This window comes from Monodon monoceros, unplaced genomic scaffold, assembly GCF_005190385.1.
Source record: "Monodon monoceros isolate NGI ecotype Baffin Bay Population unplaced genomic scaffold, NGI_Narwhal_1 Super_Scaffold_18, whole genome shotgun sequence".
Classification (NCBI taxonomy): Eukaryota; Metazoa; Chordata; class Mammalia; order Artiodactyla; family Monodontidae; genus Monodon; species Monodon monoceros.
Genome location: NW_021703774.1, coordinates 18,581,981 through 18,726,159, shown reverse-complemented (window position 1 = coordinate 18,726,159; position 144,179 = coordinate 18,581,981). Strand labels below are relative to the sequence as shown.

Genomic DNA, 144,179 nt, shown 5'->3' with positions numbered 1-144,179 from the left:
GATAAGGCCAGGGGTCTGGAGTGGGTCCTAGGCTTGCTGGCCTCAGCATCTACACAGGAGCAACACTCTCTCTCCCTAACGGGTTCCATGTGACAACCGGCTTCCCATAATGGATGATGGGCCTGTAAGAGGCCTGTGGCTTTGCCCCAGCTCAGTGTCAAATAGACCCGGATGATCAGATTTGTCCACCATGTCTATTTGTTCTAAACTCTCCTGAAATCACTTTTTACCAACTCCGAACATTTCGTGGTTTCCAGGGGAGGGGGCATGGGTGTCTTCGGAGAGAGAGTTGACGCTTCAAGATTTCAAAACAAGAGAAAAACATTGAGTGGTCCATCCCAGTAGCAACATGGAGACAAAATAGATGTGCTATATTCCAGTTGCAGTGTGATGGGGAAACTGCCTTTCATCTCACCCCAGCTTGGGGTGGGGTAAGAGTTCAACTGGACACCTGTAGCGGCCCAATTGCAAAGGAAGATCGTGTGTGTGTGTGTGTGTGTGTGTGTGTGTGTGTGTGTACACACCAATGGGGGGCAGATGGTGTGCGGTTTAGCAGATCCTTCACTGGCCAAATGGGAGCCAGGAACTCCAAGTTCTGGTTTGGGCTCCTCCTCAACCTTGGACAAGGGAGGGGACCTTGAAAAGATCACCATCCTGCCCTGCAAATGTTTCAGCAGCTTTAAAGCTATCTCAGCCTCAGGCTTCCAGACCTAACTCCTGTGACCTGTCTATTCCGTCTACCCTTTTCTCTAGACACTACACACCTGCTGCGTCCCCCTACTCCATCCCCAAGCAAGGGGCAGTTTGCACTGGAATTGCCTCTCTAGTACCAGCTGTCGCTAGGCTGACCCTGTCCCGCACCGTCTTCTCCACCCAACTCTGCTTAAGCTGGAGCTGCGGAAGGGTGGTGTGCACACTCCTCGCGTCCTGACTCCAGCTGGGGGAGCCATCTGCCCGACAGGCCTGACAGATTCTATGACCGACTGAGCTCTCAGGCCACACTCAGCGTTGCGATCGCCGGATCAGTGGTGGTTAGCGAGGCCTATGGAGACCTCTGAACTGTTGGAACCCTTAAGCCCCAGCGCCGATCTCTGCAGCAAGGTGGCTCTGAGGTTGCAGCATGTCCCCCCGAAATTCTAGTCCCCCACCTCCAGCTGCTGGGACCTGCAGTGTCCCGGGGCTAAGGTCCGGGTCGGAGATTCCAGACCCTAACGACCGCATCGCCCCAGCAAGCCAAGCGGCCTTTACAAACCATAGTAAACATTTTATTTACAAGTCTGTGGCATCCTAAGTGCATCGTCTTTCCGCCACGACCCCTAATGCGGGGAGGACTGTTTACTCCAACGCTTCACAGTGCGAGCTGCTTGTATCCAGGCAAAAGTGCTCGGCGGGCGCTGGGAGCCTGGCGAGAGGCACTCCGACTCCCCTCGGCTCTGGGCGGGGTGGGCTGCACCGGCCGGGACAGCGATGCGCAAGCTGGGACTCCCGCCGCCACTGGAAAGTAGGCACAGAATCCAGCCCACACTGGAAGGCTGGGAGCCTGCACGCAGGGCCCCGCGTCTCCTCCAACCTCGTCCAGTCTAGAGGCCGCCGAGCGGCGCCGGGGCGGGCTCGGGGCTTTTGGGGGCGCTGCCAAGGGCTGGCTGGAGCGCAGGGAGCAGCTCCGAGGCGCCGCTGCCGCTGCTGTGGCCGCCGGAGCTCCCGGCGCCGCCGGTGCTGCCGCTACTGAGGACGCCGAAGTTAAAACCGCCGCCGCCGCCGCCGCCGCCGCCGCCGCCGCCGCCGCTGCCGCTCCCGCCACTGCCTCCGCTGCTGGCGGCGAGGAGGGCGCCGGCGGCCGAGGCCTTGATGACCGTCGTTTGGTGCAGAGACCGCTCGGCCCCTTCAGTCCGCTCCGTGTCGCTGGGGGCCATGTCCAGAGACTCGGAGTCGCTACTCTCGCTCTCAGCCTCGCCCTCCGAGCGGCTGGGGCTCAGCTCCGGCTCGCCGTCGCCAGCCGGGGCTCCGCCCGACGGTTTCTCGCCAGCCTCCTTGTCTTTGTCCTTCTGGGCCTGGGCCTCCTTGGAGTGTCGCCACTTCATCCGCCGATTCTGGAACCACACCTTCACCTGCGCCGCGCCGCACCGGGAGACAAGTAGGGACACGGAGGTGAGACGCAGGCTCGCTCCTGTTGGACTTGCGCGCACCCCGGGGCACTCCCAAAGGCGGGAAAGCGTCGCCAGTCGTCCCCAGCACCTCTACCACAGGCCAGGTACTGTGCTAGAAGGGACCGAGGGACCGAGAGGCAGCCCAGGGAAACCACGAGGATCACCAGAGATCCTCGCCTAGGGAAGCAACTAGGACTGTTTCTCAAAATGTGGCCCTCCGACCGCTAGCCTGGAGTGACCTGGATGCCTGTTGGAAAGGCAGATCCCTGCACGTTGCCCTCAAACTAGGGAGGATCAATGCTCTAAGTCGATGCTTCTTGACCCCACTTGAGCCAGGAACCCCCCTCCCACGAATCTGATTACAATTATGGACCCCTGACCCAGAAAAATTCACATATACCCAAGATTTTGCACACAGTTTCAAGGGTTTGGTGACCCAATGTTAAGAATCCCTGCTAAGTTGGGCCCCTCCTCTACTGCCACTACCCAAGGCAAGTCCCTACAAAAACAATTCTTTTTAAGGAGCAACCGTGGAAAACAAAGGGGGAAGGGGGTTCAAAGAGTTAATCCCAGTGGGGTGGGGCACCAATGGACCTTCTATAAGAGAGCATTTCCTTGGCATGTGTGTATTCAGAAGCTGATAAGGACCCTGCCCCTGCCCGGGATAGACGAATCCTTCTGTGGGCTCAGAGAGCACTGGAATTAAACCTGCGCAAAGTGGAGGAAGGGGGTAGGGATGGGGCGGAGAATCTATATAAATATACAATCCCCTGGGGGTCCCAATGTGTTCACACAAGTTCCAGCTTCCCTTTTAAAAATAACATCCACAGCTGGTGGAAAACGGCTGGACTCTTCCAGTGTGTGTGCTGGGGAGGGGAGTTGTGTGATGGAGGACAGAAGCACCCAGGGAGCAAGGGCCATTGTGGTGAGGTGTTCGAGAACGGTGACTCTTATATTTTCAAAACTTAAAAAAAAAAAAAAAAAACAGGCCTTGAACTTGAGAAAAGAAAACATATTGAATTCAGGCACAATAGATTTGCTATTTGAAGATTTGTCTTGGAAAAAAGAAGAAACTCAACTAGGCAGAGCCTGGTGAAATGCTCTTGGGCGTTCTAAGAAAATCTCTTTTTCTTTCTCTTCCTCACTTCCCCCTCCCATTATGCCGTTAGAAAATCGGACTGACTGTGGCTGCTCCAAGTGGACTTCTTGCCCTACTGGGGCTAAGAAATTCCGTTTGAAATAATGTTTTCACTTCCTCACAACTGGGGATTTCACAATCCAGCAGCAGCAGCAGGAGGATGAGGGAGGGAGGACAGGAGGGGGGAAGAAACAACAACAATCTCTTGACTTTGGAGTTTTATCTCTTCTGAAATAAACTGCCTCCTACAGCAAATTGTGCTACAGTCGAGTATATAATTATTATCTCCTGCTGCCTCTTTGCCTTCTCGGCAACATGCTTTCGCTTGTTGGCCAAAATAAAGACGCAGCGCTTGTTGACAAACCTCTTTGGGGATGGGCTATTCTTTCTGTCCTTCTCCCCCACCCCCTTCCTCTCTCCTATCTCAAATTGAGAAGTCCACCTAGTCTCCTGAAATTCGAGATCTAGTGTTTCCACTGCAAAAGGAGAGTTGGCCGGCGGAGGGGGCCTTGGGGCTAGGCCGCAAGCTGCTGCCCGTCAAGGGGGCTGTGCGTCGGGGCCAGAGCTGGCTTACCTGGGCATCGGTGAGACCCAGCATCGCGGCCAGCTGCTTTCGGTCTGGCTTGGTCACGTACTTCTGAATCTCAAACCTTTTCTCCAGACCTTTCCTCTGCAGGTTGGAGAAGACCGCCCGTGACCACGAGCGCTTTCTCTTGTACGTCTGCGGCATGGTGTCCTTCGTGAGCACAGCGTAGGGACCTGCCACCATGCGGGTGCAAGAGAGAGACAGGAGGACCCAGTTTGTGCCCTATCCGCGGCCTGCATGCCTGGGGCTCACTGTGATGCTTAAACTTGTTTTACGTTAACAGTCGGCTCTGAAAGCCCTTCACGCAGACACAGAATGGCCTCTCTAAGAAGGAAATGTACGGCTCTTAAGACCATAGGCCGAAGGCCTAACGCGAGTCTGGAGTGGAGAAGCCCGGCGTTTCACCGATTAATTCCAAAGTAAAGACATAAACCGAATGCATGGCCATCAGGCATGCTAAGAGCAGGCGAAAATGCACCTCGGCCTAAAGGATCTAAAGATGACAGCCTCGATTCTCCACTGTGTGTGTGTGTGTGTGTGTGTGTGTGTGTGTGTGTACTCGCATCCATGCCCATCCGTGAAGACGGAACCTTCCGGCAAATGTTTAAGATCATTCCAAAATGAGTGTATGTTAATAACACCACCACTTGCTGCATTTTCAAAGCACCCTCTCGGGAGAAAAGACTAGGGAACCCCCCCCGGCCCACCCGCTCCCGCACACTTTCTTCCCTCCCCAGGCTCCCCACCCCTTAACCCCGGGAGCCGAACGAAGAGTGAGCTAGCTCACTGAGAAATCTTTCGGTTTCTCTCCGGACGTGGTAGCCTCCCGCATCAACTCCGGGATTGCTACACCTCGGTGGCCACGTGATACTCCAGTCCTAAGTGTTTTGGCAGTCGACCTGCCCGTTAGGCCGTCGATCAGGAGGGTTTCCATACCTGGAAAGGTGTCTTGAAACTGATGCTGAACTGAATTTCTCGGGTTCGAGCTTAAGGGACTCAGGATGGCAGAAGCCTCGTTAATGGGATCTAGAGACGCAAAGAACTGGCCGGTGGAGGGCTGCAGAGCGGGGAGGTGCATCCCCGCGGGCCGCCCGCCGGTTAGCAGCGATGTGAGATCTGGGGACGAGGGAAAAGAAGAGCTGTTACCCCTCTGGCAAAGCCACACTCACACTCTCTGGGACTTGTTCGTCTCCTCCCCCACCCCTCCGTTCCGTTTTCCTGAAGGGAAGTGGTGAGAGACCTCTGTCTCCGCGCCGCCGGGATGCCTCTCTCCCGACAGTGGCCCAGGGGCACTGCACGAACTGTTCCTGTGTGTCCCACAGGTCCACGTCCACGCATACAGCTAGGAAGGACTTCAGGTAAAGAGGCCTAAACGAAGTCACTTTCAGGTGCCTTCCAAGAATTCCACAGACCTAAACTGTCCCTCCAAAGGATCCCTCACCCTGTTCTCTTGGGAGTTTAGAGTCAATATTGTTCATCTATATTCCTTGGGTGGAATTTCACTAGAAAGCAGACAAATGGACGGGAAAGTGTTCCCCAAAAGGGCTTTTCCTGCCAAATAATGTAGTTCTCTTTGTAGATACGTGATTAAAGAGACAGAGAGATGATAGTCATTTTAGCAAATATTATTTACACCAACGTTTTTATGGATACTGATTCTGTGGCATGTGTTTTTAAAGCATCTCTGGATTCTTCTTCCTCTTTTTTTTTTTTAAATGTAGAGCAGGTGAGTTTTAAACCTAATGTTTCAGTCTCCTTACAACTCATTTTCTTCTCCCTCATTTTACCGATTTGTCCTTAATTGTGAAAACACTCAAAGGAATCCCAAATGGCCCAAGGATCGGGGAGTGCGTCAGTGCCCTGTTCAGAGGCCTGCAGCCTCTCGCCCAAGACCTACCTCTCAGTGTGTTGCCTTCCTTGACTTTTGGGTCAAATTCTGCAGACAAAATGCGGTCAATTCCAAATTTGAGGTCCTTACTGGAGGGGGCCGGGGCGGAAGCGCTATGGTGGGGATTCGGGACCAGCCGCGACCCGGAGGCTGGGGGCTGCAAGCTTCCAGCCCGGGGTGGAGGCGGAGGCTGCTGCTGCTGCGGTTGCTGCTGCTGCGGTGGCTGTTGTGGGTGATGGTGGTGGTAGGCGGCTGAGAGCGGGGACAGACGCGGAGGGAAGCCAGCCGGGACTTCGGAGGGCGCCACCACCGGGGTGGGTCGAAGCGGGGATCTGGTGGCTGCTTGGAAAGAGGCGTGCGGGTGAGCCGATCCCAAGTGTGCGGTGAGGGCAGCGGCCGAGGCCCCCGCCAGACCCTCCGGAGCCGCCCCCGTCTCCCCAACGCCGGCGTGCAGGATGTCCGCGATGCAGAAGGAGGGTTTCTTGACGGCAGCGGGGTCCAGGGGGAAGGAGCAGCCGCCCGGGCCGGCGGAGGAACAGTAGGCGGCCGACCAGAGGCTGAAGTTGGACGCGTAGAAGGGAGCCAGCCCGGCGGCGAACATTCTGGCGGGGTGCACGGAGCTGCCGCCGCGGCCTGGCCGGGCCCGGTGGGTGGGGAGGGGCGCGGGGAGGGGCGCGCTAAGTCCAGGAGGAGGCGGCAGCCCAGCCGGGGACGATCCGCTTACTCTTCTCCGTCCGAACTGAAGGGAGGCCAGGGAGCCCTAGCGCCACCGAGGGAGGAGGCGAGGGCCGGATCCCGGCCACTCACGGCCTCTGCCCCTGGCCTCACTTTAAAGGCGGCGCGGCGCCCGCGCTCCCCGCGGGCTGTAGGCGAGCGAGGGGTGCTGGAGCCGCTAGGCGGGCGGGGGCCGCGGCTCCACAAACGCCAGGGAAGCCGGGGAGACAGGCGCCGGGCACCGAAAGAAACACTCAAACAGCTAAGCCTTAACAGCTAAATTTAAAACAATAACAATAATAGTCCGTTAGTTTAAAAAGAAAAAAAAGTAATAAGAAGAAAAAAAAAAAACTCCTCTCTAAAAACTCCCAAAGTTTTGGCAGGAGCTTTCGAGTCAGACCCAGGGTAGGACCTCGATCCGACCGCTCATTGGCCATCCTGGTGACCAATGGGAGTGGGAAGTGGAGGGGAACTGGGAAAGAGGGCGTGGCCCGCCCCTTCGGCCACGCCCCGGCCACGCCAATCTGTTTGCTGCTGGCGCGTGGGCTGTGCTTGGTCGGGCGCGTCCTTCTCCAAAGGGTAGGGGGCTTCGAACAGCTGCTCCAGGGAGTTCTAACTCCCACTAACTTCTGCAGCTCCGAACCGGCACCAGGCGTGGAGAGTTGGTCACAGCGCTCCTGGAGCTCTCGCCTAGGGAAGCTGGTGCTCCCGCAGATTATAGCGGGTGCAAGGCCCGCCTTCTGGAACTCTGGCGGCGCCCTAGGTTTCCCTCCTGTTTACATCACTCGGGCCAGATTTTTCTCCAGTCGGCCTTTATCCCGAGAGTCGGTGTCTTCTACAAAGCTCCGTCCTTCGTGGGTCCCCGCCCCCACGCTGCCCTGCTCTGCTCTCGCAAGGGAATGCGGCGGCACTGGGTCCGCTTCCCTGCCTCGGAGATCCTCAGGGAAGAGAGGAGGGGCGGTCGCAAATTAGCTGTATTCCGAGCTGCCACACACTGACAACTTGAACCAGTAACTTTTCAAACAAAATAAGATGGATGTCTCCGAACGTCTCTCTTGGACGCAGCCAACCTGAGCCTCGGAGACAACAAAACAAGCAGCCGTCCGAAACCTGGGAGAGCGGCACGCGCGTCCCCTCCTTTAATGCACCTTGTAGGAAATGTCACCCTCCCTTCTCCGCCACATCCCCGATCACGTGGGGTCCATTGTTTTGCAAGGGCCCACAAGAGTAGATTTCCTTGGGGTTAAATACTACTTTCAATGCTGTGACTATTTCTCCAGGGAACCCCCTGGGCCTGGTCGCAGGAGAAGCTTCAGTGGTGACCGACCGCTTCACTTCGGACTTCGGGTCTTCAGAGCGCATAGTGGGTGTAGTGCGGGGTTTTCTGCAACACCAACATCTCTATTTTAAGAATTCGTTCTCTTTTAAATTATAGTCAGAGTGGATTTCCCCACCCCTCTCCCATACAAACCACAGGCCACCCAGATGAGCTCTTCTTGCACATTTTCAGGAAGAAAATAAAATAATAATAATGAAACAGAGAAATCTTTTGTTTTCGATTGTCCTAATAAGCATCTTCTAACAGAACAGCATCTTCTGTGGCGTTTTCCTCCCCAGACTTTCAATATAGTTGCAATAAAGTTTCTGTGGCTTTTTTTTTTTCTTCCCCACTTCAGTATTTACAGGGCTTGCCGAAGAAACCCAGGAAGGCAACTGAATTTGCCATGCCTATCTCGAGTTCAGGATTTGGGCTAATGAATTTGGTTTCTAGCCTCTGGTCGCAGATGCTGTCATTTTAAGCTTTTGACTTTGTCCTGGAAAGTATCAATCACTAATCAATCATTTCTAACCAGCCAGCACTGAGAACAACCGCCGCCCCCCTGCCCCCCCACCAGCTTCTGTCTGTCTCTGTCTCTCCCTCCCTCTTTTACTAAGGGGGTTTCTTGCCCTGCTCCGTGCAGCCGCGACAGAGGTGTTATGTCCAGAGATGGAAAAGAGGGGGGTGATCTGCTGAGGTGAAGGGCACCTGGGGTGAGAGAAATGCAGGACGACCAGTCCTTCTGTTTCTAGCCAGAGGCCAAGGGGTAGACAAGCATAATGCCACTCGAGGTGCTGGACCCTCCTTGAAAGGCTCCAGTGCAGGCTTTGCAGGAAAAGGCTGAGGATTCTGGGGAGACTCCTGTGGGAGGGCGCGACCTCAGTATAACTTCACTGCCCTCAGGGTAAAACACTAGCGCGAGTGTGGTAAGGGTGGCCTTAAGCCCTCTCTTTCTCTCTTTTCCGGTGTCACTTCCAATTCCGCTGCAAACATTGAAACCGCGGCCTAAGCACAAACTCACAGTTCGAAAAGAGGCGCTAATATTTAGGCCTCACCCCCGGCAGCCGGCCGGCAAATAAGACGCGACCCTCGGGAGTGGGTGCAGGGTAAAGGCTAGGCGGAACGCGGGCTCTCCGGGTTTCCAGCGGCATCTACTACCCGCCTCTGCAGCACTTCAAGGCCCCAGAGAAGGAGGCAGGAAGGGTGAGGACGAGGCCCGAAGGCGAGTTTTCCCCCGCAGACTCTTAGCCCCGCCTCCCGCTCCTTTCTCCCGGCAAAACCCGCGGCTTGATTGTAAATTGCAACTTGCCCCGTGCGCCCTTGTGCTCTCCCAGACTCTCGGCTTCATTGCAACCGCATCAGCGCCACCCAGACCCATCCGGAGCTCCCGGAGGGAAACGCGAAAAAGGAAACCTTTGGAACGACCTCCTGCCCACCCTCCACACTCCTTCCCAGGCCCGGGCTTCGGCTCTGCGGGCCCCTCTCCCTCTTTTGAGTCCGCAGAATCCCCTCCTCCTCCTTACTCCCCCCACCACCCCTCAGAACCAAGAAAGCAGCAGGAAACCCTGGACTCGCCGGAGTTCAGGTCATCTCCTGTTTTTTGATGGGCTCAAACTCGGACTAAATGAGCGGATGTGCCTGCAAGATTGGTCTCAAAATAGAAGCGCCCTTAGTATTTTAGGATACTGCAGAAATCCTTATTTCTTCCGGAGAAAAACTCTATAATGACTCCTAGCACTTCCCCTTTCAATATTTGTACAACTTTATCTCCACCGACAAGTTGCTCGGTGACGCAAATCCGCCCTTGTGTATTACAACTACCAAAATAAATGCGCGGAAATCAATTCCCTTCTAGCAATGAAAATATAAATATACAGCTGCGACTTTCCCCTTTAATCTTTACTTTCCGAGCGGCTCCGGGCTGTGGCGAAATGAACTGGTCCAGAGCAATTGAGACGGGGCGGGGGGTTGGGGGGGAGATGGGGGGAGGCCCTGGGGGCAGAGGCGAGGGCTCCGGGGGCCTGGTAGCCGCGGATTCCGGGTTCCAGCAGGAGTGAAGACGGCCTGACTAAGCCGAATTAACTTGAGCTTAAATGTGGCTGCACCGTCCTTTGAGGAAGCTCAGATGAAAAGCCGACTTTGTCTGAGGTTGTATAGCTGCACGGGCAAATTACAGTTGACAATAGAGCAACAGAGGTAGTCGTTTATACTGAAAGGTTAAACAGCTTTGGGTGGGGGGGCGCACTAGATGGGGAGATACCATAATAGCAGGGGTTTCAGATCAATTCTGATGGCTGTCTTTAATGTTTACACCCTCCCCTTCTAAATCAGAGGTTTATGCGTTGAAGGGAGAGATGGGTCTCATTACCCTTAGGTTGTCCTGTCTTCTGAGTCTCCATCCTTAAATCACCAATGCTTGGGAGCACAGATACACACCAAATGAGCATAAAAGCTCAAGGAGAGTGAATGTTGAGCTTTGCTTATTACATAACATAACTCTTCAAGGGCTTAACCTGTCCAGATGTGCTTTCTGCTTTTGGACTCTGGAAAAAATAATGTACAAGGTACACCCCCCCAACACACACCTTTAATTTCAAATATTCATTCAAACAAAGAAAGAGATGAAAATAATTAAATATTCACGGTCAGAACGAGAAGGAAACAGCTCACCTAGCTATCAGGATATGAGAGGTTTGCGGCAATGTAGGAATCTGAGTATATTCTGCCTGTCATTCTGCCAGCTGAAGATTTACAGACCCATGGGTCCAGTGCTCGCATTTAGCAGTCGGTGCGGGCCTTCTCTTCCTTGTGACGCTAGATACTAGTTTAGGACTCTAGAGGAACACACAAACACACACACACAAACACACCTTGGATTATTCTAAGTAGGCCACAACTCCCTTTTCCTGGAGACCTTAGTTATTCCAGAAGTAAATATAGTTCCAGAGTTTTTTGAAGATAGTTAGACTTTGATAGGGGGAAGGAAAGGTGAATAACAATGTGGTAGGACCGCAAGGTCCATAGTCCCTTGATTTATTGCTTTTCCTTTTCTCATTTCCCAGGTGAAGCAGACTTACAGGTGGCCATCTCTTTATGTGGCCATAGCCCTGCCCTTGACCTCTTGCCAACAGATCTGGCTTCAGAGCTGCAGACAGCTTTTCGGGTCTGATCCCATTTGCCCTTTTTCCTCACAGTTTCTCACATATTTCTTTTTCCCCATTAATAGGATATACCACTTCACATACATGTACCTTCTCTCTCCCTCTTCCTGTCTTACACACACACACACACACACACACACAAATATGTGTGCACACACCCATCACTGGGGATCTTAGAGACTAGGGAGAAGGGCAGGACAGGCGGTTTGGGGTTTGCTCCTGTTGCAAAAAGCTATATCTCTGTCTCTCCAAGTCTGCTCTCCACACCTAGCCAAGAAAGACCTCAGACCTCATAGAACCCATTTCCACACGGCACACTGTAACACAGACTCACACATATTTGCAGTGAAATCATGACCTCATAAGAATAAAATATGAGAGACCATCTTTAACATGGAAGAGATTTAGTACTTCATTCAACAAGTTTCTATTCGGTCGCTGGAACCAGTTCTCACTCCCTCTCCATGTATTAGTCACGTATTAGCACATTAGCTGGATGTGCTGCCTGAGTTATTGAATCTGAATAGCTGGGGTTTTATTTCTAGTGAGTGAGTTGAACGTTAAGGTAGGAGAAGCAGGTGTAGGTGAAAATCATATATTCCAAACAACTCTGGTGTTGCCAGAGAGAGAAGAAAGGCACTCTCAAAACAATATTTATCTAAACAAACAAAGCCTTCCTTTCCTTTGAGACAAGTTCCCCAAGTTAGAGCACAGGTTCTAAGAACAGGAGAGGGATTCAGACCCAGACTAAGAGGCAGGAACGGGAAGGAATTCTCTGAAGGGAGAAGATCCTCAATCCAAGGTAGATCGAGCCAGAGGGTTGCCCCCATCTCAGTGATTCCAATCTGCCCACCTGCACCCCTCCAGAATTGGGACAGCTCTGGATTTAACAGCAGAATCCTGCCAGCCCCCTTTCAGCTCCCCAGGCCCCTGCATCTCCTCATTCCTAATAAGCCTGCTTAGTACCAAAAGTTGGTTCTCTGCTGACACCTGCTGGGCCATCTCTACATCGCTTTCTGGCAGCACCCATCGTGTGCCAGCGATGTTGCTGTGATGAAAGTTGACTCTTCTTTTTGCGAAAACGCAGGTTTCTAAAATTGGCTTGGACCAGCAGCTGTTTCCTTCCATATTGCCGACAATATGAAAAGATCTTGTATTATGTGTTTGAAGTCACCAGACAGGGTGAGGGAAGCTGTCATCCTTCAGTACTAAAACCTTACATTTCACAGATCTCAAGGCCAACTTCACATTTATTATCTTACTTATTCTGTAAAATAATCTATTGTAAAGATGAAGGGGAGGTATTATTGCCCGATGTGAGTTTAAGAAGTTGATCCTCAGAGAGGTTAAGTGGCTTGTCTGAGGTTACATAGTTAGAAAATGGTGTTGCAGGGGGCAGAGACTACATTTTCTGACTCACCAGCTATGCCACTCAGTCAATTTTTTTAGGAGAAACAGTTTATTCAGAGGGAAAACTCTCTGCCCCCCAATCAGAATGTGCATTTGTTACAGGCAAGGGGCTGGGGAGTAGAATTGTGTCTAACCCAGAGATTGTCATAGGAACACTGTTAAACAAGGACAGACTGGCGATCACATCACTAATTTGTGATTAGAGGTATTAGGGAAACCCTGGGTTCTCAATATTTCCCTTCCCTCTGCTCGAGGTAGCTGAAATTCTACTCCTGCAGAATTCCTTCTTTGGAGATGAGACATCATACTATGAATTCATGTATCTGATCCTTTTCATTGTGCATATACCTGAGGGCAAGGAGGGGTTTTTTTTGTTTTGTTTTGTTTGTTTGTTTTTTTGCGGTACGCAGGCCTCTCACTGTTGTGGCCTCTCCCGTTGTTTTGACCAGGAGAAGACAGAAGGAGATTCTGAGCATGAAGCAGCCAAGGGCACACGCCTTTGTGGGGCAGAGAGAGAAGTGTGAGAGCACTGGGCATGGTCTCCTTGCAGGGAGCTTAAGAGGAAGATTGCAGGATGGCATTTTAGCGTTTTTCTAGGGTCTGTCCTCTGTCCACAAGTTCTCTAAATAATGAGAGGGGAGCAAAGATGGGTACTCCAAACCCTGGCACTGTGGCATTTATTTTCCCCCATCAGCACCAAATAGTTTTATAAGATTTCAATGCTCAACTGAAATACACAAAAAAAAATAGCCTTTCACTTTTGAAGCTCATAGTTATACAGTAGTATAACTGTATTATAGTTATTTCGTGTAGGCACAGTGGTTCTTTTGTCTGAGCCTTAGGTATTAAAAAATGACCATAGGGGCTTCCCTGGTGGCGCAGTGGTTAAGAACCCGCCTGCCAATGCAGGGGACATGAGTTCGAGCCCTGGCCAGGGAAGATCCCACATGCCACGGAGCAACTAAGCCCGTGCGCCACAACTACTGAGCCCACGTGCCTTAGAGCCCGTGAGCCACAACTGCTGAAGCCCACGCGCCTAAAGCCTGTGCTTCGCAACAAGAGAAGGCACCGCAATGAGAAGCCCGCGCACCACACCGAAGAGTAGCCCCCACTTGCTGCAACTAGAGAAAGCCGCGAACAGCAACGAAGAAACCAAGCAGCCAAAAACAAATAAATAAAATAAATAAATTTATTTTTTTTTTAAAAAGACCATAATACTTGTCTTCATGGGTCTCAAAAGAGAATCAGAATCGTGAAGAAGTAGAAAGGCAAGCCTGAGGTCACCAAGACCTCAGTGGGACAGGGATCTTTCTGCTAACCAGTGCCCACCCAGCTCAGTCCGGTTACAGAAACTTTATTCCCGAGATAGAGATGGGGATAGCCTAAAGTAAAGCAGGGGTGATGGGTGTAGATGGGAGGTAGAGGGAAAGAATTCAAGATGCTTAGGAGGTAGAATGGACAGGATATTCAGTGACTTCATTTAAACAGTCCCTGTTAAGAGCACATACTGTATTAGAACATGGATATAACCACATTCAATCACAAATTTGTAGATGGAGTGCTTGATGGTAATTTAACACTCAGCTTTATGGTTTGTTTTCTCTTGTGCGGTTGCTTCCTTCTTTGGGAGATGCTAACAAAATGTTCATGATTCTTCCAAGTGATCGGTTGTGTTTGAGTTTTGAACTCAGGGCTCATTTTTGTGTTTGTTTGTAATTAGGTTCACATAAATAAGCTGGTAGGTTCAAAATAGAAATATTTACAAAAACTCAATTTGGTGATTTGGGATGGCCATGAGCCTGTTGAAGAAGGCAAGATTTGAAACATAATAGTACTTCAATACCCTCACTTTGTAGAAAATAAAACACAATTAGGGTACATTTAATCTTCAGGGGGTTTATCTTATTTGTCATTTAGTGGTTAGCCTTAACAGTGCTTTACCAGTAGAATGAGAAATCCCACCACTCAGAATGTATGAGGCCTCCTGGTGATGGAGAAGAAAACCATCATCGCAGAACCAACTGCCATTTTAGAGCATTAGCTCTTCCCTTCAGTCCCTTAATGGTCCTCACTGGGTTGTTTGTTCATTGTGTTTTTCAGAATCCACAAAGGAAAGAAGTTTTATTTCAAGAATACCAACATTTCAGATGCTCACTCCTATCACTAAATGGGAAACCATGTGAGCAGAAAATGAACACAAAGATGAAGCTGGCCCACACAGGTGACTCTTCCTTCCCCACATGGAAGAAGGTGGATGGTTGACAATTCTCCACCTAATTCAGGCCCAACCTCTCAGAAGAAGTTGATTTGGCATTGAGCTCATGTGAATGATTCCCTGACTTCTCCATGTATATGGAGCACCTACTCAAACTCTCTACTTGTTTGACTCATTTATACCTCACACTGAACATGTCCCAAACTGAGCTCATCATTTACTTCCACAAACTGTTTCTCCGCTGGGGTTCTTGGTAAAGGCACCACTGCCTTGCTGTTTTGTTTTGTTTTGTTTTGTTTTGTTTTTTAAGCCCAAATCTGATCATCATCCTGGACTTTTTCTTTCACTATCCACATCTAATCAGCCTTCCAACTCTCAAGGATATCAAAAATCCTTCCACTTTTCTCTGTATCCTGGCCCCCACCTCAGTCCAGACCACCATCCATCCTCCCCTGAAATATTATGGCCCCTCCTAATGGGCCCCCCTGCAACCATGCTTGTCCCCCTCCAATCTGTTCTCTATTCTGGAAACCAAGAGACCTACTAACAAGTCATTTTTAATCATATCTCTCCTCTATCCAAAGTCCAACACTGGCTTCCCACAACCCTTAGCATGCAGTCTCTAGCACATCACCTACAATGCTGTGCATGATTACGGCCCTGGGCACTGGTCCAGCCCCATGTGGCTCCACCGTCTTCACTCTCTGGATGGAGCTGAGTCAGCTTTCTCTAGATTCTGTGAGCACACCGTGCCTTGTCTGCTATGGGGCCTTTGCAGGACCTTTTCCTGGCTAGCCCTCTGTGCAGCCAACTCATTTCTCTTTCAGCTGTCAGTTTAAAGGACATTTCTTCAAGGAAGCCTCCCCTGATTTCCCAGCCAAGTCAGGTCTGCCCCTCTTTGCTCCAGCCTGTAGTTATAGGTACCTCTTGGAAGTGGTCCTCATCACATTTGTAACCATTTGTTTCCTATCTGTCCTCTGTCTCTCCTATGAGGACAGGGCCTATGTTTCTATATCTGGCAAAATGCCCAATACATATTAGGTGTTCAAGAAACATTTGGGGACAAATTCATGGTTGAAATAATGAGTTGGCTCCTTGATTTCATATCTAGGCTGATTCATCTTAGACTCTCCCACCTACTGCTACCCACATATTCTCTTACCTATCTTCCCTTCCTAAATCAATAGACAGAGAAGTGGGGAACAATGCTCTCTTCACTCCTTTTACTTGTAACTTGACAATTTCCTTTGTTCTTACCACTGAATGGGGCTGTTGATGTAGTGGGAGAACCTGTTTCCTTACACATGGGTCTTCCTCTTACCCAAGACATCTGGCTTTATATAGCAGTATCAATAGATAGCAGAAATGTGGAAGACAACAGGTTGAGTCTCCTTCTCTCTTTGCAGTCAGTATCATGGAAAATTGAAGGTTATGAAAAGTTTTCAGTAGTACAGGAAAGTGCTATACATGTTAAAATATTTTCATTAGCAGTATAAGCTGAACTATATTTATACATGTATATGCATAGAGAAAAGATTAGGAAGATATCAGAGTGGACATCTCTTATCTTTTCTATCAACCTAGCACGCTTCCTTTTGGAAACTACCCACCTTTTTCCTGAGAGCTTGGGTTGTAAATCATGGGACCCTGCACAGGACAAGTATGTCACAGCAGACATGTGACAAGCTTATGAGAGTAGGACTGGAGTGGGACCAATCAGATTCCTTCTTCAAGATGGATAGAGCCAGTGAAAAAGAGGATCTCTCCCTTTCCCTGGATTTACCAGTTCTGAGGAAAATATATGTCTGGATCGTGCCATCAAGAGGAGAAAACCTATCCAAGAAACAAGCCAAGAACTGAGAGAGGGAGGGAGGCTTGATGTCAACATGTGACATTCTGTATGCTACTGGGTGGGGCTGATAGCCTCCCTTTGCAAACTTCACTATTGTGCTATTTATTTCCAGGGCTTTGTTGCTCCTGTTGAAAATCGTGGGCTTTCATTTAATTTTTCCTTCATTGCTCATTGCTTTTGATTTGCATAACATTCCGTAATGTGCATGTATGGTAATATATCATCCCTGTATTGATGGGCATTTACTAGGTTTCCAGTTTTTATTCCACTATGATCAATACCAGTTCTGCAAAAAAGCACTATTGTGTGTTGGTCCTTATATACTAGTTACTCTGCTTCTTTTAAAAAAAATGATTCCCAAAAGTAAGGCTGCTGTGTTAAAGGGGACATAAATATATAATTATATTTTAATTAATTATTAATAATTAATTAAAACTATTATATATTTAAATCTGCATATATATCTGTATATATATATTAAGTAGATGTTGTCAGATGGCTTTCTAAAATAGCTGTACCAATTCACATTTTCACCATTAGTTACAACATTACCCTTCTTCCCCATAGCCCTGACAGCAATAGATGTTACCGGTCCTTTTCATTTCTGCCAATGTAATGGATATAAATTGATATCTCATTATTATTTCAATTAACATTTCCCCGATTTCTCATGAGGGTGCCCAATTTTCCCACAGTAGATGTTCACAGACTTCAATTTCTGCAGCTCTAATTGGTAAAAACACAAGAACTCTTCAAGCACCCCCTGTTTTTGACATCCCATTGTCAAGAGGAATCCCAACTCCATGAGCCCTCCACACTAACCTTAACCCACTTTCTCTCTCCAGCACTCAATGTACACACTTCCTTGTCTCCCACCTTTGGTATCAGGCTGCCCATGATCAGAATTCAGTGAGGGCAAAAGACAGTGTCCAATTCACAAGTGAAATGAAATCCCTCAGTTTATATTCAGGTGTCTGTGCATTACTAAAAAGGAATCACCCTGAATACTGAAAATATTTGACCAACTAGGTATGGTTTGGAAACAGGCCTAGGAAGGCATTCATCCAAACCATCTGACCCTTTACTCGCGCCCTCAATCTTAACATCCAGGTCACCTTTTTCCACTGCAACTTGAAAGTGGAGTCTATTTTGGTTGCCAGCAAAGCCCCAACTCCAGCTCGATGACCCTCTGGCTCTGAGAACGCCTCTCAGCTTCAAATGTTTCCTCCTCTCTCTAGCATCTCCCTCTCCTCTCTCCACCCTGCCCTTCTCTCCCCAGCAGCCACATGTGTTGGAGAATTCCACAGGAAAGGTGCAATCTGAGGTGCTCAAGGAGCAGAAGCCCAAGAAGCCTGGGAGTGGATTTTAAGAGGCTTCCTTGCAGGAGCCCAGAAGCAAGCATCCCAGACGGCAGCGAGCCTCAGACCTCGATGCAGGCACAGCATGGACCGTTACCCCAATATGCGGGGAGGTAAAAAAGGTTTCAGCTACCCTCTCCCTTCCTTTGCCCTTCTCTCTCCTCCTCCATAACCTGTGTAGTTTAATTATCAAAGTCATGGAGAATCTTCTGAAATTTCTCTTAAAATGTTCCAAACCTATTGCCAACCTCCCTGGGTCAGGGTCTGCTTGCTTCATGCCTAGGTATACACAAATAGTGAGTGCTAGGGCCCAGCACTGTGCTAAGCCCTTATAGACATTATCTCACTTGATTCTGAAAATAAGCCCAGTAAGGAGCTGTCATTAGTATTTCCATTCTACTTGGGAAAACAGAGTTTTAAATGGCTTAGTAACTTGCCTAAGGTCACAGTTAGTAAGTGGTGCACACTGGATTTGAACTTTTTTTTTTTCGCCACTAGGGCCCATTCTCATCTCTTCTTTGGCCTTTCTTTCTTCTTGTTCTTTCTATAGATAATGAGCCATAAATTTCTCTCACAGGCACCATTGCCTCTTGAACAGTAGCTCCCTGCTCAAGAATCCTTTCCAGCCTTTTGTCGCTGAAATCCTTCATCTCCATTGACTCAGCCAGATTCCGTTCACCGAATCAACTCTGCTCTCCTCTGCTCCACTCTCTCCCACATGATCTGGCCCTCTGATTTCACCTCCTTTCATTCTCCCTCATTAAATGTGGTTCAGCCTCACAGCCCTTTCTGTCCCTACAACATGCTAAGCTCAGTGACTTTGCATTTGCTATTCCATCTGCTTAGGACACTCTTCCCTGAGCTTTGCATGACTTGTCTATTTTGTGTTATTCAGAGCTCAACTCAACTGTTATCTTGTAAAAGAGGTCATCCCTGAAGCCCACTTGTTACTATCACACTGTCTTATCTTCTTTTCTTTGGAGCATTCATAAACAGCTGGAACTGTTATTTGTTTTTCACACATGTTTATTGTCTATCTATCCCCACTCACCTGTAAACTCCATAAGAACAAGTCTTTATCTACAGGGTCACCACTGCTTCTTCTATAAATGCACCAGGCGTGTAGTAAGTGTTCAATAACTGTTTGTTGGTTGACTGATAACCAGAATACATCTTAGTGTCTCGATCATTCTAGCATCCCCACTGAAATAGTTTCATCCTCCCAAATCTACATCCACTATTTCTTTCACAATTCGAACAAAGCTCACTTATGCTATGAAGATCATCTTGATTAGTCCCTCCCAGTGATACCTATTCAATGTCTCTTTTCTAAAAAACTACAGGAGGGCTTCCCTGGTGTCGCAGTGGTTGAGAGCCCGCCTGCCGATGCAGGGGACACGGGTTCGTGCCCCGGTCCGGGAGGATCCCACATGCCGCGGAGCGGCTGGGCCCGTGAGCCATGGCCGCTGAGCCTGCGCGTCCGGAGCCTGTGCTCCACAACGGGAGAGGCCACAACAGTGAGAGGCCCGCGTACCGCAAAAAAAGAAAAAAAAATCTACAGGAGCTCTGATTCCATGCTCACTGCTTTCTCTTGTGTCACTTTTCAGATGCCATTCCGTATGTGCCATTGTTTGTCTTATACATCCTATTTCTTAGGGGTGCTCTTTCTCCAAATATTCCAAGAAGATGAGACATATTAGGTAGTTTAAAAGGAAAATAGAGGTTTGTAGTTATCAAAAGAGTTTATCCATAGCTTTGAATTCTCAAACCTGTGATGTGTTAGTTTTCTATACTACATGACAAATTCCCACCAATTTATTGTTTTAAAACAAAACACCTCTTATTAGGCTAACCTGGTTCTCAAAACCACTATTTTAATTTGATCTTTCATAGAATTGACATTTTCACATGATTTTCAGTTTTCTTTATCTAAACTGTCTTTTCTTAATCTTCATTCATTTCTTTCTGATGAAACTTTAATGTCTTTCTAATTGGCAGTTGTGAACTTTTATATATTGAAGATGCGTTATGACTTTTTGTCATAGTTCCTTTATCCCAGTTTTGTGGCTTGCCTTGATTTGCTTTATCCCTGTGCCTTAACCTCCATGAGAACTTGGGGCCTTGCTGTACAGGCCTAGATGTCAAAGTGTGCGTGTCCTCCTTATAGCCATTGCTATGCTCCCTACACTTAGGGGACAACCCCCTCACTCCTTGTCAGACTTGTCCAGTGACGCCAGATTTCTTGTGCTGCCACCTATAATCTGAGGTTATGGCTTCTGCATATAGCAATAGCCTGTTGTGTCTACTTGCAGACCTAGCTTCCCTGGCAGCTGAGACTTGACTCTGCTTAGTTTTAGTTTCAGCTATTCTCAGTTAACCCCCTCAAGGCTGAGCTGAACATGTCAAAAATGTTAAAAGAGGGGAGGGGATAGTGACCCTTAATCTATCCCCAGCCAAAAATCTATGGCCAGTCCTTTGATGAGCAGGGTTTGGTGGTCACAACTCATTACAGGTTGCTTTGAAATATATGTTTAGTTCAATTGTTTAGCAAATTTGATTGTAATGTTATTCTTGTGTTTATTGAATTATTTTAAGTAATTCTTTTTAATGCTCTCAATATGTGCTTCACTATGAGGGCTGTTTGCTTCTTTGAAGTAGGAATGTCTCAACACTTTGTTAATGTAGACATTATCTAATAACCACAGAAAAATGTAGGTGTTTATAGAACTATCATAGGAAACAATGTAACTTCACTTCTATGAACAGATACTGTAAAAGGGGAAATATGTCTCAGACATATTGACATGTGGAGTTTGACATAGCAAACTCTACACTTAACAATTGTACATAACCCCAATGGAAGATGGGAAGAAACCAACATGGGTATATGGGGAGGAGGGATGCTCTTCAATAGGCTTCAGTTTTTAAAACATCATGTACCAAAGCTTGAAGTTACCAACATCAAGACCAAAAGAGTGGTAGGAACCTCTACGTGTATTTGCCAAATGGCTAGAGACCGTGGTGAAGTTAGACTTCTAACTTACATGATCGTTTAAAAAAAAAAAAAGACTTCTAAATCTATGTCTGAAAAGGATGAGAAAGCACCTGGCTTCAGTGAAAATCATGTGATATCAGCTGATAACAAAGAGAAATCAGAATTATTCAACTCATTTTATTTGTCTTCTACAGGGAGAATGGCTTTCAAATTGCAAGTAATTTTTAATAGTCAATGTAAAGTTGGTGTTCCAATATAGTATACAGTATACTCTTCTATTATCTCTTCTTCCTTGGAGGGACTGAAAAAGAGCAGTTACCTTAAATTAGTTCAGTTCTTGAGCTCAGAGTCACAATATCCCAAAGTGCTAAAAAGCATTCAAATATGATATTAGATTAATTGTTAACTATATCTTTGGGAATTTGTGAGGAGTGGGAGAGGTACCAAAACCTAGAGGCAAAAACTAGGCCAAATTTTAAAGGATTTTTAAACTTTAAACTGGTAAAGATGATGATGTTCTCTAGTTCTGGGTTGGAATATCCAGTTGATAATTTGTCTGATTTTAAAAAACGTATAGGATTCCACTGAAGCAATATGGATTTTTTAAAAGAACAAATCATGTCAAACTAATAGCTTTTTTTCCCTTAAAAGTTACTAAGTTGATAGAATAATTCATTCATTTCATTCACAAATATTTATTAAGCCAGGTTTTACATACCAGGAACTCTTCTATGCAACCTAGCAGAAGAAAACGGATGAGTCCTTGCTTTAAAGAAGTTTGCATTTTAGTGGTGAGGCAGGCAAAAAGTGAATAGATATGTCATATGTTAATGGTGATAAATGCTGTGGAGAAAAATAAAGCTGGATAAGGGGTTAAACATAAGAGGAATAATACTGGAAAACTGCATTTTGATATAAGCAAAACATTCAACAGTGGCTGCATAGTATATTTTAGGACAAGAAGGTGAAATGTGGATTAATGATGTGATGCTAGCCGATTGAATTTTTCAACCAAGCCTGACACACAGTTGTTGACAGAAAGACAGGGTGGTTGAAGAATATGCTTCAGACTGTTTCTGGTCCAGTCCTGATCAACGCTGGCATCTATGATTTGGATGGAGATGTAGAAAGCACCTTAAGATGCAGTGCAGCAAAGCTAGGAAGAACAACTGGACAAAACCAATAGAAAACCAAAAAAGGGCAAAATAATCATAAAAGACCTCTGAAAATTCACTCCTTTATAAAAACAATAAGAATACTGGCAAAAGTGGTCAAAATAAAAATTTTCAGAACTCTAGAAATTAACCAAAACCTTGCCACACTTTGAGAAATATTTACAGTATTTGAGAAAAATGGCTGAATCGTTTTAATAACAGTGTGCTTTGTGGCACTTTGGCTTGCCCCATTTTGACCCCCCTCTCCCCAGTTATGCAGTAGCCGTGAAAACCAATAATTTCACAATCATAGTACAATGAAAGCCAGCAGCCTAGCAGCCATTAGACTAAGTTGAATAATTTTGGATTTCCCCCAAAATCCCATCCCCAGAGAAATGTCGCTATTTGACCTCTCTGGCAGTTCACTGGAAACCTCCACTCACAGGGCTGACCTTTTTTTCTAATATTTGCTCTTTTTAAAAAAATTATATAAGTTTTAGGTATAAGGCATCATAGATCTTCATCTGTGTATACTACAGAGTGATCACCACTCAAAGTCTAGTTAACATCTATCACCATACGGTTGACCCCTTTCACCCATTTTGCCCACCCCGCCAACCCCCTTCCCCTCTGGTAACCACTAATCTGTTCTCTGTATCTATGAGTTTGTTTTTGTTTTATTTCATTTGTTCATTGGTTTTGTGGGGTTTATTTTTAGATTCCACATATAAGTGAAATCATATGGTATTCGTCTTTCTCCATCTGACTTACTTCACATAACATAATAACCTCAAGGTCTATCTATGTAGTCATAAATGGCAGGATTTCATTCTTTTTTATGGCTGAATAGAATTCTATTGTGTATATATATAATATGTATATATTTTGTATAGATAGATAGATCACATCTTCTTTATCCATTTGTCTGTTGATGGATATTTAGGTTGTTTCCATATCCTAGTTATTGTAAATAATGTTGCAATGAACATAGGAGTGCAGATATCTTTTTGAATTAGTGTTTTTGTATTCTTCAGATAAATACCCAAAAGTGGAATACCTGGGTCATATGGTAATACAATTCTTAATTTTTTGAGGAATCTTCATACTGTTTTTCAATGTGGTTGCACTAATTTACAGTCTCATCAATAGTGTACAAGGGTTCCCTTTTCTCCACATCCTTGCCAACATTTGTTATTTGCGGACTTTTTGATGATAGCCATTCTGACAGGTGTGAAGTAATACCTCACTGGGTTTTTATTTGCATTTCTCTAATAATTAGTGATGTTGAAAATATTTTCATGAGCCTGTTGGCCATTTGTATGGGGTTTTTTTGAAAAATGTCTACTGAGATCCTCTGCCCATTTTTTAAATTGGGTTGTTTGTTTTGTTCCTGAGTTGTATGAGTTCTTTAGATATTTTAGCTATTAATGCCTTACCAGATATATGATTTGCAAATATCTTCTCACATTCAAACCTTTTCAATTTGAAGATGGTTTCCTTTGCTGTGCAGAAACATTTTAGTTTGATGTAACCCCATTTGTTTATTTTTGGTTTGGTTTTCCTTGTCTTTGGAGTCAGATCCACAAAAAACATCACTAAGACTAATGTCAATGAGGTTACCACCTATGTTTTCTTCTAGGAATTTTATAGTTTCAGGTATTACATTCAAGTCTTTAATTCAATTGTAGTTAACCTTTTATGTGTGTGTAAGATGGTTGTCTAGTGTCATTCTTTTGCATATGGCAATCCAGTTTTCCCAACACCATTTATCAAAGAGACTGTCCTTTCTCCATTGTATGTTCTTTGCCCCTTTGCCATAGATTAATTGTCCTATGTGTCAACTACCATAGAGTCTTGATACTATAGCTTATAGTCTGAAGTTTGGTAGTGTGATACCTCCAGCTTTGTTCTTCTTTCTCAAGATTGTTGTGGCTATTTGAGCTCTTCTTTTGTTCCATACAAATTTTAGAATTATTTGTTTAATTAGTGAGAAATATGCCATTGGCATTTTGATAGGAATTGCATTAAGTCTGTAGATTGCTTGGGACAGTATGAAATTTTAACAATGTTAATTCTTCCAATCCATGAGCATGGTATATCTTTCCATTTGTTTATATCTTCCTCAATTTCTTTTATCAGTATCTTACAGTTTTCAGTATGCATGTCTTTCACCTCCTTGGTTAAGTTTATTCCTAGGTATTTTCTTTATCCAATAGTAAATGGTATTTTTACTTTCTCTTTCTGATAGTTCTTTATTAGTGTAAGAAATGCCACTGATTTCTGTATATTAATTTTTTATCCTGCAACTTAACTGAATTCATTTATTAGTTCTAAAGGTTTTTGGTAGAGAGACCTTCTACATGAAATATCATGTTATCTGCAAATAGTGACAGCTTTACTTTTTCCTTTCTTATTTGGATGAATTTATTTTTCTTGCATAATTGCTGTGGCTTGGACTTCTAATAGTACATGTTGAATTAAAATGGTGAGAGTGGGCATCCTTGTCTTGTTCCTGAAAATCTTTAAGCTTTTGCCATTGAATATGATGTTAGCTGTGGGGTCGTCATATGTGGCTTTTATTATGTTGAGGTACAATCCCTCTATACCCACTTCATTGAGAGTTTTTATAATAAATAGGTGTTGGATTTTGTCAGTTTTTTCTGTATCTATTGAAATGATATACAACTTTTATCCATCATTTTGTTAATGTGGTGTATCATGTTTGTAGAGTTGTGGATGTTGAACCATTCTTGCATCCCTGGAATAAGTCCCACTTGAGTGTGGTGTATGACCCTTTTAATGGATTGTTGGATTCAGTTTGCTAATTTTTTTGAGGATTTTTACATGTTCATCAAGGATATTGGCCTGTAGTTTTCTTTTTGTCATGTCCTTGTCTGTTTTTTATCAGAGTAATGCTGACTTAAAACAAGTTTGGAAGGTTTCCATCCTCTTCAGTTTTTTGGAAGAGTTTGATAAGATAGATATTAAATCTTTTTTGAATGCCTTGTAGAATTTGCAACTGAAGCTATCTAAGCCTGGGCTTTTGTTTGTTGGCAGCTTTTTGATATATTCCAATCTCATTATTAGTAATTAGTCTATCCAGATTTTCTATTTCTTAATGATTCAGTCTTTGAAGATTATATGTTTCCAGAAATTTATCCATTTCTTCTAGGTTGTCCAATTTGTTGGCATACAATTGTTTGTACTAGTCTCTTATGATCCTTTGTATTTCTGTGGATTCAGTTGTAATTTCCCCTCTTTCATTTCTGATATTATTTATTTGAGCCCTCTCTGTTTTTTCTTTTTAGTATAGCTAATGGCTTGTCAATTTTGTTTATTTCTTCAAAGAACCAACTCTTAGTTTCATTGATCTTTTCTATTTTTTTAACCTCTTTGTCATGGATTTTTTACTCTGATCTTTATTATTTCCTTCCTTCTACTAATTTTGGGCTTTGAGTGTTTTTTCTAGTTCCCCTAGGTGTAAAGTTACATTGTTTATTGGGGAGTTTTCTTCTTTCTTGAGGTATGCCTGTTTGCTATGAACTTTCCTCTCAGAACAACTTTTGTTTCATTCCATACATTTTGGTATATCATAATTCTGTTTTCATTTGCCTCTGATTTCTCCTTTGGTTTCTTTGATGATCCATTGCTTATTCAGTAGCATGTTGTTTAATCTCCATGTTTTTGTGAGCTTTCCCTGTTTCTCCTTGTGATTGATTTCTATTCATACCATTGTGGTTGGAGAAGATGTTTGGTGTGATTTCAATCTTGAATTTATTGAGACTTGTTTTGTGACCTAACATGTGATCTATCCTGGAAAATGTTCCATATGCACTTGAAAAGAATGTGTATTCTGCCATTTTTTTGGATGGAATATTCTACATATACCTCTTAAGTCCATTTGGTTAATGTGACTGATCCACCATCTTTATTATACATTTACCTTATCAAGTGAAATGTTAATTTTTTATGTTTTCTTATTATTAATTAGTGCTACTTCTCTTCAGCTTAAGGAAGTCCCTTTAATATTTCTTGTAGGGTCAGTTTGGTGTTGGTAAACTCCTTTAGCTTTTGCTTATCTGGGAAACTCTCAGTTGCTCCTTGAATTCTGAATAATAATCTTGCTGGGTAGAGAACTATTGGTTAGAAGTTTTTTCCTTCCAGCACTTTGAATATGTCATGCCTCTCCCTTCTGGCCTGTAAGTTTTCTGCTGAAAAATCTGCTGTCACTGTATGGGGTCTCCCTTGTATGTAATCGCTTGTTTTTCTCTTACTGCTTTTAGGTTTCTCTCTTCATCCTTAACTTTTACCATTCCAATTATAATGTGTCTTGGTGTGTGTCTCTTTGGGTTCATCTTATTCAGAAGGCCAGAAGCCAGTAGGATGGCATATTTATCATGTAGAAAGAAAAAGATTACCAACTAACAACTCTATGTCAAGCAAACATATCCTTTAAAATTAAGATATTTCTATATAAATAAAATGTGAGAGAATAATTGCTAGCAGCCATGCCCTACAAAAAGTACTAATGGAGGTCCTTCAGACTAAAATAAAAGACATTTTTTTCATGTATATTGAAAATATACATCGAAAAAATAAAGAGCACTGGTAAAGGCAACTACATAAATAAATATAAAAGAGAGTATAGGTGTAATTTTGGTTTGTAACTTTTTACTCCTATCTTATTTAAAAGATAACTGCATAAAGCAATAATTAGAAAGCTATGTTGCAGGGCTTACAATGTCTAAGATGTAATTTATATGACAATGATTCCACCAAGGGGAGCTATTTAAGATCAAAGTTTTGGTATACCATTGAAAATTAAGTTGGTATTAATCCAAACTAGGTTGCTAGGTTGTTATAAATTAAGATGCTAATTGTAATCCCCAAGGCAACCACTAAGAAAATAACACCTATAAATATATGAAAATAACATATATATGGACAAGAGAACTAAAATGGTGTACTAGAAAACGTCTAACAAAAAATAAGGCAGTAATGGAGGAATAGATGAAGAGAAACAACTCGACTCATTTATAAAACAAAAAAATGGGAGATGTAAATCTTGTCATTAATTATATTAAATGGAAATAGATTAAACTCTCCAATAAAGAGGCAGAAATTGGAATAATAGATTTTTTAAAACATGATTTAACTATGCTGTCTACAGAAGACACACTTGAGATCCAAAGACACAAGCACATTGAAAGTTAAAAATTTGAAAAAGATATATATCATGTGAACAGCACCAAAAAAGATAGGGAATGCCTATACTAGTATCAGACAAAACAGGTGTTAAGGCAAAAATTATTACTAGAGCTAAAGAAAGACATTTTGTAATGATAAAGTGTCAATCTATCAAGAAGATATAATTATAATCACATATGCACTTAACAATAGAGCCCTAAAATACATGTAGCAAAAACTGGCAGAATTGAGGGAAGAAATAAATAATTCAACAGTAACAGATGGAGGCTTCAATACCCCACTTTCAGCAATGGATAAAACAAGACAGAAGATCATTGAGAAAACTGAAGACTTGAATAACAATATAAATCAACCAGACCTAACAGACATCTATAAAACACTCAAGCCAACAACAGAAGGATATACATTCTTCTTAAGTATACATGGAACATTCTCCAGGATAGACATGTTAGGCCATAAAACAAGTCTCAATACATTTAAAAGTGCATAGGTCATAAAAAGTATGTTCTCTAACCACATGAAACTAGAAATCAATAACAGAAAGAAATTTGGGAAATTCACTAACATGTGATAATTAAACAACACACTCCTAAATAACCAATGGATTAAAAAAAAGAAATCACAAGGGAAAATAGAGCATATTTTGAGATGAATGAAAATGAAAACCCAACATACCAAAATTTATGAGATATAGAAAAAGTGGTGCTTAGAGGGAAGTGTATAGCTATAAATACCTATTTTTTTAAAAAAAGAAAGATGTCAAATCAATAAACTTTCATAATAAGGAAAAAGAAGAGCAACTAAATCCAAAGCTAGCAGAAGGAAGGAAATAATAAAGATGAGAGCAGAAATAAATGAAATGAAGACTAGGAAAATAATAAAGAAAATCAATGAACCAAAAGCTGGCTCTTTGAAGAGATCAATAAAATTTACCAAACCTTTAGCTAGACTGACCAAGAAAAAAAGAGAAGAGTCTCAAATTTCTAAAATCAGGAATAAAAGAGGTGACATTATTACTTACGTTATAGAATTAAAAATTATAAGGGGATATTATGAACAATTATATGCCAACAAATTAGTTACAACAGATGAAATGGCTAGAGTCCTAGAAAGACACAACTACCAAAACTGATTCAAGAAAAAATAGAAATTTGAATAGATGTATAGTGAGTCAAGAGATTGAATTGGTAATAAGAAAACTTCCCACAAAAGAAAGAAAACTTGTCACCAAAAATGCTTGTCACAAAGGCTCAAATGGGTTAATTGATTAATTCTATCAAACCTTTAAAGATGGATTAACACCAGCCCTTCACAAACTCTTCCAAAAAATAAAAAAGGAGGTAACACCTCTCAATTTGTTCTGAGGTCAATATTACCTTGATATCAAAATTAGACAAAGAAATCACAAGAAAAGTACACAACAATATCCTTCATGAATATAGATGCAAAAATTCTCAACACGATACTAGCAGACATAATCCAGCAACATATAAATAGAATCATACACTATGGCCAAGTGGAATCCAGGAATGCAAAGTTGGTACAACATATGAAAATCAAACAACATAATATACTCTATTAGTAGAACAAAAGGGAAAAAGCAAATGATCATCTCAATAGACAAAACAGCCTTGAAAAAGAAAAATAAAGTTGGAGGGCTCACACGTCAAGATTGACTTTAAATCTTACTGTTCATACAAAGCTACAGTAATGAAGACATTGTGGTACTGGCACAAAGGCAGACATGTAGACCAATGGAATAGAAATGAGAGTACAGAAATAAACCCTTACACTGGTCAAAAGATTTTGACAACAGTACCAAATCAGTTCAACAGAGAAAGAATAGTCTTCAACAAAGGGTGTGGAACAACTGGATATTTATTTATTTGGATATTATTTATAATGAAGCTGTTGCCCTACATCACACTATATATAAAAATTAACTCAAAATAGATCATTGATCTGAATGTAAGAGATAAAACTATAAAATTCTTAGAAGAAAACATAGGACTAAATCTTGGTGATCTTGTATTAGGCAATGGTTTCTTATATGACACCAAAACACATTCAACAAAAGAAAAAATAGACAAAGTGGACTTCATCAAAATTAAAAATTTTGTGCTTCAAAGGACACCATCAATAAAGTAAAAAACAACACATGTAACAGGAGAAAATATTTGCAAATCCTGTGTCAGATGAGGGACTTTTATAAAGAATATATAAAGAACTCTTACAATCAACAATAAAAAGACAAACCAATTAGAAATGGACAAAGGATTTGAAGAGATGCTTCTCTTAAGAAGATAAGCATATAGCCAATAAGCAGATGAAAAGATGTTTAACATCATTAGTCATTACAGAAATGCAAATCACAACCACAGATGTCACTTCACATCTACTAGAATGGCTAAAATTTTTTAAAAGACAGAAAATAACAAGGGTTGTTGATGTGGAGAAATTGCAACCCTCATACACTGCTGACAGGTTATAAAATGGGGAGGCCACTTTGAAAAACAATTTGGCAGACATCAAAATGTTAAACAGTTATCATATGACCTAGCAATTCCACTCCTTAGGTATTTACTCAAGAAAACTGAAAACATATGTCCACACAAAAAGTTTACATAAGTGTTCATAGCAGCATTATTCATAATAACTAAAAAACAGAAGCAGCCCAAATGTTCTTCAGTTGATGAATGAATGGATAAACAAAATGTGGTATATCCATACAATGGAGTATTATTCAGCCATAAAAATGAACTAAATTACTGATACATGCTACACCATGGATGAACCTTTAAATGATTGTGTTAAGTGAAAGAAGCCAGATGAAAAGGCCACATGTTATGACTCAGTATATATGAAAGGTCTAGAATAAGCATATCTGTAGAGACAGAATGTAAATGAGTGGCTTTCCAGGGGCTGAGGGAAGAAACCTGATTGTGGTAATGACTGCACCATTTTGTGAATATACTAAAAACCACTGAATTGTACACTTTAAAGAACTGAATTTTACAGTATGTAAATTAAATACCAATAAAAATATGATTTAAAATAAAATGCCAAGGCTTACCTTTCAGTTTAAAAACCACCTGCACAAGTACAGATTAGGGCAATTTGCTTTAGCAGGAGCTTATATGAGGAAATTCTGTGAACCAACTGCTTGACACCCTGAAAGCAAGCTGTTTCCCCTCATTTTGTTGCATTTTCACATACCGTATTTTCTCTCTGGAGCATTCTTCAGCCTCACCCTGCACTGCATGTTCTTGGCTAGCTCCTGCTTATCCTCCAGAGCTCATTCCACACCACAGCTCTTCCCAAAAGCCTTCCCTGACCTCATTTCCATTCATTATTTGATCCATGCTGGGAACTTTCCTCCGGAGTCCCAAAGCCATTTGTGTTTACCTTGGTCACAGCCCCTGTCACCCCATGTTAAAATTGCCCCTGTACACACACACCTAGCTCAGAGTCCCTTCCAGGCAGTGATTGTCTTGTTCATTCTGCATCCTCCATTCCTAGCACATGGACTGACAGCAGATGCTCAGTAAATGGTTTTCAATGACTTATTGAGCCAACAGTGCTACTGAAATGATAAATAAAGGAGTTAACAACACAAAGAAAACTGATTGTATTTAAAACATTAAGCTAAGAAATAATTCTCTGAACTGTACGTTGACCAATAGATTCCTACAAAAAGAGAAAGGCAATGGCAAGTAACAGAGGGCTCAGGGAATAACACAGATGGTAAAGCACTGGGATTCCATTTCACATAAGGAAAAGATAAATAATTGGGCATGTTGAGCCCAATAAGAGAAGCAAAAACCATGCACAGGCATGATGACCACCTTATTTGGCCATATATTGATTGATTCTAGGTTTTGAGACTGGGGAAGTTGGGACAGGAAGTGGAGGCAATCATTAACAGTGCAATGAAAGAAGTGTAATCTCAAAGCAAATTTCAGTCCAGTAAATCACAAACTTTTTTTAAAAAATCAAACTGATCTTCTTTGTGACTTCCCTGTCACACACACATAAAATTAATGGTAATAACAATAGCTAAATCATACTTATTCGGTGCCAGGCACTGCATCAAATCCTTTACATGTGTTATATCATTTAATTCTAGCAATGTTTTATGCAAAACACACCAGAAATTGTTCTTACTGCTTCTTTCTTTAAACAGATATTCAGCAAGGTCCATTTTAATGTATTCTGTAGAAGAAATCCCCCCAAAAGACAATAGTTTCTTTTTAAAGTGGTTGAATATGTATGCACGTTAATATTTTTCTATTTTATTATTTTTTCTTCTTTTATATTTATTGGCTTTGTTTGTTATTGCTATTATTCCTGAGTTGAATGGTTTGGGGGTTTTTTTTGGCCTCACCACCAACTTGCAGGACCTCAGTCCCCCAACCAGGAATTGAACCCAGGCCCTTGGCAGTGAAAGTTCAGAGTCCTAAAATGCTTAGGTTATTTTTTAATCTTTCATTTTCTAAAAAATAAATGCATTTTAAAACTACAAAATTTCCTCTGAGTATTGGCCATATATCATTTGTTTTAATAACTGACCTTCTTATAATTTATTTATAAATAATTTTGATTTACTTTCAAACCCAAGAACTCAGAAAGACATGTAAGACATTTTTCAAATGGGGAGATTTATATGTGTGTATGTGACAATCATTCTGATAATATTTATTTTTATTGCATTGCACACAGAGAATGCAACCTGTATGATTTCATTCATTTTGGAATGTGTTGATATTCTCTCTGTGGCTCAACATATGTTCTAATTGTTTTGAATATTTTAAAAAATAATACGTGTTTTATATTTTTAATCTTATTTTTTTGTATATCTTTATCAGTTTCTTCTTGCATTTTTATTGGTTTTATTATGTATATTTTGATGTTGTTAGATGTTGAGGTTAGCAAATTCTTAGTGGAATGTACTTTTAATCATTATGAATCTCTTTTCCTTTTCAATACTTTTGGCCCTAAATTACATTTTGTCTTATATTAAGACTCTAATACTAGCTTATTTAAATTTAATTTAAAATTTTTGAATAGTGTTCTATTTACATATTCCAACCTCGAAAAGAAACAAAAGCATATTCAGAGAAGTTGCCTTTTCACTCTGGCTTTCCCAAGCCACAGAATTTTCCTCCCCAGACACAAGTGTTATCAGTATATTAAATATATATCTGGATTGGGGAGGGGCTGGAGAGACAGACTCACATGCATAAGCTGCCATCTTGATTCAGTCTCTGAATATTATTCCAGTGGGGGGAATGCAGCTAGCATATGTTCTCTTGCATCAGTCTAGAGTTGCAAATTCTCACGATAGACCCAAAGAGAATTTCTTGTGATCTATCCACTTTGGGCTTTGTGGTCTAGGGAAGTCCTTCCATATTCCTGACCCTAGACTGTTTTCTTCCTTGTGGGGAGGGAAGAAGAGGGTAGTAGGCATGTAAGTGTGACATAGGTTTGAGCCTTGAATTTACTCATCTTGAAGAAGTTTTCCAGTTTTTATTTCTTGAAATGCCTATACATGACAGACCTTCTGACATTTCAAGACAATATGATTCAATCAATTAATTGATCAATCAACCACCAGTTTTGACTGACGCTTATTTGTCTTAATGTGGATAACCATTTGAGACATAGCCTGTTCTTACCACCTGGGGAACTTAAAATTTAGATGGGGCTAAAAATATTTATGAAACAAGTAACAACATGAAAAACATAAAACCAAGTGTATGCCTCAGGATGATCCTGTTGGTCTTAGTGCTATCGGGATAGTTTATAGAATAGCTAGCTAGCTAGCTAACTAGACAGACATATATATAATTATATAGTTATATATAGTTATAGATATATTCTATATATAACATATAATATATAGTGTTATATAACCTATATGTGTGTGTGTGTGTGTGTGTGTGTGTGTGTGTGTATTTCACAGAACTCCAATATATCTCTTTTTTCCTTATACGAAACTCAAATTTTCTTTTTCCTGTATATAGTTCAATATTTATTAATACCTGGGAAGCATAAAAATATTTTAATGAAGAACATTTAAGTACTAGGATTAGCACTTTATATTTTATGTAGAACTACTATTTTTAAATGGAGCATTTATATCTTTAGAGGGAGCATTGTCTCCTGCTGGCCGTTCCTTACACGTAGCATTTGAAAAACAGCCCCCTGATGTTAATGGGAATCGTACCCAAAGTATGATTTATGCTAACCGACCATTTACAGTTGCTTAATACTTTGTACCACAGATGGAGAATTAACTCTTCTCTCTTTCATTTATCACTTTCTTAATCTCCCCCCTTCTTAATCTTTTCTGTCTTTTCTTTCTCCCACGCCCTTTCCTTTCTTTCCCCACTATGCTTCTCCCGCCAGGTCTGATGAAGTCCTCCTAACAAGCGCTCTTAAGAGACCCTCCTCTGTGGGCCTCCCTCCTGAGAAGTTAGGTGGCTGTGTCAGTGCCTCTGATGCCTATTTTTACACTCGTGTTTGTCCGGAGTCTGACGTGGTTTATCACAGTCTCTCCAAAGACCCATTGTTCAGCACTTCAAGAAGAATGTTGTTATATTGACTGTTAGTGCGTCAGCCCGGCTCTCTCTGGAGGAGCTCTTGGATGAAATTAGATAATTTCCATTAGAAGACCGTGCATTATTAGTCCCTGGTGCCAAACTGGAGAATGAGCCAAGATGACTATTTCTGGCCAGGCTCACCTCAGGAAGGAACCTTCTTAGCTTTAATGGGATTTTGCTATTGTTGGTTGCCTTCTGTTTGACACCAGGCCAGCCCAGGGTTGGAAATTGTTTAGAAAGCTGCATGAAATATAATAGAACCCCAGCCATTTGTTGAGGCACATTCCTGCACAATGTTTATTTTGAAGAAGGGAAAAAAATATATTGTCCTTGGCAGACAACAATAAAAAAAAAAAAAGCAGTAACTTGAATCTCTGACCATATGCCTCTTGCTGCCAGTTGTGTTTAAAAACTCCCTGCTGGTATCAGAGATTTTCACACCGAAGTGATAAATCTCTTATAATATTTATAAGCATCTTCACTACAGACCCAGGAAGATATTTCAAGTCATCAAGGCCTTCAAGGCTGAGGCTATATGAAATGGGTGGGTGCCGAGGAGGGGATGGGGACTGAAAGAATATTCCAGACTCACACTGGTCCCAGTCTGGGCCCACATGTGGGCCCACAAAAATCCCTCTGCCCTGCTGTCTCGTCAAAACCTTTCGCACCCAAGAACTGTGGGAGCTGAGCCTTTGTGAGCTGATTGTGTTCTGAGCAGACAATCATTGAGGCGGTGGAGGATGGTAGCAATAAAGTCTCTTCATTCTTGAGGACATTGTAAAGATCAACCTTTGATCACAATGGTGGGGGGGGCGTTGCTTGGTTTTATTTTTGTTTCTGTTCCATAAAAGCTGGCTCACCATCAGAGTTGACTTTGGAGAAAAAGTTGTCCCTATTTTGATAGAACTATGGCATGAACTAAGGATATTAAAACGTTGGACATTTTTAAATGAAATTGAAATCCCTAAATTGCTTTCTTAAAAATTTGCTTAGTGTCACAGGCTTGGCTTTCATGATTGTCCAATCCTTTTGGAGCTAAGTGTATATGCGTGAAAATGGTAAACAGAACAAAATAAAACCAAGGAAAAAAACCTAAGGTGGGGTCTCAATAGACAATCGTCGAAAAAGCAATCCAATTCCGTTATAAGAGTTTTTTGGTTGAATTAAAATGCAGTTTCCTAAGACTGCTTAAAGATAAAATGTTCAAGTCTAGAAGCTGATTCCATCAAATGACACTTAGATGTCCTCAGACATGTTGCTTCCTTTCAATTATTTGGCCTTAGCCTTGGCCTTTTGCTCTTTAGCCCATTTAATAAATAATATGTACAACTATGTCTTGACAACAATGGGACAGAGGGGAAGAAGAGCTAATTAAAAAATATTCACCAAAGCTAATCACCAAATCAACTTTTGACATAAATGTCTCCCCTTTCCCATGAAATCTTTCATCAGAAATGCTGACCCACGGCCAAAACTGACTGAGGGGTGGTAGATGGGCCCTGCACAAGGGGAAATGGAGACAAAGAATTTCAAAGTACATGCAAACCCATAGACAGACTTTGCTCTGACCCCACCTAGATAATGGGGTCCTGATCTTGCCAGAGGGAAGCCAGCGCACCCATGGACACCAGGAATGAGTTCCAAGCGACAGGCAGAATTCTAAAATGACCTCAAAATTCCACTCCTCAGGTGTACATGTCCTATATAATCCCCTCCCCTTGAGTGTGGACAGGACCTGTAAGTAGGGTGGGATATCACTCTTGTGATTAGGGTACATTATATAGCAAAGATGAAGAGATTTTGCAGTTGTAATTGACATCTGAAATTGGTTAGTTTTGATTAAACAAAAGGGAGATTGTCTTGAGTGGATCTGACTTATTCAAGTGAAAGCCCTTATAAGGGGGTTGGGTACTTCCTCAAGAGATACTCTCTTACTGACCTCAAAGCAGCAAATAGCTCTGCTGTGAACTACTGTGGAGAGGGCAGAGTCTAGGAGTTGAGGACTCCTACGGCTGCAGGGAACTGAATTCTCCCAACAATCTGAATGACCTTGGAAGTGGATCCTGAGCTCCGGATGAGAATGCAGCAGGCTAACAGTTTGATTGTAGCCTTGTGAGACCCGGGGCAAAGGACCCAGCTAAGCTGTGTCCAAGCTCCTGACACACAGAAACTGTGAGATAGGAATGGTATTGTTTAAGCCACTAAATTTGTAGTAATTTGCTATGCAGCAGTAGATGACTAATACAAAAGCCCTACAGACAACTTGACCAGTTTTGAAATGCTGGACGCACTACCTGAAGTCTGCTATTGCTGAAGACCTACCGGTGGCAGGTCATCTATGTGGACATACCTACAGGGGGCTGAAAGCTTTTCAGGATCCATTCCTGAGATCTCTCAATGCCTTCAGTTGGACATGACTGCCTTCCTGGAGTTCCTGAGGCCCTAAGGGACCATTCACTGGCCATTTCTTTTTATTGAGGTACCATTGTGGATAGTGGGAAAAAATGATATATTTTGAGACCACACTAGCCTGGGTTTGAATGCCTCTTTTGACATTTATTAGCCATGTAACTGTTCAAGTCATTTAATCTCTTTGAGTCTCAAATTTGTAAAATGGGGACAATAATATAATTTCCAGAGTTTTCATGAGAAGTAAGTGAATTATCTATATGAAACACCTGGCCCAGAGACTGGACTCTAGCATGTGCTAATATGTCCATTTTCTTCAATACTTAGCTTAAGCTCTGTCAGAAAACCAGCTTTGATTCTGCCTCCGCTGCCTGCTAGTAAGTTACTTAACTTTGTTCTGCTTCCATATTACCATGAGTTAAATGAAAATAACATTAGTCCATATGGTATACTGCTATTGTAAGGATTAAATAAAATAATCCAAGTAAAGCATTTATCACCTGCATTGTACACAGTAATGTTAGTTTGTGTTTGAATTATCATTCCTCTCCCAATTACCAAACTGGAATGCATCACTTCCTTCTCCATGGTCTCATGAGCTTTGACTGGATTTCTAAGAAAGCACTTCTCATATTCTCAAATAAGCATATTATAAGAAGTTGTATGCATTTCTTTCCCTCCCAATCTACCTCTTGCTTTTTGAGGGCAGGAGCCATGACATTCATTTCTGCAAGCCACCCAAAGCCTTGCCTATTGCCTTCCACATAGTAGATGATCAAGAATATTGGCTTGACAGAAGTTTCAATTGACTCAGACAGAGCCAATATCAGATAAGAGCTAATTACGGAACCCAAGCAATAGTAGTGACCTTGTAGGATCATTGGGTCCTTCCTTCTTGGTAGAGCAAGTCATCTAAGATCAATGTGTTTCTAGCCTTGGTTGAAAGATCCCTACATTAAGACTTGTCCATACCACTCATTAACCAATCATTTGAACATTAACTTTCTGGGAACACATGTATCTAGTAGGTGCTATGGTGGTGCAAACCAAAAAGGAGAAGATAGATTCCTTCCCTCAGAAAACTTCATGATCTGACAGGGAGCGCTACCCCCCTAGACCAGGAACTCGTTCTCACTCTAACTAATATCCGTCCCTCCTTGCTGAAGTTCTGCTCATACCCTCTGCTCTGAACTCAGGAGATGCCCAAGGACAGCTGCTTCCCATCCTCAACCACATGACCCTCACATAGTTAAAACCCATTACGGAGTCACCCCTCAGCTCTTGCCTGACTTAAGCTCTGCCTCTAAAGCAGGGATATTGATGACGACCTGCCTGGTAGGGCGACTGTGAGAAATAACTCATTAAAATGGCTGCAGGGTGCAATGAAAAGGCCAGAGAACAAGGCCAAGCAGCTTCCCCCAGCACTCCATTCATTTTCAAGGGAAAACAACTCTGGATCAGAGCTATAAAAAGAACCCTGAAGATAAAGTGTACCTCTCTCCCCACCTCACTATTTGTCTTCAGTGAGGACCCAGGCACTTGCCAGGCCTCCTTTTCAGGCTTTATCTCAGCACATTTCTCATCTGTTCTTTTATTCATGCTGGGCCATTTTCATTGTCTCCTGCTCAGAAATGTGTGATAAGAATCTAGCTGAGTGGCATTAGGAAAATCCGCTGTTCAACAAAGGAACCTGCCATTGTGCCCCCGGCACTTCAAAGCTCTCACAATATCTTATTTTTATTATTTGTTTTTTTTTTCAAAAGGTTGAACAATGTGTTTTGCATCCTAGATTGTCTGTGGGAAAATATATTTCTCATTAGTTGGATCCTGAGCTGCTGACGACTGAGAAAATGACGACATAGTAATTCATGCTAAGGTTTGTAAAAACACTTTAAATTCTTTTTTCTTCTAAATTGTGTACAATAGCACTGATTGGACCTCACCGAGGGTATCAGTAGAAACCAAGGGTCAGGATGTTGCAACTAGACTATTCCAGACTCAATGTTAGCACATTTTTGATTAATATTAATTCAGTACAACTGAGTATTATTGTAGCTGTAAGGAGAGTGAAAGGAGCCTACACATTCTTTTTTTTTAATGTGTTTTCATAATTATTTTTTTTTTCTAACTTTTTTTTTTACATCTTTATTGGAGTATAATTGCTTTACAATGGTGTGTTGGTTTCTGCTTTATAACAAAGTGAATCAGTTATACATATACATATGTTCCCATATCTCTTCCCTTTTGCGTCTCCCTCCCTCCCACCCTCCCTAGAGCCTACACATTCTTATAGGAAGGGCCAGATGCATCTACCAGAGACTATAGTAAAGGGTAGTAACAAAGGCCTGATGAACGGGATGGACAATGAGTATAAAGTTCAAGTGGATTTTAGACCCTCAGACCTCACATGTCTACAGATCATGCTTAATGGTGCACAGGGCTAGTTTAACAGATCAAATTAATCAAAACAAAACTGATAATATATTATGGACACCAGGAGTTAGGAGGGAATACTCCAAATGGCAAGGAAGTATAAATTGAGGGGAAATGATAAAGTGGCTTCTTGTGATCCATTCATAGAAACAGAATGAATAGTGCAAACTCAGAAAAAAATGGTTATTCTGAACTTTTCTTCATCCCAGACACCACTCATAGCCTTCTCTAGTGGCATATGATTGAGACTCACTTTTCCAGGTTACTTCCTGAACTGTAAAGTGAGGACAAGAAATATTCCTATCTTATTCAAACTGTTTACCAAGCATCTAACAAGGTGCTTCATATGGTCAGTACGTGTTGTATGAATGAATCAATGAATAAGAACTAAGTCTAGGAAGCATCTTGAAAGGACCCAGCATTTCTTCCATCAACTCCCTGTTTTGTTTTGGACACTAGTAGCAGGTATTTAATCCTATTTCTCTGTCCACGTCATACCATCATCATCAGTCCTTGCAAGGCTCCCTTCTTATTTTAATTCTACTTTATTATTTCCTCCCTCTGTTCCTCCAGCCTGAATCCCATTTCTCTCTCCACCATAAGCACCCACACCAGAGTATCTAATTTATGTTCTTAGTTATGTGCATACTTGTAAATATCACGACATTATTTTATATGTTTGTTTAATTTACACTTAGTATTTATGTGTATCTCATTAGATTTCTTACTTTTGCCATGGAATAGTATATCTTAAAGATCTAGTCATGCTGTTACATGTATATATATGTTTTTAATTCTGACTACTGCATTATAGTCCATTATTTTTGTATATGATCTTACACTTATCCATTCCCTTAGGAATGGACATAGGATTGCCTTTACCTACCCACGATTTTAGTTACTCTTACTAACAGTCAATCCTTTCCCCATTTATTTTGTTGATAACTTATAATTTTAATATAATTTGAAACTTAAAGAAAAGCTGAAAGGGTAGTGCACAGAACTGCCATTAGTCTACCCAGAGTCAACAACTGATTACGTTTTGTCCCATTTGCTTTCTCATTATCTATTTACCTTTATTTATAAGTGTAAATTTTTTAATCATTTAAGAGTAAGTTGGAGATATGATCAGGCTCCTTTATCCCTAAACATTTTGATTTTATTTCCTAAAAAGCCAGACAGAAAATCAATAAGGAAACAGTGGTCCTAAATGGCACAACAGACCAGTTGGACTTAATAGGTATTTACAGGTCATTCCATCCAAAAACAGCAGAATACACATTCTTTTCAAGTGCACATGGAACATTCTCAAGGACAGATCACGTGCTAGACCACAAAACAATTCTCAACAAATTTAAGAGGATAGAAATGATAGCAAGCATTTTTTTCTGACCACAGTAGTATGAAACTAGAAATTAATTACAGGAAGAAAAATGAGAAAAGCACAACACATGGAGACCAAACGACATGCTACTAAAAAACCAATGGGTCAACTAAAGCAATCAAAGAGGATATCAGAAAATACCTCAAGACAAATGAAAATGGAAACACAACATTCCAAAATCTATGGAAGACACCAAAAACAGTTCTAAGAGGGAAGTTTATAGTGATACAGGCCTACCTCAAGAAACAAGAAAAATCTCAAATAAAAACTCTAACCTACCATCTAAAGGAGTTAGAAAAAGAAGAACAAACGAAGTTCAGAGTTAGCAGAAGGAAGGAAATAAATAAAGATCCGAGAGAAAATAAATACAATAGAGATTAAAAAAAAACAATATAAAAGATCAATGAAATCAAGAGCTGGTTTTTGGAAAAACTAAACAAATTTGATAAACCTTTTACCGGGCTCAGCAAGGAAAAAAGAGAGAGGTCTGAAATAAATAAGAAAAACACAGAAACACTGATTCAAAAAGATACATGCACCCCAATGTTCATAGCAGCACTATTTACAATAGCCAAGGTATGGAAGCAACCTAAGTATCCACCAACAGATAAATTAATAAAGAAGATGTGATATATATATATATCACATAAACATATATATGTATATATATATATGTATGTATGTGTATACACATATATATGTATGTGTATATATATATATGTATGTGTGTATATATATATGTATGTGTGTATATGTATATATGTATATATATATATATAATAGAATACTACTCAGCCATAAAAATGAATAAAATCCTGCCATTTGCAACAATGTAAATGGACCTAGAGAGTATTATGCTTAGTGAAATAAGTCAGACAGAGAAAGACAAATACTCTATGTTATCACTTATATGTAGAATCTAAAAAATAGAACAAATATAAATTAAAAAATGGAAACAGACTCACAGATATTAAGAACAAACTAGTAGCTACCAGTGGAGAGAGGGAAGCAGGGAGGGACAAGATAGGGATATGGGACTAAGAGATACAAACTACTTTGTATAAAATAAATAAGCAACTAGAATATATTGTACAGAACAGGGAAATATATCCATTATTTTGTAATAACTTTAAATGGAGTATATTCTATATAAATATTGAATTACTAGGTTGTACACCTGAAACTAATATAGTAATGTAAATCAACTATACTTCAATTTAAAAAGCAGGAAACCTGGTTTCCATTATCTTCAATATATTTATAATGTAATTTGCTAACCCAAACCACTTCAATGAGCAATCTTTCTAGCTAGTTTAATATTTATTTAGAATTCTTTTTAATATAAAATTTTCATGAGTGAAATGTACAAATCTTAAGTGTACAATTCAATGAGTAGAGAATACACCCATATAACCCATGCAATTATCAAGATATAATTTATTTCTATCACCCCAGGAAATTCCCTCATCAACAACAACCTTCCCACCACTGGCAACCATTTTTTTTAGGGTTTTTTTTCACCATAGATTTTTGTTTATTCGTCCCTTCCTGATCTCATATAAATGGAATGATATAGCATCTACTCCTTTATATTTGGTTTTTCTTGCTCAGCATATATGAGAGATTCCTCCATGTTACTGTTTGTGTTACTACTTCTTTCCTTTTTATTGTTCAGCAGTATCACATTGTATGAAGATAATACAATGATCTATCTATTCTTCTACTCATAGACATTTGATTTTTCCAGTTACTGTCTATTATAATCAAATGTGTTATGAACAGTCTTATAAAAGTCTTTTTGTGGACATATAAGTCATTTCATCAGTCTTTTAAAAGAACCAATTTTGGGTTTTGTTAATCTCTTTTTTTTTCTATGTCATTGATTTTTTTCTCTTATTCTCTATTCTTTCCTTCCATTTACTATGGGTTTAATTTGCTTTTCTTTTTCTAGTTTCATAAAGTGGAAACTTAGGTTTTATATTAGGTCTTTTCCCAGTGTATGTATTAAAACTATGTATATATTGTAATGTATATTATAAATTTAATTATAACATATTATATAATTGATAATAATTTATAAACTAATTATGGTATGATAGAAAATTACTCTGCAAGTTTATTCAGACATATTATATGGTCCCGCATATAATCTATCTTAATAAATGTTTCACATGCACTTGAAGAGAATGTATATTCCACAGATATTGGTTGTAATGTTCTATGTATGTCATTTAGATCAAAGTGCATTGATAATATTTTTCAGATCTTTTGTATCCTTAATGGTTTTTTGTCTAGTTGTTCTATCAATTTCTGAGAGAGAGGTAAAAGTATCTCCAATTTTGATTGTAGGATTTTTTACTTCTCCTTTTAGTTTTACCAATTTTCATTCAGTGTATATTGTAGCTCTGTTATCACACAACACATATCTAGGGTCATCATGTTTTCCTAATGGATTCACCATTTTATTATTATGAAATGTCTTTCTTACCTCTGACACTATGTCTTGCCTTGAAGTCTATTTTTGCCTGTTATTAATATAGCCATTCAAACTTTCTTATACTTTTTGTTTGCCTTGTATATCATTGTCCACACTTTTACTTTCAATCCATCTGTGTTCTTATATTTAAGGTACCTCTCTTGTAGACAGTAGATAGTCTTGGTCTTGCTTTTTTACCCACTCCAACCAAATATTTCTATTAAATTTACCCATTTACATGTAGTTTAATTATTGATGTGTTGGATTCAGGTCTACCATTTGCTGTTTGCTTTCTATTTCTTCCATTTGTTTTTTATTTCTCTATGTTTTCTTTTATGCCTTCTTTTCAGTTAATTGAATATATTTTAGCGTTCCATTCTTCTACTGGCTTTTTAGCTTTACCTCTTTGCATTTTTTTTTTTGCTTTTGTTTTTGTTTAGTAGTTGTTTTAGGGCTTTTTAACTAGTCACTTAGAATTAATATGCATTAAATATATGAACATTGCAACAGCATAGCTCCATTCATCCACCCCCCTCAACCTTTGTGCTATTGTCAATACATATTACATACATACATGTCAATATATTATAAACCCCATATATGTTTTAAAGAAATTAAGAGAAAAAAGTACTTTCAATCCAACTACTGAGTTCTTTATTTCAACTATTACATTTTTCACATTCAGTATGTACATTTGACTCATATTCATAAGTTATTATTCCTGTTTCATGTTTCCAATATCCTCTATTAGGGTTTTGAAGATATTTATCAAGCTTTTTTCCATTCTTGTTCTTTCAGTTCATTAATTCTGCTTCCTCTGGCATATGTTGGCCAGTTCTGGCCTTTCTTTCATGATGTTTGTGTTCCTTGGAGGTGTCAATTTTTCTTTTGAACTCATATCCACTGGAGACTTCAAAAGCCTGTATCTAGATTTTATGACTTCCAAGTGAGTTAGGAGAGGGAGAATACTTCAAGGCAATTCAGGGTGATGTTACAATTCCACTAAGATCACTATCTATGCAAACTTGACCCTAAGGAAATGCCCAGAGCCTCCACCCTGGCCCTGCTCCCTTTCAGAAGCTGTTTTTCTGTGTTAATCACCAAGCCCAAAGTATCAACAGGGATGCTTTGTGAAGAAATTCTGAAAGGGGGCTATCTAGCCAACCCCAGGCAGGATCTAGGATCTCACTATGCTGCCTATGAGATGCATGATTATTTTCGTGTCCTAAGGTCTGTGCAGCAGGCAGTGATTTACTCAAGTAAATATGAAGGAATGAAAAGAACCCAACTGGAAAGCATGTTCCAGGCACAACCCCAGTGCCTTAAGGTTCTCAGAGAAACAAAACTAATAGAAGATAGATAGATAAATAGATATTATAAGGAAATGGCTCTTGAAATTAGGAGGTTAACAAGTCCCCAAATCTGCAGTTGGCAAGATAAAGACCTAGGAGAGCTGATGTGTAGTTCTAGCCCAAGTCCAAAGCCCTGAGGACCTGGAGAGCCAATGGCCTAAGTTCCAGTCCAAAAGCTGGCAGGCTCAAGACCCAAAAAGAGCTAATGTTTCAGTTCCGGTCTGGAAAAGGCTGATGTCCCAGCTCAGCAGTCAGGCAGAAGGAATTCCCTCTTACTCACCCTTTTTGTTCTATTCAGGTCTTTGACTGGATGAGGTTCATCCACATTAGGGAGGGTAATCTGCTACTCAGTCTACCAATTCAAACATTAATCTAATCCAGAGACATCCTCACAGATACATTCAGGATAATCTTTGACGAAATTTCTGGGTACTGCATGGCCCATCAAGTTGACACGTAAAATTAATCATCACACCCTGTCTGTCCCTACAGTTTCTCGCTTAGGTTCTGGCGTCCATCAACTTCCTCTCACTTCTCCAGTTTGGACTCTGAATGGAAGCTGGCACCCTTTGCTAGTTTACCATCTTTTGTGGAATAGGAAGCTTCCAAAGTATTTAATTGTCACCTTATTTAGGAAACTCCAAATTGTGGGATTGCTCCAAGACATTTCTTTAAAAAGTGTGGAAGCCTCATTAGCAACTTTTAAAACACTTCTCTGATCTTAAAGAAATTTAAGAGGAAATCATGGGCTTGCTATTTACCAGGTTTTGTTTGATTGGTTGCAATTTTATTTGTATTTTGTTTTTAATAAATGAGTGCTAATGGTTAAAATTCAATATACTAGCCTTATAAGAAATATGAGAGTCATGGGCCAAAAGAAATCAACTATAGGAAGTGGAAATTCTGAATAAGACAATGAAATTCACTGCGTGATAAATATAGTCCATCAAGCAAGCTTTTAATCCCAGAGGAAAATGAATTTTTTTTTTTTTTGGCGGTACGCAGGCCTCTCACTGTTGTGGCCTCTCCCGTGGCGGGGCACAGGCTCCGGACGCGCAGGCTCAGCGGCCATGGCTCACGGGCCCAGCCGCTCCGCGGCATGTGGGATCTTCCCGGCCTGGGGCACGAACCCGTGTCCCCTGCATCGTCAGGCGGACTCTCAACCACTGCGCCACCAGGAAAGCCCTACATTATTTTTTTCTTGGCATGGGGATGGTGGGTAGAGGGTAGAAGTAAATTAGCCTAATTTGGAACAATTAGCATTTGTGCTTTTTTTGACAAAAGGGTTTCCAAAGCTGGCGTTGAGGGGGAAGATAGAAGCTGGGCACAGGGAGACTCTCCTTTGCCTTCACCACCCTGAATGACACTCAATTAGTGGGCTGCTTACTCACTTGTCAGTCATTATGCTTTTCTGGAGTTGCTACGATGTGTCAGGTTCTGTTAGATGCTGGGGGTACAGAACTGAAGTATATGGTTCAGGTAGCAGGTAGGCAGGACGTCAGGAAGCTAGAAAGACACAGCACAGCAAACCGTGAATTTTCAGTGTGTTCAGTGCCATCATGGAGGTAAGCACAGGATCCACCGATAGGCTGTGGGAGGAGAGGAGAGGTAGACCCAGCCGGGCACGGATCACAACATGCTGGCATTCCTTATTTACGAATATGTTGCATCTCAGTTACCTGTTTTCCCTAGCTCCCTGTGTAGTACCAGCTCACGAGAGGTGACAGATAATTATCAAATGAATGAATGCATAGATAAGTATTTCAGGTTTTGTAAATACCATGTAGAATGTATAAAGGATCCAATACTTTGCCTACACACACAGGTAGCAAACCAGCAGCCACAGGTTCAGTCTGACCCAGACTTCTGTCTTTGGCCCATATTGTGATTTTTAAAAACTTTGTACTACATTGGACTTTAAAATATGATGTTGGACTTCTCTTCAAAGATCAGCAGAATATCTGGCAACACTGCACACTTATTCCAGAATACTGACTGGTTGGCACTGGGTAGGACCTATATTTTCCTATTGAGCACAAGCTCTGAGGTGGCCGTGTCCCCACCTGTCATACTGCGTGAGCCTGTGCACCTCACCCAGACATCTACTCTCACGTGTGCTGCTGACTTGGCTCCTGGAAGCATTTGATTCTGGGTCCTGACATTCACAGGAGTGGAGAATATAGCAGGTATAGCTGAGGGAACCAGGGAAGGATTTCTGGAGTTCTAGGGGCCTTCGGAAGCGCAGCACGTGCAGCTGAAGAGAGGGAGGCCGGCCTGGGAGGAGGAGATCCTAAATACTAAAGGTGGAAGCTCTGGCTAGGTGATGGCTGAGGACGAGGTGGCCAGGCCTCTGGTTTCCCTCCTGAGAAAGGAGATTTTCTTTTTTTTGAGAAATTAAAAAATACATTTATTTACTTATCTTATACATAGTATCAATAGTGTATATATGTCAATCCCAGACATATACACACTATTGATACTATGTATAAATAGATAACTAGTGAGAACCTACTGTATAGCACAGGGAACTCTACTCAGTGCTCTGTGGTGACCTAAACGGGAAGGAAATCCAAAAAACAGGGGATATATGTATACTTATAGATGATTCACTTTGCTATACAGTAGAAACTAACACAACATTGTAAAGAAATTATACTCCAATAAAAACTTTTAAAAAAAGAAAAGACAATGTAAAATAGAATTCCTTTGTAATAAACTGCATATTTCTCCTGTAAAAAAAATTTAAAAATACATTTATTAAGTCATTCAAAAAGCAATAATAAGCCCATTATATGGTAATAAGCCCATTATATGGTAACATGAAAAACATATTTTTACAAAATGATTATATTTCCTAAAACAAAAACTTTAGTGATAAGAGTGGCATTATTTTACATTTCTGCAAATACCTTTATGTTTAGCTTAATAGAAGACAGCTGGCGTTTGTTTCTGTATTCAGTCTATAGTGATACGTTGTTTTGATTGAAGTATAAGAAGAAAGTAGACTCACACAGAGATGGAATCAGACAAGGGAGGAGTATTTTAATAGACTTTTCAGATAATTATGGCTGTCCTTCTTTAATACTATACTCCCAACTTAACAAGTGGTAGGGTTTTTGGTATATTTTTTTATTTTCTATTGGAGTATCGTTGCTTAGCAACGTTGTGTTTCAGGTGTACAGCAAAGTGATTCAGTTTTACATCTACATGTACCTATTCTTTTTCAAATTCTTTTCCCACTTAGGTTATTACAGAATGTTGAACAGAGTTCCCTGTGCTCTACAGCAGGTCCTTGTTGGTTATCTATTTTAAATATAGAGAAAGGAGATTTTCAATCAGCCCTGGGTTTCCATAGGGGACTTGGAATGTAGTGCCCATCTGTTAAGGTTCTTTCAGGAGAAGTAAGGATTGCTAGAGTTCCAAGGAAACCTGACTCCTGTGATTCACCACTGCATTTTGCACTGGAAGAAACTGAGGCCGAGAGAGGGGAAGTGCCTTGGCCAAAGTCATACAGCAAGGTCGGGAGCAAGGTCAACTCCTGCTCTATTTTACTTATTCCTTCACCAGAGAAATCAAGAAAAAGGGAAGGAGGGAGAAAAGACAGGTGTGAGGAGATAGAAAAATATGAACCAGTGCTCTGCTTTTAGGCTAATCAGAACTTTGAATTCAGAGAGTTTCTTCTTTTCTTTCAAGAAAGAAATGTGTTTTTATAATCCGACTTCAATGGCTGGTGGGAAAAAGTCCTTCGAGTCCCCAAGGACTGTTAAGAAAACTGCCATTAAATTCTAGTCTTCAGAGCTGTCTGAGTCATAATAACTGTAACAAACTCTGGGAGTGTGTGTTTTCTTAGGATTTCTCTTTCGGCCAGTCATGTGAGAAATAGGGAAGGGGCGGCAAGAAGGAATAGGCAAGTTTTACTAGCATAATAAGAAAAGGTACAAATTGGGATAATTTCATAATTAAGCGTAGCCTCTCTGGGTCTGGTGAAGATTCACTTCACTATATCAGTAGCAACTAACACAACATTGTGAAACAACTATACCCCACTAAAAATAAACAAATAAAAAGTAAATAAATAAGCTGTCAAGACATACAAAAAAGAAACTATATTTGCAGAATTCCAGAGGAAAAAGGTGTTAGCAGAATGAGTAGGATTGGGTTTGCGGTGGGGAAGGAGGAGGTAGACTATATATGGTACATATGGCAACATGTCCCTTCCCAGGGAGGAATATGTACATACGTAGGTTCCCTTTGCTGGGAAAGCTTTTCCCCACATCCAACCTTAACCATCCCAACACCCTTGGGATGTGCTGAGGCAGTTATCCTTCAGGGCTCAGCTGAAATGTTCCCTTGGGACCCTTAACTTTCCCATCGTAATATTCATCACACTTGCAATTAATTATTTGTGTCATTAGTTTCTTTCTTCCAGGCTTTCCTGCTGCAGGGTAAGCTCCACTAATGACTACAGTGTCTGTATCTGTTTTGCTCATGACTAACAGTGTAGAGCCCATAGTAGACACTCAATCAGTATTTAGTGAAAGGCTTTAGGACATCTTCCCTGCCTCTAATCCCTCATAATCTTTATGGAGACCGTCCAGAGGGCAGCTCAGCAAGAGAGAGGCTTTCAGTACAGCTGTTCCTGGCCTCCCCTCCCTCCCGATACTACCCTGGCACATCACATCTTCAAACTGCTTAAAGAGGCAGGCTTAGCAGACAGGGAGTTTGTTGGACTGGGTCTAAACAAGCAATGCAGAAATAACTTCTAAAGGCGCTGACTGCCATGCAAGAAGTGAGCCCAGTTGAGAGAACTCCCACCCCGGTGTGGACACGTGTCTGAGCAGGAGAGAAAGGCCCCACCCACGAGTGAACTGAGAACCCAGTGATTTCACATGTGACCCCAAAATGCCATCTTAAGGACTTGGTTCTCTGTTGAGCCGCTTCTCTCTTAAGTAACTCGACAGCCCAAGCTCTGAGCAAGTGCTGGAGGTGAGCTGATTTCACCAGGGTATCGATTCTCCTTAAAGATTCTCTAATGTAAAAGTAAACACCTGCAAACTGAAGCTCTGTGAGTTCTCGGTGACAACTTTCTGTCCCCACACCCCAGAGCACGCTGGCTAACAGCCCCCCAGGGAGGCAACTCTGCAGCTTGCAAAGCGCTTTTTACACACCTGCTATCAGATCCTCACATATACATGAGGCATTTTCATCACCGTATGATGTATGTGGTATTAGCATCCTCATACCTATTTTATGGCTGTTTCAACGAATGCCCACAAAGTTTAGGAAGCCTGCCCCCGGTCACCCAGCCAGCTCCAGCCAGAGCTGGGGCCTGGAAGGGCCGTTGTCCCGGCCACCTGCCAGTTCCCTCTTGCCTGTCTTATAAGGCTGAGGTTTTCCCAAGGGAACCAGTTGATGTTGGAAACTGAAGTGTTGCCTTCCAGCAGGCCGGGGGACCTGGACGTTAGCCTTTGAGCGTGGGATCAAACCTGATCATCTCCGGTTGTGATCAAGAAAGGGAAAACCTCTCCGTGGGCCAAAAACATTGTTATGAAGCTCGCCGACAGGGCCCCAGCCTTCGGTGCCCTTGGTGTGTGGGGTATGGTGGCGTCCAGCTCGGCATGTCGCCCTGGGCACTTTGCACTTGCAGAGGAGGGGACAGGGGGACAGCGTGTGGGAACACAACCCGGGACTGGCTCAGGATGGAAGGTCACTGCGGGGGGTGGGGGGAGCAGGGGCTGGTGGGTACAGAGAAAGAAGGCAGGAGCCAGGCCTGGTTTTCAAAATCAACCTCCAGGGCTTCCCTGGTGGCGCAGCGGTTGAGAGTCCGCCTGCCGATGCAGCGGACACGGGTTCGTGCCCCGGTCCGGGAAGATCCCACATGCCGCAGAGCGGCTGGGCCCGTGAGCCATGGCCGCTGAGCCTGCGCGTCCGGAGCCTGTGCCCCGCCACGGGAGAGGCCACAACAGTGAGAGACCCGCGTACCGCAAAAAAAAAAAAAAAAAAAAAAAAAAATCAGCCTCCAGCCTGTTGTCCTCAGAAGAGGAGACCTCAGTCCCGGCACAAAATAAAAGGGTGGTGGGAGCAAATGAGGTTGCTTCTCTCAGTTGTTTATTTTTCCTCCCTCGTTTCCGCTGGTTCTCCTCCAGCCCCAATCCCCCTGGCCTCTGGTTTCCCGCCACTATCTGGTTAATAACCTCCCACATCAGCCTGCTCAGGCCCTCGGCTCCCCCTGCAATCTCTTCTCCAGGCTCTGCTGAGGCTGTATTTACCCACACACAGGATTTCCGTAGGTGGTAACCACAGGGCCTGGTGGCTCCGGCGCTGTCCCTCCTCCCCTCATGGGGGTCTATTTACAGCCCAGGAAGAATTCCAATCCCCCCCCCTCAAGAATGTGACCGTCCTTAGACGTCTCTCCTACGCCAACAGCCAGCTCTTGGTAAGATCACTCACCCTCACACCCGTCCCTCCCCGGTCTCCTCAAATGCAGAGACGAGAGAGAAGGTACACAGGTGAGTTAACCAAGGTGGGTGGCTCACTCACTCACGAACCTCCAGGCCGAGGGTCGTGGGGCGGGACCTCCGGACGCCTCCCCGTCTGGGCCCCCATCATATCACAGGCCTTGTCAATCCAGATCCCACAGAAAGGGGATACGGCATCCCCGGCAGACATCCTCGCGAAACACGCCCCCACCCCACTGCGTTTACTCCTTCCAGGACCGTTCACTCAACATTCAGAGAAGTATCCACCTCACAGGGTGATTTGCTTTTTGTTTAGCTGTGTATGGATGGGTGATGCACATTCGGAAAAGTGCGCAAGTCGGCAGCCCAGTCAAGTTTCACAACGTGGACGTACTGAGGTAATCAGTACCCAGATGAGAATGTTTCCCACCTCCAGAAGCCCCTTCCTGTACCCCAACCCGGCCGCTGCCTACCGTCTCTCACCCCCAGCCCCCAGCACCCAGCATCCCGACTTCTGACACCACACATCAGTTTTGCCTCATGGGTTTTACACTTAAGAAGCTGGATTCCAGAGATGCACAGACAAGACTTTTAATTTTTCTCCATCAACAATATCTGGGAGGCAGGAGTCTTGTTGAGCTGGCCTCTGGGTGTTCTATTTTATTTTCAACTCTCAGGATCCCTAATTCCCTAACACCACATAACTGTGAGGAATTTTAGGGAAGGAGTTATCTACGTGAGAAACCCTGCAGTGGGCAGCATGCCAAGTGTGGAGGAAAAGTGGAATGAGATAAATAAGATGAAGGCGTTGTGAAGAGATAGGGACCATAAGATGAAGGCGTTGTGAAGAGATAGGGACCACATGAAGCTGAGGCCTCCAGGAGGGCGGGGTGGGGGGGGGGGGGGAGGGGGGAGGGGGACTGCAAAGGTGGCAGGAAACTGAAACACATGCTAATATTTTCACCAAAGGGAGAGAGAAAAGAGTTCCAACCGCTCCCAGCCGTCTTCAGCCCATCCTTGCCTCTTTTCACTTTTTTCTCTATTTCTGGAGATGCTATTTTAAGCAAAGCCGTACTCCCTACCTCTTTACTTTAAACACCCGCTGAAAACAGAAGTATAACATACGCCACATTTGTAATTTGTGTGTGTGTGTGTGTGTGTGTGTGTGTATGTATGGTAAAACATACATGACAAAATTTACCCTAGTGATATCTAGGACATTCAAAATATTGTGCAACCATCACCACTATATGGATCCAGAACCTTTGTATCACCCCAAAAGGACACCTCATACTCATTAAGCAGCCACTCTCTTTCCTCAAAACCATGTTCAGATGCCACCAAGTAGGTGGCAATGCCTTCACTATATGTGTGTTGTCCAGGCCTCCTCCAATCTTGTCAAAAGGAATGCATATCTTCTCTCTTTCATACAAGGCCCACATACGTAATTTTAAATTTTCTGGTAGCCATGCTAAAAAGGTAAAAAGAAACAGGTGAAAGTAATTTTAATACTTTATCTAATCCATTTTTATGGCTGAGTAGTATTCTGTCGTATATCTATACCACACCTTCTGTATCCATTCATCTGTCGATGGACATTTAGGTTGTTTCCATTTGCAACAACATGGACGGACCCAGAGATTATCATACTAAGTGAAGTAAGTCAGAAAGAGAAAGACAAATACCATATGATATCACTTATATGTGGAATCTAAAATATGGCATAAAGGAACTTATCTACAGTACAGACTTGTGGTTGCCAAGGGGGTTGGGGGGTGGGGGAGGGATGGAGTGGGAGGGTGGGATTAGCAGATACAAACTATTATACACAAATGGATAAACAACAAGGTCCTAAAGTATAGCACAGGGAACTAGATTCAATATGCTGTAATAAACCATAATGGAAAAGAATATGAAAAAGAATATAGACACATATATACGTATAACTGAATCACTGCTGTACAGCAGAGATTAACACATTATAAAACAACTATACTTCAATAAAATAAATTTTTTAAAATAACTTCTTTAATCCAATATTTCCAAACTGTTATCATTTCATCACATCATCATTATAAAAATGATTGCTGAGCTATCTTGCACTCTTTCATTTGCACTAAGTCTTTGAAATCAGGTGTGTATCTCTCACATACCATACATCTCCACTGGACCAGCCACATTTCAGAAGCCCCACGTGGCTAATGGTTACTGTGTTAGGTGGTGCGGCTCTAAACAGTTTGTAGAATGCTATCAATATGCCAAGTCATCTTTTTAAGGGTGGTTATTAAATACTGAAACATTTTGAGGCTACAGTTTTGTTTTTAATACAAATTTATTTTCTTCATTATGAAAAATAATATACTTGGAAACTGTGGAAAGAAAAATTACCCCTAAGCACCAGCACAAGCAAAACTATAATCACTTTTTGACACTCCATATGTCATGACTTCTTTGTAGTTTTTTCTCATCGTTTTGTGCCCCATACAGCGATGTTACCATCACTTTGAAGTGGAAACTGAAGGCCAGTATGACCATTTACCAGAGGCAACAACGCAGCTTTCCCCAGTCTTGAGGAGGTTTGTGAACTAGCTTGTGTCTAAGATTCCTTCCAACCCAAACATGCCAGGGTACTAGGATGTCGTTCGTCCCTTCCACCTAACAGACACACACAGACACACAGACACATACACACATACACACACACAGAGCCCAGGTCTTCCGTTCCACCCCATAGAACAGTCTGAAAAGAGTAAGATCACCTCTACTCAGCCTTGCTGACTCTCTGGGAAAACACAGGGATCTAAACGGAAACACTTTTATTTAGCATTCATGCTCAGAAAGAAGAAAGCCTAGCAGAAACCTAACTCAGTATCCAAGAATGTAAAAACATTTCTTTTTAGATTCCCAGCAGCTTCATGCCACAATGCCCCAAGCTGGAAAAAAAAAAGTGCCATTTCATATGTTTATAGCAACATCTGATTTAATATTATACAGTTTTGCTTAGTCACAAACCAGAACAAATACTTTCAGATTTATTACATCCTTCCATTCAGAGACTCTATAATCATAGTTAGTAATGCAGCCATTCCACAGCCAAAGAAAGAAGGTTTCTAATTTTGGGGACCAAAGATTCCTGAGAGGCAGGTTATTTTCAAGAAGGATTTAAGGTTTTCAAACTCTCAATGAAGCTTGAAATTCCTCTTTTCCAGTTCACATGAAAAGAGTCTCCTCTGAATATTGGCTGGGAGGTAGAAAGAGAGGAAAACCAGTCGACAGACAGAATCTCCCAGAGCTTTTAGAGAATGTGGCAATCACTCACCAGCATTCCCAATCCTTACCTTGTCTCGCAAATGAAAACAAAATAAACACAAAGCAAACAGACACAAAAACCATACCATTGACTCCCATGTTCTTTGCGCTGTTAATGCTGTATTTTGGGCTTCCTTCTTACTCGTTGATTCATTAAAAGGCACAAATTGATTTTTAAAAGAAGCAAATATTCTGACAAAGCATACTTTCTTATTATTCCCCCATGCATACATTCCCATGCAGGCATTTGTCACACGTCTGTACACAATTGTTCTGCCCCAAGCCTTGCCCGTTCCTGCCTAATTAATTCAGGATTAGTTACTGACGTGGAGAGTTAACCAGCTGTGCGAAGGTCCAGCCAGCTTGTGTCTTCAGGGCTCGGCTCTCTTTCAGGGCACAGGTGTCCTCCGTTGCATCCAGATGTGGGTGCTCTGTGGTCCTCTGAGGGGTGGGGGATGCGTGTTTGGATTAGCATGAGCACGTCGCCCAACATGGGCGCGTCATGTTAAACCTCAATGCATTCTAGTGAGCTCCATCTCTCAAAGAAAGCCAGGATTTGTCCCTCCAGTATTTCTTTACACAGCATTAAAGAGAATGCCAATGTTAAGGCAGGGTGAAAAGGTGTCAGTGAGAACTTAGTCTGCAGGGAATCAGTTAAGAGTTTAGAAGAGTCTGGGGCCCTTATAAAACTGAGGATTCCTAGGTCCCACCACAGACCTGCCACGTTGGGATATCAGGGGGTCAGATACAGGAATAGTCACTCTGAGCAAAATTCTTAGGTGATTCACATACACACTGCAGCCCACACACACCGGTCTTAAAGTTCCCTTCATTAAGTCATAAGCAAATACATCAAAACGAGACTGTAGGATTAAATGAGGTTCCAGTTGAAGATACTACCGCTCTTTGAATGAATTCTTGCTAACAGATTTTTAGCAGCACGTTGCCAGAAATCAAAAGGCTTGAGTTCTGTTCTAGCCCATCACCTATAACGTGGGCAAGTTACTTAACCTTTTCAAACCTCCCTGACACTGAGTTATGCAACTAGGGGCAAGTGTGATTACAATACTGAAACAGCTTACAAAAGGCTTTCCCATCCATCCACCTCACTGGATTGTCAGGAGGATTAAATAGTGTGCAGTGGATGAACTCTCTCTGCAGACTTCATGGCACCTGACAAAGGCACAGCACAATTAAGAGTGTGGGCATAGTTTCAGATGAAACGTCCTATTTTTTTTTTTTTTTGAGGTCAAATTATCTGTTTTATTACTGATAAAGGCTAGGCTGGAGGGTGTGGTTTAGGAATATAGAGGCAATGGAATTTCTTCTTTTTTTTTTTTTCTCTCAGTTTAAAATTTATCCACCAAGCCTCAGACAGCACTGGGCAGTTACGGGTCTCTCCCGACTAGGACAGGGTTTTTCTGCCAAGCTCACCACTTGAACCAAGGAGACTTGAGTTCCAGCAGCTTGAAGGCAAGCAGATTCCAGGAAGGAAGGGGGAGGAGAAACAGCAGAACTCAACTGCTACTCCCAAGTTTACCAAGCATTTCTCTCCTGAGAAGGAGAATGAGAGGAAGTGGGAAGGGGCCAAGACTAACTAATGCCCCTTCATTGGATGCGTTGGGGATAAGTGCGATTATAATACTCAAGCAGCCTGAGGGAAGTTACGATCTCTGCCCCCAAATTACTCAACTTTTTGTACTTTGAACCCACTGTGCTCAATCATTATGCCTATGGTCAACCAGAAGGGGTACCACATCTTCAGAGAGGGAATCACCCTCCACCCCCAAACCAGCCACTGCTCCACTATAGATCTTCCTGGGCAGGCAGTGTGCATTTTTCTCCTATGAGTTTCCAAGTTGGGTCAGTGAGATACATTGTTTTTCAAGGCCTTTCTATAGTCAAGAAGAAAAAAGGTAGTTTCTCTTCAATTTTCCATCTCAAGTTATTTCAAGCTACATTGACCAACATAGCCTATCAGAGGTTAGGCAGTAAAATCATGATATCATAATTTATGATATCATAAAAGTACCCCCAAAATGAAATGCCAACAATACGATGTTCTACACTTGAACTTAACCTTCTCAGGATCAAATTACCAGGGAGTCCCAGGTCCAAACTTTAACCCCCTTACAAGATCCAAAGAAGTGAAAAGAAGAAATGAAAGCCTGAAGTTAAATTATCTCACTCTCAATCAAGATCAAGTTCAAAGACATTCCATTTCAATTTCTTATTCTCTTTAGCCTCAGCAAGAAGAGTTCTTGATGCCCTGGGTGGGGTTGAGGTGCTGTCAGCAGCTATAGCCTGGGCTGGCTTTCCAGGAAGGGGTCTTAGAGTTTGGATTAATTCAGCTCCAAGCCTTTCATGTGCCTCACTTTCTTTTCTTCTTTATTATTATTTTAAAATTGTGGTAAGATATGCATAACTTAAAATTTACCCTCTTAACCATTTTTAAGTGTACAGTTCAGTAGTGTTAAGTATTTTCGTGTTGTGCAGCCATCACCACCATCCATCTCCAGAACTCTTTTCATCTTGCAAAACTGAAACCCTGCGCCCATTAAACAATAACTACCATCCTCTTTCCCCCAGCCCCTGGCAACCACAATTCTTCTTTCTGTTTCTATGAATTTGACTACACTAGATACCTCGTATGCGTAGAATCATACGGTATTTGTCCTTTTGTGACTAGCTGATTTCACTTAGCATAATGTCCTTAAGGTTCATCCATGCTGTAGCATGTGTCAGACTTTTTTTCCTTTTTAAGGCTGAATAACATTCCATTGTACAGGTATAGCACATTTGTTTACCCATTTGTCTGTCAACGGACATTTAGGTTGTCCTTTTGGCTATTGGGAATAGTGCTGCTATGAACATGGGGGTAAGTGCCTCACTTTTCAAAAAGACCAAAAAGTTTAGACCACACAGGAGATTATCATGGCACTGTCCTCACACCAATAAATGTAGAAAATAATCCAATCCCCTGTAGAAAAGTTTCAGGCAAAAAGTCACATTTCCAAAGCCCAATATGTGCTTTTGCCAAAGGCTATAGCAGATTGAGAAGGGAAGATCCTTCTTAGAAGATTCCTCTAAGGGAAGAAGGGTAAATGGTTTTATCTGAAGTGCTCATCAATCATTGCTAGGTGACTGTAATCCACATGGAGTTTAATGACAGTACCGTGTTTACCGAATCTGGGAGAGATGAACTCACCCCTATAAACAGTCTGCTCGCTCAGAGAGTAGCATGTGAGACATTACTGCCTGAAACACAATTTTATGGTTCAAAATAAAAACATGATTAAACAGGGTTTCTTAAAACAAGCATTTATTTTCTGCCTGAGAAGTTTGAAACGTGGATACTGCCAATAAAGGCCCACACTTCTGAACGTAGTGTAACGAAGACGAAAAGTATTTGACCCGTCGTACAGCTCACACCCAGAACATCATCTACCAACATACGGATTGCCAACTGGAATATGCAAAACGTCAGACACACATCTGTGGAAAAGGGCCTCCTCCCACAGGGAACAAGATGTTGGGGCAGGAGGATTTATATAATTAAAACTTGAAGACACAGTGTGATACAGGGAAATACAGTTGAGCAACACATGGTTGAGACTTGAAATCTGTATTTTCTTTCTTTTCAAAAGCCCTGAGAGCATAGTGAGAATACAGCTTTAAGAACTAAGATTCACCCCACCAGGCATTAACGGTGTCCAGAAACTATGTGAGCAATCTTACTTGACATCCCCAAGACGTTAATATCTGTCCAACGCCAAACTAGAGGGGGAAGCATGTTAATTTTCTCAGCCTTCTGATAGCACTATACAAGATCTCTTAGCCCCACAAAAATCTCCAAATATATTCTCTAGGACTTCAGCTGCCTTAAAATATAGGCTTGCATTTATCTTGGCCACATTAACGAGATCTGTTTGACCAATACATTTATATTTATGATGACTAAGGGCAGATTATGGTTGTTAAAATTTGTCCTTGGGACATGAAAACACTCCTCTGTCATTAATACATTCTGTAATATAAACTATGATGTCAGGTCAACGTAAAGGGTAAAAACGTTCCGAAAGTATGCACACATCATTTTTTAAAGCAATTGAGCCTAATGGAATAACAAAGGTCATCATAACAAACCATTACAGCCTTGGTCTTGGCAACTCTGGCCACAGAAGAATCTCCAAGAAACGATCATCATTCCTCCAATGTTATGGCATCCAGACGACAGGGATGGCTCTCAAATGAGTCATACGGGCTCAGATCCTCGGTAGCTATGTGAGCGCGGGACGATCAATTATTCATGTGTTTACAAAGAGCTTTCCTCGTTGATGTTAACCAGAGCTGCTTGCAAAGAAGAGCTCTCCAGCTGTCCTCGGCCTTCCTGGGCCTCCGACTAACAAGCTGCTTTAATTGCTGGCAAGTCATCTGGAAGGTGCCCCTCCCCTAGACCAAGTAAACGGCCCCCCTTTGAGACTTTATTAGGTGTAAAAATACTAATCAGAAATAATTATGACAACAAGTATTTATAGTACTCCCAGCAAACTGCCAAAGGGAGACATTGAACTTGGACTTGACATAGATCCCACCGAGCTCCACAAAGAGTGGATGGAGTCTGAACCGTTGAAGATACAGGTCAGGGACTAGTAGAGGGGCTAGAGGGGATGATGAAGGGGAAGAATCAGGGGCTGTGGGCTTCGTGAGGGAGACACAGGGAAGAACCGTCTAAAATGCTCAATGAAGGTAAAGGAGCGTGACAGAGAACCACCAGAGAGGCCTCCTCCACGTGGCAGGAGCCCTTTATCTCCTTCACCCTCCCCACGAACACACCTCCCCCGCTAAGCACGACCGCTCACCCCTGGCTGGTGCTTCCTCTAGAGATCAATGCAGGGCTTCCCAAAAGATGACCGGACATAGACCTTTGGGGAGGGCCGTGTTAAACACAAATAGAATTCTTCACTGCAGGTCAATCTAGAGCCTTCTACAGGCTGCTGGGCCTTTGGAAGAGGAGTGAGGCATGCAGGACTTCCCAAAGGTATTGGTCCACGGAATTCTTTTTTTAGGAGCATCCTTGCAGGCAGACTTTCAGAACACCCTGGACCAGTAATACTTAGGGAAGTGCAGCGTTATCAACAGGTCTGAGAGCCACTCTGGCATCTTTGAGTGACTCTAAAATACCTGCTCTCGGCCACCACGGATTGCTTGCACTTGTCACACTCTCAGAGTTCTGGGGGCACCTGCCTGCGGTCACTGTTGGTGACAGACTCATAAGTGGCTTCTCAAAGTTACGTTTGCATAGTCAAACTCGCCTGGCCTCTGCACACAGTTCTAGCAAACTGGCAGCCCTCCCCCAAGGGCATCTCGGCACCCCGTTATCACTAAGGGCAGAAGGAGACGAAGAGTGTTTCTCATTGCTGGACAGCTGCCTAATTTCCATCAGGCTCACCCCGATGTCTTCCCGCCCTTGTGTGTAAGTTGCTGCTTCCCTCTCCCATTTGGGACGTTCTCACTTTTTCTGGGGAACATCTGGGAAAGTGAGCCTTTAAGCAGTCTGCCTAGGCTCTTTCCCATGTGGTTGTTTGCAAGACCTCCAGCTGTGGGCTTGTAACTGTCTGCCGTGACTGCACCGAGACGTTGCCACCCAGAATGAAACGCACGACGGCGGTGGATGTTTTGGCATGACCCTGAAAGTCCATCGTCTGCAGCTATAAGGAGACCTTTCTGAGGGTCTGCGATGGTCTACATTCCCGACCTGATATTTCAAGTGGAAGTGTGTGCAGAGGTTCATTATCCAAAGTAAACCAGACATCAGCCCTGCCTTTGGCATTAACCAACTCATTAAATATAAAATAAACACAAGTAAATGGCTTTTAAAGCTCACTGACAGAAAGCTTGGCAACTACTCTGAGATTCTAGAGGTCATTGGAACCTCTGTCTTTAAACTGGAATCTTCCTCACACTCTGAGTAGCAGAAGGAGACTCCAGACAAATGAGGGAGGTGTTAGGGTTAGAGCCCCCTTCCACTGGAGGACTCCCCTGCAGTACACGGAAGGACAGGGTCTGCGTGAGTGTGTGGCCTTTGAAACAGATTGAGTCCCTGGGGAAGTGGCTGTTACTATTGACAAGGGGTTAGAAGTTCAGGTCGAAGGCATTCAGCTTGCCACTGGTTATAAATATCTCAGGATATCCACCAAACCAACCTTGAGTTTCTCATCAGTGCCTAACTGTTGGCTGCTCTCAGAGAATCGACATTCACGTGGTTTCCTAAATCCTGTGTGCATTCTGCCATGGGTTCACGGGGTCCCATTAGTAATGCCACTTGCTGAACTCTTATTTTTGCCTTAATCTATCTGTAGTTTCAGCATAAAGTGGATCTATTGGGGAAGGCGATGGGCCAAGGTTAACTGATTAATTATTCTAATTGCACTTCACGCCAAGTGTGTGAAAAACAAATTGCAATACATTCACCAACCAGAATACATATGTGCACCTGTTACCTTGTAACTTTACCTCAGAGCTAAGCTTGGTTCCAATAATTACTAACCTCTTTTATAAAACCAAAGTGAAACATGCACAGCTTTTGGTAAAAAGCATGTTTACCTGACAGCCCTTCAAAGACGGGCATTCGCCGGAGGATGCTGTGTGTGTGTGTCAGGTGACAGGGTGATTGGTTTTGCCCATTCACATCGGTCAGCTTTCAAAGTCTGACTTCCTGCCAAGAAGTGAGTACGATCTGAAACTAGTCAAAGTAGATTCCATTTATTTACAGTTTTGAAACACATTTTTCATGACTTAGCTTCCTAATAGAGTCAAAGGGCAAAATGGCAACGAAAGATATACTTCCTCAGATCTTAGAGTTATATAATCTGATCAGGAGAAAAATCAGATATTGGTTTTTAAGTGAACTGGCATATGTTTTCTTTTTCGCCTTTGAAAGTTTTTATTCAAAACCTAAAATAAAGCCATTTATTTCAAATCACACAATCACGTTTCTTCTCATCCATGGACTTCAGAACTTTTTCACCCTGATTTTGAGGAGGAGTCACCAGTCTTGAGTTGATGGGACCAGCGAGATCCAGAAGGACCCGTGACAGCACAGCCACGCTTTTAGAACCAAATGCCCATAGCAGAAAGTACCTGGAGGGTACCCCGCTTTCTCTCAAAAAAATTTTCTAGGATAGAAAACTAAAACCCATCCACAAGTTTCCCTCTTTTCAACAGCTGAAAAGCTGAGAAAGGCTGAGCTGTCATTCAGTGCCACTAGGTGGCATCATGTCCTTTTCAGACTATTTCTTTTTGCTCTTAAGACGGGCACCGTGGTTTCCCTGGGCAACATCAAACAGCATCTCAGACCACATCAGGCAAGGGTGCTTCCCCTACTTAGTGCTACTGTTCACTCTCATGTACTGGGAAAAGTCTGGGCTCACCAATGGGATATATTTGATACTCCGTTTCAAGGCAAGGAAGTTTTTGTCTTGCTTTCCACATATTACATATCAGAGTCTGACTGCAACGCTGCTCTCATGAGTTGATTTTCTACCCTGACATCTCTGCTGTCCTACAGCCCAGAGGTACTGCATGCTATGAAGATCCATCAAATCCTCACGGACACTGTCTGAGATGATCTATGGAAAATGAACATACTAAGTGTTTCCTGAAGGTCAGGCTCCTTATGCCCTTTTAAAAGCTTGTCTAGGGCTTGAGGAGAAAAGTGAAGTGACAATCCAGCCTTATTCAGAGAGCTATTTAATTTCCATTGCATGCCCTGGGCATGGGGTACTAAAAGATTCCAGAACATTCTTCTCACTCCCCCACTCTTACTCTTTCTCTTCTCTCCTCTTTCCCTAAAGAGTAGCAATGAGATGGTGGAAGTTAGCCCTCTGGGTAAGTGAATGGAGAAGAAGGAGAAAGAATTATTCCACAATCACAGTTAAACAAGCGATGTTTAGAATCCTGCCTTGTCATTTAAGTGACTTACTGAAGTCCTATTAAGTTATCAAAACTCTCTTTCTTCACTTAGTGCACTGGGATGCTGGAAGCACTGAGACACAAGAAGAGTCCAAAAGACGAAAAACTTGGAGATCACAGATCTAAAGAAAATGCCGAGGTGTCAGGTCCAAAATACTGTGCTTCAAGTGTTGGCATATTTGAGGACGTTTTTTAAAGACACCTGCTATTCCAGGACATATGATTCCTATTCCTGGCCGAGCAGGTACACAGGGTCTCCCACTTGGATGGTCCCTGGGTTTTCCAGAACAAAATACTGTCCGAAGAGAGGTGATTTTCCATATAACTTTCGTTCAGAAGGGTCACACAGGCGATAACTGCAACAGGAGACAGAACACAATAAGTCACAGCCAACCAGAAGCAAGAGCTCAAACAGCATGTGATTTCTTCTCGGCTGAAGGATCTACCCCCAAAGGCCAGCGGGTTGCCCAGCTCCAACGAGCACTGTTCCCACCCCGATAATAGAACAGCGCCTCCTGGTGTTATACAGTAAACTGCCCGCCCATTGCACAAACTACCAAAGCATAACCAATGGCCATATTCCCACCTCTTTTCTCCTTGGAATGTTCCCATTTTCAGCATTAAGAGATTAGGGACTCGAGATGCTCAGACATACTTTATCAGTTCCCTTTTTCCTTGGCATCTCTCCATGTCTATCATCCTACCAGTCCATCAGGCTCAGAGCCCTGAGTCATCCTTTATACCTTTTCCCTCACTTTCCACAGCTTGTCCATAGCTGCCACGTCCTGAGGTTCTTCCTGTACCACATCTTTTGAATTTGCTCACTTTTTCTCCCACTGTCATAATTTCCCTTCAAGCATCCTCAGATGAGTATAATACCTTTTTTTTTTTTTTTTGGCCACACCACACAGCATGTGGGATCTTAGTTCCCCGACCAGGGATCGAACCTGGGAAGTCCCTATAATAACTTCTTAACAAACCAATCTTCCTCATTCTCCCCTCTTCCACTTTCAATTCACTCTTAACACTACCCTACGTTACTTTCTTAATTTTGCTCTGGTCTTATCACTCCTGAGGCTCAGAAACTTTCAATGGATCCCCAGTGCCTGAGGAATAACATTCCAAGTCTTCGGCCTGGCATGCAAGGCTCTTGACCTGGCCCCATCCAGCTTTTTCAAAACCTCTGCCCTTTCTGTGCACTTCTGCAGTGCTCTGTTGGATTCCTCAATGTCCTTTCACCTTGCTTTGCATTTTCCTGGCTCGGGGGTTCCTCTGTGGGATCCCCTCCCTCCATTACCCAAGCAGTAGAATTCTACCTTTTCTTCAAGGTCCAAATCAAATGCCACCTCTGCTAGGAAGGAAGTCCAGGGTCCCCCAGCCAGGAGCGGTTTCCCCATCCTCAATTTTCTCTGCTGGCCCCTTGCCCCTCACATGCCGTGTCCTGCAGTGTCAGGGCATGTGTCTGCCTGCTCTACTGTACAAGACAGAGAGTCCGTAGAGAGCAGGGAATGTGACTAACTCCCTTGTACTACTCACACCCAGTGCTGGGCACTGTTATGTCACTGGTGACCCACAATCATTTGTTGAACAGATGAATGTGTTGGTGAGTAAAATCCTGTTAGTAGTATCATATCTTTGTCAGCCAGAAAACGCAAGAATCCCCAGGAAGAGTGTACATGAGATGCGTGTGAATGACACGGCAAGATTTTCCCTCACCCCACCTCCACCAGGAGAATGCTTTCCTTCTGTTTCTCATTTAAGCTAACTCCATTCTTTAAAACATCTTTATTGGAGTATAATTGCTTTACAATGGTGTGTCAGTTTCTGCTTTATAACAAAGGCTAACTCCAATTTTACATCACTTCTATATTTAAAACATTGTGATGGAAAGCATTTTTTTTTCATTCTACTGTACCTTGAGAAAAAAAAAATAAACTATTGCAACAAATCAGTCTTACTTTTGTTCTTCAAATCAGAAGTGGCTAATGAGAAAATGGAGAGAGTCAAATCTAGAGCTTCTTTCTGCAGACCCTCAGCTCCTCCCCAGCTGCAGGCACCATGTTGGTTTTGCTCATTGCTATATGCCTACAGCCTGGTACAGCACCTGGTACGTTGTAGCCACTCCAAAGAAGTTTGGATGAACAAATGGAGAAATCAACAAATGGATGGGAACCATGAACCACTGATCCAGCCAGTCCTGTAGCCAGGTCTCTGCCATGACCTTGGACCCTGGGAAGCAGGCACCTCTCCTAGCCTGCCTCTCCTCTGTCAGCATGCAATACCAAGGACATCTGGGGATCTGTGTCCGTTGGAGGGTGACTTCTTCAGGATCCGGGCAGATCGGCTACTTTTATGGCTTGGGATTTCTCCTTGTTGCAAGCTCGGTAGCCTGAGGCTCTGATTATCTCAGGGAGGGATCTGAGAGTTGGACTTCTGGGCATCATACATTGACACTTTATGAAGTACATCACACAGATTATCCCTTAATCCTTCCAACAAGTCTACGTGGGAATGCGTATCGTCCCCACTTTACAGGGGGGCTCGCATAGGAGTGACGGACTTGGCCAAGATCACGGATCTAAGTGGTCAGGCTGGGGCCGGAACTGAGGTCTGGCTCACTCCAGAGTCAGGACTTTTCCCACCAGGGTTGTAATCCCTGGTCCTCCTTATACCTCCTGAGTACACGCGCAGGCCTGAGAAGAGCTGAGGGGGTTAATATTTATTCTCCTACACGAACGTTCGGCCACGCGCGGGTTTCCCCTGCCCCTTCCCATCAACCACGCAGGCACACACTTACTCCCCACCCCAGGTAACTTAGGAGCCGTCGCCCCTCCCAGCCCAGGACCTTAACCTGCTCGGTGGCGGGGGGGGGGGGGCAGGGACAAACGCAGGTGACAGTCGCAGGGGCGAGGCGACCGGCTTGTCCTGCCAGCCGCCCCAGCTCCGTTCCACCTGCGCCCCTGCTGACACCGTCCCTGCAGGGCTACGGGGGAGACTCTACAAACGAGATCAACGGCGACCCCTTGTGGGGTTGAGACGGTATTGTCAGCGGTCTGTGAATTCACGGGCACACCCAGCCTTGCTCAAGAGACGGAAAACACGGCATTACCTCATACACGGATCGCCTATGATTTTTTTTCTCCAAATATATATATTTTGTTGTTGATGACGATGGGATTAATAAATTACAAAGCCATTTAAAAACGCCTTTCTTGGTGCATTTTCTCTTTCAATAAATATGAAGCAAACGACTGACTCTAATGGGAGACACAGACGTTCTGTTTACATTAAACAGAGGTCTCCATCCTTAAGGGCGCCGTGTGAGTGGAAACTGTTACCTATAAAGTGCTGTGCACCGGTGAGGGCTGCTTGGTTTACTCATTTACTGGTCAATGCCCAGACCCTGACTTGCAGGCAGGGTCTCTGATCACCGCCGGGTCCCCACCGAGGGGCAGAGGCCACTTCTGGGACCTCCCAACCATGTATACAGCCAAATCAGGAATAAAACAGCACCGTGAAGACACCACGGAGAGGAGGAGACAAAGGCTGAGCAGGTTGGGCTGCATTGCATTTAACGCAGCCTCAGAAAATGGAAAGAAGTGTCTCCAGGATCTTCCCTCTCTCAGAAGGTGTCAAGTTCATAAGCTGAGACTATCAATAACCATAGCCTAGATGGTCGTTATGTATTTTATCATCTATTAGAAAAACAGTATTTATTGCTTTATTCGGATCAAGGGGGAGTGTGAACCAGGAGATGTATTATTAGCCCAGTTTTTACAAATAAAGAAACTGAAGCATCAAGAACGTAGCTGACTTGCCAATGTCACACAGTTACTGGGAGGTGATAGAGCCAGATCGGCTGGGGGGTGGTTGTCTCCTTCCAGGGCATCACTACCACTAAATCCTTCTGTCTTTAGCTCGGCACAGCACAGCCTAACACAAGCGGAGGGCGGCAAACGCCCTTACTGTCCAAGTATTCCTGCACCCGACAAAACTTGTGCATCCACAGAACAAATGAGCTTTATTCTTTCTACTGAAAGCAACAGCGATAGACCCCCACCACTCCTGTGGGATCAGTGTGGGAGCCACTCTCCCTTCAGAAAGAAAAGAATAATTCCCTCTTCATATTTTCAAGCCAGCAGACCAGCCTCCACCGTGTGCTTCGGGCTGTGAGTATTTCCCAGACAAAGGCTCCACTGGGCCTGAGGCCCATAGCTATTCAGCAGTGGTCTCCCTGCTGAGAACTTGCATTGCAGAAGCAGCACAGCCCTGGGCACGGGGGACCCAGGAAGAGGGAAGGCAGTGCGGCTCCCAGCATCCTGCTGGAGAGCCGGAGAGCAGAGAGGATACTCCTGACACCACCTTGCTTCGCTTCCGTGATTTATGTCAGGCAGCCAGGGCCTTTCTCTTCCCGATTTATGGCCGTCTGTCCTGGGGAGAACATAAATTACTGCATCTATGGCAATTTACATCTCAGTAAGATACGGGAGAAGACACCTAGGCTGGCACCCACCTCCTGGGGTATTAGGAGAAATTAGGTTGGGATTGGTTCCTGAGAGCCTGCAGGAGACCAGGAGGGCTGTGCCGCTCCCGGAGACCCTGCCTGCCTGCCCTGGCTCTGCGTTGGGCTCAATTACCCTCCTTCTAAAAACACAGGGCTCCCGATGGGCTGGGGGGAGGCACTGAAGATTCAGAGGACTGGCCCAAACCCAGGCACTTTGTGGATCCAGAGGGAAAGGTGCGAGACTCCAAGCACAGTGTTGGGAAGAGAGAAAGAACAAGATGTAAAAAGAAAAAAGCATGACGGGGACTTGGTGGTCCAGTGGTTAAGGTTCCATGCTCCCAATGCAGGGGGCCGGGTTCCATCCCTGGCCAGGGAACTACGTCCCACATGCCACAACTAAAAAGATGCCTCACGCGGCAATGAAGATCCCACGGGCCGCAACTGAGGCCTGGAACAGCCAAGTAAATCAAATAAATAAATATTTAAAAAAAAAAAGGATGACGGTCAATTCCCCAAATCACCTGTCTGGTTTGCACACAGAACCATCGAGGCCTGTCCACCAGGGCCTGAGCCAGAGGGGGGCCTGCGGATCACCTGGTAGAACCAGGGCTCCCAACACCCACGACAGGACGCCTTCCCGGGTCCACCCTGCCTCCGTCCTCCGTGTAGCTCCTCTGCGGGCACAGGAAAGTGGGAAGACCAAACTCTGATTTGTTCTCGTGGTGAGTGAGCCAGCACATTCTGAGGAATCGCTAGTCCATCGCTGTGGGTTCTCAGAACCGCTCCGCTCTGGAATGTCCCACCGCATCTAGTAAACTCTTCCCCAACATTTTATTGGGACCATCCTCAAACAGGCAAACAAGTTCAAAGAATTTTAAAGAGACCATCCAATTACCAACCATTTGGACCCTACATATAACATTTTACTATATTTCCTTTATCATGTATTTATCCATCCATCAGTCCATCGTAATTTTTTTTTCCATTTCCAAGTAAGTTGCAGACTTCAGTAAATTTCACCTCTAAGCAGTTCAGTTGGCAAATCATTTCCTAGGGTTAAAATTTCTTAACTTTGCAGCGAGGGGATAAAATTTACACGGAGTGAAATGTACAAATCTTAAGTGTTTCATCGTATTAACATTTACAGAAAATTAATGTTGTTTTGGGTGTTGAGAGATACACAACATCCCTCAAAAGGATGGGATTTGCCTTAAGCTGGTCTGTAGCCCCTTCTTTGAATATTCCCACAAATCTACAACCCATGGTGGGGACTCAGATAAAAACCAGCCATTTGCCCTTCACATCAAGAATTCCTCTCTGTACCTCCCCTCCCAACCTCCTTCCAACCCACCTGGTTTGAGACTGTTCCTGACCTCCCTCTCTCTGCCATGTGGCCTGGCCCCTGGAAGGCCAGCTATTTACCTCTCTGTAGCCTGGCCTTGATGCACGACACTGGTCTCCATGGACCACAGGTGCCGGCTTCATGCCTGGGGGCAACGTGCTGTTTGGGACAGAGCCCCTTGCCCCAGGCTTCAGCCTGCCAGGGAGGGGGCCAGATTAGTAGCTTCTGGGACAGCAGGATCAGCAGAGAAGGGTGGGCGTTGATCCAAGGAGACTAGATTGTTGGTCCAAAGAGGGTCGTGAGCTTGATGAGAGATGGAACGAAAGAGACTCCCATTCCAGGGGAACAAGTTGGGTCACACAAGCCCAAGCATAGCCAGCCCTTAATGTGCTCTTTCATGAGGGCTTTGATGTCAGATGGCCAAACTTCCACTGCATTCTTTCCTCAAGTCTTCCAGGGTTTTGCCTAAAGCAGGGGCCACCATCCTCCCTGCCTTCCCCCTCCCCCCTGTAAGTGATACCCGAGGACGCATGTCAGGGTCAAAGCCGAGGGTCTCAGGGGCTGCAGAGATGAGACCTGACACCCCACCTGTGATCCTGCATTCAACATGGAAGGGACCAGGGAAGACGAGCATTTCAGGGTTTCAGCAATATCCCGGCCGTAGATTTGGCACATAACAGCACAGAAGTGTGTGAATCATGAATTGTTGTTTTAGCAAAAGTACTGCAGGTTGATTATAGAAAGTTTAGAGGCTACATACCAGAGTACATATTTTCTCCATAATTTCATTACCGAAAGAGCCATGAATCTTTCAGTTTACAGCCTGCCAGGCTTTTAGCTACTCAGGCACATTTATATATTTTAAAAAGGAAAATCAAATAAACAAAAAAGTCAATACTACATATGTTAACTTGTAATCAGCTTTTTAAAATGAATCTTATCTTAAATATCATTCCATGCAATTTAAACTTATTGTCTGTCATTGTCTTTCATTAAAAATTTGTTATGAGACTTCCCTGGCAGTCCAGTGGTTAAGACTCTGCACTTCCACCGCAGGGGACTCTGGTTCAATCCCTGGTTGGGGAACTAAGATCCCTCATGCCATGCGGCACCGCCAAAAAAAAAGAAAAAATTGCTATCATGAAAATTTCAACATAAACATAAAAGTAGAAAAAATGAATCCCCACATAATTATCACCCAGATTCTATTTATCAAGATTTGACACATTTTCCCACGTGTTCTTTTGCTAAAATAATAGACAGCACACCCCAGATATCACATCACTTCACTCCTACATACTTCAACATGCTTCTCTTAAAACATATAGGCATTTTTTTTTTTTTTTTTTTTTTTTTTTTTTCGCGGGCCCCCCTTTTTTGGCCTCTCCCCTTTCAGAGCACAGGCGCCGGACGTGCAGGCTCAGCGGCCATGGCTCACGGGCCCAGCCGCTCCGCGGCATGTGGGATCTTCCCGGACCGGGGCACGAACCCGCGTCCCCTGCATCGTCAGGCGGACTCTCAACCACTGCGCCACCAGGGAAGCCTATAGGCATTTCTTATAGCACCAGAAAGCCCCTATCACACCTAATGAATTTGTGATGTCACCAAATACTCAGTCCATAATAAAGTTTGCCAAAACATCTAAACCATGTTTTGTTGTTGCATTGTAATCGGTGTGTTCGGATCACGAATTCTAAATGAAAAATAAAATTAGTTGTCCAAGTAGGCATTCTGGGGACCAAAGCACCCAAGAATGTTTCCCAAGTTATCCAGTCACCAGGACCCCCTTCCACTTCAAGAATACACCTGCGTGGTGTTTCCCCTGCTTCCTCGCAGAGATGTTAAATCACTTAGTCTCACCTCTTCAGGGTCTCCAGAGGCTCCTTCCTGCTCATGACGCCCGTGTCCGGGTCCACCGTGGTTAAAATGCACCTGGACACACACACAGGGCATCATACACGGGACAAAGCAGGCGATCTTCACCCTCCCCTCTGTCTCCTGGGCAGCAGTGTATGCACCTCACCTGGAGCAAGCCATCACCCTTTTCAGTTCCACATCACCAATAAGAAGCTCATTCCATGAGTCCTGGAGACAAAGCACATAACTCATGTGAGCACTCCGTATCCCCAGCCCTGACCCACCCGTGTAGGGACTTCACGTGATTCAACAGCTGATGAAGTCGCTTCCATCAAAGATGGCCAACTGTACATCACGCCTCGCTGTTCCCTCCCTCTGCCTTTAATTTGTTGGTTCTTTCCCCTGAAGTGCAATGCTCCCTCTCCTCTCACTTGTAAAGCTGGAATTGAAACTCATCTCCTTCAGGAAGCCTCCCTGACTGACCCCACTTGACTGGAGGTGCTGTGGAAGGCCAGGGTGGGGCTGATGGAGGGAGCAGGTGAAAGAGAGGAGAGGGTATGGAGAGGGGGGATTACTCTAGGTTGTATCAGATCCCTTCATGCTGGCCTAAGGTGGATTAATGTCCTTAATCATTGTGTCTGTTTACCTTGTAGCTCCCCTGGCCAGATAGGAACAAATCCAGAGCAGGCCAGTAGATTTACTTCCCTTTGCAACTCCACGGGAGCATTCACAAAGCTCTCCAGCCCAGGAACCTCCTGGGGTGTTTGTCTATGGCCTGGGTCACTGGTGCTTACTTTTCAGGACAAATCAAATCAATGGACTGTGTCCCTCAAATCCAGAAGGGGAGATAGAACATACACACATGAAAAGTGAATGGTCAATATTCATTTTAAAAGTTTCAGAAAAATTGAGAAAAAGCTTTACAAGACAGCACCCTGTGTGCTGGTTGAACTTTGCAGACAAGCATGGAGCCAGTGGCTGGCTGGCTGCTCTGGGCAGGGGAGGTTTTAAGGTAAAGGTAAGATCTGAATTGAGTCTTCCAGGGTGGAGACTTTGAGAGGCACAAAAGAAGGGTGAGGGGACTCCAGGCAGTAACAAGAAGGAAGCACATTTGATTGTGGTCCTGACCTTCTTACCCTCACAGAGAAGGTGCCTGAGAGCCAAAGACAGGAATCCATGAGTTAAAACAAACCTGCCCAGTCCTTTGTTGATCACAAGCCAGAGAGAAAGTTCCAGGCCCAGAATTTTAACTCTGACAGTGTGTATTATTCTTGATATGTGTATTGCAGGGTTTTGTTTTTGTTTTTTTAATCATAAAATGAGTCTCTTCACTGCATGTTTCACAACAGTCCAAAAAGCTGGGCACCTCGGATTACAGCAACCCAGCCTGCTCTGTGTACATTTGTCCACCAGGAGGCACTGTGGTCACAAAAAAACATAAAAGATCCGAAAGGAGAGAAATGAAGGTTCTGGTTAGGAAATTAATTTATTATTAATTAAGGAAATATTTACAGAGCCCCTTTTATGGGCAATAAAAACTGTTGGCGATTGCGTCACAGATAAATATGTTAAAAATTCCACCATCAGGAAAGTATCTCTTTGGCAAACTGGTGGAAAAGGAGAAAACTATTTTCATGTTGAATGCACACTATGGGCCCAGAACCGTATTAAACGTTAGAGAAGGGCCCATGAAAATCTTCCTACAGAACATGTTATCTTGAGGTGATAAGAAATTGAAACAGGAGAAGCTGAATATGGAGAGCGCAGACACAACACAGTGTGGCTTTGGAAAAGAGAAGCAGCTCTTCCAGGTCTGGCAATCAGAACAGATTTCTCAGGGGAGGTGGCTTTTCACCTGGGTTTTTATAGAAGGCCAGGAGTTTCTAAGTGGGACGAGAGGCAAGACTTGGGGTGAGCAGGAGATAAGAGAATACAGTCCTTATATAGTTCTCAGTCCAGTCTGTAGCTTGGAGCTTTTACTGGAAGTAAAGGCTGGGAAAGCAAAGTGTGGCAAGATTATGGAGGGACCAGAATCGTAGAGTGGGCAGTTTGGGACTTTTGAGAACTGGGGAGCCACTGAAGGTTTTTAAGCAAGGCAGCCACACTGACTGTCACAAACTTTTAGAGGAGAAGAGATCACTCTGGTGCTGAGAGGCTCAGCTGTGACTACATCCAGGACCGTTCAGTGGTCCAGACTTGAGACAACAAAGGTGATCTAGCTGGCGGCTGCGAACAGAAAGGGAGCAGATGGGGCTGGGGATGAGGAAAACATGGGAGAAGAAAGAGTCAGGGGTGACTTACAAGCTCTAAGCCAAGGTGAAAGAAGGAATACGGTAGCCAGGATAGAAGCTGTGAAGTAAAGACAGGGAGTTTGCGGAGCTTATGAGGACAAGTTTGCTAGGTCCACAGAACATATGAAAACTCCCAGCAGACAGTCAGAAATGTGAGCCCAGCACTGCAAGGGGGAGTCCACGGTTGGATACTTGGGAAGGACCCACATAAGGATGACAGATGGTGAAGCTGCAGGAGAGGGTGTCCTCACCAAGGGAAGGTAGAGAAAGAGAAGGGTCGAGGCCAGAAATTTTGGAAGCCCCTACCTGAGTGAGGAGTAGGGGGAGGAGAAACAGCAAAGGCACAAGAGCAGTGCAGCCAGGGAGGGAAAGTTCCAGAAGCAGTACCTATCAGTCCAAGGGGAAGGCAATGAGGACCAGAAAAAGGTCTCTGAAGGAGGGAGGGGAGAAGGGCAGCCTCGGGCTGAAGTGAAGGTCTGAGAAGTGAGGGTGAGGAGAGCTGATGATGGGGGTGAAGGGATGCAGAGAAGGACCACGATCACGAGAGGCAGGTTGTGAAATGAGGAGGGGATTCACTTCCCAGAAGCCTCCACGCAGGTCCTCAGCCTCTGGCCAGTCTGCTTCGCCCACTGCACCTGGCACCACCTGCCCTAATCGTCTCCAGACCCCTGCCGCAGGCAGATGCGCACAGTGCAAATTGGGTTTTGCCACTCTCTTGCCTAAAATCTTTTCCAGACCCTTCCTCCGAAGGCGATACCCCTTGACACCAGGGACCTTGGCTCTCAACGCCCCTCCCTGAGCGCCGATGCTGTAAAAGACAGCAGTTATCTCCATGCCAGCGCAGCCCTGCTCGTGTGCCCCCTCCCTCGGTGTTTCTTCCTTCTGCGTCACCTGGCCAACCTAGGCTCATTCACTCACTTAGCAAAGAATTCATGCTGGGTGTTTTTCTAGGAGCTGGGAGAACAACAATGGTCAAGTCCTGTCCTCAGAAAGCATGTGTAGGGGAAACAGACAACAAATCCCCCAGTAAACACGGTGTATCAGGTGGGGATGTGTGCCGGGGGGGACTAGGGCATGCAGGCCAAGCAGGGTACAGGGTGATCAGGGAAGGCCTCACTGAAGGGGAGGGAAGACCTCAACAGGGAAGTGAAAGCGGTAAGGGAGTGAGCCATTCAGATACCTGAGGGAGGGCATGCCAGACAGAGGCACCAGTAAGAGCAAAGGTCCCGGGGAAGGAAGCAGCAGAGAGACAAAGAAGGGAAGAGTGACAGGAAGTAAAGCTCTGGAACTAGGGTTGTGGCATCACACAGGGCCTTGACAGCAATTATAAGGATCCCATTTTTGACTTGAAGAGAGATGGAGAACACAGACAGAGTTCTGAGTAGAAGGAAGACATGATGTGAGTTACATTTATAGATGACTTTGACCTTAGCTGTGATGAGAATAGACCTTGTATGGTGGTGGGGGTCAGTCAAGGATAGACCAGTGAAGAGAGGCTATTGCAACAAACCACAGGAGAGAGGGTGGTGACTTGGCCCAGAGAGGAAGTGGAGGAGCATGGCAAGAGGACAGAGCCACCAAGATTTGTTGATTATTTGAATGTGGGAGGTGAAGGAAGAGAAGAACACAGAGTGGTTCCCACTTTGGGGCCTGAGCAGCTAGAAGTCAGAGCTGCCATACACTGAGATGTGCAAGGCTGAACAGAGCAGACCTGGGAGTGGAAATTCAGCCCTCAGTGTTGGACATCCTGAATCTGAGACGAGATACCCCAGTGGAAATACAGAGAAGGCAGAGGGAGAGTTCTGGTGTAAAGATGTTAGTCAAGGAGTCCTCAGTGTGGAGAAAGTTTTGAAAAACACAGACCAGGGCATGAGTAGAGACAGAGATTGCTACAGACTGAGGGTTTGTGTCCTCCCAACCTTCATATGTTGAAACCTAATCCCCAGTGTGGTGGTATTTGGAGAAGGGGGCCTTTGGGAGGTGATGAGGTCATGGGGGTGGTACCCTTGTGAATGGAATTAGTGTCCTTATAAAAGGGGCTCCAGGGGACTTCCCTGGTGGTCCAGTGGTTAATACTTTGCCTTGCAATGCAGGGGGTATGGTTTCGATCCCTGGTCAGGGAGCTAAGATCCCACATGCCTCCCAGCCAAAAAACCAAAACATAAAACAATCAATATTGTAACAAATTCAATAAAGACTTTAAAAATGGTCCACATCAAAAAAAATCTTTAAAAAAAACCAAAAAACGGGACTCCAGGCATCTCCCTTGCCCCTTCCACCACATGAGGTCACAGAGTGAAGACAGCCGTCTACGAACCAGGAAGCAAGTCCTCACCAGACACCTGTACGGATCTGCAGGTGCCTTGATCTTGGACCTTCCAGCCTCCAGAACTGTGAGAAATAAATTTCCATTCTTTATGAGCCTGAGCCCATACCGCCCAGTCGCCCCCCTCTCCTGTCTGTGTTAAAAAAAGTTGGGTGGCCAGTCACCTATCACCCTCAGCTCACCACCTTCCTGGCCTGCCTTACCTGGCGGTAACTACCTGTTCACATTCTAATCACCTGGACTGTGAACTCCTTTGGAGAAGCAACTGGTTCTTCAATCCCGGTTTTCCTACAGGTCTATTCACAGTGCATAGAACGCAGGGGCACTAACCCATTGCGTGATGCGTGAAACATTATTCCAAAACATGAGGCCAGCCCAGCTGAAGCGTTGTATTAACATCCAACTTAAAATCTGAAATAATCCCAGTTAGGGAACACTCAGAATCAGAGAGAAAGCCTTCTAGGACAAGAGTCAGTTCAAAGAAACCTCCTGAATCTGAGGTCCTACTCTGGGCCGTCCCCTCTTAACTTATCCCATCTTCGTCTGCCCATCTCAGACCGTGGGTAGGAAATGTCTTCCATGTGAACCGTGATACAAAGACCAAAGCCAGGAAGGGAAGAAGCTTAAAGGCGGCCACAGTCAGGGAGGGATCGATGGCCTGAACCAAGCTTCTTTACTTTGATTATAGCAATGAAACCACTGCCCACCTCTCTGGGCACTTTCTACGTCTTGGTGCTTTTGGGGGAGGCGTCAGCTGAAATTACTCACATTTTATAAACGCAAGAAGCAGAGGTCTCGGAAAGTTCCAGGACTTATCCAGGGTCAGACGGCCACTTATTGAAGCAGGGGGATTCAGATCCAGATGTCCTGACCCAACGCCCGGCCCCTAGAATGCTCAGAGCTCCTGTGGGCTGTGGTACAGTCTGGGTTCTTGCCGTGGGGCAGCCCTTGGCTGAGCCATCTCAGGTTGAAGGTGGCACTGGAAGAGTTTTAGGGAAGTGCCATCTCAGCTTGGGGACAGTATCCACCCACAGCAGCCCTGCTGTAAATGACTGTCTTCCCAAGGGAGCCCTCGACTCCACAGGAAGGCCACCTTCCACATCCTGCTCTGTGGCCCACACAGATCATGTATTCTATGCTAAGTACACTTGGCTCAAAATGAACCTGCCTGCTTGGAATTCTCCTTAGAAGTCTCAGACCCTGAACTGCCCCTTGACGTCAGCATCTCTGCCTCATTTATATTTGTATCCTCCACACAGAAGTCTGTACTGATTAGATGCTCAAGAAATTGCAAACTTGAATCATTGCATAATATGGAGCCAATACATAATGCATCCTTCTGAATAATTTAATCCAACATCAAAGACTCTCATACCTTTAAAAAAAAAAGTTAAATCCAAGGAAAGGGACAAGAAAGGTATAGCGTTACCTCTGCATAGACACCACACCCTGAAATTATGATATTGGGCCGGAAGTTAGTTGCCTTAACTTTCTTCTCTAGCCTGGAGTTGAGATCTGCCAACGATGCCTCAGAAAGGATCAAGAAGGGGCTGGCGTCTGAGTACGGGATCTGATGAGAAAATAGGAGCTGTTATAGCGTGAGGCACACAGAGGCATTTCTCAGAGGTCACATGGGTCTGATTCCTGGAACCTTCCACCCCTCCCCCGCCCCACCTCCCCACACAATCTTTCTAAGTATTTCTCTAGTTCTATTTACAGAAAAGTCACAGCGATTCAGAAGCTTTAAATAGCCCTGCAGATACCAGGAATTACATGATGGAGTGAAGAGAACATGGTCTCAGAATCTTAGAGCTGTCCCTTTCTCATCCTCCAAATTCTCACACATTTATTTTGTTAAGGTTTGATGGCCTCATTTGGTGTGATAAAAAGTATTCGCTGATTCCACAGATACTTATTTTTCACACAACCTGCAAATCAATGTTCAGCATGGCCGTGGCAATGGCGCTACATAGCATTGTACGTTTTACTCTCATGATGAATTCTTACAGCCTTATTTCTTTAAGGGCCAGTCTGGTCATTTTAAATCTGTGGATCTCCATACCCACACTCATCGGCCCGACTATGAGCTGCGACACCCTTGCAATCACAGTGTAAAAAGGTTGGACTCCACATGCGATTACAGAATGGAGTGGGAAAGATACTGACCTAGAACAGTTTTGAAGCTGCGTTGCCACCGGAAGGTTTCTGTGAATAGGAATTTTTGCTCTCAGGCAAAAATGCAAGGGTCCCGTAAATCAAGAAACACAGATGCTGCTCCTACTGGAAGGGCCTTACTTTTTGCAATTGCTTGTGACAAAAGTAATGGCAAAGTGACAGAGCCGAGCTCAGCAGACATGCCGCCCTGCTCTCCCCCTTCCAAGGAAGCCTGTCTTCTATAGGACACACCAAAGGCCAAAGCCAAGGGATGCTCCTCTGACCTGGTCTGTGGGTCGAAACAGGTCTTCGATCTGGTGAGAATTTCTCGGTCGCATGTGAGGTTCAAAGTGCACCAGGCGGTACGGCTGCGTCTTCAGGAAGTTTGTTATCCAATGGGCCGCGGCCTCACCGCAGTCCCTGCCCTCGATCTCCAGGCCCTGCACTCTGCAGGGGTTGGGGGCAAAGAACAGGTATTTGAAGATCTGGACACCCTACCACGTCCTACACATATCCAAAAGGCTGCACCAGGCTACGATGTCGCTGTACGTCCTTCATTATCAGGAGACGTCACTTTAGCCTGGCCCTGCCTCTGAACGATGTGGAAGCCCAAAATGAAGACGCAGTTTCAAGCCTTGTTCCCCGCCCCCCCCCTTTTTTTGAAGTATAGTCGATTTACAATATTGGGCTCGTTTCGGGTATATAGCGTAGCGATTCAGTACTTTTGCAGCTGACATTCCATTACGAGTTATTATAAGATATTGGATAGAATTCCCTCTGCTCTACAGTAAATCCTGGTTTCTTATCTACTTGATAAACATAACAGATTTCTGTACATTAATATTGTATCCTGCAACCTTGCTGAGTTCATTTATTAGTTCTAATAGTTTGGGAAAGGAAACCTGAGTCCCAAGGGCTCTTGGCATCTTTACCCTAATCTAAGCTTTCTGATTCTGCAATTTCCAAATGTGACCTTGTGTAGTCTTTGGGGCATGGACCAAAGGCCTGTATGGGACCGTGAAAAAAGTTTCCACATAATTCCAAGTGAACCAGTAATTAAATTTAAAAAATTTTAACCACAAGAAAGTATGGGTACATATCCAACTGTAATAGGGGCCAGGCATGCTCAGCGGGCCGGGCCAGCAGGTTTGAGTAGCCGCCCGCGGTCAGCCCAACGCCACGTCCCGTCACTGCCACTCCTTCCCCAGGAGCCAGCAGGCGGGCCGTGGAAGGCCTGAGGCCCTGGTGCTGCTGGCAGTGAGGACTGCAGGTGCCACACTCGTGAAATAGGGACAGAGCGGGCGTGCAGCTGTTAGCGCCCGGCGTCGGGGATGGGGGCTGACACTGAGCGGTCCTGGGGCAGGGAGTGTGATGGGAGGCGGAGGGCTCCTTTTCCCCGGAGCCCTCCAAGCCCTAGAGCCTCCAGGTGGGTGAGCTGAGGGCACAGGGGACAGGCTGAGGGCTGTGTCCTGCAGAGCTCCAGAGCCCTCGCCACAGCCCCCCACCGTCAGGGCCAGGCTTGGACCTAATGGTCGCAGCCGTCTCCATGGAGGCCTCAGCAACTGGAGTATATGGACACTGCCATTAAGGTAAAAGCTTCTACCGGCTTCAGTCTCTCCTGTTCACGTTTCTGATTGGTATTAGTTAACGTTTGTTTTGGTGGAGGTTTATAGGAACATCATGACCTGACCGTGACCTGACCTCAAGACCAAAGGATGTGACCCCAAGAAGTTTGCAACAACTAACCACACCCTCCCTCACCTCTCCTAGAAAGGGGCTTTGCTGAAAGCTTTCAGAGAGTCCAGGGCTTTTTAAGGCATAAGCCACCCGTCTCCTTGCATGGCCCTGCAGTAAAGCTTTTTCTGCTCCAAACTCCGACGTTTTGGTATTGCTTGGCCTCACTGTGCGTCGGGCACACAGACTTGCGTTTGGTAACATAACCGCGGCAGACAAACAGGAACCAGAATATGGAGAAACGTGAAATACAAATTGCAATAGGCATATTAAGAAGTTTGCCTCAGACAATGATGAATGCAAATTAAATCAATAAGAAATGACCGTTTTTAACACAAAAATGGCAAAATACTTTTGAACATAATGGTCAGAATGAGATGAAACAGATATGCTTATAAACTGCTGGTGAATATATAGCTGGTATAACCATTCTGCAAAGCAACTGAGCAACATATATCAAAAGTCTATAGGAGCCATACTCTTATCGCTGGCAAAACCACTGCTAAAATTTTTTCCCTAAGGAAATAATAAGAGATATGAACAGAGATTTATGCCAAGTTACCCATCACATTCTTCCCCATACCTGGAAAAAACTGAAAACGATCCAAATGTATAAACATGGGATGTGCTAAAATGCATTCGAGGACACCCATGTTTTTAACAATCTGAAAAAATACTCAACGTACCCTTAAGTATATAAACCATATTCAAGATTGGTACTATTTCAATTTGGTTTTTAAAGTATTAGCCATAGAGACAGAAAGAAAATATGTCAAGATATGAATCATAGTTATCTCTGATGGGTTTTGTTTTCTTCCCTTTTTTGGTATTTTCCAATTTCTCAACAATGAATATGTATTTTATAATCAGAAAAACCATCAAATTAAAATGAAAACATATTATTATGTTTAAAATTCTGATATTACAGAAATCATATTAGTTCTGCATTTTACGAACTTTTGGGGTCTTTAGACATTTTTCAAGTAACTACATTTTTTGATGTGATGTTATTTTCCATGATAGGCTGTGGACTAATTAAGCATTCACGTGGCATTTTCATTCAAAATGCAGAAACTGTAACAAGAGTATAATTAGACCATATTTTAACTTTCTCATAATACGATAAAAAAAAATGAACTCTAGGCATGATTTCTTAAAAGCAGAGCTAGTTTCCTGGAATAATTGCTCCCTTGAGGGCCTTCTGATGTTGAGGAAAGACACTCTGTACAGAGCAGTCTCCTGGCTGAATCTCCACGCTCACGATTACAGGGAACCCTGGGCATCTGCAGGTCAGAACACTCTTCTGGTTGCAGCTGGTCTTTTCTATTTTGGAACTTCCTTTCATTAGAGCTAAATATCACAGGTCATATAGCCATTTGCAACTCCCGCCATAACTCAGCTTTGGAAGATTCCCAGTCTTTCCAGGCAACACAGAGATGATCCTAGGGTAATACATTGATCTAAACTCACCTCTTCCAGGACCCTCTCCCCACTCACTCCAACCCCATTTTTGTCCTTTATCCTCTGGTGGTGTTATTTTTCTCTTGTTGACATGTCAATATGCCTTTGATCCCATAGTTTTCTACATAACTCTTTTATGTTTCTCTGCCCCACATCAACACACATTTCTGAAGCTGCTCCCCTTTTCCACCTTCTTTTAGATCATCACGATGTTGAGGACTTGACCCTACATATGGTACATTTGCAGTCAATGGTTAATTATTGACAGTGTTTCTCCAGATTTCCACCACATTTCCCATTTTCCCAAAACTGCAGGAATAAATGCTCACGCAAGGATTAAGAGCTATCCTTTCCTTACCTGCACTTGTGCACTGCATTTGTGGTGGGTGTCTTGATGGGCAGCCGCAGGTCCTTCGTGTAGGCTGCACTGAGGGTCAGGGTGTCACCCTCACAGGTCAGGGAAATCAGGACCAGGCGGGGTTCCTGTCGAGCAGTAACCATATTCCCCTCCTTGTTGATCACAAGCCAAAACCTGCCATTTTCAAAACACAAGTTATGCATGGCCCACCATGACAGGCAGCCAGTCTCTGGGGGAGTTTCAGTGATGCACTGTCATCTTTGATTTCCTTGCTGTAAGCCTGGTGTGTGTGAGTTTGTGTGCGTGTGTGTATGTGTGTGTGTGTCAGTCTGTCTCCCTGTCCTAAACATCAGCTCATCAGCCCAGCAAGACTGAATCTGTCAGTTAATTTCAAAGTGTTTAATAATCACTCGTGCATCGGACAAAATGCCTGCAGAATATTTTGAGCTCCTTGATGGCACAGAAATCAAAGAAGTTAATTATACGTCCATCTCAGTTGCCAGAAAGTCTGGTCACTTTCATAAACATGCCCTAAGGAGATGATAGGAATCTATCTCGGAGAAAGAGGAGGAGGCATGGTGCCTGGCACAAGGAGGCATTCCTGCTGGTGGAAATAACAAGATGTTGCTGTATTGTTCTCAGAGGGTGGAGTCAAGCTGAACAGCAAACAATGCCACTTACACTTTGCCAAATCCACCCCCAACTTTAAAAAAAAATGAACGTTTCAGTATTCAGAGCTGTGACTCCTGCAATTTGCCAAAAGGCCTATTGTTAATATGGACAATATTTTTTTGGCCCAGTACTCAAGGTCTAGAGGTACTTCCCAAAACAAAGATAAATGGAAAAATAAAAGCAATAGAAAGAACTGTTTCCAGTAAAAAAAAAAAAATGATGGGTTTGTATAGGGGACCTTTCAGCTACTGAGGAAGCTAAACATTGACATGTTGGTCATTTCCATTCACACTGAATGGAATGATTACAATGATAGAAGTGAGCTTGTGCTTTGGGAATCCAGAGACATAAGAAAAAAATATGGCAGATACTTTAGATCATCACCTCCGGCGGGTCATCGTGGTTGAGTTGTTCAGCTATGCTAGAAAAATAAAGTTAGTGTAAGCCTTTTCCCAAAGGAACTCCCTCTGACCAACCCTTCATCCTGGATACAGGATGTCCCATATCCTTGGTACTAGCACGTGAATATTCTTTCTGCTAATCCTTCCTAGTAATAATGGTAGTCTGATATTTCTAAAATACACATCTGATCATGTCACCCCCTTCTGCAAACCACAACCCACCACCGCCGCCCTGTGGTTCCTGCTTTCAGAATAAAACTCTAACTCTTCAGCAAGGCAGGCAAGGCCCTTCATCATCCAGCTACCCTCCCAGCCAGTCTTACCACCTGTGCCCTCACACATGCCAGCCTTTCTTTTTCTTTTTAATTTTTTTAGTGCGGTAAGATATACACAACATAAAATACTTGGCATACTCTTAGGTACACACCCAGAAGAACTGAAAGCAGGGACTCCAACAGATACTTGGGCGCCAATATTCACAGCAACCTTCTGCACGATGCCAAAAAGTAGAAACAACCCAAATTTCCAACAACAGAGAATGGACGTGAAAAAAATACGACTTTAACCATTTTTAAGTGCACAATTCAGTGGCATTAAATACTTCCATAGTGTTGTGCAACCATCACCACTATGTGTTTCCAAAACATTTTCGTCATCACAAACAGAAACTCTGAACCCATGAAGCAATAACTACCCATTCCATTCCCCTCTCTCCCCAGCCCCTGGCAACCTCTAATCTGCTTTCTATCTCTATGAATTTGCCTGTTCTAGGTATTTCATATAATTGGGACTATATAATGTTTGTCCTTTTGTGTCTGGCTTATTTCACTTAACATAACGTTTTCAAGATTTGTCTGTGCTGTAGCATGTATTAGAACTTCTTTTTGTGGGTGAATAATATTCCAAAGTGTGTATATACCACATTTTCAGTTCCAGCTATGAAGTCCTTCCTGACCACCCCAGTTTCTCTTGTTCCTTCCTCTGTGCTCCCTGGCACTTGTCACATTGAGTCAATTACCACCTAGGACTGCAAGCTTTTGTTCGCTTCTCTCCATCACACGTTTTGATAGTATGATGACAAAAACAGCTCACCATTCCACCGTGTCACGAATTGCCCTCTGTCTGGGGAACTGGAAGGGGGAAAAGTTACAACCCTCATCAGTCCTGTGTGTTACCTACAGAAACTGAGGGCTGGTCTGGGAGGGAGTCTGAAGTGCAGCCTTACACTGAGGCCGAGGCCAGACCCAGAATAGGACAAAGCTGCTTGCTCTGGGCCTTTGAGATCTTCGCAGAACCCCAGGAATTCACACAGGTCGAGACTACCCAGGTAGGGCATGAATAAAACCCCTATTTACAAAGCACCAGTGTGCTAAAGAAAACAAGAGTCCCGATGCCACTGCTGTGTGGCTCTGAACCTCAGTTTCTTTATCCATAAAAGGGTGCATGAGGGAATTAGTGAAAATAAAGTATGTAATAGCACTTTTTAAGCTGCAAGAATCTGAAACTTTAATCGTTGTTATTACGATTATGTGCTCCACCTTGGTGAGCTCTTTGAGGGTTTGGATCTGTGGCTCCAACTTTCCCCAAGTTCTCAAGAGACAAGTAAAAGTAAAGTGGCGGGGACCAATCCTGTGAAGCTCGCCCCTTCCGCTAGACGGAGTTGAGTCAGTTTGCTTGCGCACCTGCTGACACCTGGGGACCTCCTCTGGGGCGCAAGCCATCGCAGGAAGGCAGATCGGGACCCTGGGTCTGCGGTTGGGAGGTGACGGCCCCCTTTCCTCTTCTTCCTTGCCGCTCCCCCGACCCCAGCCAGCTCCCACTTTCTTTGTAAGGGAAGGACTCCGCAGGCCTCCCCCGCTCCCGGGCTCAGCCCTACCTGTCCCGCAGGTGACCGCTGCGCAGCCCCAGGGCCGTGCACTCCGCCGCCTTCACCGACACCCCCTTGCAGGACTTGACGGGGTAGATCCAGAGCTCTGCCACGGTGCCCACCTGCTGCAGCCGCCGGCGCCGCCTGGGCCGCGCGCGGCGCCAGGCCACGGCCCCCAGCGCCACCGCGGCCAGTCCCAGCGCGGCTACCCCGAGCCAGCGGGGCCGGGGCTGCGGCGCGGGGAGGCCCAGGCGGGCCAGCGCGGAAAAGCCGGCGGCGCCCATGACCCAGCGATCGCGGGCGCGCCGGGGACTCCAGCTGGGCCCACCCGAGACGCCAAGCAAGCCAGGCAGGAGCGCGGCCGCCGCCGAGGGCTGCTGGCGGAGGGGCCGCCCTTAACCCGGAACCCAAGGGGAAGGCGGTTCCTGAGTCTCTTTCCGGCCGGAGTACCGTGTCCTGCTCCTGAGGTTGGCCTTTGGGGCGCTGCGGGCGGGAGGTGGTGTCTCGGCTGCTACGCGGTCTACTGCCCGCCGCCGCCTCCACTTCCGCCGCCTGCTGGCCACTCGGCGACGTGCCCTCCCCCAGGATCGCTACAAGTGACCAGTTTACTTATTTACATATTTGTGGCATTGACTTAAAAAAAATGCACAAGGTGAAAGTTGCAAGTTAAGTTTTATTTGGAGCAAAATGAGGACTGCAGCCTGGGAGACAGAGGTTCAGATAACTCTGGAAACTGCTCAGAGGAGGCGAGGGGGCAGCCAAGGATACATAGGAGTTTGGCAACAAAGGGCAGGTGGTGTGGAATGTCATAAGATTATTGTTAATTAAAGAAAACCAGTTATCTCAAGTTAAGGAATTTACCCCTTTTCTATGTATGGGCAGATGCAGGAGACCAGGCTCACTGAAATCATTCCTTTGATATGCACCTCAGCTATCTGGGCCAGGATCCTGTATTTTTACATCCTGAGTTTCCCAGGGCTCATGGCAGGGAGTGACTGCAGCCTGATGGCTGCTAGATGGCAGGGATCCTCTTCAGCCCTGAGTTTCCTCAGGGCTCACAGGTTCACGTTGGAGAGTTGCAATCGTTGATGACTGTGACATCCTTTGTTTATTGATATGGCAGGAAATATGCCATTTATAAATATTCCATACCTTTTATAAATATTCCATTTATCAGTGGGTTATTTAACCTACAATAAACAAAAAATGTTTGCAGGGCAAAACATAATTTTGAAATTAGAAATCAGGCAGCGGGCAGATCCCTTTCCTGGAGATAGGAGCGGGCGGGCACCGCGTGGCCTTCCCAGTGTCCAGCTGCCTTAGAAAACCCTAAAGATTCCACACAGAAAAAAAAAAAAAAACTGTTATAATTAATAAATGAATTCAGTTAAGTTGCAGGTCACGAACTCAATATACAAAAATCAGTTGCATATCTATACACTAACAATGAACTATCAGAGAAATTAAGAAAACAATCCTATTTATAACTTACCAAAAAGAGTAAAATACCTAAAAGTTAATTTAACCAAAGAGGTGAAAGATTTGTACTTTGAAAACTAAAACACATTGAAGAAGACACAAATAAATGGAAAGATGGTCTGTGCTCATGGATCGGAAGAATTAATATTGTTAAAATAACCACACTACCTAAAGCAATCTGCAGATTCAATGGAATCCCTAACAAAATTCCAATGGCATTTTTCACAGAAATAGAAAAAACAATCCTAAAATTTGCATGGAGCCACAATAGATCCCGAAGAACCAAAGCAATCTTGAGAAAGAAGAACAAACCTGGACACATCACACTTCCTGATTTCAAACTATATTACAAAGCTATAGTAATTAATATAGTATAGAGTTGGCATAAAAACAGACACATAGATCAATGGAATTGCTCATCTGAGAGCCCAGAAATAAACTCACACGTATCTGTTCAATTAATTTCAACAAAGGAGCCAAGCATAAACAATGCGGAATGGATAGGATCGTCTTTTCAATAAATTGTGTTAGGAAAAGTATGAAACTGAAACTTCTCTTCCCACCCTATCTTACACCATACACAAAAATCAATTCAAAATAGATTAAAGACTTGAATAAAACCTGAAACCATAAAACTCCTAGAAGAAAACATGGGCAGTAAGCTCCTTGACATCTGTCTTGACAATGATTTTTAGATTTAACACCAAAAGCAAGGGCAACGAAAGCAAAAATACATAAGTGGGATTACATCAAACTAAAAAGCTTCTGTGCAGCAAAGGAAACCATTAACAAAATGAAAAGGCAACCCATATAATGAGGGAAAATATTTTCAAATCATATATCTGATGAGGGGTTAATATTCAAAATATATAAAGAACACATACAACTCAACAGCAAAAAGAAAAAAGCCAATTTTTAAAATGGGCAGAGGAACTAAATAGACATTTTTTCAAAGAAAACATACAGATGGCCAACAGGTACATAAAAAGATGCTCAACATCACTAATCATCAGGGAAATGCAAATCAAACCACAATGAGGTATCACACCTGTTAAAGAGGCTATGATTGTAAAAGCAAGAGATAAGTTTTGGGGAGAAAGTGAAGGAAAGGGAACCCTTGCGCACAGTTGGTGAGAACATAAATTGGTGCAGCCACTTTGAGAAAAAATATGGAGGTTCCTAAAAATTTTTTAAATAGAACTACCAAATGATCCAGCAATTCCACTTCTGGGTATACATCCGAAAGAAACAAAATCACTATCGTGAAAAGACACCTACACCCCCAGGTTCACTGCAGCATTATTTACAATCACTAAGACATATAAACAACCTAAGTGTCCATAGACTGATGAATGGAGAAAGAAGTTGTGGTGTATATGTATACAATGGGATATTATTCAAGCATAAAAAAAAGGAAATCCTGCCATTTGTGACAATATGGATGGACTTCGAATGCATTATACTAAGTGAAATATGTCAGACAGAGAAAGACAAATACAGTATGATTTCACTTATAATTGGAATCTAAAAAACCGAGCTCATAGGTATGGAGAACAGATTGGTGGTTGCCAGACATAGGGGTAGGATGTGCAAAATGGGTGAAGGTGGTCAATAAGTACAAACTTCCAGTTATAAGAAAAATAAGTCCTGGGGATGTAATGTACAGCATGGTGATCATACATATCAATACTGTATTGTATATTTAAAAATTGCTAAGATAATAGATCTTAAAAGTTCTCATCACAAGAAAAAATATTGTAACTATATGAGGTGATGGATGTTCGCTAAACTTATTCTGACTTCATTAATACACACACATATCATTTCATTTATATATACAAATATCATTTCATTTATATGTATACATATCAAATCACTACGTTGTGCACCTTAAACTAATACAATGTTGTATGTCAATTAGAAAAAGAAAACTATTTTAATAGAGGTCATTACAATAGGGCTCAGCTCTGAATACAGCAGAGACATCTGGGGATCTATAGCCAAGGAGCACAGGGAGGGAGTGAGCGGCTGAAAAATTACTAAGCGGAGACATCAAAGGTAGGGATTCTCTCGAAAACTGGGCTCAGCAGGATTCTTGTTAAAACTGAGCTAGGCAGGTCTGACAAGGCTATAGACAAGGTGGAGGCCCAGTCGAGAAGAGGGCTCAGAGGAGCTTGAGTAAGGTTTGGCCAAGGAGAGAGTTGCTCTCAGGCTCAGCTCAGCACACGGGCCAGGATGATACAAGACCTCATCAAAATCATCCATGCAGATAGAGGGTGTCTCACATCACAGAAGGGTCAGTTTCCAAAGGACAGTAAATCCTCTTTCCCCAGATGGCAACACACCTCAGGGCCTTTCAGTACTGAGCAAAGATCTGTCCTTGGACATTGTTCCCCACCATAAATATTTAGGCCTAAACAGAGTATATCTGTCCTACCTTTTCTCCTCCTGCCCCAGGTATGCCCTCCCTCCCCACTCCTGTGAAATCCGGGAACTGAGTTCAGAGTACAGAGCTCAGTGCTGCTTCAGCCGTTAGGGCTCTTCAGTGATCTGGCCTCTTCCAGGAATGAGCTGGAGGAAGAAGGGGCTTGAATGAATCTAGCTTCCCCAGAAGAAAGGTTGACTGGTGGTGATGTGCACCATGGAGGGGGGCAGAGGGGAAGCAGTGGCGGGGTGGCGGGTTGGGGGCACAGAGTGGAAGCAACACAACGCGGAACAGCCAGGACTTGAGCTCCACGTGCTCCACAGAAAGGGCAGCTCAGGGGCACTACATTTTGTTTACTTCTGTTTACTTCCCTCCCTAATTTCTCTTTGGAAATTTAACAGGAAAAAAGTTGTTTCTCTGCTTTAACGGTTGACTTTAAAGTGAGCATGATTTTTCAATTTCATCGTTTCCAAACTTCGCCCAGGGATATAGCTAAGTGAACACTTTTACCTCACAGGGTACTGGGAGTGGAGGTGAATTTCAGGCCCAGAACCCAGCGAAGGAGAGTGGAGAAGGAAGGAACAGCTGCTCTTCACAGGGCACCAGGCGGTCCCCGGGCAGTCACTGGCCATCACACCTCAGACGGGCTATCTGTGTAGCTTATGATGGCCCTACCCCACCAATGACAGGAGGTAACATCTGTGGAGTCCGACTGCACCTCTGCTAGTCTATCAGAAAGGGTAAAGAACAACGAATGACAGTGACTGAAGCTTTAATACAAAATGAGAAAAGCCCTGGAAGCAGACTCAGAAATACCAAAGAAAAAGTACAATTGAGAATCACACTTATTAATATGAAAGAAACCACAGAATTGTGAGTTCATTCATTCTCATATTACATCAGTGAGAATTCTTGCTCCAATCATACCAAAATAGTTCAAAAATCACTGGCATCTAATAGAATAGTTTCGTGATTCCAACCTCCTACTCTCAAAATTCCATTCTCTTTCAAATCCCATTCTCTTCTTTATCGTACTTAGAATCCGTACTTGGTGTATCTGTCAGTTACAATTACTTTTACCTGGCTTAATAGAGGCATAATCAAACATAGAAGCAAAGTCTACAGAATAATTTCCATTCTCAAATAAAACCCGATTCCATAATGGTGGGGTCAAAACCACACGAGCAAAAAGTCAACAGGACTCAATAGCGATGTAAAAACCAACCAATGAGAATCTGTGTGTTAACATGTCACTAATAGGAATTTGCATGTTAACATGTAAAGGCATATCGGGAAACCTGATGTTTCCCATGTCTCCTAAAACACAGAATGATAGGTAATAAAATATAAACATTCAAAAACATTGTGTAGCTTTTTAGCTGATTCTTTAAACGTTTTTTTTACATTCTTTTTTTATATTATTTTCCATTACGGTTCATCACAGGATATTGAATACGATTCCTTATGCTATATGTTAAGACCTTGTTTATCCATTCTAAATGTAACAGTTTGTATCTACCAACCCCAAACTCCCAGTCCATCCCTCTCCCTCCCTGCTCCCGCTTGGCAACCATAAGTCTGTTCTCTATGTCTATGAGTCTGTTTCTGTTTTATAGATAAGTTCATTTGTGCCATATTTTAGATTCCACATATAAGTGATATCATATGGTATTTATCTCTTTCTGACTTATTTCACTTCGTATGATGATCTCTATTTGCATCCATGTTGCTGCAAATGGCATTATTTTGTCCTTTAGACTTTCTTTATTCAACAATATTAATAATGTCAGGGATTGGAGAAGTGCAGTAGCTACCATAACATTAATTTTATCGGCAATTTTATTTATTTTAAAAGTCTTCATTTCTAAAATCTACATATGTTATTATTCCCAAATCACCTCTCATACTTTCCTTGCATTAACTCAGAGCATCCATTAACTCCAAAAAGAGATTCATTTCTACGATGAAGATGGTCATAGGATGGGTAATAAGAATTTGCCCAGGTGGTGCTGCTGTGTTCATTAAAATCCTGATCAGTGCCTCCGGGATGCTGAAACCTGAAAAAATTGTAAGAATCTCTACTTATCTGGCTGTTTCTCTTACCAGTCATAAATAATTCAAACATGCACAAACCAGTCACTTATGAGGTTAAAATGTGCAAAATATAAACTATGTCCTGTACCAAATTACCTCGACAAAGGCCAGAGCCAGGGATCTCTCTCTCATATGACAGGTTGGGGTGCAGATGAGAAGAACCCTTTGGAAAGCAATTGGTCAAGATGCTAAAAAATATGCCTACACCCCACGAGGCAATAATTCCACCTTTAGAAACCTAACTTATAGAAAAACAATTTTAAAATGAATATTATTGATAACAAAATTGGATATAGTTCGAGTGTCAAATACTGTAAAATGGTGTTTAAACCGTGTCACGTAATGTTATGAAGCCATCAAAAATGACATTTTAGGACTTCCCTGGTGGCACAGTGGTTGAGAATCTGCCTGTCAATGCAGGGGACACGGGTTCGAGCCCTGGTCCGGGAAGATCCCACATGTCGCAGAGCAACTAAGCCCGTGCACCGTAACTACTTAGCCTGCGCTCTAGAGCCCGCAAGCCAAAACTACCGAGCCCACGTGCTGCAACTACTGAAGCCCACACGCCTAGAGCCCGTGCTCCACAACAAGGGAAGCCACCGCAGTGAGAAGCCCGCGCACCACAAAGAAGAGTAGCCCCCTCTCACCGCAACTAGAGAAAGCCTGCACGCAGCAATGAAGACCCAACGCAGCCAAATAAATAAATAAATTTATTTTTTTAATGACATTTTAATAGGTTGGAGGACTATGAAAGTGTTTATGATACCTAGTTTGTAATTCATAGATACATATTCATAAGCTCATACTTCATAGATATACATAAGTGTGTGTACATATTATCATATGATATGTGGGCAGGGAATGTTGCCTGCCCTTCCAGTAAACAAAAAATGTTGCCCACCATTCTGGTTCTATGAGGATCAAGCCATCAGCAACTGCAGAAGCCCAAGGAAGGTGTGCCCTGAGGAGAATTCAGGATGGAGAAAAACAGAAAGCATTCCGTGCTTTGAATACTGGCCCTAGATCATTAAGGTGCATAACTAAGGAATAATTGCAATGAGTCCAGACTCTTGCACCTTCCCATAGGCAGAAAAGCACTAAAATCATTAACTTGAGATGTCTACTCTTTGTGATTAGCAGTCATCTTTTGAAGTTCAACTACATTTTTTTTATCCCCAGCAAAACACTCATATATATCCTGGCTTCTCCATTATCTCTTCAGAGCAGTTCCTCAGAGCTAACTCAGAGGCTGTCTCCCAGGCTATATCCTCAGTAAAATCCCCCAATAAGACTTAACTCACAACTTTTAGGTTGTGTATTTTTCTTCAGTCGACAGATACATATTTGTATATATATAAATTATATATAATATATATCTGCATTACATATGATATATAATCATACAGATCATGATATAATATAGATCATGGCTACCTTAAACAGACAAAAAACAAACCAAAATAAAATTTACAAATGGTAACAATGGGTGATTTTTTCTTCTACATTTCTGGTGTCTTCTAAATTTGCTGTGATGAACATGAATTGCATTTATAATGGAACAGATAAACTTTTGTATAATTATATTTTAAACGGATTTAAAAAAACAACTCAAGTAACCCTGGTGCAACTATTAACAGCTATTTTTCTTAATGGCTTTAACCAACCTGTTGGATAAAGGAGACCCTCCAGAATCAGAAACTACAGTAGGCTCACAATCAAAGTAGGGGAGCAACGTTGTTATTTTTAAAGCCCAACAGAAATGCCCACCAGAGAGGAAACCTCTCGGTGCCCTGGGGGGCAAGCAGCAGGGATGACCATGTTCCCCTGATGGGACTCTGAAGGGCTGGCCCTCAGGGAACTCGTGGAGTAGAAGAATATTCAGAGCAGAGAAGCAGGACAGAGCCATCGGGAAGCGCTCAGGGTTTGGCAGGGGAGTGGTGATTAAAAAAAGCTGAAAAGTGATTTTAAAAAAGCTGAAAAGGAGCTTAGGACCAAAGAGCAAACAGCACCCATGTCATGCTGAGCATCTGGGCACGCCACACTGCCTCTCCACGCCCGTGACCTCCACCCCATTTAAATCACATGCTGTCACCCCTGCCTGGCCTTTCCCCTCCCCTCTCACCTGCCTCCTGTCCATTCCACACATGGCTCTCAGGACGATCTTCCAAACGCACCGTTTTGATCATGATTTGGACTTACACAGTTTCCACAGCGACCTTTACCGGCAAACTAACTTTCAAGAACCTATAATAGGCTTCAAGCCTCCTCTTGGTCAGCTGACCTATCTGAGCCTTTGTTTCTTGCCCCGGAAAATGCTGGTTATCACATCTATCTCATAGAGACCCTAGAAGGACTACAAAAGATAATACATTATCTTACGCTTTCTAACACAAGGGCTCTGGGAGCTAAGATGATTGGAAATGGCTGAATGTGAGTGAAACACGGGTGGGACACGGAGGGACTCACCTCCGTCCACTGCAACACAACAGGATCTGATTTTGAGGAGGTCTGAGACTGAGCAATACGGAGGACCCCTCACTGTTAAGGTACTTCAGAGGCCAATGGGTCCTTCAAATGCAGACAACATGTGAAAGATATTGGCTCAGGTACCCGTCCAGGTCCTGTGAATGGCGGCCTGGCCATCAGGGACACAGGATCAGTTCCACTCAAGCTAGATGACTCAGGCTTGGGTCCATTTTCCCCAGATGCTCTTAGAAATGGTAGGCACTTGGGACTTTCACAATTTTTTTCTCTAGCATTTACTGTATTTCATCAAATCCAAGATACATCAACCCTAAGATATATTATTCTGTGCACACCAAGGTTTTTCTAGAAGACACCCTGAAATGTTATAAGAAGCTTTCTGATTTCAGAGGTTTTAAAATGTGGGGAAAATAGGCATCCTCAGACTGATGAAATATGTAATATGTAACATGTATGTATGATGTAATATGAAAGATGTAATATGGTTATGTACATGCCTGACCATAGCCAGGAGAAGTTTCTTTCTTTTTTGCCCAGCCTGTCTCATCTTTCTATTCACTACGGCACCTGAGACTGGGCCCTACATGGAGTACTTGTTGCAATGATGACAATAAAGATCGTAGCTAATATTTATGGACCACCTTCCATGCAATGCTACAACTTCATATGAATTAACCCTCAAAATAACTTGTATTGGTTGTTTTGGTGAGTACTATTTTTACTCCCACTGTGCAGGTAAGAGTACTGAGGCTTAGAGGGATAGAGGGATTAAATAACAGAGTTAGGAAAGGGAACTGCTAGGATTATAAACCCAAGTCTGCTTAAGGATCGATCTAGACTGTCTAAACCACTGTGCCACGTTGTCCTGAAGGATGGTCAGGCAAGAAGGTGTGAAAGCCAGGTCAGAATTAAAGAGAAGAATGGTCAAGAGTTTTGGAGATGAAGGGACTTTAAGATCGGGGTTATAGATTTTATGAGAAGAGTTACTTATAATCTTCAATTTGAAGTCTTCTGACTGACTTTCCCATTCCAATAATTTGGGGGGTAGGCATTATGCTCCAGGAGTCTGAATTTTATTTGGCCCAATGAACTCAACGTGAAAACACTATTTTCTTCCTTAAGATTCAGAATCCAGGCACCTTGTTGAACTGATTTTTTTCACACTGTAAACCATATTTTAAAACAACATTTGATACGGGCTTCCCTGGTGGTGCAGTGGTTGAGAGTCCCCCTGCCGATGCAGGGGACACGGGTTCGTGCCCCGGTCCAGGAAGATCCCACATGCCGCAGAGCGGCTGGGCCCGTGAGCCATGGCTGCTGAGCCTGCGCGTCCGGAGCCTGTGCTCCGCAGCGGGAGAGGCCACAACAGTGAGAGGCCCGCGTACCACGAAAAATAAAAAATAAAAAAAATTTAAAAAAGCATTTGATTTAACATATTTCCCTCAAGTTGACTTTGAATAGTCTATACATTTCACCTTCACTTTTCTATCACAGACACAAAAAATAAATACAGAACTCTCCAGAGCCGCTCACCTTCACTTTCTTATTCCTTCATGATGTTCCCTAATGAACTGGGACCCAAACCTGTCTTTCTGCTGGGGCTCCTGCATCCACATTTTATAACTGGATGGGTAAGGGAGGTGGAGGAGGCTGCAAGAATGCTGATTGCTGCGGGGAATAAAAATAAGGGGCATTTTCCAGCTCCAAAGATCAGAACTCAAACTGCTCTTTCTCCCAAGAATTAAAGCAGCAAAACGTAAAAACATCTCAACACAAGAAAATGTGGCCATGGCGTCAAGGCACTGCATTCCAGAAGCAAAGATTGCCCTTTACCTAGTGGATCTGTCACTGTACCATCTGGTACACGGGGTCACCAACTTTCAGGCTTCCAATTTTTTCCACCGAATAATAGATCCCAAAAAGTGGGGATGACTGGTAAATGGGCTTCTCGGAAGGATCACACAGGCGGTAGCTGAAAGAAGCAAAAATTCACCCTTAGGCACACAGAGGAAATAACCTAAGTGCTCTCAGTGGAATTCAAGCGTTCATTCTCAGGTTCTCTATAAATAAACAGCAAGCCTTTTCTAAAATGTAGACAGAGAAGTCTTGGCAATTAGTCAAACTGCAAATAATCCTGGTTTTTCTAGAAGTATCCTGAGAATCTGAACAGTTTTTCTATGGCTTTGTTTTGAGCCCAAAAGAAGAAACTTGTATGTGTTGCTTAAAATAAATACTTTGTTTGCATGTGTACTTCCAGCTTCACAACTCATGGAAATAAATGCCTGTACAATCTCAAAATGGACCTGCCCTGAACTCCAGGCTTCCGCAACAAATCTCATACTCTTGACATTGATTCTATCAAATAAATGTGAGTTGCAACAAAAATAAAATGACTCGAGGTCTTAATTTGGAAATACACGTGTAAAGGTTATTAAAAATTGATGTGAGAGGGCTTCCCTGGTGGCGCAGTGGTTGAGATTCCACCTGCCGATGCGGGGGACACGGGTTCGTGCTCCGGTCCGGGAGGATCCCACATGCCGCGGAGCGGCTGGGCCCGTGAGCCATGGCCGCTGAGCCTGTGCGTCCGGAGCCTGTGCTCCGCAACGGGAGAGGCTACAACAGTGAGAGGCCCGCATACCGAAAGAAAAAAAAAAAGTTGATGTGAGAGAGACGAAAATTTCAAAATGTAGGATTATACAATTAAAAATGTGTCCAAAGCACTCGAAGATCCATCTAGAAAAAAAAGAGAAAGCCACAAGTACTCACGTACATTAAACAACAGACACAAAACAAGCAGAGAGCAGAGAGGTGCCCAGACAGAGCACCTACAGCCACAAGCGGTTCCAAGGATGGGGATAATATAGAAATACACTGGACACGTGGATGTTCTACCTTTTCAGGGTTTCCAGCGGCTCCTTCCTGCTGATCACTCCGGTATCTGGGTCCACCGTGGTCATAATGCACCTGTCACACAATAACAAAGGGTTAGGGGACAGTTAAGAACCAATGAGCATGCCACGCGCCAGAGAGTCCTTACCTGGGACAAGCCAAAACCTTTTTCATTTCTACATCGCCAATGAAGAGCTCACCCCAGGTGTCCTAGGAGAAAAGAAAAAGGTATTTTTTGAATTAAGGCTTCATCAGTCTTTATAGCAGTTTATTCTTTGGCTGGTCCTATGAAGCTAGCAGAAGAAAGCAGTGCAAGAGGATGCCACGAAGCATTCCCCAAAAAGGACTCAAATGGAGGCAGTGTGTTGGTGAGTCCAGGATCCAGCTCTTGACTTGATCTCAGAAGCCTGCCCCTTTCAGCACAGCAAAAATAGATCTTCTCTAGGGGGTAGTTTGCCATGAGGACTGTAAACAACTCCAGGTCAAGTTAATGATAGATAATGAGAAGCGGAAAGCTTGCAAGACTGCCCACTCTTTCCTCTTGCTAAGCTACAATGGAAGCCAAGTTACAATCTGATGGTTCTTTGATGAGTGGGACATGACCCAAGAAAAGTCAGTTCTGAGTCTCATCCATCCAACACCTCCACCTCCGCAGAGCAGCAGCCTGCCCCCGGCTCTGGCCAGCCACGGCCGCCGGCCCTGCTTTGCTTTCCCACCCTTGAACCATGGTAGGTCCTGCCAACGTCTGTCTCAGAGCTTCCATCAAACCTCACGACTTGGAGGGAGGTATTATTTTGGTCCCATTTTTACACAAAGATAAGGAGGCAAAGAGAGATTAAAAAGTTTTTTCAGGGTTGCAGCAGCTACGTTTGAAAACCTTTCTGTTTCTGAAGCAGGACTTTTAACCACCCAGCTTCTAACTATACCCATCTATATATCTATCTACACACACACATAGAAACATATATACACACATATATGGAGGTTATACAGATTACATTATATACACATACATACACATTCATATACACACACATATACACATATATATACGAGGAGGGTATGTTACAGCTCTCTCTTGCTAACAGGAAAGCCATCTATCTGCAAAGCTTGAATTTCACAGGACAATCCTTTGTCCAGGCTGCCGGAGGAGAGGCCGGAGGCATCGGGGCTTCACTGGGGCTTCACTCCAGGCTCCATAAACCAACAGTACTTATAACAAGATGCAAAAAAAAATGACCCTTGAAAAATTGTTCCCTGATCTCAACCCAAGTGAGGTTTTCGGAGACCATGAGTCTAACGGATTTGGTGAGAAATCAGCTTCCAAGTGAGGCAATGAGGCATCTATTCCTCTCACCCACTGGGCTCACTCCCCCAAGGACAGGAGAGGAGAGCAGTCTGTCCCTGCAGGAAGCAGGGCAGAGCAGGGGGTGGGGCCTCTCATGTAACATTTCCCCCTCCCCACTGATGACCAGGCTCCAATCATGCTAGGGTCCTCTTTCAGGGATACACTAACCCCCCAGGGCCTATAGGGGTGATTCAGCAAAGGCACAAAAGGAAGTCCAGTACCTAACTGGGTCTTCCCAACTCAGAAATCTCCTGCGGGATATGACTGAAGTAAGGAGGTCTCTGTGAACGCCCTGGGTTCCCAACCATCATTTATGAAACTGTTTCTGTGCGGAAATAAACTCTGCGTTCCAAACAACCCGTTGAGGGGGGAACTGTGTAACCCTTTTAAAAGGCAAACCCACATAACATAAAATGGAATCTCTATAGCCTAGCCAGGACTTTTTACAAGCAATGTTCAAACGCAAAACTGCAAGACAGCCATAGTGCCTAGCTAACCTCCTGGAGGAAGGTGGAATATGACCAGTAATAACAGCTCCTGCCTCGGGAAGTGATGGGCCTTGTGGTACCCTGGCCTGGAAGCGGCTAAAAAGACTGGACGCACGTCGCCACACGAGGGCGCTGCGGCCACAGGAACGTGAGCCCATCAGGCAGCCCGGGCCGAAGCACGACCCCACTCAGCTTTCCAAGTAGCACCCCACCCCCGCCAACGTTCAATTTCTTTTTACAAGTGCTGAGCAATCTCATATTTCAAAACAGCGTTATCTGTGGAAAGTCGGCCTCGTGACTGTGATATAAAGCAGGAAGTCTGAAAAGTTCAGTTAGGTTTCCTAGTCTAACAAGACATTTAATCTGCTCTTAACGCTATTACACAACTGAAGTACCCAGTTTAGAATAACAAATTACCCGTTTTCATATGAATTGTCTGAAGCCCCCCAAATGCCAGTTCTAATTACCTCCTAAAATATTAATCAGTTTATATGATAACATCACCCATCTTGATCTGATTGTCAGCCTTTTGGTGTAAAGCCTTATTTGCAGTAAAAACAAAATGCACTAAGCAAATTAAGTTAAATGAACTTATTAATTATGTTATTAGAGAAAATAATAATGCATTTTAAATTGTAGAAAAATACATTTAAATTAAAGAATATAGGAAATTAAATTTTCCATTACATTCTATTAGACACCCGAGGTGCCTTCCGTAAGCACAGAAACAGCTCCAAGAGCTTACAGCTCCCCCTGCTGGTAAGAAGCCTCTCTGCAGCCTGGCAAAATCCAGGCCATTTAGAGGGAACACAGAAAAAACCATGGAGTTTTTGAGATGGAAGAAGAAAGAAAAGGAGGAAAGAAAGCAGGGAGAAAGGGGAAAGTACTATACATAAAGGGCTCAGCTCTGTGGAAGAATCCGGAGAATTTACTATTAATTTGCAGGCATTTTGTAAACACTAAATTAAGACTACATGGTTTCCTATCACAAGAAGAATCCAGAGAAAGACATAAAAGAAGGGTTTGGAGTCGTTGCTGAGGAACACACAGAACAGCACAGGGGAGGATGTCTGTTTATTGGAGACCTTCATGGGAGTGCATATGGGCATGTGCCCAGCAAAACACTAAAGGTATGCCAGGAGATGAATCTCTCTCTCTCTCTCTCTCTCTCCATATGGCTATATATACACAGCTATATACATATATTTAGAGAGAGGGAATAGCTATATAGAGAGAATATTTATCCATCATTCTCTGTATATGTTATGGTTCTCTCTATATATGTTCTATGATTATATACATATATACTTGTGGCTATACATACACATGTATACATGGATATATACATATATTTGTAGAGAGGAAATAGATATATATCTATATATTCCATATTTTTCTATGGATATATATATATATAGAGAGAGAGAGAGAGAGAGAGAGAGAGAAAGGAGAGTGCCAGGTGAGAATGTAGGCCCAGGTAAGCTCTTGAATAACAAACTAACCATAGACAGACAAGACATTTGAAAGTAAGAAGGCAAGACAGAGGGCAAAAGCCTGAGTGGGTCTGCTGTTCCATGGTCTACAAAGGAATTCTCCTGAGGAGCACAGATCAGATCAGCAGTTCTAATCAGACAAACAGCTACAGAGCCTTTGGGCACCTATACCCCAGGTCCTGCCCGCCTACTACCACCTGAGCCCTTCCCCTCCCAAATCTCAGATACATGATCGGTGCTTTCCTTCCGCTGCTCCTGATTCTTTAATGGCTGCTCATCAGTTCATTATACTGTGTCATACATACAATTGTTAGAAGAAGTTTTAGGCTATGTTGGGATAATTCGAAGGAATGAATAAGTAAATAAACAAAATTTTTGTCTAGAAATCTTTAAGTAATTTTCTGGCTTGGTATCAATGACTGGACAAGATTACCATAGGCTCAGAAAGTTATCTACTAGAGGCTGGCTATATGCATGCAGACTTACTGTTTGGGTATTAGAAAGGAGGGTGTGAATCTCCATTTATTAACGCTGAATAATGTTCAAGATGTTGCTGAGTGAAAAAAGCACACCTAGATATATATACTACATGTAGGATGATTCCATCTATGTAAAACAAATCTGTTTAAATACCTGTGTGTATATATTTATAGCAATATATTTGGAAGGCTTCTCAAGTTTCAATAGTATTATTTGCTTTTTATAATAAATTTTTCTTTTATTTTTTTCGTTTTACTTCTTATACGAAGCATTATAATCCCGACGACACATTTAAAAACATCATTTTAGTCTAGAAAGTTTCTCAGATTCTTTCTGACAACAAATACATGGTGTCTTATCCAACACCAATTCTGCAATTCTTTGACACACACTGCTGTCCAACAATTTAACTCAATTTTGATACTAACTGCTCTGAGTTAGCACAGACCCCATGGGTTCAGGGCTCAGTCCCACAAGACTGCCCCACTTCAGATGCCAGCAGCAAGTCCCAAGTCTCCCGTACTTCTGACCAACCAGCTATAAATCAAGGGTTCCCATGACCCCCTCTGAGGCTCCATATTTTGCTAGAAGAGCTCACAGAATTCAGGAAAGTGCTTTACTATTACCAGTTTATTATAAAGAATACAATTCAGGAACAGTCAAATGGAAGAGATGCACAGGGCAAGGTATGGGGGAAGAGCACAGGCAGAGCTTCTGTGCTGTCCCCAAATGCACCACCCTCCCAGCACCCTAATGTGTCACCAAACAGTGAACTCTCCAAACCCCATCGTTTAGGTGTTTTATGGTGGTTTCATTACTTAGGTATGATTGATTAAATCATTAAACTCAACCTCCAGCCCCTCTCCCGTCCCTGGAAGTCTGGGGTGGGGCTGAAAGTTCCACACTGTAATCATGTCTTGGTCTTTCTGCTGACCAAGCTTCCTCCTGAAGCTATCTACCTGCCTCACCCATCCTGACATTCACCTCATTACCATAAACTTAGGTGTGATTGAAAGGGGCTTGTTATTAACAAAAAACGTTCCTGTCACCCTTGTCAGTCAGGAAATTCCAAGGGTTTTAGGAGCTGTGCCAGGAACAGGGGCCAAAGACCGAATAGATATTTCCCATTACACCGCACAGTTAAGCTATCTCAAATCAAAATCTGTTTCTCTATTTTTAAGGTACACAAGCAAAATGATATTCTCTAATGTCCTGTTCGAATCTCCCTATAAAGAAACCCCATGGCATTCTTCCTACAACGAGATCCCTATACACACACATACTTTGCACTGAGTGCTCCTTTCTCTGGGCTCTAGAGAAACATAACATGGTTATGTTCCCAGTACCACAACCCTTCTCCTACTGAGCCCTACATCCTGCTTCATTCTGAGACCCTTGCAGACAGACACAGTGAGGTCACTTTGATAATCTTAGCATCCATCCTAGAGATTAGCACCCAGGAAGCCCTCAATAAATGTTTGTTATCAACAGGAATGTTCCAGAATCTTGGTTATGATATGAACTTGCAAGAAATGTTTCCTTAGCTGAAGTAAAACTCTACCTCATGGTCAAACTTCCTTCACAGACTGACTAACACTGGATGCCATACACTGAGAATTACCAACTTACATGAGACGTGACTTTTCATTTACCAGATAAGTAAAGATTATAGGCATCAATGCTGGCAGGAGTACAAGAAAAAGGGCATACTTCCACTGAGCTTGTGGGAATATAGATTGGTGCAGGGTTTCTGCAAAGCAATTTGGTAATGTATATGGAGCGCCTTTAAAGTGCTGATTCGGCATTTCTGAAGAGTAAATTTAGAAATGTAGACAAAGACTGTTTTACAGAGCTGTTCATTATTCATGTAAGGGGAAATGGAAAATAGCCTAAATGCCCAATTATACAGGAATGGCTAAATAAGTTATTGCCTAGTTCTGTGATGAACTAATATGGAACTAGGAAAACTATGCTGACGAGGAATTTGTAAAGATAGAGATGTGTTTACCATATAACATTAAGTGAAAATGGTGGGATTCAAAATTATCTATACAATATCATACAAACAATATTGGAAACACAATAAAATGTTATTGCTGGCTACTTTTTGACAGTAGGATGGTGAGGGATTTTTATTCCTTTAAATTTTTCTGTATTTTTCTAACTGTATACAGAGGATGTGGTACTTTAAAAAATTACTTTTATAATCCGAAAAAAATTAACTGTATCTTAAAAAGATTCTTGAATTAAATCATTAAGAAGCTTTCTACTTCTCTGCAGCCCTGGTTCCAGATGACCTCAAGGCTTTCTCCTGACCCCGTGTCTGAGCAACCCTGTGCAAAGAAGTAAATCACTTCATCCTCACATCCTACAGAATTACGGGAGATACATTTCTGTTAACCTAAATGCATAACAAATGTGCCAGGAGGAATTTGCTCTTTGGAGGCACTTGGACTTGAAAAATCCAGGCAGAAGGGAAGGACGTCCCAAAGCTTGATAAAGCCAGCAAAGCAGGCTTCTGTTCCCTGGAGGGGTCACCTACTTTTCGGAACACCAGTAACAGGCAACAAGAAAGGAAAGAAGAGACCTTGAGATGTGGCTCTTTCTGTCTCTCTGATGCGTATTCACGGAGGGATAGTTTGCGGGGCTGATGTGACTGCTCGTGTCCCATCCACACACCAGGCTCCTCTCAGGGTGGTTAGAGTCCTGAGGATTCCAGTGTTTCGTGGACAGTAAGATATCCTAGTCTCCCCTTGGGGTTCAGCTTCTGACTGAGATGCTAGGGGTCCCACACCCACCAATAGCAGAGTCTGGGAGAGGCAGCCACCAGCCCCGATTCCCAAAGGCAGCAGCCTGGGCTGCTCTTCAGCATCTGGGTCCAGGTGTGTGAATCACAGCCTTCCGGAGGACACAGAGGGAAAGGGTTGGGTATATGGGGCGGGGGGGGGGGGTCCATATGATGACTCCTACCCGCCTCTACAATACCTTCTCTGCTTCAACATCTGTATTCGATGGGCTCATCTCTAGGGGTGTTTTGTAAAGCAAATGGCCACTCCCTACTCGTGATGTTCAGATATGTATGTCTGTGTGATCATACCTGCTCAAAGGGAATACCCATGTACTACTGTCATCAAAGGCTTTTATTTCCTCCTTGATCTGAAAAATAACATACTTAGAGGTGGGTAAGATGTGATGAACAAAATTCAATGGTCAAATCCCTGCCCCTTGTTGAATTCAGTTCAACAAGATCTTACATACTCAAGGGCTTGTGCATTCAGGACCAAGGATGAATGAGAAAAATCACAGTGAGGCAAGTCTTGAGAAATAGACCTCATGCAATTGTTAGGAAGATTAAAATGTGCTTGTTAACTTACGTTTTTTTAAAAGTTGGAATATAGTATGTGCAACATTAGTGTTTGTTTTAAAAAATGCCAACTAACATATATCCAGAAAAACTCTAATTAGAAAAGATAAATGTACCCCAGTGTTCATAGCAGCACTATTCACAGTAGCCAAGACATGGAAACAGCCTAAGTGTCCATTGACAGATGAATGGATAAAGAAGATGTGGTACATATATGCAATGGAATATTACTCAGCCATGAAAACAAGTGAAATAATACCATCTGCAACAGCATGAATGGACCTAGAGATTGTCATACTTAAGTGAAGTAAGTCAGACAGAGAAAGACAAATATCATATGACATCACTTACATGTGGAATCTAAAATATGACACAAATGGACTTATTTACAAAACAGAAATAAACTCACAGACATAGAAAACAAACTTATGGTTACCAAAGGGGAAAGGGAGGGAGGGATAAATGAGGAATTTGGGATTAACAGATACACACCACTATGTATAAAATAGATGAACAGCAAGGTCCTACTGTAGAGCACAGGGGACTATATTCAATATCTTATAATAAACTATAATGGAAAAGAACATGAAAAGGAATATATATATACATATATATGTGTATAACTGAATCACTTTGCTGTACACCAGAAACTAACACAACATTGTAAATCAATTATACTTCAATAAAAAAAGCCAACATGGGTTTCCCTAGTGGCGCAGTGGTTGAGAGTCTGCCTGCCGATGCAGGGGACGCGGGTTCGTGCCCCGGTCCGGGAAGATCCCACATGCTGCGGAGCAGCTGGGCCCGTGAACCATGGCCGCTGAGCCTGCGCGCCCGGAGCCTGTGCTCCGCAACGGGAGAGGCCACAACAGTGAGAGGCCCGCGTACCGCAAAAAAAAAAAAAAAGCCAACAAAAGAGGTCATGTCGGAGAGGGGGTCTGAGAGACCTTTGTGGTAAAGTGCCTTTTTGACCACACACACACACACACACACACACTCACATTAACAGAGAGAAGAAAAAGGCAACAGGAATTGTACAGCTCTAGGGCTGCAAAGAACCTTTAAAATCCTTTAGTAAAACTTGCCCACTTTAAGATCAGAAAATGATGCTCAAGGAGGTTAAGGTCAAGCTCACAGAGACAGAAGGACCATGTGGCCCTCCTGGTCTCCAGCCAGGAGTCAGACATATCTGATTATCACCTTGCTCCCAAGGAAAACCCCAGGCCAGAGGGTCTCTGCCCTGGCTCAAGCCAGAGTCACCAGGGGGCTTAAAAAATCTCCTCTGCCCAAACTGCAACTGGGACCCGAGGTGGGGATTGTTCCAGTGTGGGAACCACAGCCCAAGCTGATCTCTACGCATTCCCTCCCACTCTAAGTCCACTTGTCTTCGTGCCGCGGGCTTTCAGGGGTGTTTTATTTACTGCGTGGATGCAGTGATGGAAAGGGCTCTGTGAGGCTGTACAGAAAGAAGCCCAAAGAAGCGTCCTCCAATTTGTCCTTTATATGAGAAGGGCCGAAGTTTTGTAAGGTTTGGCTTCACATGCTTCTGTTCTCTCTTTCTCAGCCCCTAAAAGTCTCTGTGGCAAATATTTCGAGTTACTGAGACGGAAACAAAAAAAGCAAATGTATAAGGAGATCTCCTTAAGTAAAGGCACTAACTCCGTTGGCAAATTCTTCAGGAATGTGACTGTATTACTGCTCCCTCCACCCAGGACTCCTGTCTCCCATGTGCTCATCATGTTAGCTTTTCGAAATCAGGACTAATTTACCTGAGGTCCTTGCTTGAGGCTCCTATCAAAGTGGGGATGTCAGAAAAGCTCCCCAGATGAAAACGGGACCCCTTACTTGAAAGGCATGCCATAAAGGGATGAGGGGAGCCCCTGCGGTCCACCACATGCGCACAACACCGAGAGTAAACCCTAAGGTCAGCTATGGACTTTGGGTGACTATGATGTCAGTATAGGTCCATCCTTGGTAAAAAAAAAAAAGTATCTCTCTAGTGAGTGATGTTGATAATGGGGGAGGCTACACGTGTGAGGGCAGGGTGTATATGGGAAATGGTCAGCTAGAGATAAGAAGGATTGGTCAATTTTATTACTTTCAAACTTGATTGCTCTACGTTCCCAGAGTTCAAACACACTACACTAGACCAAAGGAAGCCGCTTTTTAAAATCTGTTTCATATTCTGAGTTACACAGTAAACGTACAAAGTGCCTTGGGTCACAAAGAGTAAATGTTGCACAATGCATCCTCCTATCACTCTTTGATTCTGCAATAGATAATGGCCTGAATTTTTGTACCCTGCTTAGGTTTGCTATATTTTTTATTATTAGTTGGTCTATGAAATATTTATCTGCATTATCATTTTACATTAATATTTAACAGAGTCCCACTGATTGGAAGGGTTATAGTTGTGTGATGGTGCCACGTAGACAGGTTAACTCATCAGGCCCTTAACTCTTTGTCTGTTTAAGTTAAGGGAGAATGAATCAGCAACATTAGCATCATTTTATAGTAAAGATTTTTTAATGTGCATTTCCAGAGGACTCTTCTATTCAAATAAGAGTATTCTACCTCATGTACTATTTCTGTAAGCCCATCCATCACAATGCGGGACCAAAACAACAAACAGACTTGGGGGCACAAGGTCACATAACATTAAAAAAAAAAAAAAAAAGGCTCCACCCACTCAAATTGCCTAAGAGAATACGGTTAGGTTTACATCAGCTTTAGGTTCAGTTTAACAAGTTAGAGGTGAGCAAGAATTCTTAGTTGACAAGTTACAGAAAAGCAAAAATTCTTTAGCCGGGAATGGATTATCTTTTCTTCTTATTCCTCTGGTTCAAGATCTTAAACTAAAATTATTATCTTCTGTGGAGACAAATCAAGAAAAACTGTATTCCCTAAAAGAAAGTTTCTCAGAAAAGAATGGGCCAGTTACAGGAGTCCTGTGCAAGAATATTTGCTTCCTGGACTAATTTCTAATCAGTCTTTAGTAACTTGCATTATTAACACTGAGTCTAATTTCATTCGGTGTTTAACAAGTGTCTAATGACTCCATACTTCTGTACCCTCTGTTCATTTGCATGGGAAAGGAGAACAGGGGAGAAATAGCTGGGTTTACTGGGAATTTTGCTAATGAGGCTTGAGCCTCAAGCCCCAGACCCTTTCGAGACCCTGCACTTCATTTCGGTTTTGATATTTTCTTTTCTTAAAGAGCACCGTCAAATTTTATCCACTTCAGGTCACACCAAATCTAGATTATTCCTGGGGAGAAATCAAGTCTCTTCTCTCAAGGAGCTGATGGTCTGAGAATGTTCTTTTTCTCCCACCCCCTCCATAACCCTTGCCCCCTCACCTCTCCTAAATCAGTGCTTCCTCAGGCACTGTTTGCACAAGATTCACCTGGGATGGTGCTGCCGACACAGTCACAGGCATATCACGATTCTGATGCAGGTTTCAGGTAAGTCCTGCTAATATCCCTCTGGGGATGAAGCATGGCACTGATATTTCTGCCTCAGTTTCCCTAAATTTCCATGCACTTTCTAGAGAGTGGCCAGAGTCACAGCGTGCAAATCATAATACCATGCAATTCAGCAATATTTCTTGGATGAATGCAAACAATAATTAGTTCCTCATTCAAAATTATTACCACAGTATAAAATCCAAACTCCTCGGCATGCTGGCCTTCAGGCAGCTCCAGGTCCACCCTCCTTCTGCCGCTTCTCCTTTACCCCCAGTGTCCCTATGATTCTGAAATGCTCCCAGGCACCCTTAATATAATGGCCTGTCGTGCTTTTAGGCTTCCTAACTGGTGGCCTCCTTTACCCACCATGACCCTCACTCCCCTTCGTCAGCACACACAGCTACGCAGCATGGCTTCTGGGTAGCTTGATTTGACCCCTCTCTGACCCCACACCCCCCTTCTCCAGGCAGATTTAGGCATCCCTACTTCTAAGCATCCTTGGCACCTGATAAGCAGTGCGTTAAAGTACTCCTCACGCTGGGCTGTCATTGCCTCCTAGCCATTCTTCTCCTGTTGGGAAATTCTGAAGGGCAGGATCTGTATCTTTTTATCTCTGTATCCAGGGCTCTTATTATGGACCACAGCGCCCGGCCCATGATAGATGATCAATTTAAAAACATTTTTTAAAAATGTAGAGAGGAATTAAAGAAATTAGATAACAAACAACAGGATAATATCAACAAGTAGACAACTTCTGTATACTTTGCTATTTTTTTCATTATCAAGTAATATGAAGTACCTCCATGTGCACGGATTTATACTAGCCTCCATGCAAAGGTTTACCCTAAAATGAAACTTTTACCAGCAAATAGGGGCACATTTCACTCACACAAAAAAAGTGTGGTCACCCAAGGGAGCAAAGAATTGATAAGGTATTCAAGAGCCTCTCCCCTCAGAGTTAACTACTTGGAATCTCTAGACTGGAACCATGACCTCTGCTCCTCAGAAGCTGGAGTTGCAAGTTTTGGGTTCTCATCCAAAGGCACCACTTCCACGCCTAACAAGTTGTGTAACACCTGCAAGCTTCTGTTTCCTTATTAAAAAGGAGAAAATAGTACAGACTTCACAGACTGTAGGCTTTGATCCTAAGGATCGAATTAAGTAATTTGCATGAAGCCATTCATTGGTTCTGTGCCTGACACCCAGTAAACACCCAGCAAATGGTATTTGTTGTTGTTATTTCCAGTGCTTACAAAGTTGAGCTGACTCCCAATGTTCAATATGATTCCTGGTCCTTCTCATTACAGAGCAACACCCGGCTATATGTATTTCTTGTACAGATCACAGGTTACAACTGGGCTCTGATGTGGCTGTCCTTTTATGGCTACAAGGGGCTGAGTCTTTGGAGGGTGGAAATTTCTAGTTTAAACTACATAGGGGAGTATATGGTCCTCTAGGAGAGAACTCAGGCCAAGCATGGAATGTCCCCAGGTCCTGGTTCACAGGCAGATCTCCTATATCCTCCTGGGGCTCCACTTTGGGGTCTGGGGCTTCCGGAAGTCTCAAATATTTGAGCACCCCTGGATGCTACAGGAAAAGGAGAGATGGCTGTTCTCTTCATCTTTTTTTTTTTTTCCCGTTAGTTATCTCTGAGCTATGATTAGACATTCTAGCCTTGTCCCAGACTTGCTACAATTTGGAGTTGCCATTGCTTGCTTTGGGGCCTGAGCACTGAAGAGAGTGAACAGCGCCCCCTGAGGCCAGCGAGGTGATGGCAGCAGTAATAAGTGAACAACTCCACACAAGGCGAAGGTGATCTTTGGAGGAGAGCCTCCCCAGCTGCCAACCTCAGAGGGTCTGACTTGGCACTGCCTAAGGAGCACATCTGGGCATCAAGCGTAAAAGCAGCAAGCCGCTTACCTCCTCAAAGGCATTGCTGCCTGCCACCACGATATTCGGCCTGAAATTGTCCATTTTCACTTTCTTCTCCAGCCTGGTATTCAGATCTGCCAGGGAGGCTTCTGAGAGGACCATGATGGGGCTGCAGTCCGGGTAGGCCACCTGTGCCAAGGACACAGCATGATCATGCCTCGCTGCCCATGGAATGGCTCAGACCAACTGCACAACTAAGCAAAATCCAGAAGAAAAACCACCTGAGTGCAGAAGGGGAGAGTGGTGCTCAGGAAGGATAGGTGACACTGAGGGCTTGGAAACGGCCAAGTCAGGGTTCCTGCCCACCCCGGACGCAGGTGGGGCTCCTCATCCACACACTGAAGGCAGCAGCCAGGCTCAGGTCCAGTGTTACCCTCCAGCCACATCTCTTGTTCTTCCTCAGGTGCCCAGCAGTGAGCCCCTTGCCACATCATCAACACCACCGGACAGGGCAAGGGTCTCCTGCCAATCAGCTATACTCTAGCCATGATTTCCTTCAGCAGCACCATTCACTCACATGCATTTATTAAACACCAACTGTATATTAGGCCCTGTCCTAGGTGGGGAAATAGCAGTGAACACAGCAGATCAAAACCCCTGCATTCAAGGAACTTTTCATTCAGGGATCGTGAGGAGAGACTTCCCGAGGTGCATTTTGAACCTCATCTCACAGCAGAATGAAAGGCTTTGGCTTGGGGGCTGTAGCTGACACAGGAGGAGGTGACTTCTCAGCCCCGGAAACAACCACACCCCACTGGCTGTGAAGGGAGGACTTGGAGAAAGTCTGCTTCTGTGCTTTTAGGAAACCTGAATTTAGTCCCAATCAAACTTCACTTTTGCCTCCCAGCCCATCCTCTCCTGAGTCCCCATCTCCCCGGGAGTCACCCCTGGCTTCTCCCTCCACAGTTCCTCCCATATTCCATCCTCCATGCATCCTGGAGAGCCCACCAGGCTCTCATCCGCTTCCCTCTCCATCCCTGATACCTGCCCAGGGAGCACCCTCAGTACCACTCCCCTGGGCCATCTCTACACTTTCCTAACTGAGGCCCCAAGAGAGGCTCTCTGTGGACCCAGAAGGAAGCCAGAAGTGAAGGGCAGGTCTCTGCAAGCTCACCTGGTACTTCTGGCCAACAGAAGGGAAAATTTTGCTTGATGGTCTTCCCTTCATGTTCTTTTCAAACTGAACCAGCCTGAAAGCTTCTGTTTTCAAGAAGTTGGTGAACCACTGAGCAGCCTCATCACCACAGTCCCTGCCCTGGATGTCAAGACCAAACACCCTGGAAGGGTCACAGAGAGCAGTGAGGTTACTTTCTTCATCAACACACCGAGTGATGGGGTCAAGAGGGAAGTGCTGCTGGGACCTGACTCTCCCAGAAGACCAGTAAGTGGTCTGTGGGCCAAAGCTGGGCAGAAACAGAGGGGGAGGGAGCAGGGAAGAGCTTGTCAAACCCTAATAGGCTTGTAACTCACACAGATCTCGTTGAAATTCAGATTCTGGTTCAGGAGGTTGGGCTGGAGCCTGAGATTCTGCATTCCTAACAAGTTACAGGCTGCTGGTCCACGGACCACACTTTGAGTAGCAAGGATTTAGGTTACTTTCAGAAGGGGAGAAGAACGGTGGTGTGGTAAAGGCACCCTGAGCTTGGAGTCTGGCAAGACCCGGTTAAAATTGGAACTCTGGGGCTTCCCTGGTGGCGCAGTCGTTGAGAGTCCGCCTGCCGATGCAGGGGACACGGGTTGGTGCCCCGGTCTGGGAAGATCCCACATGCCGTGGAGCGGCTGGGCCCGTGAGCCATGGCCACTGAGCCTGCGTGTCCGGAGCCTGTGCTCCGCAACGGGAGAGGCCGCAACAGTGAGAGGCCCGCGTACCGGAAAAAAAAAAAAATTGCAACTCGGCCATCTCTAGTCTGTGACATTTAGCAAATCATTAAACTCCTCTGACCTTCTGTCTCCAGTTGTAAATTGGAGATAATAATATACCGCCTGCCTCACACGGTGGACACAGATTCCACCAGATAACAAAGTGGTCTTCAAGGATTTTTTGCTTGAGTGCCCCCAAAAGATACAAGCTATGTACCCCTCACAGAATTACAAGTTGGCGTGTAAACTTTTTTCTTTTTTTTAAGTTGAAATATAGTTGATTGATAATATTGTGTTAGTTTCAGACGTGCAGCAAGTGATTCCGTTTTATATATACTTTTTCAGATTATTTTCCATTATAGTTTATACAAATTTTTTTTAAGATTTATTTATTATTTATGTATTTAATTTATTATTTTATTTTTGGCTGCGTTGGGTCTTAGTTGCGTTGTGGTGCGTGGGCTCCTCTCTAGTTGTGGCGCGTGGGTTTTCTCTTCTCTAGTGGTGGCGCGCAGGCTCCAGCACGCGTGGCCTCGGTAGTTGTGGCACATGGGCTTAGTTGCCCTGTGGCATGTGGGATCTTAGTTCCCTGACCAGGGATCGAACCCAAGTCCCCTGCATTGTAAGGCGGATTCTTTACCACTGGACCACCAGGGAAGTCCCCATACAAGATATTGAATATAGTTCCCTGTGCTGTACAGTAAATCTTTGTTGCTTATCGATTTTATGTACCATAGTTTGTGTCTAGTAATCCCACGCTCCTAATTTTTCCCTCTCCCCCTCACTTTCCCCTTGGTAACAATGTTTGTTTTCTATGTCTGTGAATCTGTTTCTGTTTTGTATGTAGATTCCTTTGTATTATTTTTTAGATTTCACACATACATGTTAGCATATAATATTTGTCTTTCTCTGTCTTACTTCACTTAGTATGATATTCTCTAGGTCTGTTCATGTTTTTTATAAGTTTAATTTGTTATGAAAGATTAAATTTCCATTGAATTATAAATATTAACATTTAAAATAAAATTACATCATAATTTATATATTATGTCTTAGTATTATAAATATATATAAATTATATTAAATAAAATAAAATTATGCTTTTAAAAGCATGCAATGGAATCCCAATGCCAGGCTAGTTTGATATCTATTTTTAAAAACAATCTTTTTTTAAAATAAATGATTAAGGGCTTCTTTTATGGTCCACATTTTAAAAATTATTTTTAACTTTTGTTCCCAGTTTTATTGAGACATAATTGACATACGTAAGTTTAGGGTGTAAAGCATGACGACTTGACTTACATATATTGTGAAATGATTACAAGTTTAGTCAGCAGTCATCATCTCATATTTTTTTTAAGTTTTTTTCCTTATAATGAGAACTCTAAGGATACACTGTGTTAATAGATGGAATGGAAGAAGTTGAGTTATAATAATTTCACTCATCCTTTGAACCCTTCTGTGATCTTTGGCACTTAATAATCATTCATCAAAAAGTCTTTTTAAATAATTTATCAGCAAATTTGATTAGAGGCTCCTTAATCTTAGCGTAAGACAAAGACTTTGAACCACTATCTTGTAGGATGACTTTACCCCATCACTGGAGACATTCTCCTTTATCAACACCAGTATATTTTATTGTTTGGGCCCCATAGGTTTTCCCCTCCCAGAGCAGTGCTCCCTACTAAGACATGGGGAGGGCAAGCCTTTCATCTGTACAAAGGGGAGGTGGAGAGGAGAACTTGCCCCCTGCAGCTAAGATCACTGTTGGAGGGAGAACCTATGGGATTTGAGGATCTGGAAATTGATTCCCTTGCCCGCCCTCTGGTACCACAGGAAATGTTTGCACCTCTCTGTGTGAGTGCTTCTCCCAGCTTGAAGGCTCCTGGGGTGATGTATGTGAGGGAATCCAAGGTGGACTGTGGACCCCGAGGCCCACAGTCCTGGTCTGACTGCTACACACGCCTCATTCTCTGACAACCTAGCCCACCTACTGTCAAATCTCCGTGCCGTTCTTCTGATGTTTCTTGGCCTTTTCCTTCTCTCTAAACCCCCTTCTTGGAGCTGCTGTTTGGCCTCGGTCCCCCTGCCGTCTCATAGTCCTCTCTCTCAGAGCCTTCAGCCTTTCCCCTAAAACTCTCCTCAACCAACCAGTCTACTATCTCACACAGATCTGATTGCACCGTTCATCAGCTCCTTAAGTATCTGTTCCTGGGCTGAGCACTTCCCTCAACCCCTTCACCAGAGCCCTCGTGTATAAGTGCGCACACTTCTACCCTCAGCTTCCATCCACTCAGATAAGCTTAGTGTGGGCACTTTGAAAAGTAGAAAGCACCCAGTGGGGCAAGGGAAAACTGATTATCCAGTGCCCCTTCCCACTCCTGAAACATATCCCTCCCCTAATCCTTCCTCCCTCCCACCCCTGCAGCAGACTCTATCCCTCTGCCATTCCACCTTCTTCAGTTCTCTCAGAATTTGGGAATTCCCTGGCAGTCCAGTGGTTAGGACTCAGCACTTTCACTGCCGTGGGCCCAGGTTCTATCCCCAGTCAGGGAACTAAGGTGTCATAAGCCATGCGACGTGGCCAAAAAAGAAAAAAGAGTTCTCTCAGATTTTTATGCAAAGTACTTGCTTCCACATTCTGATACAAAATGTTCCATCATCAACTGCCCATAGAAAAAACCTGAATCTCCACGTGTGAGTACAATAGAACTAACATTAGTTAGTAATCTACTAATTCATAAAGTAAAATAACTTACTAAAAATACTTAAGAAGACATAAAAGTTTGAATGGATTTTTATAAAGAAAATCCAGGCAGTTTTACTGGAAATTTCCACCAATGATCAAAAAATAAATACTACCAAAGATAAACAGAAAAAAAAATTTTAATTGTCATCTAAAATAGGAACAAAAAGTTAAGATATTTAGGACTAAATCTAACAAAAGATGTACAATTCTATTATAGAGAAAATTATAAAACTTTTTTTTTAATTTTTGAATCTTATTTTATTTTTTATACAGCAGGTTCTTATTAGTTATCTATTTTATACATATTAGTGTATATATGTCAATCCCAATCTCCCAATTCATCCCACCACCACCCTACCCCGCCCCGCTTTCCCCCTTGGTGTCCATACGTTTGTTCTCTACATCTGTGTCTCCATTTCTGTCTTGCAAACTGGTTCATGGGTACCATTTTTCTAGATGCCACATATATGCGTTAATATTCGATATTTGTTTTCCTCTTTCTGACTTACTTCACTCTGTATGACACTCTCTAGGTCCATCCACATCTCTACAAATGACCCAATTTCTTTCCTTTTTATGGCTGAGTAATATTCCATTGTATATATGTACCACAACTTCTTTATCCCTTCGTCTGTCGATGGACATTTAGGTTGCTTCCATGACCTGGCTATTGTAAATAGTGCTGCAATGAAGATTGGGGTGCATGTGTCTTTTTGAATTTTGGTTTTCTCTGGGTATATGCCCAGTAGTGGGATTGCTGGGTCATATGGTAATTCTATTTTTAGTTTTTTAAGGAACCTCCATACTGTTCTCCATAGTGGCTGTATCAATTTATATTCCCACCAACAGTGCAAGAGGTTCCCTTTTCTCCACACCGTCTCCAGCATTTGTTGTCTGTAGATTTTCAGATGATGCCCATTCCAACCCGTGTGAGGTGATACCTCATTGTAGTTTTGATCTGCATTTCTTTAATAATTAGTGATGTTGAGCAGCTTTTCATGTGCCTCTTGGCCATCTGTATGTTTTCTTTGGAGAAATGTCTATTTAGGTCTTCTGCCCATTTTTTGATTGGGTATAAAACTTTTCAAAGAAGTAAAATAAGATATAAATAAGTGGGTAGGGGCTTCCCTGGTGACACAGTGGTTAAGAATCCACCTGCCAATGCAGGGGACACGGGTTCATTCCCTGGTCCGGGAAGATCCCACATGCCGTGGAGCAACTAAGCCCATGTGCCACAAATACTGAGCCTGTGCTCTAGAGCCTGCAAGCCCCAACTACTGAACCTGCATGCTACAACTACTGAAGCCCGCGCACCCAGAGCCCATGCTCTGCAACAAGAGAAGCTACCGCAATGAGCAGCCTGCACACCGCAACAAAGAGTAGCCCCCACTCACTGCAACTAGAGAAAGCCCATGCACAGCAACAAAGACCCAACACAGCCAAAATAAATACATTAAATAAATTAAAAAGTTCCTGTCTGAAACAGTTTAAGGTAAAAACTTGCAATTGTGTGGGCCACTTCGATCTGAAACTAAGATGTTTCTTCCTAACAAGCTGAAAACGGTTTCAATAAAAAGCTTGAAAAAAGAAACGAAAAGTCTACAATTCAGTAAATTGGTCATTAAAAAAAAAAAGATATAAATAGAGACATCGCTGGTGGCACAATGGATAAGAATCCAACTGCAAATGTGGGGGACAGAGGTTCGATCCCTGGTCTGGGAAGATCCCACATGCCATGGAGCAACTAAACCCTTGAACCACAAATACTGAGTCTGCGCTCTAGAGCCCGTGAGCCACAGCTACTGAACTTGCCTGCTACAACTACTGAAGCCTTCACGCCCAGAGGCCATGCTCCGCAACAAGAGAAGCCACCACAATGAGAAGCTCACACACCGCAACAAAGAGTAGCCCCTGCTCGCCGCAACTAGAGAAAGCCCGCGCGCAGCAACGAAGACCCAATGCAGCCAAATAAATAAATAAATAGATAAATGGGGAGGAAAATGACATAAATAAGTGGGGAAAGATAACACGTTCATGGATAGGGAGGCTCTATGCAACAAAGATGATATTAACTATGTAAGCACTAATATTTATTTAAGTGCCTGAGATGATCCAGGCACAGTTGAAATAAATAAATAAATAAATAAATAAATATATGAATTCATTTCAATTTTCTCTAATTGAGCCTCAAGTTCAATTCAATACAATTCCAATCAGATGGAACACAATCTCCAGTCAGGAGATACAGGTGGTAACGTCTCCACTAATGCCCTTGTTTGCCTGGCAATTCTGAATAGAAGTCCATCCTACTTGAATAAAAGGAGACAAACCCTAAAGATTGGCCCTTTGTATCCTCTCTATATTTGTATTCATCATGACTTTTTCCTTTTTATATTTTTGATGCTTTGACATCTTGGGACTTGGTGATGCTGAAGGAACTACCCCTCCCAGGGCTAGTCAATTCCTAGAGATAGTAAAACACTAGGCTTTCATAGGCAAACCAGCCAATCCAGAGCCCTCACCCCTTGTCCATACCGTTGTGCTTTTATACCCTGGCCACTGTCCCCTGCTCTAATCACCCAGGACCAGGTACCAGAAAACTAGGGACAGCCCATCTGCCCCAGAGCCAATTTTCCCACAGCCTGTAGAAACCAGAATAAAGACTCGTGTTCACATTTTCCCCTGCCCTCTCTGCCTCCTGACCGACCTGGTATTTCCCCATGTGGCCCTGCATGGTATGAGCCTCCTGTTTCTAGGGATCTGTGAATATAAAAAGCTTCTTTCTTCATGACAGTCATTTCTGTATCTGCATGTCTTGCCCCATCTGATGAAAGCAAATCTAAATATCCTTAATGCAATATTCTGCTTCACCCACTCATACCTGACCCCTGGCTTGATCCCAACATAGACTAGACTTCTCTTAAGTATTTCCTTTACCAGTCTCATCATCTAGCATGCAAAGTGTAGCAAGGCAGAGTACAGGGTGGAACCTAAAGGGAAATCAGTTGTCACAGATCCCCAGAGGCCCCCAAGCAGAGCACCTGCAGTCATGGATCTTGTTTGAAGAACGTGGCTTGCTCGGCAAAACCAGCTGGTCCATGCCTGGTGCCCTGAGGATAAGGCAATCATCCTCATAGGTAGTGGAGACCAGCACGAGGCGAGGCTCCTGCCGGGCAGTCACCATGTGTCCACCTTCCTTAATCACCAGCCAAAACCTGCCAAGAAACAAACAAGGGCGCATCAGAAAATCTTCTACCACCCTCTCCATAGCTTCCCTCTAGCTTTCTATTTCATCAAAACCCTCCCTCTGCCCCAACTCAGGACCCAACAATTTTTTCCAGACAGTATCCAGGTCTAGCCAAATTTTGGGGGTCCAAAATTCTTTGGCTGTTTGGTACAAACAGCCCTGGAAAAGAACATCTGGTCAATGTATGAAAATCCCCACTCCTGAAAATCCTTCTGGTGAGGCTGGTGTAGGGACCTTTCTCAACTGCTGGGGCAACTACTTTGCTTACTTTGGGTCTTTGCTTTGGTCAGAGACTCCCCTGAGCCTGTCTCTGGTTGAAGCAGAATGTCTTCCAGGTCTTTTTGCTGTGGAACAAGATGGGGTTGACCAACTAATGGCCCAAGCAGACTGAAACTCTAGACAAAGGTCTTGAATGTTTGTGACTCCAGTGGATGCAATCCAGCCTCTGCTGGGTTTAAATTGCTGGGGCGTGTGGACCCTGATCAGGAAACCCCTAAACAGCCTTTCTTTTTCATACACACATTAAAACTTATATAATGTTATAAGCCAATATTACCTCCATTTTAAAAAAAGAAAATATATCTATACAATGGAATATCATTCAACCATAAAAAAGAAGGAAATCCTGCATTTTGTGGCAACACAGATGAAACTTGAGGATGTTGCAATAAGAGAATAAGTCAGACAGAGAAAGACGAATACTGTATGATCTCACTTGTAAGTGAAATATAAAAAGGGGGGAACTGCTAGAAACAGAGAGTAGATTGGTGGTTGCCAGGAGTTGGGGGTGGAGGAAATGGGTGAAGGTGGTCAAAGAGGGAAAAGAGATCCTAAGAGGAAAAATTTTTGGAGATGTAATGTACATTATGGCAACTATAGTTAATAATACTGTACGGCAGGGGTCCTCAACCCCCGGGCCGTGGACTGGTACCAGTCTGTGGCCTGTTGGGAACCAGGCCGCACAGCAGGAGGTGAGTGGCAGGTTAGTGAGTGAAGCTTCACCTGCCGCTCCCTGTCGCTCCCCATCGCTCCCCGTCGACCGCATTACCGCCCGAACCATCCCCCCCCACAATGCCCGTCAGTGGAAAAACTGTCTTCCACGAAACCAGTCCCTGGTGCCAAAAAGGTTGGGAACCGCTGCTGTATGGTCTACTTGCAAGTTGCTAAGAGAGAAAAGTCTCAAATGCTCTTACCATAACAACAAAGCAGAAATTATGAGAGGTGAAGGATGTGATCACTAACCTTATCATGGGAGTCATTTCACAATATATATGTGCATCAAATCATCACATTGCACACCTGAAACTCACACAATGTTATATGTCAATTATATCTCAATAAAGCTGGAGAAGAAAGAAATTCATGCAAATCATGTGTTAGATAGGAACTCCATTCACCTTCTAGAGAGCACCTCCCTCCGCCCCCGTTCTAGGCTCAGCTTTCACACGTTGTGTATCACATCCAAGGGGACAGTGGGGTGCGGGGTGAGCTGAAGAATGGAATGGAAGGTTGACCTGCTTAGGTTGGCTAAGCTCTTATCGATAGTAGAGCATGTATTTGGGGTGACACCGCACAAATGATTTGATGACTAAGAAAGAAAAACGTGCCACCCCTAGGGGAAAGGAGTTTCAACATCGCTATTCTAGACAGAGCAAGTGCAGTGGGTGAGGAACTCTGCGGGCTCTGATGAGTGAGCCACCACTGAACGCTGGGGCCTCCCACATGTGAGCAGGATAAAAGGGACAGCCCCTTCCAGAAGGAGGGAGATATTTCAAAATATGACTGGAGCCAGATGGAACGTTCACAATAACCTGGTGAGAACATCTGCTATTATCACAGCGCAGGGAACCCAGGGTCTCCTGACCCTGGCAGGTAATCTGCCCTCTGGAACCTCCCAGTCAGGCAACCTATCCCTGTCCAGGTTCTGGATAACTCCCCTCCCCTGCAACCAAGCCAGCAGACAGGGGCTGGGTCCTGAGCCCTGCTAACTGGCATGTGCGTTGGTGCGAGGGTACAGCGGCAGGGATGGTGAGAGTGCAAAGGCATTTTAGGAATTGCCGTGGCTACTCTTCCCAGGAGTTGAGGATGCTGGACAGTAGTATGTCTCCGACCCTCTGAGGAGGCCACCTTTTTCTTTCTAGGGATCTTTGGTTCCCAGGGTTCTCTAGCCCGTTCACCTACGGGGTGAGGGTGGGTTGTGTGACCCAGGGATTTCCTTTCTACTTTGTTACAGCCCTATTCCCTCAGGCCTGGGCCCCGTTCCTTATTTCCAGCCTCATCCTTGGGTGCAGAGGCCTGGATGACCCTGTTCGATGAACTCCACCAAAGTCTGCACTTGAACTTCCAACATGGCCCATCCCCCTCTGAGACAAGGCTCGCCCTGAGAGCTGCACATGACCAGATACATGTCCAGACAGGAGACACCCCCCCCCCCCCCCCCCCCCCCATGGCCCATTATTTCTGACAGTCAGCCCCCTCCGTGGGCTGAGTCTTCTCACCTGCCGTCCATCCCCCAACTTTAGCCCTTCACTCTGGCTCCCAAGCCACGCCTCCAGCTCCTGCCTGTTGTATAATCACCTGGGGGTTAAGCCCTGGGACGTAGCAGGAGAAGTGGTGGCTAGAGGTTCTGTGCTAATCCTGCAATGGAAGGGGCAGGTGGCAACTTGCAAGCAGCCCAACACTGCGGTAGGATGAAGACCACAATAAAAGATGCAGAGGTGGGCTTCCCTGGTGGCACAGTGGTTGAGAGTCTGCCTGCCGATGCAGGGGACACGGGTTCATGCCCCGATCCGGGAAGATCCCACATGCCACGGAGCGGCTGGGCCCGTGAGCCATGGCCGCTGAGCCTGCGCGTCCGGAGCCTGTGCTCCACAACGGGAGAGGCCACAACAGTGACAGGCTCACGTACTGCAAAAAAAAAAAAAAAAAGATGCAAAGGTGCCCTCGGCAACATACCCCAGCCAGCCACCCCCATCACCCTGTGACCGGGATGATGATAGTTTTCACCTCTTGCACACAAATGATGCCCAGGGAATGAATAATGACCTCTGTTCTGCCAGATCGGGAAGAAAGGATATGTCTGGAGTGTGGATTTTTTCACCACCCATTTTTTCTCGTCTGCAACCCTGAAAGCCAGCACATTTGTTTTACAAAGAAAACATGAGTATGTGGCGTGAAGAGCAGTGCAGAGACCAGAGCTCAGAGTCTCTAAAAGAACAGCGATGCCATCCCTGAACAACCAACAGCCATGTTCAGGAAGCAGAGTCCAAGACAGCTGGAAAGTCTCATTTCTAAACTGGCAAACTGGCCTGGGAAGTAGGAATGACTGAGCTGGAAAAGGGGGGAAAACAGGAGCCCTACCACAGAGAGCTGGAGGGTAAGGGCAGGAGGGAATGACACTTGGGATAATAAACTTAGCAGACTCATGTCTCCAAGAGGTAATAGTCTATGCAGAAGAAATGAAGGGCTGGATTTATCAATGGGCAAGTCATACGTGGTTGCTGAGGAAAGTGAGGGTTTACAAGGTCAGGGAGGGCAGCCATGCCCTCCCAGCACCTGTACCAAGCAGCCAGTGTTAGCCTTCTGCTGGATGGACTTGAGCTCAAAGCTCAGAGCTCTCAGGCCAAGCATTCGCACAAAGATGCTAAAGGCTTTGAGCAAAATCGCTCTAGAAATTTAAGGCACAGAGCACTTAGAGAGGACGCTCTCGGCTTCTTAGAACAGTTCCAAAGACACAGATTCAAACTGGAAATAAATAAAGGCCGGCTTTTCCTGCATTCTAGACTATTTGTAGTTTTGTGATTGAACTCTCAAGTTGAGAGAATAACAGCATTTAGCAGAGTTCTTTCCAGCTTGCTTTCGAGTTTCAATTATCCTTTAATAAATAAAATCTAGATTTGATAAGGTCTTGGAGATCCTCAAGTTCAACCTCTTTTGCAAATGTAAAAAAAAAAAAAAATGAGGCTCAGAGAGGTTACGTGACTTCGCCTGAAGTCTCCTGATCCCTGGCACAACCCTTGCCCTTGTAAATCACATGCTGGTTTTACAGGAGGGGCATGAGTGCTGCACTCAGAGATCTGAGTTCAAGTCCCTCCAGCACATAATGGTCTTGTGATCCTGGGTGAGATACTCATTCTTTCTGAAACTGTTACCTTATTTGCAAAGTGGACACAATACCTAGCCCACAAGATCGTTCTGAGGCTTAAATTACATCATCTGTTGAAAGGACTTAGTTAAGCTTCTGCTGCATGTGAACCATTGAACAAAAGTTTATTCCATCGTTTTTCCCTGCCTCATCCCAGTCTCCATACCACACCACCCCATCCCAAGCATTTATTGTTCAAAACAAGGGAAAGTTGATACAGTTCCCTCTATTTTCAGATGCCCACAGAAGCAGAAAAGCAAAGGACAAATATTCTCTTTCCATGGAAGCAAGAGTCACAGCAAAGTAGTGACCATGAGCAGGGGGAAAGCAACAGTTATTCTGATGAAAAGAGGAAACACAGATAAGAACTGAATCTCTCTGTGAAATAACCTCAGTCCTTCACATGAGGAAGGAAGGAGCACAAGTCCATTTTCTCTGGGTGTGCATCCTGAGAATCTACCTCTTCACTCTGCCTGAGGTCTTCCCAGTAGTCAGAAGCCTTTTCTAAGCCTTCACACTTGAATAGGCTTGAAAAATGCTCTTATTCTTAATGGTCACAGAGAAAACCCTCTCATGATGGCATCAGAATCACCTGGGGAGATTTAAACACCCCCCCCAACATGAGTTTGCTTCACTCTTGGTGATTCTGAGTCCGTAGGTCTGCGATGGGAATCTCAGGAAATTGTAGTCTTAAAAAAACTCTCCAGGATTAGAAATCTGAAGTGAAAGGGGATGGAAAATGCCCCATGAGTTACATGGTCTGCACACACAGCGGTGCTCTACAGCAAGCTGAAGTCTTTCAGTGTCGTGGGAGCACACATTTCTTTAAGAGGACAGCAGTTACATGGTCTGCACACACAGCGGTGCTCTACAGCAAGCTGACATCTTTCAGCGTTGTGGGAGCACACATTTCTTTAAGAGGACAGCAGTCTTCAGAGAAGAGAGAATACACGTGTCCTGGAGTGAACTCAGGACAGCAAACAGCCTCTCTAGAAGGCTCCCTGAACGACCAATTTGCAAACCTCCCTCCCCCTAGACACAGGACCGCAGCTAATCCACCCAAGCCAAACAGGAAAGCACCTTCATCCTAAGGAAGCAAAGAAGGAGGTTCCCTTCTTCCTTGTTCACTCTTTTCAGGGTTTAGCATCCTTCTCTGTCAAGGGTGCTTTCCCCGTATCTAGCTGCACCATTCTGTGTCCATGAGCATGTGTCTGTGGACTCACCTTTGGGGGGAGAAAAATGACAGGGCACCTTTTCTTTTCTGAGGGAGGAGGATGAAATTTCTATGTGCCATGTCCTGTATAGGTAGGGACTTTCCGAGTTCTTCACTGAAAAGCACCCTGCCTCTGGGGGAAGGGGACACACTTTTGTTCTAATGGCAAGTATTATACGCACAGTCTACCTGTCACCTCCTCTCCCCAAAGGAAGACTTCACTCTGCTCATTCTGTATCAAAGTGGGTCAGGCCCCCCACCGCCTGCGTCTCCCAAGCGCCTTTCCCAGCACCAGAAGCTGTGAGGGGCAAGCCCCAGCAAGGTCAAAGCCAGTGTCCTTGAATAAGACTTGGTTTCAACATTGCTCCCATCTACCCACTAGTGCCAATAACGTTTTCTTTTTCTACAGTTGTGCTCATACTAAGAATCAGAAAGCTTAGAACTAGAAAGAGCCTTGGGGATAACCGGTCGGACCCTGTCCTTCTACAGAGCCTCTCCTCCAGGGGGCAGGAGGCAGAGGCTTTGTAACCGAGCAGGACTCTCCAAGGCCTTCCCAGGACAGGCCCTTTCCCCATATCCTCTGGTTTAGCTCCTCTCTGAAGTACCTAGATAACAGTATTATTTATTTATTTTTTTTTGCGATATGCGGGCCTCTCACTGTTGTAGCCTCTCCCGTTGCGGAGCACAGGCTCCGGACGCGCAGGCTCAGCGGCCATGGCTCACGGGCCCAGGCGCTCCGCGGCATGTGGGATCTTCCCGGACCGGGGCACGAACCCGCATCCCCTGCATCGTCAGGCGACTCTCAACCACTGAGCCACCAGGGAAGCCCGATAACAGTATTTGATGCACATTTCCTGAATTGTTTTACAGATGTGACAACCCCCCATCAAATGGAAGATGTTAACTACTTGATGATCAAAAGTGCATAGCCCCAGGCCTCCTGGAGCCAAAGGAATGATGATGTTAACCCCTGTGGCACCGTCCTCTTACCTCACCATCAACCAGCTGGAGAACTGTGCACGAGTTGATCACATACCCTGTGACACGCCCCTCTCTCACCTGGCTTTTTTTTTTAACATCTTTATTGGAGTATAATTGCTTTACAATGGTGTGTTAGTTTCCGCTTTATAACAAAGTGAATCAGTTATACGTATACATATGTTCCCAAATCTCTTCCCTGCGTCTCCCTCCCTCCCACCCTCCCTATCCCACCCCTCTAGGTGGTCACAAAGCACCGAGCTGATCTCCCTGTGCTATGCGGCTGCTTCCCACTAGCTATCTATTTTACGTTTGGTAGTGTATATATGTCCATGCCACTCTCTCACTTTGTCACAGCTTTTTAAAATGCTTTGCCGAAACCTTTCAGGGAGCTCTGGGTCTTGGGGGGCCTGAGCCACCCGTCTCCTTACGTGGACTTGCAATGAACCTTTCTCTGCTCCAAACTCCAACCTTTCGGTTTGTTTGGCCTCACTGTGTCTTCCGGCACAGGAACTTGCGCTAACATCTTGCCTCCACTACCTTTCCAAATCTGCACCAGACACGAACTTCACCTTTCCAGCTTCAGGATCAAAGGCAGAGGATCCAAAAAGCAGCCCAGGACACGCACGTGGCAAACCTCCCTTCTCCTACCCTGGGACAGGCCCCAGCTCCCCAGCCCCGCTCCCTCCTCAGCAGGTCCTGCGCTGTCGCCGCGCCCGGCCCTACCTGTCCCGCAGGTGACCGCTGCGCAGCCCCAGGGCCGTGCACTCCGCCGCCTTCACCGACACCCCCTTGCAGGACTTGACGGGGTAGATCCAGAGCTCTGCCACGGTGCCCACCTGTTGCAGCCGCCGGCGCCGCCTGGGCCGCGCGCGGCGCCAGGCCACGGCCCCCAGCGCCACCGCGGCCAGTCCCAGCGCGGCGACCCCGAGCCAGCGGGGCCGGGGCTGCAGCGCGGAGAGTCCCAGGCGGGCAAGCGCGGACGAGCCGGCGGCGCCCATGACCCAGCGATCGCGGGCGTGGGTCTGAGCGCGGACTAGGCAGCGATTGGCGTGGGGAGGGCGCCCGGGCGCTCAAGGCTGCAGGCGAGCGGAAGGAACCAGAGTTGGCCCAGGCACCGGCCCTGGCACCCCTTCCGTGCGCCGAAAGGACTGGCTGTGCGCAGGGAGGGGACGCCTGACTGGGCGCCAAGGACCAGGAAGTAGTCGAGAGAAGCGAGGCAGAAAGCGAACTGGGATGCTCGGGTGCCCTTGGGGGCGGTTCGGGGGGCCCCACACCAGAGGCCTGGCTGCCCACTGTCTCTGGAACAGTCACTTTCGCTTTACTTCTCCCCTTTCCCGGGGCCCGGCGACTCAGCGTAACTCCTCACCCGCCCTCACGGTCCCCGGCTCCCCACTGCCCCTTCGCTCCCTGTACTGCCCACTTTGTTGCGTGATTGCAGCGCAGGGAACAGTGCAAGTGGATGGTAGATTGCAGAATGGGTGATTTTAAATGTTCAGGAGCTCCTACTGGCAGATCGCTCTGAGAACTGCAGAACTTTCGGCCCATAACCTGCTCCGTGGAAACTTATGCACTCTGAACAAACTCGAGTGTAGCTTCTTCTTCTTTTTTTTTTTAATACATCTTTATTGGAGTATAATTGCTTCACAATGCTGTGTTAGTTTCTGTTGTACAACAAAGTGAATCAGCCATGTGCATACCTGTATATCCCCATACCCCCTCCCTCTTGAGGCTCCCTCCCACCCTCCCTATCCCACCCCTCAAGGTCACCGCAAAGCACGGGCTTGATCTCCCTGTGCTATGCGGCTGCTTCCCACTAGCTATCTATTTTAAATTTGGTAGTGTATGTATGTCGATGCTACTCTCACTACGTCCCAGCCTTCCCCTCCCCCCCACCTCGCTCCCCAACCCCCGTGTCCTCCAGTCCATTCTCTATGTCTATGTCTTTATTCCTGCCCTGCCACTAGGTTCGTCAGTACCATTTTTTTTTCTAGATTCCATATATGAGCATGGCTTCTTGCCGCATAAGGCCAAGTCCCAAGGGTGACCCTCGCTCCCCATTAAAATGCCTGCCTGAGAAAACTCCCTGCTGCCGGGAGATTTCACTGTTCCAGCCAACATCCAGGACCGGCCTCTCACCCCCTTTCCTTCCGTTACGGACCTTTGTTCTTGGCCTCCTTAATCTATAGAAACTGATAAAAGGCCAGGCAAGAAATTCGGGCAAGGCCCTCTTGGGACTTGAGTTGCAGCACCAGAGAGCGAAAACAAGTGACAGGTTCCCTTGCTTACTCCCTGAGGCGGGTGAGTGTAGGGGCGGGTATGGGGGTAGGACTGGAGGCGTGGCTTCGGTCATCTGCCCACCCCCTTGGTGGTGCTGTGTGCACGGGGCATGTGCGGTCCCCTGCTTTTGCTGAGTTTTTGGTCGTTTTGTATCTTGTTCATAATTTGCCCCAATTGCGCAGGCACGCGGTTATTTTTAGTCTCTTATAATTTCTTCGTATTTTGTCGCTGGAGGAGATGTTTGTCCAGGTGCAAGAACTGCAGCAAAGGGTCCCAGGTCCCAGCCTATCTCACTTAGAGCACTTACTCCCTCTGTCCCTTCCAGATGTGTATGAACCTCCTACAGCTCAGAAGTGTTTTTCTCAAGGACCTGAGAGCCATGCCTTGGAACTGTAATCGGCACCGGCTGGCCGACCCCGGGTCCACTGCCCCACCCTTGTCAGTTTTCACCTGAGCCCCCCCGGCCTCCTTCGCCCTTTAAAACCCAGTCACCTCTGCACTCACCGGGCTGTCCTTTCCCCTGCTCATCAGTAGTTACTGCATAAAATATGTTTTTTACTAAAGTTCAGCTTTGTTTCTCCTTACCAGCTCCATTCATACAAGCTCTTTGGTAAACGGTGGATTTTCTTAGAGAAGTTAAGCTTTGAGGTCATTTGTTTATTTTGTTTATTTTTCAAAGATTGTCCCTTAACCTGCGGCATGGTTCTAGAGTTTACGGAGGCAACCAGCGGGTAACCTCCCACAGTCCTGATTGGTCATCCTCTGGAGAAGAGGACCGCCCTCCAGGCTGGGAGGAGAGCAGAGGAGGGCGGGAAGCCAGAGACAAGCTACCTTCCGCAGCTCCTCGTGCAAAGTGAAAGTCAAAATCTCCCTGCAAACGGGCCCTGTTTGAAATCCCAGGCCCGTGGACTTCTGTCTCTTCAATAAGCACACATTCTCATCATACTCAGAGGCCAAGACTTGGACTTCTTTTTCAAGTGTAGTGTTGGGAATGAGGTGTGTATTTCAACTTGCACCTGGACCCCTTCGCCTCTCCAGACACTAGACCCCATGAGTTTACCTTCAGCACGAGGTCCTTATAAGCCCATCTTCCTCACGGTCAGTGAGGAGGAACAGACAGGGGAAACATCTTGTTGATTAAGTATCTGTTCCTTTCCATACACATTTATTGATCATTCCCCCTAGATTGACCCTGGGGATTTAACGTTTAGAAGAAGCTTCCCTGTTGTTCAGGAGCTCACAGAGCCCCTGGAAGACGGGCTGGGAGGACAATGTTGGAGGACAGTCACGGTCAAGGTGCCGTGCAAGTGAGAGGTAAAAGCAGGGAAATCTCAGGACAGTGGTGTCTTCAGAGGAAGGAGCTTTTGAGCTGAGACTTTAACAAAAAGGCTTTGAGAAGGGGCCCGAGGAGGGGATCCTGGGCCAAAGGTGCACGTACAGCGTGGACTGAAGGAACAAGAGGATGTGACATGTTTGGACAGCCACTAGCAATCCAGCTTTATTAGAACGTACCTGTGTATGCAAGCGGTAGGGGGAGTTGAGGCAAGACAGGTGGGTGGGGCCAGACCACAGATGCGCCTGTCTCATCTTAATGTGGAGACATCTCAGGATTCAGAACAGCAGTGAGGTGTGATCAAACTTGGGTGTTAGAAGGTCACTTTGGCTGCTCTGGGAAGGAATAATGCCAAAGGTGGTTAAATGAGAGGCTAATGCCCTAGATCAGGCTGAAGTAATCCCGAAACAGGGAAAAACAATAATGGAGATGGAGATAGGGGGACTTCCCTGGCGGTCCAGCGGTTAGGACTCTGCGCTTCCACTGCTGGGGTCCTGAGTTTGATCCCTGATTGGGAAACTAAGATCCCAGAAACCTTGCGGTGCAGCCAAAAAAAAAGATGGAGTAGGGGCTGTGGATAGGAGACATAGGAGACAATTAGCAAGAGGTGGTGACAGACGAACACTGTGATTGAGAGAGAGAAGGAGTCCACGGTGACTTCCAGCTCTCTGACGTAGCTGTCTGGGTACCAGTGGGAGGTGCCATTCTCTGAGATAAAGAATTCAGGAGAAGAAGCTGATGGGGAGAAAGATGACGAGCTCTGTTGTGAACAGTGAGTGTGACTTATATGTGGGACGTGGAAGAACAAATAGTTACCTGGACAGGTAGCTTGAATCCTCTGGGCTTCCATGTCCTCAACTATAAAATAATGGCTATAGACCTCTAAGATATCAGCTCAAAATTCTGTATTTCCTAAATCCATGCTAGCTGACATTGGCTCCAACAGACAATCAAGCGAGGAACCTTGCCATGGTGAGTACCAGGTCTCTGCTACCCTCACCCAGCATTACCTAGCACCTAGCCTGCCCTGATTGCCATTTCACCAGAGCTCAGGGTGGGGGTGATTTCAGGGGAGCAGGGAAATTCCTTAGCAGAAATGTGTACCATAGCAGCCCTAGCATCTTCATTTCTAGAATTTGTGAGAGGTGATGGGAGGGGAAGGATCTATTAATCTTATTGGTTATTTGCTTTTCTTTTCCCTGTTGAGTTCAGAGATTGATGGTCTTGTCTGTATTTTTCTTGTTGATTGATAAGAGACTTTTGTAAATTTATAAAAATACACTTTTAGCATATGTGACTCAGGGTTTTGACCTTCCCCCCTAATTCGTCAGTTTGGGGACAACTTCTGCTTCATAAGACATCACTGTCTGCCTAGAGGCACTGATATAACTAAATAAAACTCAGTTGATTACAGTACCAACACAGGAAGCAGAGGGAAAAAAAAGAGTCTAAAATGCAAATATTGCTCTTGTTTAGCCAGGCCTTTATCAGGAGTGTGGGTCCCCAGCAACCAACAGAATTAGTAGGGCCACTCAGCAGTATATCTCTCCTGGGGAAATGTACAAATAAGATTATCAGAATGTGATGATAATCAACCTTCAACTCACATAAGAAATCTTATGAGTGTAAAATCTAAAATGTTGTAACCATCTCAAAATCTCAACAGTCTAACAAAGTAAAAGTTTATTTCTCACTTAATCCCAGTTCAGTGCAGACCAACAATGGAGTTAGTCATTCAAGGACCCAGGCTCCTTCAAGGTTGTTGCTCTCCCCTCCATTCATTCAGTGAGAGGAGAAAGTGAGCAAGGCTCTTGTGTGGGAGGTTTCATATTGGGCTGATCCTGGAAGTGGTGCACATTCTTCTCCTCACATCCGTGAGCCAAAAACCAATCCCACAGCCACATGTGGAGAGAGCTATAGAGAATTGAGAATGGGCAGGCAGTTCAGGACAGGAGGAAGTAGAGTCTATCTGTTCCCAGCAAGAAGAGGGAATTTGAAAATGATAATGCTAGTGATCTCTACCACTGCTGGTGCCACACTCACAGCCCCTTTCTGAGAAAAGGCCCCCTTGGGGTTATTTCTGTACAAACTTGCTATTACACTTGCCTTCTGGGATGAAGGAATCACCTTTCCGACCCTGGCTACAAAACCAGAAGTAAGAATAAGGGAACCAACCATCTGTGAAGTGACTTGACTCAAAACCTTATTAAATAAGAAAAATCCATATTGGATAGCAACAAAGTGACCCAATTAGATCTCCTGAGAAATTAGAAATGGGAGACGCACACAGGAAAGGAGGGTCACTGAACGGTTACTAGCGACACCGTGTTTTCTCCTTGGTGATTTCTCAGTCTCGTCACTATCCACTCTGCTCAGATCCTCCTCCCTCTGCCTCCCGACTCACTCTGAGTAGATGACTTGGCCTCCAAATTCACAGAGCAATAGAAGGCATCAGACATGACTCCCTCAATCCCCAGCTCCTAAATGTACACACCCTCACGCACCCCCATTTGTGCACCCTTCTTCCTCTCCTCCTGTTCATTGGGTCACACGTCTCCCCTGCTGCCCGAGGCTCATTCAGCCTTTGGTGCCTGGGATCCTGCTCCTGCCCTGGGATCTACTGACTCACCAACCAGCACATGATCACCTTTCTCTCTGGAGGCTTCAACCTCCTCTCACTGACTTAGTTCCTTCCAGCATTTAAACACACTCAAGTAATTTTCATCTTTTAAAAACTCTCCCTGACCTACCCCTTCTTCTCCTCTTTACAATCACACTTTTTTTTTTTTTTTTTTTACAATCACACTTTTAAATGGGTTGTCTGTGGACACCATCTATAAACACCTTCTCAACCCTCACTTATTACCCCTCACAACCTGGTTTCCATCCCCATGCCCCAGACTGTTTCTTACCAAGCACCATGCACCCTGAGAACACTTCTCTCTCTTCCCTTAGTTGCACTAACCCTGGTGATCACTCTATCTTTTTTATTCCAATTTATAATGCATAAATATTTCAAACCTACAGAAAAGTTAGAAGTATAATGCAACAAACATCTATACCTCCTTCATCTAAATTTGTAAATGGTTAACTTTTGCCACATTTGTTTCTCTTTATTTCTCTCCCCCTCCATCTATGTACGTATATTTCCTGAAATGGTTGAAAGTAGGTTGCAGACATCAAGACACTCACTTTGAAGTATCTAAGTATCTCCTAAGAATAAGAACAGGCTGCTACATAAACACAAAACCATCATCACACCCAAGAAATTTGACATTAATATAATATTATCTTATATGCAGCCCATATTCAACTTTCTCCAATTATTACTGAACTCTTTTATAGCTTTTTTTAAAACTCAGGATCAATGATGGATTATACACTGCATTTGGTTGTCATGTGTCTTTAGTCTCCTTTAATCTAGAATAGTCACCACCACCTTCTTCTCTCTCTCTCTCTCTGTCTCTCTGCATGTGTGTGTCTCTCTCCTTCTCTCTCTGTCCGTTTTTTTTGGGGGGGGAGGCAGGTGGAAGTCTATTATGACATTGATGTTTTTGAAGAGTCCAAATCATCTTCTTGTAAAAAGTTCCATAATCTACATTGGTGTGATTGTTCCTTCATGATTAGATTCCGGTAAAACATTTAGTAAGAATAATGTACAGGTGACATTTTGCACTTTCCAGTGCATCATATGAGGAGACATCTAATGTCAGTTAATCCAATTATGATGATGCTAAGTTTGGTCACGTTATTAAGGTGATGTCCATTGTAATTAAGAAGTAATCTGTGCCTTGACATTTTGAGATTATCTGAATTTTTTGTTTTACAACAAAACTTCACTCAGTTGTTTTAGCATCCACTGATGATCCTTGCCTGTAACAATTACTGTGTTTATAGTTATAAAATGGTGGTTTTAAAAATACTATCACTTCTACACTTATTACCTGGCTTTTTTATTTTTCTGTGAAGAAGAGCTCTCCTCCCCCACGTTTATTTCTGGTAGCATTATGGATTCATGGATTATTTTCGAAGCTCCATTAATATTTTTGATGCTCAAATTGACCAAGTTTGACCAATGAAAGAGCTTTCAATATGAATCCTTGACCTCATTAATCTTTGAGCACTTTCTGTTTTCTAGTATAAGATACTGTAGGCTCACTTTTAACATCCCTTGCCCCAAACCTTGAATTAACCTTTTCTTCAAGGACATCTGGTTCCTTTTAGAGAGAATGGTATTTAGAGACGAAGATCTGGACTACAGGTGTTCTCATTGCTATTGGGTTGCTTCTAGACCCATTCAGTGGGCAGAAATAGGAATTATAAAGTTTATACCACAGGGTAATTTCTTATCTTTCTCCACTCCATATTCTGTCCCATTTCTTCCACAATAGAACCTGGTCCCCAACAACATCATTATATTCTACAAGGCACACAAAATAGAGTTCAGTTATACAATACCACTACCAGCAACGAATCTACTAAGTGAATTTTCAGATTTCCAGCGGACAGAACAAGGAAACACATGTGTGTGTACTAAACCCATGTATGCACATATCTATAAATATTTCTATAGATAGCTATCTGTATCTTTATTAAGCTAAACATGAGTTCATACTGACGTCTCCAACTCGAATCCACTACCTATAGATCATTCTAGACCCTTCCCCTTGCTTATCTGAAAACTTTTAAACCAATGGTCCAGATATGCTAGCTAGTAAACTTTGGAGGTCAGAAATTAATGAATCTGATTTTCCCCTTCAGGAAAGCAGTCACAGTTTGTTCCAGTCATCTGGATTAAATCACAGACATTCAGGATCAAGCACAGTAAATACTTAGTAGGGCTATATTCTGGCTCCCCTGTTCCCACAGGTGGGATTGTGCTGGGATCCTGAGAAGACCATTAATGGCCCCAGCAAGTGCTGGAGCTGGGTACCTAGTGATGACCACTTCCTGTGTCCTCAGAGCACCCAGCCTGTATTAACCCTCACTCTTAGAGTTTAATGCTGGGGAGTAAGAAGCTGAACATTCTCTGAGTGTCATTGTTTAATTTCTATTTATTTTATCAATAGTAGCAGAAATATAACCCTTGTTTTCCAAGTCTTAACTACTCCTGAGAAATGAATGGTGGATTACAGGCTACAGGTATATTTGGCCTACACTGCAGAACAGATGACCTGTTCCACATGCACTTTGACCTCTCCCCTCTCCCACACTGTTCCCTTAGGAGATGGAACATTAGGAGGCTCCTCCCCACCCAGCTTCTAGGCATCATTGCATGATAATATGATGTTGACATTGTTACAACTTAACTTCTTGTTGCACACTGCCATCATCGCACCGCACCATCGTAATACAGTCAGGCTTCAATCCCCAACCTCCAAATCTTTTGTTTGCTTCTTTTTCGAGTGTTGAGACCTTTCCCGTTTTTCTGTTTCAGACTTACCCTTCCTCAGCTGAGACTATAGAATAAATCCTTCCAGGCTGAGCCTAGAAGCTCTTTAGAGAAGCGTGTGCTGTATTGCATTACTAACCACCATTCTAGCCAGTCCAGCATCTGGAGCAATAACCTGAGCACTGACTACTCCTCAGACCCAAAGTCTGAAGAAAGATTAAACCAGGGATACAATGTATGGGGTCATAGTTGGTTCCAATCTTGATGGATAAGAAAGCATTATTATCACGATTGCAGAAGAGAATTGCAACTTCTCTTAATGTATATCCAAACATAGATATATTAATATATTAATAGAATTTATTTCATCTAATTCTGATACCATTTCATTTATCTGATGCTCATAATGGTTTCTTTCTAGACAACTGATTGTGGGCAGAGAAGTGCATGTTTGCCCCCTCACCAATGGCTCTGTTTTAATGTTTATCTCAAGTGAGTTTCCAGACTTCGGGTAACACCCTCTCCCAGAGACCAGTTTCATCTTCTCTTTAAGTTTGGAGCAGGGTGTTGGTGCTGAGTTTGGATCTTGCTGGTCTTGGAATGACGTTAAAACTGTGACCACAGAGTGAGCCACATACATATAAATTAAATAAAGAGGGGTACAAGATGTGCGGCCCAGCTAATGAGGAGGAATTTGAAAAGAATGCAAAATGGAATCAAGCAGTACCTTGATTGTTTGAACTCAGTAAGTTCTGTATCAACCTGGCTGTGATTGGATATTCATCAGTAGAACTCTGTGGAATTGGGGAAAGGCCACGCCATTAATAGGACATGAACTTGAAGTTCCAGCTTGGCATAGTAGCTGATAAAAGAGTAGTATCCAGGGATAAGAAAAATCTTTTGGGGTATCTGTAGCTTCAGAACCCCCATCCCACCAGAGTCTTTTTTTAAAAATATTTATTTATTTTTGGCGGCACTGGGTCTTAGTTGCGGCGCACGGGATCTTTAGTTGTGGCAGGCGAACTCTTAGTGTGGCATACATGCGGGATCTAGTTCCCCAACCAGGGATTGAACCCAGGGCCCCTGAATTGGGAGCACAGAGCCTTAACCACTGGACCACCAGGGAAGTCCCCCACCAAAGTCTTTATTCAACTTAAAATCTCATTATCTCATTGATAATAACTCCAAAATCCAAAATTACTCAATGAAATAACGGTAAGATTTAGAATTAACTACAGAGATAATATAAAAGTAAAAGTTACCATATTAATGTTAAATACAGGAATGATCCTTGCGTATTAGGTATTGTAAGTATTTGTAGTACTTAAGAGAGCTTAATATATTACAGAACAGTTGGGAATACTAGAGGTTCCAACTTAAATTATGTAATTGCTTACTCGATTTAGATTTCTTTAATGACTAAATGTCATAACTTTAAAAATATCCTAGGATTGCAAACAGTATTGGGAAATTTAAGGGAACCTAAGCACTTCCATGTTTATAAGTTTAATTTATTAGATTACAAGAGCTATTGAAATACTTGAGAAGGTCTGTTGGTAAGTCAAACAGCTGAAGTACTTAAAAAGAAAAACAATACATTGAAGAATGCAGTTCAAAAGTCTGTAAGGCCAACCTTTCATCAAAGGTCCCCTTAAAAAAAGTGATCGTGAAAAAAACAAAAGTAAAATAAAAGAAGAAGAAGAAGCAGCTACGTAAAGTGAGCATAAAAATTAAGGAGATTTCTGAATTTGAAAATTAAGTAAATAAAATGCTAGGTAAAATAATGAGAATGGTAATGATCATAACACCTTGCATTTTACAGGACTTCACCATTTACGGAGTAATTTGACATTCCTTGAGATAGGGGTTGAAGTTTGAGGGAAAGCTGTAAGTTGCACTGTGATGGCAGGAGGAGTGGGTGGATGACCTCGACACAGCTGTGTGTCGGTCTATAAAGTCCCCACTGAGTGGAGGGGTCAAGGCAAACTCACCATGGCTCAGAATCTTCCTTTTAGCCTTTAAAGCAGAACATCTAACTGTTCTGTGTCCAAACGTTGATTGGACTCAGGGAAGAGAGTCCAATCTGCTCTTTTATCTATTGGCAATGAGAAATAGCTCTGCAGGCCCACAAGCTCGTGCATCAGTGTGACGAATACCTCCTCTTCCTCCCAATGGGGACTGAACAGGGAGAAGCGCCAGCTCACAGGGTTACTTGTGTTAGCCGGGCACCTCCCCTTCAGGCTACAACGAGGAGACCCATCCAGATTACATTAGACTTAGGGGGGTTTGTGGTCGGGACACCCCGGGAAGTAATGCCTCAGCTGCCAAACCTGAATCCCAGAACATCCAGAGGCTGAGGGCTCAGAAGTCCATTGGGGGAGAGAGCGACTTTCACTCCAGCCCTGCTGTGTGCTAGACGTTGGTCCTTAGCCTTTAATAATGACTAGTCTCAGATCTCAAGGGGCCAGGAGCCTGCTGAGGATGTACATAAGTAAATAGGCAATTAGGTTACAAGGGGAGAAGAATTAGAGGAGGGGAGGGGAGGGGGTTCTGGGAACCCACTGGACACTGGCACCCACTGCTAACAGAGACGCTGAGGTCCGACTGATCAGAAACCTTTTGCTAGATGAAGAGAGGGTGAGGGAAGAGGGTGACAGAGAGCAGGGCATTCTGAGGAGTTAAATTCAGCATAGGCTGGAAAACAGGGGGCAAAGGCTGGGTGTAGGGAGAGGACTGGGTAGATAAACCAGCCCAGGTAGTAGAAAGAATTACACTGTGTATGAAGGAATGTGGACTTTATCCAGATATACATACGATGAGTAACATCATTTACTGATAAAAGAGAAACTGGTGGCTGGAAAGCTGGAGGGATGGAAACTCTTCACTTGTACACAATTTAAACCTTTTGCATTTTGAACAGTGAAAATTATTACTTCTTCAAACTGTTCAAAAATAAAAGCATTTTAAAATATATTTTCAAACGATCCTACTTACAACGAATTTAGCTGTATATTAGGCCCTGGGTGAGCAAAACCTACCCTATCAGTTTCTAACCTATAAGGTGTTTTCAACACTATATCCCCTCCGAGACACAGCCCACGGGTAGATTCCCAATGTCCAAGATGTATAAACAAATAAGTATATCATAAGCGAAGTGATTGTTACCCTAGAGATATGGGCTTAGAACTTTGAAAGCACAGGTTGGGGGTAGGCAACATACTATGCGTGAAGGCTCGGGGAAGTATCCTGTAAATTGGGTTTTGGTGGGAAGTAACATGTAAACTGGGTTTTGAAGAATGCTTAGGAGCTTTAAGAAATAGAAAAGAGAGGAAGAGCACCTCAAAGAGAAATAGAATTTTCAGAAAAGGCCTGAAATATTCTTGGAGGAAGATAGTTTGGTATGATGATCAGGGCAGCATGGGAAATAGTAGGAGGTGAGGCCATCAGTCAGGATGAGGCCAGATTGTGCAGGCTTTGCATGTTGCACTGGGGAGTATGGATTTCTTTCCCAAAATCTTCAAATACACCCTCATGGACATTGACATTCTGGAAGCTGGTGAATATGTACCTTTATGATAATGTATTTTTTTCCCAAATAGCCAAAAAAAATAACAATGAAAAGAAAATTTTCTATTTTGTGTTTTTCCTCCCAAAATTTTGACTGAAATCTCCTAGCTTAAGCGGGTTAATATAAGAAGTTTTTTAAAAAAATCAGTATGACAAGGAAATATAAATGGGAAACCTGAGAAGCAAGTGAATTAGCTTGTTCTTTTTTTCTCTGCTTGTCAAATATGTTCATAGTTGCCATTTTTATATTTTATATAAAATGTTTCTATTACCAAGACCGTTCTTTGTTTATATGTTGGGATTAACTAGTATAAATACTTTTCATCTTTTCCACGGAAATCAAGGCTTCCTGATGGTTTGCAGGCCCAAACTCTTGCCCACGGCTTGTTTTCTTTGGCTTATACAATTGGTTTTGGTTTTCGTTTTTTTCAAGAAGGAAGTTTCTAGCTTATCTTGAAAAATCAAAATAGCTGGTACTGCATGGTCTATATTCTGCATGACAATAGTCAGCTGGACGTGACTGGAGCCTCTTCCCTGTAGGCATCACCCCCCTGTGTAGGGCCCCAGTTCCAGCCCTCCCTGAGTTCAACCCCACTCACTCCACTGAGCCTTTGGGTTTGCCCTGGGTCTATGGCGCAATTGCTCGTGATTTCCACCAGAGGGCGCTGTGATCAACGTTTAGGAGTGAAGGCCAGGGAGGAAGTGCTGGGAGCTGATTCTACCCGGCAGCCAAAGGAAGCCCTCCTTTCCTTCCTGGAGAGCAAGTCTTAATGCACAACCTCCCTTGAGGCAACTCCACTGAGTCAGGACCAAGAGCTACTTGCAAGACAAGTATTTTGAAATAGAAGGTGGAGAAACAAAGCACACTTTATGTTACCCTTGACACTTGAATAATACTTTGCAATCGATACAGTTCTGTCAGAGACAGAATGTTATTTGGTCCTCACAGCAATCCTGTGTCAGAAATAGGATACAGTGTCTATCTCTGTACCAGTGAGACAGAGAATCCCTTGTCAACCCTAAGAGCACCCAGCCAGCAGGTGCCTCACCGCGGTGGCTTCCTCACACTTTCCCTTTGGTGGAGAGACAAAGGCCCTGGACAAAGCCAGGGTACCAAGAATATGTGGCTGGAGATAAGGAGCCAGAGAAATTTGAGACGTGTCCGTCACAGCCGACTTCCTCGTTGTGAGGTGGCCTTCCGTCGGCGCTAGGACTGTGTGCCTACCTGTGAACCTTGGGCACAGTAGAATCTCAGTTTATATTTGGTGAATAAATAGATGATCCAAGGAATTCACTGGGCCTCTTCCTATACGGGAAGGGCACTAATATTCCATTGATGTCAAAGGCAAAACTGTAGGGGCTTGGGCCAGTGATCCTGAGGGACAGGACCTTCTCTCCTCTGGCCAACCTCTTCCAATGGCCGTGGCTGTGTGTCTTTGCACCTTTGATTGTGAGGATGTTATCAGCCAGGATGCAGAATCCTGCTTCCTCTCCCAGTTTTCAGTCGCTTTTCCTCTGTGTTTGTTTTCTTTGGCTGTTGCAGGGAGATTTGCTTTTCATCTGAGCAGCACGTGCTCTTCTTGGAGTGAAGGATGAGGCTGTAGCAGGATACCGTTGTCTGGGAAGGGAAGAGAATCTCCTTGATTGGGGCTGTCCTTTCCAAAACACAGCCCCTCTATCGTAGATACCTGTTGCCGTGTCTCTCCAATGTCCCTTTCTCCCCTTAGTCCCCCAAGAAGAAAATAAGCAAGGTGTCTCCTCACCCACAATTAGTCACAAAATAACCTCTATTTCCCGGGCCCTCTTTCATTTTATGTATGTACGTATGTATGTATGTACTTATGTATTTATGCATTTATTTATTTAACCTGCCTAAGTCTTGAACATCGTTAGTATGACCGGAAAATAACGGCTTAGGTATGATTTACGGTACAACACTTGAGTAGCAAGCATTGTCATGTTCTTTTTTGAAATTGAGATGCAATTCACATACCATGAAGTTCACTGTTTTAAAGTGTACAGTTCAGTAGGCTTTAGAAACTTCACTGTATTGTGCAATCATCACCTCTATCTCATTCCAGAACATTTCCATCACCGCAGAAACTCCATACCTGTCAGGAGTCAGTTCCAACTCCTCCCCCGCCCTCGCATCCCCTGAGAACCACTCATCTGCTTCCTGTCTTCATGGATTTGCCTATTCTGCACACTTTATGTAATAGGGATCATACAGCGTGTGGCTTTTTGTGTTTGGTGTCTTTCACTTAGTGTAATGTTCTCAGGGTTCATCCACGTTACAGCCTGTGTCAGCACCTCATTCCTTCTTGTATAAATGTATGTACTACATTTTGTTTATCCATGCATCAGTTTCCACTTTGAGCTATTATTCATAATGCTGCTATGAATATCCTTGTACAAGTTTTGTGAGACTGTTTGTTTTCAATTCACTTGAGGATATGCTAGGACGGAATTAGGCGGGTCATACGGTACTCCGTGTTTGACTTTTTGAGGGACTACTAAACCGTTTTCCACAGTGGTTATACCATTTTACATTTCCCACCAACAATATATGAATTTCCCTTCCACTTTTTCCCAGTTTCCTTGAGATATAATTGACTATAACATTTTATTAGTTTAAGGTGTACAACACAATGATTTGATATTTGTGTATATTGTTAAATGATTCCTAGAAAACATTTAGTCAAAATCCATCACCTCGCATAGTTACAATTTTTTTTTCTTTCTTGTGATGAGAACTTTTAAGATCTACTCTCTTAGCAGCTTTCAAAATACAATACAGTACTGTTAACTATAGTCAAATTCTCTTCCAGGGAAGTCCCTGGAAGTCTGTACTTTTTAACCACCTTTTATTCTTACCTCTTATCACCCGATATCCCTTTCATTCTTAAGCCAAGCAATTAAGGGATTGTCTAGGTGGTCTTAGGTGAACTTACATTGTCAAAGAGGTTAAACAGAGTCGAACGCTAGTTAAAATCGTAAAGACAGATTTTAATCAGTAACAGCTGTTGCAATAAGGAAAAGAGTCCAACATGAACTGAATCCAGCTTCGATCTGTACAGAGGAGACTGGGCAGTTTAAGAAGAGAATGAAAGAGTAGGCAAGCAAGTGAGCAGGGGCTCCGAAGGGTCATAGAATTGAAAAACTACAAAAAGTGAGAAGGGGGCTTAGTCTTGTGAAAATCATCTGGGTTGCTAACTGGGGCTTATCTTCCCACAGAGGCTGAGAGACAGGGGCCCTATCTTTAGATGTTGGCTGGAACAAACAGTAAATTCTTTCTTCCAGCAGCCTTGAGTTTCTCAGGCAGACACGTGAATGGGGAGCCAGGATCATTCTAGGTGTTCAGCCCTGAGCTGTTAGAAACTATGTTTTAGTGTTTGCTTCAGCCTATACAGGCCAAGGTTGAGGACTAGCCAAGTCAGAGGAGCCTGGCTAGAGTTTGGTCAAAGAGAGAATGAAGAAATGAGAGGGGAATTTTTCTCTAGAACTGTCCTCTTTTCACGTTCCCCTAAAAGTATACAATGAAACTTAACACTGATATCATCAACCAATTTATTTTAAAATGGGTTCGATGCATCCTGCTATAGAAATTCCATCAACTTAATAGACAACTCATATATAGCATGGCTCAACCATTGAGAAGTAGCCAGAGTTGTATGTTTTCATGGGTGTGGAATGGGAATACAGAACTGAAATCTGTATAAGGCCCAAGCAGGAACACTGCGGGTGGGGTGTCAATCTGACACCATCCTAAATGTGCAAAACACAACAGGAAATAAATTTGCCTGAATGATGTGCTAAAACACTCGTTGACACTAACAGAAGGAATCTTGGCTGATTTTAGATTAAAACTTCTAACAAAGAAGCTTTGGAGAGTGAATGTTCTTGGGCAGAGAATGCTGCTTTATACCTAACTCCACGATCACTACCACTGAAAGAGACTTTCATGATAAATAGGAAGTCAGATAAACTCTCTCGCTTTGGACAAGAGCCTCTGACAGCTTGAAAATGTGTAGCCCCTCAACACCCCCGCCGCTCTCTCTCTTTCAGTAATGAAAATAGGGGACCAGTAGATTTAGTAACATCCTGCCCACCCTACCCCATCTCTGTCTTCCCTGCACAAATCACTTTTACTCTTTATTTGCTCACCATAAACTGTTATATTGATACACATGAATTATGACTGAGCATTTATTATATGCAAGATTCTACAGGCTTACAAAACAAATTTGGAGGCATTCTTCTCCCTAGAAACTTACAATCAATTGTGTAAAATAAATGTATAAATAAATATAATACAAGGTGAAAGCCGTAAACGTCATGTGGGAGTTTGAAATCTTGTGATTCAAAAGAAGGAGAAATAACTTCTGGCTGCAATCAAGAGAGAGTGTCCTTCCTTGTTGTTGAAAAAAGCCAAAAAAAAATCACCCTTTTGTGTTTTGTTTGTTTGGGGGTTTTTTGGCCACAGCATGTGACTTATGGGATCTTAGTTCCCCGACCAGGGACTGAACCCAGGCCCTCAGCAGTGAAAGTGCAGAGTCCTAACCACTGGCCCACCAGGGAATTCCCCCTAAAAGTACCATTTTGAATGGGGAGCTCACCATAGTGCCAGGACAGCTATTAAGAGAAGTTTAAAAGGAAATGCACAGTCAGATGAATCAGATTTGGTGTGATTGTTGCTAGATACCCAGTTAGAGGAAGAGGGAATTTTTATATGTGTCACATCTAGGGCTTATTTCCTTCCCTTTGCGGCTTGAGTAGTTCTTTTTTTAAGGCCTAAAAGCCCATCTTTTGTCCAATTAGTTCCCCTAATTAAAAGCATCATGATGACAAATGCTTGCTCTCATATCCTGCATTTTTCCTAATCTAATTACACTGTTTCTAGATATTTCCTTCCAGTTCAAAGTTTTTACAACTTGTTTTAACACTTAAGAACAATGAGGAAAGGACCAGCTTTCCCCAATCATATATATAAGAATATATGTGTCTTAGGATTTTTATATTCTTTGGGGAAGGCCTTATAGATTTCAAGGGTCATAGAGGAAGCCCACAAGTCTAGAACCTAGAACTTTTCTAGCCAATTATTAGGATATTAATGGGAAAAAAATTCCAAAAACTCACAAGGACTCAGAAGAGAAGCATCAGAATCTCCCCATGATGACTCTCTTTATCATAGCCTGGTTGGGTGGTGTGTGGGGTTAACGGTGACAGAGTGGGTTAATTAGGAGAAGATACTACAATAAAGGAACATAGGCCTCATCTTAAAAAACTTCAGGAAAGTTTCACTACTTTATCTTGGCTTGACATGGTACAGAACCCACTTCCGTAATCTATTCATGGAACCAGTTATATCTGGTAGGTGCTAAGGATCTAATGATAAACAGGTAGAAACAATCCTGCCTTCAAGGTGGCCATGATGAGATCCATAATGTTTCCCAAGTTCATTTAGACCAAACTGACCGCTTCTTTTTTTGCAATATCTTGAAGATCTGAGAAAGCAATGACTCAGAGTCTCTGGCAGTCATAACAACAGTCATTATAAAAACAGAGGTTTGGTTTATAGTAATAATAGACTAGAAAACTCAGACACATACAAGAATATTTTTGGCAACATTATTGGTGATAGCCAAAAACAACCCCAATGTCCATCAACAGTGGAATGGATAAATAAATTGTGTGAGTGTAGATCAATATCCAGAGTTGCTACAATACATTATTTTTATTTATTTATTTATTTATTATTTTTAAAATTATTTATTTTGGCTGTGTTGGGTCTTCGTTGCTGCGTGCGGCCTTTCTCCAGCTGCGGCGATCAGGGGCTACTCTTTGTTGCGGTGCGAGGGCTTCTCACTGCCATGGCTTCTCTTGTTGCGGAGCACGAACTCTAGGCACACAGGCCTCAGTAGTTGTGGCATGCAGGCTCAGTTGTGGCTCATGGGCTCTAGAGCGCAGGTTCAGTAGTTGTGGCACATGGGCTTAGTTGCTCCGTGGCATGTGGGATCTTTCCAGACCAGGGATCGAACCCATGTCCCCTGCATTGGCAGGCAGATTCTCAACCACTGCACCACCAGGGAAGTCCCCAATAAATTATTTTTAAATGTCTAGTTTTCAACACAAAAATTATGAGACTTGCCAAAAACTGGGAAGGTGTGACCTATACACAAGAAAAAAAGTGGGCAACAGAAATTACCTTTGATAACCTTCTGATGTCAGACTTACCAGACAAATACTTCATAGCAGATATTATAAATGTGCTCAAAGAACTAAAAGAAAAGATGCTTAAAAAAATAAAGGAAGATATGATGACATTGTCTCATTAAATATAAAGTATCAATAATGAGACAGACTTTTTTGTTTTCTTTAAGTATAACTGACCTACAGCATTATGTTAAATTCCTGTTACACAACATAGTGATTTCATATTTCAATAAGTCTAGTTACAATATGTCACCATACATAGATATTACATAGTTATTGACCATATTCCCCACACTGTGCATGTCATACCCATAACTCATTTATTTTATAACTGGAAGTTTACACCTCTTAATCTCCCTCACCTATTTCTTTCCTCCTCCCTCTCCCCTTCTTCTCTGGTAACCATCTGTTTGTTCTCTGTACCTTTAACTCTGTTTCTGTTTTGTTATATTTGTTTATTTGTTTTGTTTTGTTAGATACCACATATAAGTGAAATAATACAGTATTTGTCATTCTCTGTCTGACTTATCTCACTTAGCATAATACTCTCTAGGTCCATCCATGTTGTCACAAATGGCAAGTTTCATTCCTTTTTATGGATGAGTAATATTTTTTTGTGTGTGTGTATATATATGTATACCACATCTTTATCAATTCGTCTACTTATGGGCACTTCAGTTGCTTCAATATTTTGGCTATTGTGAATAATGCTTCAATGAACATAGGGATGCATATATCTTTTCTAGTTAGTGTTTTTGTTTTCTTTGGATAAATACCCAAGAGTGGAATTGCTGGATCATAGATATTATTTTTTTTAAAAGGAAAAAATGGAAACTCCAGTGTTGAAAAATACAATAACAAAAAACAAAAAATTTACTAGGGTTCAGCAGTAGATTTGAGCTGAAGAAAGAATCAGTAAGTTTGAGAAGAGATCAATAGAGATCATGCAGTCTGAAAAACAGAATAAAAATGAATGAAGAAAAATGAACAGACCCTCAGAGGAATGTGGGATACCATTAAGTGTATCAGCATATAAGTAATGGAAATACCAAAGAGAGGAAAGAAAGGAGCAGAAAAAAAAATTTGAGGAAATAATAGCTGAAAACTTTGTAAATTTGATGAAAAACATCAATATACAAATATAAAAGCCCAACAAACTCCAATTATGATAAATACAAAAAGATCCACAGCCAAACAAATTATACTCAAAATGTTGAAAGACAAAACAAAGAGAAAATCTTGAAAGAACCAAGAGAAAATGATGCACCGTATATAATGGAACCACAATATGATTAAGTTCTGACTTCTCATCAAAAACAATGAGGCAAGAAGTCAATGGGATGACATATTCAAAGTACTGAATGAAAAAAATAACACTGTCAACCAAGAATTATATATCCAGCAAAACTATCCTTCAAAAATAAAATTGAAATAAAGACATCCTAAGATAATTAGAAACAGAATATTCATTGCTAGCAGACTAACCTTAAGATAAATGCTAAAAGAAGTTCAGACTGAAAGCAGTGACTCCAGACAGTAATTTAAATCCACTCAGAAGAACAAAGAGTGCTGGTAGAGGTAATTATGTAAGTAATTATTAAAGACAGCATAATTGAATATTTTTTCTCTGTTCTTCTCTTAACTGATTTAAAAAGCAATTATATAAAACAGTATGTACATAAATGTATTTCTGGTACTGTAACATATAAAACATAATATGTTTCACAATAACAGCACAAAGAAGTTTTGTGGGAACAAAACCACCTTGGAATAAGGAAATAACACCAGATGGTAACTCCAGCCCAAAGGAACATATGAAGAGAACCAGAGATGGTAAATAAGAAACTGAATGTAACGAATCCTCTAAATATATACTGTTTTCCTTTCTTCTCTCAGCTTTTTAAAAAGGCATAAAATTATTTAAAGTAATAATTATAACAATGTATTGTTGGGTTTGTAACATATGTAGACATAAGCACAGTAAGAAGAATAGCACAAAAAAGGGGAGTGTAGAGTAGAGGTATATAGAACTCGCATTTCTAAACACACTGGAGTTTAGTTAGAATGAATCTGATGTAGATTCTGTTAAGTTAAAATACACATTGTAAGCCTTGGGCAAACACTAAGAAAATAACTAGAAATATACATATTTAAAGGAACTAAAATGTTACACTGGAAAATATTTGTGTAATACAAAACAATAAAACAGACACTTTAGATTCAAAGGTCCAAAAGGTATTTTTAAATAAACCTGAAAAATACATCTTGCAAATAACAACCCATGAAAGCACTGCACAAAGGAGTTTGTTGGGAACAAAAGTGTATTGGAATAAGGGAACACTGCTGATGGTAACTCTACTCCTAAAGAACAAAGGAAGAGAACCTGAATTAGTATTAGTATAGCCTGTGTAGCTCTATTAGTAATCAGGCAATATAGACTTAAAAATATGTTACTAGTGATAAAGAGGGGTATTTTATGATAAAAGAATCAAGCCTGAAAAAACGTGAGTATTGAAATAATAGAAAATATGTTCTCCAACCACAGTGCAGTGAAATTGGAAAGTCAATACCAGAAAGAAATTTGGGAAATTCATGAATATGTGTAAACTGAACAAAATACTCCTAAATAACAAATGGTTCAAAGAAAAAATTACAAGGGAAATTAGAAAACACTTTGAGATAAGTGAAAATGAAATCACAACATACCAAAACTTATGGGATAAAACTGTAGTAGTACTTAGAGGGAATTCATACATGTAAATGCTGATATTTTTAAAAACGAAAGATCTCAAACTGATAATCTAAACCTCTACCTTAAGATTTCAGAAAAAGAAGAAAAAGTAAACCTAAAGTTAGCAAAAAGAAGGGAATAATAACTATTATAGCAGAAATAAATAAAATAGAGGATAGGAAAAATAAAGAAAAACAATGAAACCAAAAATTCAATTAAAAATAGGCAAAGGATTTGAATAGATATTACACCAAAGAAAACATACAAATGTCCAGTAAGCACAAGAGAAGATGTCATTAGTCACCACAGAAGTGCAAATCAGAACCACAGTGAGATATCACGTCACACCCACCAAGGTGGCTATAACCAAAAAGATAATAACAAGTGTTGTTGAAAATGTGGAGAAATTGAAACACTCATACATTTTTGGTGGGAATGTAAAATGGTACAGTCACTATGGAAAACATTTTGGCGACTCCTCAAAATGTTATACAGGGAGTTGCCGTGTGACCCAGCAATTCCACCCACAGGTATATACCGAAGAAAAGTGAAAACATATATCCACCCAGAACATGTACACAAACATTCATAGCAGCATCATTTGTAACCAAAGCATAGATGTTATGACTTTGTTAAATTAGCATGTGTTAAGTGGAGCACAGAGCGCTAGACGGTGAGCTGCCGTTCAAATAGACCACAAAAGAAAGGGAAACAGAGAAGATTATCACTCACCAGTCCTAGAGGAAGCACATGCCATGCCCCAAGGGTCCACGTGGGGAGGTAAGGTCAGGGTACAGACAGAGAGAGAGACAAGACCAAGGGCACATGCCTCTCTTAGGGTCTGAGGGTAGAGTGCTTTGGGGTTCCCAGGCTAAGGTTAAAAACCACTTGGATGTCCAGCATAAGGTATGTGGGAGGGTGGGGAACGAAGGGGACCAGGGCAGAAAGAATGGTTCAGTCTCCACCTGGAGGGAAAGCGTGACGGAGAAGGTAGTGTTTGGATTTATGGGAAATGAGCCGTCTCCTGCAGGGCTTTGCGCACCGGTGAGGCCTTTCTGTCAGTTTCCTTATTTAAATAATGGGGATAATGATATCTATGTCATTAAGTGACATGTGATATTAAGCGCCCAGCAGGGCCTGGACTCTACTGAGTGTTCCTTTCCTCCACATGTGCACAAGGCATCCCTCCCTGCCCCCCACCTAGGGCCTGGAATGTGCCTTTAGGCAGACCCCGTGCCAGCACAGGCCAGCAGACCAGCAGGCAGAGCGTGTTCAGTAAGTCCCTGCCTCTCCTGCGGAGGCCAAGTCAGGGACTGGGCCAGTCATATGACTGTCCAGGCTCCAAGGTAAAAACCAGCGCAGCGGACGCTGTGGCTGCAGCAGAAAACCCTAGGGCTGCCTTTTGTATATTGTATTTCTGGCCCAGCAAAGAGGCATTGTACAAATTCAACACAGAAACAGCAGTTTTGGCCTTAAGCTCAAAAGCCTTTTGGCATTCTTCTGTTTCTCCTCCTAGCCGGCGCCTCCCCGGTGGCTGGGGCAAGAAGCCAAGAGAATTCTTTGATTCCCCTGTCTCTCCCTCAGCCCGGCACCCACCCCAGCAAGTTCTGCCACGTCCGTTTTCTAAACCAGGCTCCGGTGAGCACCCTCCTTCCCGCGGCCCCGACCCCAGGCTCTCTCTGCGGAATAACCCAGCAGCCCCCTCAGAGCTCCCTACAATGTCCCCCCGGGCCCAACCTGTCCCCATTGCTGCTCTGGGGGGTCTTTACACACCGTGGAGTGGATCCCACTGCCTTCTCCCCACCCCTGCTGAGGACCACCCCCTTCCCTTCCCTTCATGGCTGAGGCTCACGTGCTCTTAGGCTGCCTGCCTCTAACCCTCCCCTGAACCTCCCTCCCGCCCTGTCCCCTGCTGGGTGCTCCCATCACACTGGCTCTTCCTGCTTCTGACAGCTTGGTGAAGCTTTCTCCTTGCCAGGAGCCCCTGCCCCATGGCTGTCCTCTCCTCCAACAGCCCTCCCC

General features: G+C 43.6%; 3 protein-coding genes and 1 pseudogene across 6 annotated transcripts; all 4 read right to left on the bottom strand.

The window, feature by feature from the left end:
• Positions 1-1,243: 1,243 nt before the first annotated feature.
• On the bottom strand, positions 1,244-6,846 carry HLX (H2.0 like homeobox). Its single transcript, XM_029226794.1, has 4 exons — positions 5,769-6,846; positions 4,808-4,987; positions 3,860-4,044; positions 1,244-2,108 (listed from the first exon to the last, which is right to left on the bottom strand). The coding sequence occupies exons 1-4, from the start codon at positions 6,358-6,360 to the stop codon at positions 1,581-1,583; spliced, it is 1,485 nt and encodes a 494-aa protein (XP_029082627.1). The 5' UTR covers positions 6,361-6,846; the 3' UTR covers positions 1,244-1,580.
• Positions 6,847-51,576: 44,730 nt separating this feature from the next.
• On the bottom strand, positions 51,577-51,694 carry LOC114900177 (annotated as a pseudogene).
• Positions 51,695-60,219: 8,525 nt separating this feature from the next.
• On the bottom strand, positions 60,220-82,879 carry MARC1 (mitochondrial amidoxime reducing component 1). Of its 4 annotated transcripts, XR_003794472.1 has the most exons (8): positions 82,518-82,879; positions 79,569-79,742; positions 76,300-76,462; positions 75,291-75,431; positions 74,630-74,840; positions 69,411-69,472; positions 69,248-69,319; positions 61,814-61,897 (listed from the first exon to the last, which is right to left on the bottom strand). XR_003794472.1 is itself a non-coding variant. In XM_029228973.1 (7 exons), exons 1-7 carry the CDS (start codon positions 82,790-82,792, stop codon positions 61,768-61,770), a joined length of 1,017 nt encoding a protein of 338 aa, XP_029084806.1. In that variant the 5' UTR covers positions 82,793-82,879; the 3' UTR covers positions 60,220-61,767. The 4 variants fall into 4 exon arrangements, 3 of the variants coding, with proteins under 3 accessions (XP_029084806.1, XP_029084807.1, XP_029084808.1); XM_029228973.1 differs by lacking the exon at positions 74,630-74,840 and having other exon boundaries at positions 60,220-61,897; XM_029228975.1 differs by lacking the exons at positions 61,814-61,897; positions 74,630-74,840 and adding an exon at positions 62,378-65,972.
• Positions 82,880-87,978: 5,099 nt separating this feature from the next.
• Positions 87,979-121,756, bottom strand: MARC2 (mitochondrial amidoxime reducing component 2). The gene is made up of 8 exons (XM_029227143.1): positions 121,368-121,756; positions 114,101-114,274; positions 107,565-107,727; positions 106,439-106,579; positions 94,028-94,089; positions 93,883-93,954; positions 92,824-92,962; positions 87,979-88,469 (listed from the first exon to the last, which is right to left on the bottom strand). Exons 1-7 carry the CDS (start codon positions 121,640-121,642, stop codon positions 92,836-92,838), a joined length of 1,014 nt encoding a protein of 337 aa, XP_029082976.1. The 5' UTR covers positions 121,643-121,756; the 3' UTR covers positions 87,979-88,469; positions 92,824-92,835.
• Between the last annotated feature and the right edge of the window lie 22,423 nt (positions 121,757-144,179).

Bases quoted from the DNA above. Each gene is read 5' to 3' on its own strand.
- HLX (XM_029226794.1), bottom strand. From the start codon at position 6,360: ATGTTCGCCGCCGGGCTGGCTCCCTTCTACGCGTCCAACTTCAGCCTC. The intron at 4,988-5,768 runs GTAGGTCTTGGG...CCTCGTCCCCAG, and splicing joins GGAAGGCAACACACTGAGAG to ATCTCACATCGCTGCTAACC. The intron at 2,109-3,859 runs GTAAGCCAGCTC...GGCGCGGCGCAG, and splicing joins TGGGTCTCACCGATGCCCAG to GTGAAGGTGTGGTTCCAGAA.
- MARC1 (XM_029228975.1), bottom strand. From the start codon at position 82,792: ATGGGCGCCGCCGGCTTTTCCGCGCTGGCCCGCCTGGGCCTCCCCGCG. The intron at 76,463-79,568 runs GTAAGGAAAGGA...CAACCCCTGCAG, and splicing joins AATGCAGTGCACAAGTGCAG to AGTGCAGGGCCTGGAGATCG. The intron at 69,473-75,290 runs GTAACGCTATAC...CTTTGTCTCCAG, and splicing joins GGTGTGGTGTCTATGCAGAG to GACTCATGGAATGAGCTTCT.
- MARC2 (XM_029227143.1), bottom strand. From the start codon at position 121,642: ATGGGCGCCGCCGGCTCGTCCGCGCTTGCCCGCCTGGGACTCTCCGCG. The intron at 114,275-121,367 runs GTAGGGCCGGGC...GTTTCTTGGCAG, and splicing joins AGCGGTCACCTGCGGGACAG to GTTTTGGCTGGTGATTAAGG. The intron at 92,963-93,882 runs GTAGAACATCCA...TGCTTCTTTCAG, and splicing joins CCGCTGGAAACCCTGAAAAG to CTACCGCCTGTGTGATCCTT.